We start from the raw sequence: 135,927 nt of genomic DNA on the forward strand, positions 1-135,927 counted from the left end.
CTGAGGCTGGGCTGACCTTTGCTGCCAGGATTGGAGGGGTGGATTTGCTCTGGGATGAAGGAAATGCAGACCTAGAGTCTCCACCAGCCCCTCTTTTCCAAAGAGGCAGATGCTGCTGCTGGACACAGGAAAACATTATCTGGAACAAGAGTTTGGTGTCCCCCAATGTGGGGACAGGGTGGGTGACAGACACACACAGGCCAGCTGTGTCCCCTGCATGCAGCCAGCTTTTAATACAGAGGTTCATCCCAAGGCACCCTGTTCCTGGGGTATGGATGGTGGTGGGATCCCTTGGGGCATCCTCACGGGACTCCTGCGGCACCCTAATGTCCCCAAAGCCAGCTGCTACAGAGAAACCACGTCCTGTGGCTTGGGCACAGTTGTGGGGTAGCGACAGAGGGGATGGGGGGGTCCTCGGTGCTCCCTGGGGTCACCTCCTACCTCATCCTCATCCTCCGTGCAGTCAGAGTGGGAAGTTTGAACTCGTCCCCCTCACCCGCTGGGGTTTCTGCACTTTGAAATGCAAACCTGCCTTTCAATGCAAATGCTGCGAGAGGTTGGACCCAATAAAAGCCCGTGGGCAGGGAGGTGCCTGGCCCCAGGACAGGCTCCCCAAGGCGCCCAGGTGAGTGCTGGCGAAGGAGGGGCGGCCGCCTCCCCGCCGAACCCAACCGGCCGCAGCCGCGGCTCGGCAGCGCAGCATGAGCGCGGGGCCGGCCCGGGAAGATGTATGTAGGATATCTTGTGGATAAGGACACCAACATGTATCCCAGCCCGGTCCGGCACCCCAGCCTCAACCTCAACCCCCAGAACTACGTGCCGGGGCCACCGCAGTACTCGGACTTCGCCAGCTACCACCATGTGCCGGGGATTAACAACGACCTGCACCACGGGCAGCCGGCAGCTGCCTGGGGCTCTCCCTACACCCCTGCCAAGGAGGACTGGCATTCCTATGGCACCGCTGCGACGCCTTCCACCGCCAGCCCGGGGCAGTTTGGATTCAGCCCCCCAGACTTTAATCCCATTCAGCCTCCGGGCTCTGGACTCCTGCCTCCACCCATCAGCAGCTCGGTCCCCCAGCTCTCCCCTAACGCCCAGAGACGCACCCCATATGAGTGGATGAGGCGCAGCATTCCCAGCACCAGCAACAACGGTAAGGAAACCCCCAGCCCTGCACCCCTGCAGCGTGCCCGGGGCAGAGGATCCCTCTGGAGTTCTTCAGGGCTGGATCCTGCTCTGTGCCTCTCCCTGCGGGGGGACTGCCAGAGGGACAGCAAGCTTGGCCTGTCCTTGGCACGACACCCAGTCCTCAAAGAACAGGGGAGCTCTGAGGTGGCAGGGGCTGAGGATGGGCAGGGAGGGTGTTGTCCTTCCACGCTCACAGCTGGGCTGATATGGCTGGAAAGTCATTTTCCCCAACAGGTGCCATGGCCTGCGGCCACTGGGTAGGATGGGCAGAGCCAGAGACCCCCCAGGACCCTGGGGGTGTTGGATGGGGAGGTCTCAAAAGTGCAAGGGTGTAAGCATGGGGCTGTGCCTGTACGTGACAGTGTGAGCTGGCTGTGTGAGGGGCTGTGTATGGTGGGCGTGCAAGGTGCCCAAAGCTGTGTGCGCGTGCAGGGAAGGAGCTGTGTTGTACGTCCATGATCTGTGTGTGCGTGAGGGGGACTCAGCGAGGTGCTGCAGGCTCTGTGTGGGTGTGCAGGGCACCATGAGGAGTGTGTGTGTACAGGCAGTGCCACCAGGTGTGTGTGGGGGAGGTGACGTGCTCAGTGTGTGTGTGCAGGGTGCTGTGAGCACGGTGTGGTGCATGGTGTGTGTGTGCAGGGTGCTGTGAGCACGGTGTGGTGCATGGTGTGTGTGTGCAGGGTGCTGTGTGTGTTCTGGGGACAGTGCCACGTGGAGGGTGGCTGTGGGTGCTGCAGGTGCACGGGCCAGTGGGTGCCCGGCTCTGCAGGAAAGGGGGCCCTGGTTCCTGTGATTTCCTCTGGCCTGGGCACGGAGTGGTCATGCTGTCCTCAGGGTCCTGTCCCTGCTGAACTCCTGACCTGGGGGAAGCGTCTGGGTGACCCCAGCCCCCTACCCGCCCTGCTGCCCACTTCAAAGGCGGTGGGCAGATCCCCCTTGGGGCCAGCCCAAATTGACAAGGACTTCTCTTTGTCATGGAGATGGTGGCCGGCTCCTTTGGCAGTGAGGTGAGGTGCGGGCCCTTTGTCCTGACCTACCCTCACTCTTTCATCTTCCCAGCCTGGACCCTTCCCAGCAGGACCCATGGGGCTTGCCTGAACCTGCCGCCCCTCTCCCTCTCCTGTGCTGGCCATGAGCTCCTCAGAGCACTGCTGGGGCCAGCTCATTACAGGAGTGGCTGCGGGCATCTCTCAGGGGCGAGTTTGCTCTGAGTTACTGCTGCCCCAGATCCCTGGAATCAGGGCCTGGGCTCCCTGCTTGCAAAGTACCTCCAGTTTTTGGCTTGTTTTTGGCTTTGCACTACTCCCAGTGGCCAAGCACCATGTAAGGGTCTTCTGCAGAGGTGCCTGGGGTCTTCCAGCATGGAAAATACCTACTCATATTCCCAGAATCTGTGTGGCAGGGATGGGGACCAGTGTCTGCAGTGGAGCAGGCAGAACATCTCGATAAATGGAAAAAAAACCCAGCCCCAGTCTGGAAAGGGGAGGGAGAGGCAGGCTGGTATTTCCTGTCCCATTTTAAGCACTGAATGTAACTATTTAGGAAAAATGCTTCCCCCCCAGATGCAGTGATGGAGACCCACAGGCATGCCAGGGCTGAGGGCTTCCCTCTGCCCGGGGTGGAGAGGGAAATGTGATGTGCAACCCTCCCCTGCAGCGGGAACCCTGCCACTTCTGCAGGTTTTGTAGGTCTGAACATCTTGGTTTCTTCTGAGAAGGGAGGTGGGAGGGAAAATGAATGGGGAAGGAAAGCCATCAGCACACCTCTCCCTCTGGATCAAGGCCATGGGTTTACACTCAGCAGTGGGGCCAAGATAAAGCAGGAGCTTGAAAGTGCCTCTGATTGAGTTAGACAACAACTGAGTTGATTGAATTCTGGAAAAATATCATTAGTTGCTTAGTTTGTATCTCTGAGATCAAATACATACAAAGGAACAAATAAACCAGCTTTGTTCCTTTCACACACAGAGGAGCTACCCCAGCCCCACCACAGTGATGCAGGGGTGAAAGGCTCTTTCTTGGGGTGGTTTCCTTAGGATTAAGGACCTGTCCTTGCACCTCTGCTGGGTCCAAGCCCAATGCTGCTGCTGCCAAGCAGCTGCAGGATTTGGTTGTGGTAAGATCATGAGCTGGGAGATGGTGGGATGCAGTTGGTGCTTTCCAGTGCTGCCCTTTAAATAAAAGTCTTCATTAAGCTTGAAAGAGAGTAGGGCAGAGATGGGTTTGACACAGATAAGGGTGAAGTTCTTAGATGAATCATTTTATTGAAATCAATGAGCTGGACTTTGATCAGTCTGGATTGATAAACTCCTCATCTCACCGCAGTGGGAATAGGAAATGAATACATGGAGGTTTTTTGCTATAAATATCAACAGTTTCATTGTGAATGCTATAAATCATAATACTTCAGAGGGTTGTAAATTAATGTTCCCCTTCTGTCTTGGCTCGTATGAACAGCTTCTGGCCATAGTTTGAAAGCTTTTGGGGAAGACCTGCATGGTAGCAAAATAAATGGCTGTGCAGGGAATATGAGTGTGTTGGGCACTTCTGCAAATGTGATCCAGAGCTTGAGAAAAATCAATGAGAAATCTCCCAGTGACTCACTGCAGAGTCAGGCTTTACAGGGGGGTGATTTTCTGTACCTGTTGCTACATTCATGCATGCTTCACCTGGCTGAGCTGAGATAACCCAGCAGCAGAAGGGATTAAACCGGGAATTGGGAGTTACAGGGAACCGAGCTGGAAAATGTCCCCAGGCCTCATTTCTCTCTCTCCAATGTCACCTCCTTTTCTGCTCATAAAATCTTCACTAGCAGCATGTCAGAGCCTCATGCTTCCTCCTTATTCACAATTATTTGCAAACTTCCCTGTGAATTGCACCCAGGGTTTATAAAAAGCTCAGGAAGGTGGCTGGAAGTGGAGCTGGCTGAACTTTGAAATTCACCCTCTGCTTGTTAGTCATGCAAATCCTCAGATACCGCCTCGGGTCTGGCTTTTAGGTCACTAATTGAGCAGGGGCTGCAGTGCTAAATATTGCAAGTGAAAGTGCAATTGGAGCATCCCTTGCAGAGGCAAATGTGCTCAGGGCTTCTTGTGGTACCAATGCCCGTGGTGCCCACGCAGGTTTTGGGGTGATGGAGAGCGAGCAGTGATGCTCTGAGCATGTGGTGATTTGCTGGGTGTGCGGTTTTCCATCTCAGTTTTATTATTTCTAGGTCAGTTTTCCAGCTCTGTTTATTTTCCTAGAGGGGCCCATGAACACTGGGGGAAAGAGTTCAAATCCCAGTAATGAGACAGAAATGTTTCCCCTGGACTGCTGGGATTCATGCTGTGCTTGGTATGTTTTGGGATGATGGTGCTGGCTGGAGGACAGTGCATTTCCCTGGTCAGTCCCTGCATGGGGAGCCTCTCTTTAGGCCATTCTCATTCCTTCACTGGGACACTTGAGGTGTGTGTCAGGCCCCATCAGTCTTCTCCCTTTGAATTATTAACCCACAACCTGCTCCTGGCCCCAGCTAGGGTTTGTTGACTGCTTAGCCTTCTGGCCAAGGTACAGGCCTCTCAAACTTTCCTAGAATTGACTTTCCTTGAACAAAAAGGGCTTCCCTGAAGCACTGGCAGTACCTACGTGATGGGCTTGGCTGGCTAATACCCTGGGATTAGCAGAGGGACACTTTAAACCTCTGGCCAATGACAGATGTTTCCTACAGGGGACCTTTCAAGGACACCCACTGCAGTCCTGTTAGCTTTGTGATTGCTTGGATAAGGGGCTGCATCCTTCCCCCACACTGCCCCATAGCAAGGATGGCCCAAATCCTATAGGGCTGCAAAGGGGGAGAGGAACCCTGGGGTCCATATGGGACCCCCCACTGCCTTGCTGTCCTGCTCTTCCCACTGCAGATGAGCCACATCCAGCCAGGAGGCAGGCTGGGATGAGCTGGATCAGGCTGGAGTGAGGTGACATTCTGAATGGGGCTGTGTCCACCCCACGTGTGCCAGCAGCCCGTGTGTCACCCCAGAGCTGCTGTGCTCTTTGACCCAGCACAGGAGCCAGGCTGGCGGCGCTCAGCTCGGCACTCATAAAACATGGGAACAACTGAAGGAATTTGCCAGGTGCCAAAATAAAGGATTGAGTCGCTGCAGGGCTGGAAAAGACTTGCCCAACACCCAGCTTTGTGCTGCTGCCCCTGGGGATGAAGGGAGCATCTGGTTGTGTTGTCCATGTCCAGGAACATGGGGGTGTGATGGGGAATTGCCAGCTCGCTGCAAACACCAGGTATCTGCTCCTCATCCCCTTGGGCTTTGCACCTCCTGGGAGGAGGATGGGGCTTGCCGGAGGGGTGTCCTCACCAATGGGTGTGGATGTGGGTGCAGCTCTGTCCCTGTCCCACTGTGCTGGCTCTGTAAAACCCAGCCAGGGCCAGTCTGTGCACCGGTTTGCACTCTCCAAATCCAGCGCTTTGGCCAGGTGTTTCTGCCCTTTCCTGGCAGCAGGGTTGCCCTGCCTGGCTGGGCTGTGCACCGAGCTTGGGCTCTGCCTCGAGCTCTGCTACAAGCACCAGGCATGCATTCCCCAGCCACACACTTGCACTTAGAGCAAAGCTTTTTAGGGAACACAGAGCTTGATCCTCAGTGAGCAGGAGACCAGAAAGTCATTGGGTCAAGCAGTGCAGTTTGGCACGTGAAATGGTTCCAGTGCTCACCTTACGAAGCTGAACCAGGTTTTATTGCTACCTGGTGCACATGGGAGAATTGCAGTTTGCTCTGAAGCCTTTGGCACCAGGAAGAAATATTCAGGTTGTGTGAGGTGAGCTGCCATGGAGAGAGCTACTCTGGGTGTTGGAGCATTGCTGGGCTCCTTGGAGGGGCCCTCAGACTCCAAGATGAGTCCTGCCTCAACTCTGATGTCTCAAATGCACATTTTTCCAACCCAGAGTAGAGATGGGGGAGCTTTGAGAAGTGAGGATTCATCCAGCATTCCCTCCCTCCACAGCACTGAGACATTAAATATGTACAGAGAAGATGTGTGGTTCCTCTCACCCAGTTTTTGACACCCAGCCGTTGTCTAAATGCAATGCATTCTGGCAGAGGAATGATGTCAGCCAGGGATCTCGGGGAGGATTGCCCTACAGAGGGGGTCGTTTCTCACTGGCTGGGATGAAACAAGCCACATGGCTCCGCTCCTTCGCCCCGTGTTGGTCGTCCCATCCATCACTCCTCTGCTTCCTGTGGCAGAGGAAAAATAGCTGAGGATGTTGAGGTATGCAAGGGAAGGGGAAGGCTTGTGAAAACCGTGAGCTGCTGGTTCCCAGCACTCAGGGAGTGTGAGGAGCTCGGGTTTATCCCCCCCTCCCAGACCACAGAGGAGCGTGGGTGTTTCGGAGTGGCTGCTGGAGCTGGAGGGGGAAGAAGTGAGTATGGGGAGGGGGTGAACAGGGAGGGCATCAGAGGCTCAGCCCTTGCACCACCAGTGCAGACTTTGGGGTTCCCGTTTCCCGTCGGTTTAGGGATGGTGGAATGAGCTGGGCTGTCTGCCCCAGCCTCAGCAGCAGCTCTGTGCGCTGCGGCTCCCATCAGCGCTGCTCGGCAGAGGGAGCATCGACCCCTCTGCACGCAGGCAGCTGGAGCACATCTGGCTGCCAGATGAGGGTGGCTCCAGCCAGCCTGGAGGCTCCTGAGCTTTAGGAGCCGACCTCAGCCCTTTCCTGGACCTGCTGTCTCTGTCATGGGGCATTTCTCCGCTGGTTGTCCTCAGTTTTTGTGGGGTTGTGAGGGGGATTGCCTGCCATGGAGCTGCAGAAGGACTGGGGATTAAACTGCCCAGGGAATCTCATGGCTCTGACCCTGGGACTGTGTGCCTCAGCTTCTCCAGCTGTTGCATTGCACAAGCTCTGTTGGGTCTGAGGGAAGTTTTCCTTGATCCTTTCCCTGGGTAGAAATGCCAGATCCTGACAGAGCCCTGATTCCTCTGTGATGGGAGGATTTTATCCTCTTTGCAAGTAGATGCTGCTCATCAGAATGGAGCAGCTTTATCATAGAGAGCAAGCACCCACACGGAGGGGACAGTCTTGTGTCCTGTCTTGCTGCACTTTACCTCTGGTATGGACCAGCTCTTTCCCAGGTGCTCTGTGGTGACAGGACTTTTACACCTGATGTTTTTCAGCATTATGATATTGCAATGCCATAAGATAGTGTGGGAGTAGGCCCCCAGTACAGACAGATGGGCAGACAAGGCTGTACAGATGGAGCCAGTGTGGGGCCAGAGCACGGCCAGGAAGATGGGATCAGGCAGGATGGCTCTGGGAGCACAAGGAGCCAGCACAGAGCAAGGCATGGGAGCTGCTGCGGCAGCCTGGCAGCGATGCCTCCATCGCCCCTGCCAGCACCTCCTCTGCAAAGCAACATCCAATGTGTCTCCAGGCCCTGGGGACCTCTGCTGTGGGGTGACAGCTGTCACTACCGTGGGTTCTCAAATCAGTGGCTCCAGCCAGTGGGTTGGCACTGCCATACCCCAGCTTCCCTGACCAGAGCCCTGGTGGCTGCACAGCAGCTTCCCACAGAGCCAGAGTTTGTGGCTGTGGTAATTTTGAGCTGCTTTGACCTGTGAAATAGAGACTTTTAGGAAAGCACTGCAGTTTATGCTCCTGGCTGCTGGCAGCTGTGCTGCTCCTGCTGTTGCTGGGAGAAATGTGTCCTACGGATGGGGATCCTCCCTTTGGAGCTGGGCTGATCCCCTCATAACATGCCAACTTTTGATCCACCTCCACACATGGTGCCACTGCCACCCCACAGTCTCTTTCCTCCCTGGTTTGAACCAGCCCCTTCCCAGCTGTTCTTAGAGCTGCTCAGCACCAGTCTCACAATGTCCATATTCTCAGTCTGTTAGGGTTTTTGGGGCACAGTTTTTTCCTCAAAACCATCCTTTGGGCAGGCCAGGACTGGGGATGGTGAAATATCCCTTTCCTGGCAGCCTCCACTGTGGCTGTGAGGGGAGAGAGCTTGGGATGGTGGGCACAGGATCCACTTTGATTTTCCCTTACCCTGGCAGGCTCCTGATCCAGCCCCGGGCAGGAGCTCTGGTACCTCTGGTACCCTCTGCAACCCGGGCAGGGTTGCTGTGGGGAGTGAATCCAGGCTGGGGTCAGGGCTCCATCCCCTGTGTGTGTGCGTGCACTCTCGGGAGCGTGTCCCTTGGGGTTTGCACAGCACATTAAAGCTATTCCCTTATCTAATCATGGCTCAGGTGAGTGCTATTAGGGTTATACATTAACAGTGGTAACGATACCCTCTCCCCACGCTGTCATTGGCCCTGCCTTGATCCCAAAGCCGAAACCATTCCCCACGGATGGCTCCGTTTGCCTGGCCAAGCAGCTCCTTTGCCTGGTTTTTCGGGGACAAGCGGGAGGGGCTGTAAATGCATAGCAGGGTCAGAAGGGGCTAACAGCTGTGCTAAGAGACACCACTGGCACCCCCTCTGCACCCCATCTACGCTCCCTCCTGGGGCAGCAGCCCCAGCTCCAGGTTATCCCAGCCATGGGACAGCTTGTTTCAGTTTTGCCAGGCTTGGCTGGAAATGCAGGAGCAGTTCCATCCCTCTCTTTGGCCATAGGCACGAAGGCTCCCCAGAAGGAGCCAGATTGGCTTGTCCCGAATTTCCTCTTTCTTTTCACAGAGCCATAAAAAGGCTCCAGGAGAGAGTTAAGTGTAACCCAGCATTCATATTCAAGGTAGTTGAATTATTCATTGTCAATAGTATTTCTTGCAAATGCTTTTCTTTTCCTTGTGAATCACCCACAGTACATCTCTGAATTCAGCAAACATCCGAAAACAGCAATTAGTGGAGGTGAATAACTTTCCATCTCTGGCTTGATCGTCAGCCCCCTGTTTTGAGTTTTTTCTACCTGATGTTGAGCAGAAAGTGATTATATTGATACTGATATTGAGCCTGGTGCCCAGCTCACCCCATGATGGCTCTGCCAGCCCTGAGGCAAAGCCCAGCCTCCATCCAGGATGAAGGATGAAGAAGGAATAACAAAGAACAGGCTGTGATGGATCTATTTACAGCTGCAGCAGGAAATAATAATTCCTACTGAAATTCATGGCATATGTGATATTCACAAACTGCCTTATTTCTTTAGTCCTTAATTTATTTTTTTTTACTTTATCTGTCAACTCCTTCACTTTTCAGGTGTTGCTTTTTTCCAAACAGTGGTATTCAAATAAAAACATTGCAAGTAAGACCATTTAAAAGTCATTATCTCTTTAGAGAGGCTTTTGCTTTCAAACGAAGAAAAAAAAAAAAAGATAAATCTGTGAGAAAGAAAAATCTTGCAGGAGCCCCTGAGCCTGGAGAAGCCAGAGGGAGCCCAGTTTCTCACAGAGCTGCTAAACCTCACATAAATCTCCACCAGAGCATCTGGTTTATTCTGTAACTTCTTGGGAATTGCTGTGCTTGCAGATTCAGCACAGGTCCCTCCTGGGCTGGGGTGCAGAAGATCTTTTGATGCTGGTGAACCCTTCCCCTGCAGGGAGCTGGGAGGCAACAGTGACCCCTGGGATGGACAGGGGCCCTGAGGGAGGGCGAGGGCAGCGTGGGATCCTGCGTGGGCTGGGTGCCCCAGCATCACTCCAGCCCAGCAGGGCTCCCGTGGGCAGTTTTGTTTGGAGCTGTCACAGCTGATGTGTGCCAGACAGGAGACAAGTGCCTGGCAAAGCTGCCATACACCCCTTGCACACGGAATCTCTGCGTTTCGGCTCTGTCCCTGCAGACAGTCCACGAACACCTTGCTCAATCAAATTAACCTTTTTTACCCTTTTTTAACTCACAAGGTCACCCTGTGTGGTATGCACAGGTTTGACCTGATGGTGATGAGGACGGATTAGGTGTTTGCTTCTGACCAGCCCTGGGATGAGCTGGGCTCCCCACTCTGAAACATTCACTGAATTCATCACACCCCTCAAACACCAGTTAGTGGCTGAAGTCCTGCCCTGGTGCTGGAAATCTGGTTCTATTCCTGGTCATGTTGCAGCCTTGCTGGGCTCCTTCCCTCTTCCATGGATCACTGGAGAGCTTCAGTGCTTCTTGGGGACTGTGCTGGGACCCCCAGCCATCACTCTGCTCATGCTGTGCTGAGCCCGTGCCAGCACCGCCGGGAGCAATGGCAGGAGGACACAGACAGTGGCACAGTCATGGAAACTGGGTGCTAACTCGAACTGCGTGACTGCTGCTTGTGTGCCTGGGAGTGCCAGCATCAAGTCCCAGCAGCATGAGATGCCTTCCATGCCCATCCCAGGTCCTGCTGGCTCCCACTCATGCTTCCACTCTTGGTTTGCTCAGTGGTCAATGCCATGAGCTGGATTCTGGTGGCTTCTGCTTATTCAGTAGAAAACCATCTGCTTTCTTCCATCTCATGTGATGCTGCAAGGGAGCCCCTCTCCCACCTGCAGTATTCTGGGGCCATGGGTTGTCCTGTCTTGAACTCTTTCATATTTAGGTTTCAGCATAAGAAGTGGCTTAGGAATGTCTCCATCTCCTTACAATGGGAGAGCAGGAGAGAGACACTGTCAAAAATAAAACTGAGCTGGTTGACAAACAGAGTTGCAGCCTGGAGGTTGGAGTTTGCTCTGTGGATATTCTCTGTTGTCTCATTAAGGTGTTTAGAGCCCAGTTTTCCTTTGCACTACCTAAACTCCTGCTTCCACTCGGATGGTGTCAGAATACAATTGTACTGCTGGGACTGCCCAGTGTCCAACTGATTTGGCCTAAATGGGTGGATGTGCAAAAGACTTGTTAGGGAGAACAGATGAACAGGATGGCAGGCACACAAAGATCCCATTTCCTGGCAGAACCAGGCTGCAAGCATGGTTATGTAGGTTGCTGGGTCACTAGAAATCCCTATCTGCACTTGTGCAGCAGTGGTGTGCAGTATCTTGTCCATGTTGATACACCCAGGGCAGCCCCAGGGAAATCCATGGAGCTGCTCTGAGCTTGCTCCCATTCCTTCCCACATCAGCACTGCTCTCAGCATCAGAAATTCAGAAGAAGATGGGCGAACACCTCTGCCAGGCAAACAAATGGCCAGGCATCATCCCTCTTGACTCCCTGGAACAGGATTTTGTAATTTTGGGTGGAGAAGCAAATATTCACAGCTGTGTTTATTCCCTGCCTATGGGCTCTTCTGCAGAGGACAACACCAGGAACTTGTCAGCAAACTGCCAGGCATGAGCGTCCTCTCTCAGAGTGCCACCTGCCCCCAGAGCCCAGGCAGAGTTCCACAGCTCACCCTGTGTGCCTGTGGAATAACAAAGGAACTTAGGAAGAGACAGCTGGGCTACCTTTGACTGTATTTTTCTGCTAGAAAGCAGCAGGTGCTGTTTGCAGACCCATGGGATGTGCATCTGTGTGCACAGACATGTGGATCCTGATGGCCCCAAGCTCTGTCCATATCTAGTGGACCAAGGAGAGATTCAGGCTGGCTTTGGCCAAACACCCCTGGCCCATGGAGCCAGTTCCCAGGAGTGCTTAGGCATCATGTGGGCTTTCTCCAGTGCATCTATAAAGACTGCACCTAAAGCACTGCCCTCTGTCTTAACTCAGTACTGGGAGAAAGAGAGCAACCCTCTGGGTGGCAGAGAAATGTAGTCCTTCCAGGGTTTTCTGTCCTTCCCCTGTTCTGATCCATGCAGATTCAAGTGATGCCACCTTGGTTTGGGGCTTCCTAGAAAAAGAGCTGGACTTTCCTTAGCCCTGCCAGGCAGCCTGTCCTCAGCCCACCACAGGACCTGCAGCTCTACTCCTCTCAGGGACCATGTGCCATGACACAAGGGATTTATGGTCCATAGGTTGGATATTAGGAAAAGGTTTTTCACAGAGTGATAAAGTACTGGAATGGTCTGCCCGGGGAGGTGGTGAAGTCACCATCCCTGGATGTGTTTAAAAAAAGACTGGATGTAGCACTCAGTGCCATGGTTTACTTGAGGTGTCAGGGAATGGGTTGGACTTGATGATCTTGAAGGTCTCTTCCAACCCAGTCATTCTGTGATTCTGTGATCTTCAGAAGAGATCTCTGAATCCCTCCTGCTCTTTCCTCCAAGCAATTCCACCAAAGCCGAGGTACTTCCCAACAAGAAGAAACACTCTGGTGCAAAACAGGAAGGATGTTAAAGCCAGTAGGAGCCTCCTAATTCTCCCACTGATCCCCAGGGCATTGCCATGTTTCTCCTGAGCTCTCCAGAGGTGGTTGTGTGTCTCCTCCATGCCCTTGGGGATGCTCCTTGCATTCCACTGCTCCCCATCTTCCCCTGTTGGCTCACCCTCCACTCTGCTCTCTCTGCCAGGCAAGACCAGGACAAAAGACAAGTACCGGGTGGTGTACACGGACCACCAGCGCCTGGAGCTGGAGAAGGAGTTTCACTACAGCCGCTACATCACCATCCGCCGCAAGGCTGAGCTGGCCGCGGCGCTCGGGCTGACCGAACGGCAGGTCAGTGCTGCAGTGTCCCGGCAAACCCCGGCCCAGCTGGACATGGCGATGGGGAAGGGCCAGGGCTTTAGCCCAAGTGGTTAGAGGAGGCCCCGCCTTGCTCCACAGACGTCCCTTCCTTTCCAAACTTTGGAATGCCCTCCCTGCCCCATGAGGACTGCAGGTTGTCATCCTTGCCTGCGTCCATCCTTATGTCTTCATTGCCCTCTTTTCCTTTCTGCAGGTGAAAATCTGGTTTCAGAATCGGAGGGCGAAGGAGAGGAAGGTGAACAAGAAGAAGCTGCAGCAGCAGAGCCAGCCCACCAGCACCACCACACCGACCCCACCAGCTGTCAGCACCCTAGGACCCATTGGAGGCCTCTGCAGCAGCAATGCCCCCAACCTTGTCTCCTCATCTCCGCTGACAATCAAGGAAGAATTCATGCCTTAACCCTCTTCACCAGCTACAGACCCCAAGAGAAAAGCACTATGCAGCAGAGCCCTGCTGGCCCACGTGCTCTGAAGGGTGACAGCTCCTTCCCAAAGACATGACTGTCCCTGGCTGAACTGATGGGACAGGCAGCAGGGCTGGGCCAGGTGGCACTGGGGCCTTCCCAAAGAACTGGTGGGCTCTTCACTGTGTAAAAAACCTGGGTTAGGTACTGCTCTCCCATAGGAACCACACACTGGTTTGGTCTCTGGTCTTTGTAGCAAGGTCCTGATGTCAGCAGAAGGAAGGGGGTGACAGTGGAGGAGGGCTTTCCTACGGTGCTCCAGGTGCTTCCTTTGGTGTTCCTGGCAATCCAGCTGCCTGGTGCTTTTGGGCAGTTCGAACAAGACTGAAATAGAAAAAAGACCTGGCTGGACTCAAGGCAAAATAATTTCTGCTGAGCTGGTCTCCTGGGAATCGAGGTGAGGAGGGCAGAGCAAGTTGGGCTCTAGGAGCCAGGCAAGACCCTTGGCTGTGGGATGTGACATGGGAGCCCTTCAAACGACGGTGATGGTGGCAAGCTGGAGCACATCCTTGACAAGAGTACCTGAACATCCCCACCATTGTCCCCAGTGACCCTGGCGGTGCCCAACCCTCCATCCCCAGCCCTGCCCCTGCAGCCACACAGAGCCATGTGGAGGCATCTCCAGCAGCCCTGGTTCCCCTGGCTGTGCCATGGCAAGGTGGCACTGCAGCCATCCTCCACGTGGAGCATAGGGAGAGGGTAGAAGGGAGCCTGGCACAGGTACATTTGGGGCAGACCACCCTGATGAGCCCTTCCATGGGCAAGGGAAGGAGAACATAAGGTTTTCCAGCAGGACACGGTCCAAGAACCAGCCCCAGGCTGTCCAGAAGGACCAATACTGGGAGAGTTTTGGGTGCTGGTCCAAGGGAGCACAGTAACTGCAGGCAGAAGGAGCTGCTGCCAGGTGGGAAGGAGACTCCTCAGGCAAGCAAGAAATGACTGGCATGTGCCTTGGTGTTAGGTGATGGAGAGGTGGTTTTCAGAAAGACAGAGGAGCATTTATTTTCCTATTTTCTTTAAAATTCAGATTACAGGACTACAGATTTTGTCCTCCCTGTCTCCCTGCTCCTCCATGTAGTGCACTACTCTTACCCACTGTGTTCCCTAGGCCAGTAAGCTAAACCCCATCCATTCCTACTGGTGTGGTGAACTGCAGCCCAGGAGTCCCTTTATCCTGTTGAGTCTTGACCATTGTATAGGCCCAGGTTAATGTACAGCCCAGTTTCAGCACCCCACAGGCCAGTGGGACACAGCTGGGGCACAGCTGGGACACAGGAGGGTCTGTAGCTCCTTCTCAGGCTGCACCACGTGCTCCTCAGCTGCAGTTCCAAAGACCAAGACAGGGATGAGGGAGCATGAGCTTTGCATGGTAGCTTGTGTGACGTTTCTCAGCATTTTCTCTCCAAGCTCTGGGAGGATGGAGCAGCAGACATGTCCCTGCTGCCTGGAGACCACCCAGTCAAGCCCTCACATCCCACCTGACACTGCTTGTGCCTCACATCCCTTGGCCACACTGTCCACTGCCAGCCCCCCCCGCTCCCAGCCCCCAGAACACAAAGTCCCCAGGTGTGCTGTGGCTTTTACAAGTGGGTCCCAGTTAACCCACTGTGTGCACTGCTCTGCTCCAGCCCTCAAAGGCCTTGGGTCTCCCTCCTGCCAGTGACACTTCCCACGGCCACTGTTACCAGGTGTGCTCGGTGATGAGGACAAATGTTTGCATCAGCTCAGGACTTTAGTTCAGTTTTTGTGTATATAAGGCAGAACTGGTTTTCCTTTTTATTTTTTAGGCATTGGTGAAAATAAAAACAAGCAGGGATCCTGTGTGACACAGGTTTGTTACTGTCATTGCTGCCCGTGGTGCTGGGGCAGGGGAGGAGGCTGGCTTTGGGGTCACACTGGTGCCAATGCTCCTGGGCACAGCCGGGGTTGGGAAGGGTGCCTTGAGGCAGCAGCCTCGTCCCTGTAGCACACGGTGTGCCTGTCCCACAGGGACAGTGCTGGCAGTGGCATGGCTCATATCATGGCATGGCACTGCCATGTCTCATTCCTTTGGCACCAAGAGGGATGGCAGACATGATGGCTGCAAACTCACAGCACTGGAGACAGAGGGGAGAGGGTGAGGCCATTGCTGGGCTGGCAGAGGCCAAAGAACAAGGCCAGCTGCCCACGGATGTGGCCAACTCCCGTTGGCGCCTCCTGGTCTCTAATCTCATTTTATGGCTGTCGATGGGCTGAATATCCTCCTTGTCCAAGATGAATAAACAGAGAATGAGGATGTGAGATAGTGCCCGGGACAGCTGGCATTGGTGCCTGACACTCTCCCCTCTCCATCCCATCAGTGTTGCCCTCATCTAGCAGAACACTGAGCAAGCAGCTTCCCTCTAATCCCTGCCCCAAATGGCTCCTCCAGCCCCAAAACTCTTCCCAGTGCCAAGCGTTGCATGGGGTGTGTTGAGGTGCCAGAGCAGGGCAGCTGGCTGTGGAAGGACACCTGAAGCAGGATAAAGTCCTTGTGGGTGGAGGAGATGGAGGAGTAGGAACAGGATGAGGTGGCATTGCTGAGAGAGGGACAGAGCAAAGTGTTTGTTCCTGCAATTGCAACAGAGGCTGCACCTACTGCTGCACCCTGGTGACCCTGCACTCACCAGCATGGTGTCAGGCTGCCCATGGCACAGGAGAACCACCTCATGCACCCCTGCAAGGAAACGTGAGGAAGCAGGAACTAAAACAGGCAGGGGGATGCAAATGCAATGGAGCCGATGCTGTATAGGATAGGGATGAGACTGAATCAGCCACCTGCCCGAAGAGCTGGGATGGACTGGGGAAACTGGAGCTGCTTCTGTGTGCAGACTCCAGCATGGTCCCCATGGTGGGGGCTGGCTCCCCCACACTTATCCTCCGGGAGGATTTGGGCTTTGGCTGCCTTGAATGTCCAATTTTGCCATTGCCACGTGGAGACCTGGGGAAACCCCACGTAGAGCAGTGGGGTCCTGCCCTGGCAGGGGATGGGGTGATGGCAGCCCAGCACTGGGCATCACTACTGTCTGCAAGGGGAGAGCCTGCAGACAGCAGTGGGGAGGGGAACAGAGTCCTGGTGGGGGTGAAATGTGCATCTCCCAAATTCACCTGCGGTGTTGGGTGGCCTGCAGGGAGATGAGGGGCTGGGACAGAGGGAAGATGCTCCACTGCCTGCCCAGAGAGGCTGCGGGTGCTGTTGACAAGATGAAATTCCAACTGATACCCTAATCTGGCGCCTGCCTGTTTGCACAGCAGGGTAAAAGTCCAGGGAGCCGTGGGCTGTGCCCTTGGGTCCCTGCCACCCGTGTGTGCACAGGGAGCCGGTGCTGGCGGGAAGAGGCAATAAATGCACCCACACACCCAGCCACCCCTTCCCCCTCCACACACACACGCCCCTTGACCAGGTGACGAAACGCATCTGCTCTGTTCCCCCTCCCATGTCCTCCCCTGCGCCCTGCATCTGCTGTTTGGGCAGGGATAGGTGAACCATGCAGGGCCCTCCCTGTGCCAGGAAAGGGGCTGGTGGACACCATGTCCCCACCAGCTTTGGAACCTTTGGTTCAAACCTCCTGGACACGTGTCACCTGGGCGGTTTAACCCCTGGCAGGTGACAAACACCTGGTTCTAGCACCTGCAGCAGCTGCCTCCCGAGTCACATGTCCCACATGGAACCTGGCCCTTATGGGAACAGCCTGCCCTCATAGCCAGGGGACCCTGGGGGCTGTCCTTTACAAGTTCCCACAGTTTCTCCCTGCTCCTCCCTCTGCACTTTCCATCAGCTCCCACTGCCCAGCTTTACCCCTCCTTGGAGAAATCTTGAAGCCATCATCAAAATAAGGCCACGCACAGCAGGTGGCCAAGCACAGCCGTGCTGCCAGCAGCCTCCAGCATGGCACACTTCCCAGCAGTGACTAACCAGAGCACCGCTGCCTTGTTGCCTTCCTCGTGTCTGCAGCAGATCTGGGCACGGTCCCATCCTGCTGCCAGCCACCTTCTCACCCCTTCCCAGGTGGCTGCCACCCGGATGTGTGTGGGCTGCCCAGGCAGGGTGGGCAAGGGTGTTTCCCCAGCCTGTGTTCTGCCCTCTCCTTACCCTCCAGTTTCACAGAGCAGGCAGTGCCAGTGGCTGTCAGTGCTGCCTTGGGTGGAGGATGTGTGCTGTGTTTTGGCCCATGAGAAGGGAAAGGTTTACTTGGTGTCCCAGGGGTGGCTCAGAGGTGGAGTGGGAGAAAACAAAACTTGCTAAAAAATCCTTGCAAGCCCTTTGTGTGCTACCTAATGCCAGCCCTTGGGGATCAGGGCATGAGGACAGTTGTGCACACTCTTGTCTTCTCCTGGGGCTTTTGGGGTCCCTAGATTGCACTCCTCCTTCTGGCTGTTTCTGCCCCTGGTGTGTGCTGTTCCATGAAGTGCATTTCTTGCCAGCTTCAGGGCAATACAAGATGTGGTCCAGCCCTGCAATGCTAAGCTGAAACATCCCAGGTCCCTGGGGTGGGACATCTACTCCCTGGTGATCCCAGGCTATGAAGAGCTGCTGGTGCTACCAGAGCAGCACCAGACAAACCAGAAGAGTGAGTTCCAGGTACAGAGCATCCCAGAAGAATTGGTATCAGCATGGACATTTCAGGGCCCCATCAGCCCAGGGTGTCTCTAATGAAAAATACTGCCCTGGACACAAGAAGATGAGGCCATGAAGTCTGCCCGGGAATGCTGAATGGTTTGTGTAGGGATCAGTCCATGCTGGTGACGTGGGGCTGGGACAGCTGTAATAAGGTGGCACCAGGCTCTGTGATTCAGATTGCACTGGCATGAAAGGCAAACAAAGCATCCCTGCCCTGCATGAAGGCTGAGGTAGGAACAGTGCTTGATGCAGCCATCAGCCTGGCCAGCTCCAGGCTCAGCACTCCCAGCCACCATCTGGGAGAGGGAGAAGAGGTGGGCAAGTCCAAGGCAGGTAAAACCAGCCTGAGTGAATTCCCAAAGATACTTTTGTTTTTGAGGAAGCTGTGAGTGTGTGAAAAGAGATGTTTGATAGGTTATCTAGTTTTGCTCTTTCCTCTTTTCTCTGGGAAATCCAGGCAAATATTAGCTCTAAAAGACCCATCGTGCAAATTCTGAGCCAGTTCATCATGTTGGATTCCTGCAGAAATGTGTCTTTTTGCTGAGAATACCTTTCCTTTCAGGGAAAATTTTCAGAAGTACTTAGAGGGCTGTAGGAGTACAACTGTCATTAGATGTCCTGGATATTTGCTTTTATATCAGGCAGGCTGGGTTCTCTCTGTTCCAGCCCTGTCATTGTCCTCCTCATCCCCACTCACATTAAGCCTCAGTAAAGCATCTGGGCAGAAGTCTGGCTCAGGCTGGAGCCTGTAGGGCACTTGCAAGGAAAAGGGACACATCTGGTGTCAGAGCACTGGGTACAGTTGAGGGATGAAGTGATGGACAAGTGGAAATTATCATGGGAAAGAGTCCCACTGTGAGTCTGGAGCTGTCCTGGTCCCACGCTGGCCCCTGAGCATGTGGGGCTGTCCTTTCTCCCATTTCCACCATGAAAATGGGAGGAGAAGGCACAGACCAGCTCTGCCACCTTATTGGGAACTTGACTGAGTATGAGGGTGAAAAGCCAGCATCTCCCTGGACACTGGGGCTCCAGTATCCCACTGCTGACTCAAACTGGGACATCTGGACCCTGGAGATGTGACCTGTGCTCCAGCACTGGGGCCATGATATGCTGGGCTCAGATGCTCACCCTGGGCACTGCCCAAGGATTGCTCTTGCCCTCAGTGTGGTGGGATGTGTTGGTCCTACCCAAAGGGACTGGTGGATGTGGAGCATCCCCCTCCCCTGGACTGAGGGCTGGGCTCAGGCAGCATGGGGAACAATCCTTTCTCATCTGCTCAAGCTCCAGCTGTGTCCTGCCACAGGTAAGTCATCTCAGAACCAGACAGGAAGGTGCTGTGAGCTGCTGGCATCTGCTGCCATCACTACATGGGGTGCTCAGTGACACAGTGACCCCACAATCAGGTCTTTGGGACACCTAGGGACACCTGATGCATTTGTGGTGTGAGTGAGGCAGCAGCCGTTCTCCCTCGCTGCCCGGGTTGGGGGGCTGAGGTCCCGGAGCCCCCTCTTCCCAGCCAGGAGTGCTTTTGACAGACAGACCTCCCTCCTCCCTCCCTGCTCCGCACGCAGCCATCCTCCGCTCAAGGCGAACCTTTCCTCCAGCCTCGCTCCTCACGTCCCCAGCTCTTCCCGGCAGCAGGTGCGTGCCCACCCCTCCGAGCCGGCCATCGTTCCCCCGCTCCCCCTTCGCCCTCCCCAGCACCGGAGAGAGCGAGACGAAAAGTGTCGGAGCGGGGAGCGCATAGCAACAGGGTCTAGGATGAAGCAGGTTCGGCAGCAGCATCTCCGGAAGGTGAGAGCCGGGAGGGGGATGCCCCAGGGATAGGAGCAGGGGCCAGGGGTACCCCCGGCAGGTGACAGCCAGGAGCGAGGGGACCCCAGGGCTGGGAGAGGAAGCGGGGATAACCCCGGGCTGGGAGCGGGGGAATCATGCCCATCGCCCCGCATCCCGCCCTCGGGAGCCTTCCTGGGCAGCCGACAGGGATCAGTGGGATATTAGGGAATAGCGTTGGTGCGCGGGGCCAAAGCGAGATCGCGGGCAGCGGGCTGGGGCATTTCGTGCCCACCGCTCCGCCCGAGCGGGAGGCACCGCTGCCCCCCACCCCTGCCCTGCCAGCAGGTGCTGCGGCGGTGGGTGACTCATGTTGTGTCTGGCCGGGCGCCGTGGGTGGCACCGGGGGCAGAGCTGGCTCCCCGCAGCCTGGCACCCCGGGAACGCTGCTCCCACAGCCCCGGGACTGCCCGGGCTCGGGGTCCCTCCCGCGGGATGAGCACAGGGGCTGGGCAGTGCCTTTCCCACCTGCAGCTCGGATTGCCTCCTCATCCTCCTCCGTAGGATTTAAAGGGGTGTGGGTGATGTGGGGGTGTGGGGTCAGCTGGATGCTGAACTCTGGGTTCAGGGCAGAGCTGGCAGAACTACAAACCCTTTTTACATCCTGCTGGAAACCCTTTTTTCACCCAGTTGTCAGGCTTTCCCATCCTAGGCTCCCCTCCATTGACACTTTGCTCTTACCAGTCTGAGCTCCCATTTCCCCCCACGCTGGGGACCGAGTCCTTTCTCTGGGGACACAGTGGAGCAGGGTGGCAGAGACACTCTCAGCCACAGCTCCATCTTGGGGATGTGCTGCTGCTGAATGGGTCAGCCTTTCCTGGAGCATCCCAGGCAGTGACCCAGGGCTGGAAGCCTCTTCAACTACACCCTGTGCCAAAACATGCCCATTGGACACAGGGCAGGTTGACTCTGTTGAGATGAATGAAAACCCAGGAGAATTTTATCCCTGCCAGGAAATTCGTAGGATATTGGGAAATGACATAAAAAACCCAGCAGTATCCTGGTGACAGCCAGCAGGCCCTGACAGCCTATTCCTCCACTCTTGTTTGGACGCATCGTTTGGCTCTTCTTTTTCTTCCTCTTTCCTACAAATTGCTTTTCCAGGTGGCTTTGTGACTGCAAGATCCATTAAAAGTGGTCTTTGCCCCTTCCAATTCCTCTGCCTGCCACTTGATGCTGGTGGCCCTCTTCAGCATTTATTCAGGAATTCGTTTAGTCCCATGGTGATCAGTTGGGATGGAAAGCAGATGTCTCTGGAGTTATTTTCCCCATTCCCAGTGTTGCTCAGAGCCCTCTGTCCCTCATTACCCAAAAATACTCTTGCTGAACTCCAGATGGAGGACCTGGTGCTCACAGCCACCTTGGGACCACTGTGTTCAATGCTGGCATTGGGCTTGCCTGGAGCTGGTGGTGGCTGATGAAGAGATGTGCCCATCCTCACTGCAGCACCCACCCAGGACCCTAACAGCCTCCTCTTCCTCTCACTGTGATCCACTTCCCATTGGTGAGCTGGAGTTTTAAGCTCTTTTTACCAGACATATTTTAGACATATGGAAATACCTCTTGATTAGAGAAGACCTTTCTCAGGCTCTAAGGATTTCAGGCTGGTTTTTGCATAATAGTATTTCCAGAAGAGCTGAGTGCTGTTTTCATTTATTTGATTGTTTTCTTCGGGGTTTATTTGGTAGAAATGGACTAAATCCCACTGGAGCCAGTGGTGGAACCATGGTTCCTGCTGTCCCTTCCCACACCTGTCCAGGCTGCTGAGCAGCATCTTCCTTCCTGAGCCACTGCCCTCCTCTGCCTGCCACAAACTGCCTCGAAACTTCCCCAGGATTTTCAGATGGAAAACCACAAGCATTTGTATCTGTGCATACTCCCTACACTTTGGACATTGCTGTAATGAGTTTGCTTTAGCCTCAGCCATCTCCAACCTCTTCGTGCTGGCTCTGCCATCGCTTGCTCCCTCTCATGGCATCAGCTGTGACCCGGGCTGGGGTCACCCAGGGTCAGTTCAGCCCTTTGAGGGGCTCTTCCTCACCATAGCAGTGCTTTATTTACTTCACTTTGTAAATGATATTACATTTGAATTAATTTTTATGCCTTTTTAAGATTTTTTTCTCTCAGAGATTAACAACCAATTCAAACTAATCTGAAGTGACTCACACTTTAGAGACTCACTGTGCTCAGATCCGCAGGGGAGAAATCTGGTGCCGGGTGGCATTTCTCTTGCTCAAAGGCTGTGATCACGCACAAAACACTGACAAAATAACCCCACAATGCCAGCTTGAATGGAGACAAAATAGGATGAAATCACACCTTTGATCTGGCTGGAGTTTTTTCACTCAAATACAGCTGAGTTTTGGTTTAAGTAAATTGGTTTAGAGAAAATAATTAGCACAGAGCCGTTTCCTTACAGACCTGAGCTCTTATCTTGGCAGAGACTAAAGTGCTTTTTCTGCTTGGTGACCTTTGCTTTGCTGATTTCTTTGGGAGCATCTTTTGGTGAATAATGGGAAGTGATGCTGTGTTCAAAGAGGCCGTGGTTGCCAAGGGAGCTGTTAGTCCCCGTCTGTTTATAACTGCGAGACGGGAGCGTGGCTTGAAGGATGGCAGCTGACGGTGGAAAGCACTAGAGCAATGCTGTAGCACTGAAGCACTTCAGCTGCTGCTGAAAAAGAGAATTTCTGTTATGACAGAGGCTGAAAGAGAGCATTAATACTAAAAAAAAAGCTCTAGAGTCAAGCTGGTGTGTGAGATTTCCAGCAGTCAGGAGAAGGGAGGTGTGCTTCCCTCTGCGATTTGGGACAAGGATGGGCTGGAAGCCTTAAATACTGTGCTTTGTAATTCATTTCAAGTCAGGCAAATAGGCCAGTTTTTCTGTGATTTCTATGGAAAGGCTGGGATTTGGTGGAATTTTGAGCATTGCAGTCAGGGAGTCGCTTTGTGTGTGTTTTCCAGCAGCATCCCTGACCTGTATCTCCTCAGCTTGCCCAATGGGGACAAGTGTCATTGTCCTTTGGGTTTATCTGACATTTGAGTGGTCTCTGCTTTCTGTTCTGGGGTACTAAATTTGAGCTGTAGAGCTCCAGATCAAGACATTAACAAGGCGGGGGCAGTCATTATTGAGACACAAGTGACAAACTACATCCTATGGCCCTTGAAATGGTGACTGAGGTGGGGACCAGGCCATTTAGATTTTGGAAAAGGTCTCATTGCTTCCTTTCATTTCCTCTTGTTGCTTCTGTGTCGATTTCTGTGCTATATCTCATGGAAAGGCACCCACATGTAATGAGATCTTGCAGCTCTACCTGTGCTCTCCTGCAGGTGTTTGGGATTCAGACAGAGATGCTGGAATTAGGCAACAGGATTTAATGGTCTCCCAGCATCCCTGCTTGCTGGTTTTCTGTGATTCAAATCTGGAAAACAAGACCTGCCCAGCCAGTGTGATGGACAGGGAAGCATTCTTTTGCAAGGGGAAGACCCAACTGTGATGGCCCCTACCTGGCAGGGATCTTTGTGAGCACAGGTTTTAGCTGCTGAAATCTTTGGGAGGGAGTTCAGAGCAGGCTGTGCATCCCCTGCAAGCACAGAAGCTGTGGGTCACACGCTGTGTGTGCTGGGCTAATTAGCAGGCACGGCCATGGCCTGGAGGTGCTGCTAAGCCACAGAGCTGTGTTGAACAACTGCAGGAAGGCTGCCAGGTACTGATGGTTTTATAGCACAGGATTGCATTTGGGTCATATTTGGACTTTTCAGCCTGTGTTTTTGCAACTTCTTCTTCTGGTCCTTGCCTTGTGATAGTGGCATCCAGGAGGGATGGGCTTTTCACAGAGGATTTTGGTGCAACAGCTTTGCTGGAGCTGTAATTTCAGGTTGGCTCTGGGAAGAGTTTGCCCTTGTCCTGTCCCTCGAGGTGTTTGTGCACCAGGTGGGGATGGGGAGGAGTTTGCCTCTGTGTGTGGTGCTTTTGGGCTGCAAGCAGCATGTCTGCAGTGCCAGCAGCTGGGGGTTTGGGGTGCACCCTGCGCAGGGTGGGAGCTGGCAGCCCTCTCCTTCAGCATCATGGCTCAGGATCTCCATGGGAACCAGCAGCAGGAGCATCCTCCAGTCCAGTCCAGCTGGAGAGGAGGAGGAGGAGAGGAGGTGGCTGCCACCTTCGTGAGGCCATGAAAGGGCAGCACTAAGCTCTGATCACCAGCCAGCTCTGGCCTCCTGGGGACTGGAGTCTGCTGCAGGCTCTGAGCACCAGTGCACTGTGGCACAGGAGACCCACAACTCCTTCTGGCTGATCCTTCCAAACCCAGGTCCCTCTCCCTCAACTACATCCCATGAGTTTGTTTCTGCAATTATGAACAAGGACAGGGAGATGGCTGCTTTTTTTCTTCAGAGAGCCCAAGAAGCAAAGGTTCCCAAACAGGCTACCCCGGCCCCGGTCCTGGTACCTTGTCAGCAGGGACACCAGAATCCTCCTGTGCCTCAACAGAAACATGATAAACTCCCATGGCAGGGTACAGCAATGCATGGTGGCACAGGGACAGGATCCTCATTCCACCCCTGTGTGCTGCCTGGTTTTGCTGTGGGTGTATCTGTGATGGGATCTCATCTGGCAGCTGCTGGCTCAGGCTTTCAGCTCTGGAGTCAGTGGGAATGCTTCCCCTGCTCTTCTGAGATCAGGAAATTGGGGGAATTCAGACCAAGCACCTCACTACAAACCTGATGTACACCCATACAAACACGGAGGTGCCCTCCTGGTGCATCACCCCAACCCAAATGGATTGCAGGACTCTCACTTCCACTTGTAGGGCTGAGGCAGTGGGGAGGAAGGGAATGGGTTAATGCCGTGCCTGTGCTGCATTGATCCAGAGCACATTAGGAATTCTGGAAGGAGGTCTCTCATCTCTCAGCAGGGACTACTGGGAGAATCACTAAATTCCCACAGTGCAGGCTTTTGGCAGTTGGAAAAGCTGAAAAATGCACAGAGCCGAGTGCCTGGCATGGCAGCATACATGGGGCTGGGTGTCACGCTCCCTGGCACACCACAGTGCTTCTCCTGCTGCCCTCATGCCCCTATTCTGCAGGAGATGCAGAACGTTTATTGTGGCCCTCTGAAAGGATGTCTTTGGAACCTGGGGTTGTGAGTTGGGTCCTGGTGAACTTTCCCAGAATGAACTGGGACAATCCCACGTTTCCCAGAGGAGCTCTGGCCATGTGGGATCACATTTATCCTTTTTTTTTGCTCAGTGGAAGAGCAGGGCATTGGCTGAGGTGGGGAACAGAGGCCTGCTGGGACAGGGTGTTCCCAAGGGACAAGTGTCAATGCTGTGACTTAGGGTCACAAATTCACTCGCGAGTTCTTGGCACTTCTTCCCTCTCTCCCATTCTTCATTCTCTGTTTTTATTCCTTGCTCAACCCCTGTCTGCCCTCTCCCATACCCTGGTCCCTCACTCAGCCAGTGACACCAGATCTCCTGGTAAGCCCCAGCAGCCAGGATGGGGACCTGGGCTCTGAGTGCCCAGAGGACAGAGGGAACTGGACGGGGCGGCTGGATTTCCTCCTCTCCTGCATCGGATACTGCGTGGGCCTTGGAAACGTCTGGAGGTTCCCCTACAGGGCTTACACCAACGGAGGAGGTACTTGGGCATCCTTTGCAGTGGTCAGTCTCCCACCCACTGACCTGGGCTGGTAGAGTATCCCTGAGGAAACATCCCTTCCCCTTCCTGGGGCTGGAAAGTAGCACTTGTTTTGGGGTGAAGCCTCTTCCTGCCCTCCCCATGGTTGTTTAGGGTTTTAACCACCTGTATCCATGTGGGGAAGGGATTTGCAAGCCCATCTCTGTATTCCTGGCCTTGGACAAACCCCTGTCTCCATGCTGAACCAAACACCAGCTCTCCTGGTGTCCAGAAGCTTGTTGGTCTGGTGTCCTCCAGGACTCAGCAGCTATCAAAGGAGGGAGTGAATTTTTGCAATGCAAGAGCCCTGGGTGATAGTGCAAAATGTTGGTTCAACTCCTCCCAGAGCAATAATAACTGGAGAATTTAAAGGTGTTTGTGAAAGATTCAAAGAGAAAGGAGAATTGGGAGCAGTGGGGAAGCACAGCATCAGGTGAATCACAGCCCCTTTCTCCTACCCTAACAGTGAGCTCTTGCTCCTCCCTGCCTTCCTGATTTTGATGTAGATCCCTCAAAGCCACACATATTGAATGAGCTTTACTCTGTCACAGTTGGACTTTAGGTGTTTGTTCTGTATTACTTTTAAGATTTTTTTTTTTTTTTTTTTTTTACTTCTTGAAGGAGCTTTCTTGGTTCCTTACTTCATCATGCTGGCCATCTGTGGGATCCCCATCTTCTTCATGGAGCTGTCACTTGGCCAGTTCTCCAGCCTGGGGCCACTTGCTGTCTGGAAGATCAGCCCTCTCTTTAAAGGTGCGTGAGTGAAGTCCAGAGCCTGTGAGGGACCTCTGCAAGAGCTCTTTGATGAGGACATGCACCAGCAGCATCCATGGTCCTCAAAGCTCTTGTTAGAATCAAAAGAACCTGGGGGAAGGTGTGGCAGGCTGGAATTTTGAGTTAGCTGTTTTAGTAGCTGCAGGATGTGCGTGAGATTGGTCAGTCTTTGAGGGCTCTGGATGACATGGCCAGCTCTAGAAATGGTATGAAGATTATTAAGCCAGCTGTGGTACAAAATAGAGCATGAAAACTAAGCAATACCTGTTAAAAACAAAGGTAAGAATAAAGCAGTCAAAAGAAAAGTTCAGATCAAATACTTTTATTCTCAACATTAAGCTGGTGTAAAGTTTTTTGTATGAGGCAATAGATAATCAATGCAGAGAAGGCATGTCCAGATGTTATAATGGCAATAAGTGGCTCCCCCAGCAGGTGAACCTTGGACTGGTTGATCATTTGGCTGCTGAGGTGCAGAGTCTGACCCTGCTTTTGGATGTGCTTTGCTCTGCTCCAGCTCACTCCTTCTTTACCCTCTCCTTCCTTCAGGCGTTGGCATGGGCACGATCCTCATCGTCTCCTTGGTGGCCATTTACTACAATATGATCATTGCTTACGTTCTCTTCTACCTCTTTGCATCCCTCACAAGCGACTTGCCCTGGCAGCACTGTGGCAACTGGTGGAACACTGACCTGTGCCTGGACCACCACGTCATCAAGGCGGGGAACAACACCCTCCCCGTCAACATCAGCAACACCGTCAGCCCCAGCGAGGAGTACTGGAGGTAACGAGGTCAGCCCGAGCCAGGCCTGGGGACGTGGTTGGTATCTAGTCAGGGAGAGGATGGGGATGGCATGAGGGGTGAGGATCTGCACGTCTCACAGCACAGATGCTGCAGGTCTCACTCATGGGTGGTGGTGTGGGTGCAGCAATGGGCTCGTGTGCTCAGCTCTGGCTGGCAACCCAGTTTAGCCACAGGGATGTGGGAGGTGTCCATGTTCTAGTGCTGCTTTGTTGGCCTGGAGATATGCTAGACTAAAATGCATCCCACGTCTGGAATGGCTGGCAATTTGCTCTCAAGATGCCAGGCATCCCTTCTAGGCTCTTTAATACGTGGTGGAGAAATCACTCCAAGTGTTCCTGTTTGCTTGGCAAGGAGCTGCCAGTGCCTATGATTGTTGACAAGGTCATTTTGCAGCAGAGGCATTTCTAGGGTCAGAGGGCCTTTGGAAGAAGGCAGCCCATGCTCACTAGCAGCTCTTCTTCCTCCCTAGCCGGTATGTCCTGCACATCCAAGGAAGCTCGGGCATTGGGGATCCTGGGAGGATCCGCTGGAACTTGTGTCTGTGCCTGCTCCTTTCCTGGACTATTGTTTATCTGTGCATCCTTAAGGGAGTCAAATCCTCTGGCAAGGTAAGGGCTGGCTGCTCTCCTCTGGGGGGGCTACAGCGATGCTCACCAGTGTGTGCAACTCTGCACCTCTGGGAAAGTGAGACCCACAAACAGCGTCCGCTGGGTATAAGATATTTTGGGGATGCCTTGCACACCCAGACACCAGCAGGGCTGGCACACCAGCCCTGCTGCAGCCCAAGGACCCCAGGGTGATGTGTCCCGTCCTAGGGACAGGGCATGGGGGGAGCACCCATGCGGTGCTCTCATTCCCAGCTCTCCCCGCTGGCTCTGCTCTCCCACAGGTTGTGTACTTCACTGCCACCTTCCCATACCTCATCCTGGTGATGCTGCTCATTCGTGGCGTGACCCTGGAGGGGGCCTGGAAGGGGATCCAGTTTTACCTCACACCCCAGTTTGATCACTTGCTGTCTTCCAAGGTGAGTAGGATGCTGTGCAGTTTGTTCAAGACACAAAAATGAAACTTCGTCCACCTCCTGAATGCCACAGAGGCAGTTCCCTTACTCAGGTGTCTTTTCTGGCCATACCCTAACCTAAAGCTCTCTTGGTTGCTCCTAGACCAAAAATCTTTGTCCCACACCTTGTTTGGGCCACTATTCCCATGTATCCTCACCCTATGCATGTGTTTATGGCTCTGCATGGATGGGATGGTACCAAAATTCCCCTGAGTACCAGGACCATGGGCAGGATCATCCCCTCCCCTGTGATGGGTGCCCGTGGTGGATTTGACTGTTTGTTGTTCTCAAAAAGTCCCAGCATGTGGAGTGGGAGTCAGCAGTGGTGGTCATCAAGAGACCACCCAGTTTTACAAGGGCATTTAATGCCACACTGGGCTGGCCCTAAAACATTCTTATTAGCCCTTCCATTAGCCAGCTGATCCACTCTGAGTGGTGAGTGTGAACAAGGAAAGACAAACATCCCATAGACTGTGCATGCTTGGAGTGCTGGGGAAGATGTGCCCAGGGATCTGGGGAAGCAGATTTCTAATGTCATCTTCCTCATGTGGAGGATTCCAAACCCCAGCTCTCCTCAGAACTGCTTCTTTCCCCAGGTGTGGATCGAGGCAGCCCTGCAGATTTTCTACTCCCTTGGGGTGGGCTTTGGGGGCCTCCTCACCTTCGCCTCATACAACACCTTCCATCAGAATATCTACAGGTGGGAGTCAGCTGCTGTCTTGTAAAAATTATGCATTGTGGGGAGCCATGAAAACCTGAGCTGGTGGGTTCAAAGCCAGCAGAAGCACGTGGTGCAGCACAGTCACCTTGCTCAGCTCCTTGCACTGAGGGAATACCTGGCAGTTTGTGCACGCTTGAGAAGAACAGAGGGATTCCCCTAAGCACCAAGGCAGAGCACCCAGCTCAGATATTATGGGCTGTAGGTGCTGAAAGCTGAGGATATTTGAGGCTGGAGTTGTGCATGTGTGCCCTGTCCCCAGCAGCCAGCGTAGCTCACTGAAAGAGACGGCTGTGACATTTGGTCTCACCCCATCCACAGGGGACAGAAAGCTTTGGAGGAACCCCACAGCATCATCCATTAAATATATGCTCCTTTTGACTCTGGAAAGCACTTGCCATGAGAGGCCCTGAAGGACAGTCACTGGGTCACCTTACTGTGGCGTCTGGGGCTGGCAGTGCCACCGTACACTGGTGTGGGGTGGGAAAGAATGGCCAAGTTCAGAGCATCTTCTTCCTTCTCTGTAGGGACACCTTCATAGTGACCCTGGGCAATGCCATCACCAGCATCCTGGCAGGGTTTGCCATCTTCTCCGTTTTGGGATACATGTCCCAGGAGCTTGGGGTCCCTGTTAACCAGGTGGCAAAAGCAGGTGAGGCCAAACAAAGATGTTTTCCCCTTCCTCCTCTGGCTGGGTGTGCTGAGGAGCCTCCCTTCCAGGATGGAAGGCGCCTGAGGGTGTCAGCATGAGGGAGGAAGGTGGATGCTCAGCTGGCCAGGGGGAGGGAAGGGGGCAGATAAGTTCCCATGGTGTAAATATTGAGTAACAAGTGTTGTCTAATGAAGGACCTCCTGAGCAAGGAGCAGGCTTTTTCTCCACCCTCTGCCATAGGACCCTTCCTGCCCATTTTGCCAGAGCCCTGGCAAGTCTCTGCCATGGTGCTGCTCTGCTGAGCTGTCCTCTCCTCCATCCCCCCATGCCCAGCTCTGCCACAACCTTTTCACCCTGCTGTCCTTTGCCTCCCCTAGGTCCTGGTCTGGCTTTTGTGGTGTACCCCCAGGCCATGACAATGCTCCCCCTTTCTCCATTCTGGTCATTCCTGTTCTTCTTCATGCTGTTAACCTTGGGCCTGGACAGCCAGGTAAGGACAGAGCCCACGGAGACAGCTGTGGACTCCAGGCAGCCTGAGGGCTCAGGGGACCCTCTCCTCCTGTGGCTGCAGTTTGCATTTATGGAGACCATCGTTACGGCAGTGACAGATGAATTCCCCTACTACCTGCGGCCAAAAAAAGCTTCCTTCTCAGCTGTCATCTGCATCGCCCTCTTCCTGATGGGGCTCATCCTCACAACAGAGGTATGGGTGTGGGGATGGATCCATTGTGGGGACCAACTAGGGACTCATTTTAGGGAGAACTTAGGTCAGGGGCCAAGTTTTCATATGTACATTCATATCATATAACCAGGTGAAAGAGAGAGACAAGCCTGGGTTTCCAGAAGGTGTGAAGGCCATGGGGAGTGACACAGGGTCATTGCCATCCCTATACCAGCCCATTAAGGGGACTGATGTCTCTTGCGGCTGCTGACTGCTGTCCCCAGGGTCCCCAAAAGTCAGAGGACATAGGTGGAGGTTTATTGGGATGATGGTCCAGGAGATGCTGGCCTCTGTGCTTTGTGTCCGCAGGGTGGGATGTACTGGCTGGTCCTACTGGATGACTACAGTGCTGGCTTTGGTCTCATGGTGGTGGTGATCACTACCTGCCTTGTGGTGACACGTGTCTATGGTAAGGCTGCCTGTCCCCACAGGGGCACAGGGAAGGATGTGCTTGTCTGTATGAAGAGAGGAATTTAGACGGAGAAGTAGGGAAACCAACAGCCTCACGGTGGAGCATGAGACTCCATTACCATCACCTGTTACCTTCTTGGCTATCATTTGATTCACCTCTCCAAAGATACATGGGGTGCTGAGCCTGGTCCTTCAGGCAGCACCAGCTGGGCCCCCTCCTGCATCTCCCAGATAGGTCAGGGGAGACTGCAGTAGAGGATACAAGCCACTGCTTGTGATCAGTGCAGGGCAGCCTGGTACAGGCACAAGGCTCTGGCAGCGGGGTCAAAGCTACTGAGTCCCTCTCCCTCCTGCAGGCATGAAGAGGTTCTGCAGAGACATCCACATGATGCTGGGATTCAAACCGGGCCCCTACTTCAGAGCTTGCTGGATGGTCCTATCCCCAGCAACGATGATGGTAAAGTGCTCAAGTTGAGCTGCTGGATGGTGCTGGAAAACCATGGTGCTGCCAGCATCCCTGGGTGACCTCCCAGTGTGATAAGTTACTCTGCTGGCATCTCCTGCCCCAGAGACCATCCTTCTTCTGGGAGGTGTCCATCATCTCCAGGCCTTTTTTGAGCATGAGACCTCTGGGATGATCTCACTTTCTTTCCATCCCACAGGCTCTGCTGGTGTATAATATTGTCAAGTACCAGCCTTCTGAGTATGGCAACTACCGCTTCCCCACCTGGGCAGAGGTCTTGGGCATCCTCATGGGAGTCCTCTCCTGCCTGATGATTCCCATGGGCATGGTGGTGGCTGTGCTCCAAGAAGAAGGGACGCTGTGGGAGGTAGGAGGTACTGGGGCCTGACACTGCTGGGGAGCACCCCAGAAATATGCAGCAGGGAGCACAAGCCCCTGCCAAGTCAGTATCCTCTGGAAGTTTCTGTATCCTCTCTCCTGGAGGTGTGTGTCCCCATTCCCTCTTGCTGCCCATGGGGTGTGAGAGATGGCACATCCCAAAGCATTTCCAGCAGTGCTGTTTCCCTTGATGCCAGGCAGGTACTGAGTAAAACAGCTGCCCAAGGGGCAGCCCAGTGTGCATTCCCACTCCAAAACAAGCCTGCTGTGCCCTGTGAGGAAGCACATTGTCCCCAGTGTGGGGTGGCCATGGGCACCTGGGACTTTGCACCCACTTGGCAAGAGCAATGACACAGCAAAGCAGGCAGCTGCCAGACTGTGCAGGCAGCCCAGATGGGATCCCTGCCCTGAAAGGCTTCTCCCAGGAGCAGGTTACAGAGCTGCTGGCTGCTCACAGCTTTCCCAGACCTTCACTGCTCTCGCCAGGCTGTTAAGAGCAGAGGAGCAGAGCTTGATGCCCTCCATAGGTAGCAATCCCCTGCTGGAGCACTTGCTGGCTGTAACCTGGCTTGACACAGCCATGGGCACTGTGACATGGACAGGAGCCACCTTGGCCAAGGCTAACCCCTTGTCTGAGTGGCTCTAACCCCACAGCACAAGGCTGTAGCCCTACAATAGCCCCTCGCTCCTGCAAGCCCTCCCCACCAGCATCCACAGCTCACGACTGTGGGTCCCTCTGCCTGTCCCCCCACAGCGAGTCCAGCAAGCCAGCCGGCCGGCCATGGACTGGGGCCCGTCCCTGGAGGAGAACCGCACCGGCATGTACGTGGCGAGCCTGGCTGGCAGCCAGTCCCCCAAACCCCTGATGGTCCACATGCGGAAATACGGGGGCATCACCAGCTACGAGAACACGGCCATCGAGGTGGACCGGGAGATGGAGGAGGAGGATGAGGAGGAGTCCATGATATGAGGGGACACAGTGTCCCATAGGCTGGGTGGGAGCTCGCCTCCCATTTTGCACAGGTTGCACTGCAGCACTTCAGGACAGCTTGGCGGGTCTTTCAAGGAGTAGTCAGGAGCTGCTGACCCTGCCAGGTTCCCCATCACCACCCTGGCCCTGCCAGGACAGAGCTGCTGCCTGTCCTGGTGCCCCCGACGTGTTTCTGTTCAGTGTGACAAACCGTGTGATGAGTCTGTGTGTTTGTGTGACAGTGTCTGGTTGAAATGTCACAGCTGTCCCATTCCCACCTGCAGCCCCAGCCCTGCTGTCCCCTCTCAGGATTGTCCAGAGTGGAGGGATGTCCAGGCTGCAGGAGGTGGGGAGGAGGAGAAGGAGCTCCTGTGTGTTGATCTGTTCTCTCTTTGTCTGTATTTGACTCCAATAACCCATAAACACATATGAGAGAATCTGTAACAGCCTCTATGCCCAGAGGACATCTTGTGCCAGAGTGCTCTGATCCCACAGAGGTATTCCAGCAAAACCAGCACAAATCAGTGTCCTCCTAAAGCAATTTGACCTAATAAATGAGCTGTAATAAATGAGTAGAAGAATAAAAGAAAAGGCTTTATAAACAAACCAGGCTGTAGATCCCCCAAAGACATTAGTGGGTCAGGGTGGCTTTTCCCTGTGGTGTCTGGCATGGTTGGGGTGATTTGAAGGGAGAGAAAAGATGGTGTAACCTGTCCCTCATGTGTGCAGGAAGTCAGGGACAGGTTTCAGCTGGACCCAGTGTCCAAAGAGGACCTGTGTCTATTGCCAAGGGAGATCCAAAGTGTGGCCCCAGCCCTGAGTGCTGCTTTTCCCAGAGGAAGGAGAAGGGCTGGGTTTTGGTGTCTGTGTGTGATTTGGCGCAGATTAGTCCATGTCCCACCTCCTGCCGACAGTGCTGGCCTGAGGGTATTGGTGACCTTGTGGATGAGGTTGTTTGGACCTGATGCTGCCAGTCCCCATCATCCCAGTGTCATGTGTGCCTTCTGCCATGTGCCATCAGCTCACCTGTAGCTGTGTGACACAGCCCCAGCCTGGGTTACCTGGGGGGGTCTGCAGCATGGAAGAAAGGCACATCTAGAGGAGCTTCCAGGGCTTCCCATGCACATCTAGTGGGGCACAGCTCCTCCTGGTCTTTTTTCTGCAAATCTTTGTTCTGGTAAAAGACGAAACCATTGGACAAAGAGAATAATTAGGGTCTGCGTCTGGATTATGGATGTGCTCCTGGTGCACTGGGTCCAGCATTGTGGCCTGAGCCTCCAGGGCGAATTCTATCAGGAGGCTGCAATCTTCTTCTTTCCCTCCAGTATAAGAAATTTAATTATTGCCTTTGCCCCTCCAAGAGTGTAGGATCAGCTCCTACACCTCGTCCTCCTGCCTGCTCACCTCCTCTTGTCCAGGGATGCTGAGCTCATTTCCAGATGGCTGTGCCTTTCCTTTCTCCTGCAGGACCACTGATGACTTTTGCCATCCTCCTCCCCATACCCCACCATGGCTGCAGCCCCTGGGGGCGATGGGGGGTCCCCCAGCTCCAGCTACTCCAGGTGTGTGGCTCTGGCAGCACAACCGTGAAGCGCCTTCGACTGCTGGCCCCAGGTTAATCATTAGAGTCCGGCCATAAAAGCGTGGCTGATGGAAAGCTCAGGCCATGGCGGCTGGGGAGCGGGGAGGGCCTGCCATAAACATTTATGGCCCCAATGAATCCCTTGCTCTAACCTTGACACTATTTACTGAGCAGGAGGCCTCTGGAGGTCACGGTGCTGCCTAGCCATCGCTGTGGGTGCTGGCCAGGGAGCCCGGGCTGGGCTGGCCCCTGGAGGGGCACACACAGGGGTCTGTGTGGGGTGATGGACTCCAGGGTTTCATGATGGCGCTGCTAGCCACAAAGTACCAGAAGAAACAGGAGGACCTGATGCCTTCCCACAGCATGAAGCTGCTCTTGGCTGACCAAGATGGTCCAGACTCTGCACGTTTCTCAGCTTTTCCTACCTGCACGGGGTCCTACCATATTCCCCAAATCCCCACTGTGATCATGGGATCCTCAGGGCTCTCCTTTGGTAGCTGCCATCAACCAGCACTGTGCTGCAGAGTGATGGGAGGGATGGAGCCAAGGCTGTGCCAGGGATATGGTTGGGAGGCAAAGCTGGCACTGAGGGAGAACACCAAGGGCAAAAGGCAGTGGGGCAGTGGCACATCGTGAGGACACATGTCCTGTGCCATGCATGGCTGCCCAGGGCTGGGGGGGGACGCAGCAGCGGGAACATTCCAGTGCTGACACCTGCCAGGGCCGGGGCAGATGGCAGAGACAGGGGGGCAAGGGGGCACCCCAGGGCCTGGCGTGGAGCCGGAGCAGGGAATGTGGCAGCCTGACTCCAGTCACCCTGAGGTACCAGCCCACCTGCATGAGCAAAGCCCAGCAGGTGCTCCTGGGAGCCCCCCAAACCCTCCCTGGACTTAGCTGGAGGTCCTGTGCCCCTCACCCTGTAGCATCAGCTTCCTCTAAATTTCCCCAAATTGCCCAGTGGGCACCCCCACCCCCCATCTAGCTTAAACATCTGCTGGGGGCTCCCAGGCAGCTGCAGCACCCAAAGCCCTGTCCCTGGGAAAAGGGCTGGATGGCAGTGAGCTGGGTCTGGGCGTGACACTGAGCTCTCTGAAACCCCAGAGATGCTGAAGACCAGGGGTGGGCAGTGTCCAGAGTACCAGCATCCTGCAGGCAGCAGGATACCTGCAGCCCCTGCCCAAGGCCTGGTCTCAGCCTTGATGCTTTCGAGGACAGGAGTGCGGTGATGGAGGGACAAGGGGGTGGCAGACGGTCTGAGTCACTGCAGTGACGGAGAATCATCCGTTTCCATGCTCAGAAGTTGGTAGCTATTTATTGCACTTGAACACCAAGAATAAAACTGACACTTGCCCTCCCTCCCACACCCACCCCGCTCCCAGTCCCCCCCCCCACAAACGCCCTCCCCAAACAGAGCATCCGATTTGAGCAGTGATCATTCTGTTCACAGCCGCAGGTTCCAAAAAGACAAAGGAAAAGGAAACAAAATCAATCCTTCCCCCCCCACCCCCCAAGTTCCCACTGAATCCAACACGGTCACACTGCTCAACAGTTCGAGTGCACTTACAAAAAGAGAAGAGAAAGGCTTCAGCTGCAACCGTACGGACGAACAGACACGAGGGGACAGGCAGCGACCCCTCCCTGGGGCTTGATTTTTTGTTACGTGACAAAGCTTGGTATACTCTTAATTATAATATATTTTTTGCAATCATCTTAAATAAATATTTCCATAGAGATTTCCTGTAAGTATATATATTTTTATATATATATAATATATAAGAGAGAGAGATAGATCTCATTTTCTTTCCTCAAACCACTGTTAACATATTTTCCCTGCTTGTCCAAAAAATGTTACAAAAGCCCTAAAATTGTGCAACAATTAGAAAAAAGGGACAACAATCCAAAGAAGGAAGGAGCCACTCGATACAGTCCCCTCCACTGCTCCCTCTCTCCCACTCCCTCTTGATTACCTGCAGGAGGGAAGGAGATTCAGACGACTCTGGTGGCAGAGTGGCCACCAGCCCCTGCTCTGGTGTCCCCACAGCCTGCTCACATCTGGGTTTCCCTGTCTGATACGGACAGAACCTGCACCTTGGGACATGGGCAAGGGCGAGGTCTCTGCTGGCTGGAGGATCTGTGCAGCATCAAGAGCGTGGGGTACACCATAACCCGTCCTGTGGGGGACAAGAAGGGTCAGTCTGTCTCCTGGGGTGATGAGAGGATGTGATCTCCTGCTGGCAGACACCTCTTGGTCCATGGGCCTGTGTAGCTGCCCCCTCACACATGGCACTGCAATCCCACCACGGGCTGCGGAGCCCACCAGGAGCTCCAAGTGGGAGTAGATGACTACTGCCTGCTTCAGCTTCTGGAGATCCATGGGGGCATCCATGGGAGGAGAGGCAGGTTTGGGGTCAGACAAGGATTTGGTGCCTGGCAGAAGGGGCATTTCATGTGGGTTTGGAGGGGGAAAGACAACTCTCCCAGCGGTGTCTGGCTGGGGTAACGAGGAGGGTGCCTGCTCCTCCAGCAAAGAGCAGAGGCCTCTTTGTCTTCCAGAGGGGATGCATCAGCAAGATGTGAGAAATTATGATGTTGCCAGTGGACCTTGGCAGCCAGGAAGGGAAAATAGGCAGCTCCCAAACCTACCTGTGGAGCTGGGAGCTTGACACCACTACAGCAAGTGCCTTCAGCTAGACATCCCCTGTGGTCTGGGAGAGGTGGAAGAGAGGATGAGTTTGGAGGACTTCTGAGTTTGGTTTGACTCAGGCACCAGGAGACCAGAGGAGAGGGGTTCTGTCTGTGCCAGGAAATTAAATGTACCATAGCCTGATCTCCAGCCTTGAGGCTGATGGGACAGGAGGTCCATGGTGCTAAACTCTATCCCAGCAAGGTGGCCCTGTCCATGTTGCTTATTAGGAACATCCCTGGACATTGTCAATCCCAGAACCATGGTGGGATTGCTGGGGCAATGCCCATTTGCATGTGTCAGGGATAGTGTCAACAGCTTAAAAGTAGAGATGTAACAGCAGCATCCCTGGCTCTTCCAGCCAAAGAAGGATGGTGGAAACTTATTTATATAGCTTTCCTGCAAGTTTAGGAGAAATCAGCAAATGCAAAGGAAGACAGGAATAGATGTTTTCCATGGATAATGAAAGAAAAGGTGGAGGTCCATCAGTGCTAGCTGAGATGCTCTGGAGATACAGGAACCTACTCTGGAGAAGCAGGGCAAGGTGGGGCAGAGACACCAGGCAGGACAGACCCCTAAAGTGCAGGTGCTTAATGCTGCCGCGTGGGCATGTTGGGAAGTTGGGTCTTCCTTGGTCAGGCTGCAGCTTGACTGGAAGACTAGAATGAGTTTAAACTTCAGACTCTGCTTCCCTTGCAAAGGAGTGTTGCAAGGACATCCAGCTGCCTCCTGGGGAGATGACCTTAGGGAAACCTCGAGGAGGAGAAACTCCCTCCAAAAAGACACCTCAAAGCCTTCCTGGGAGCCAAGATGCTTCTCCCTAGAAGTGACTGTGGGTTCTCAGCGAAAGGAGATTGTATCTACCCCAACATCTCATCTGTTATTCCCAGGGAATCTCGCCAGACCCCAGTCCCAGTCCTTTCTCCAGTAGCAGCTGCTGGAGCAGCTTTACCCTCACAGCCCATCCAAGGTCCACAGCTATCAGCAGCTTCAAAACCAGGCTGTGATGGCATCTCCCCTTCAGCCCCCATGCAGAGCCCTGATACGATGTCCTCCATCATAATCCACCTTATACCAATTTCCAAAAATCCTCTTGACACCTGGAGAGCTTGGACATTAGAAGGTGGATGACACTGACCACAGCCAGCTTCAGAGCCAGCTCTGGAGAGGGAGAGAGAGAACTATGAAAGAGCTGAGTCCTTCCTTTAAAAATTAAAATACTTCAGCACTACATGACTACAGGAAGAAAAACAGATTTGTAAAAACACCCAAACTCTACCTTAAAAGCTAATCCTTTCCCTGCATGGATTTCCCTGCTTTGGGGAACTCTTGCAAGCCTGTGGTGTACAGGTCCACCAAAGGCATGGGGAACCCCATGGGCACCCATGGATCAGCTCTGTAATTTGCCCCCAAAAAGGCATCTCCTACATACATCACCAGCAGCCATCACACTGCTGGCACAGAGGAACACACCAAAACACTTCTCAGGGCCTGTCCGTGCCCCAGCAGTTTAGATTTCTCCCCCTCCATCCGGTGGGAAAATATTTTTGCAGTCTGCAAGGATGCAGCTGCGTTTGGCATGGTGGCCGTCCCTGCCTCGACAGAGAGCAAAGCATTCAAAACCACTGAAAAGGCAAAATACACACTCAGAATTTACATGGAGGAAACATTTCCTCTTTTTTTTTCCTTTTTTTTTTTTCCTTTTTCCTTTTTTTTAGGTCCAAAACAAGCAGTTTTTGTTAGTTTCTTTGTTTTTCAACACACGCACCGTCTATAAAGTTAAACACCATGCAGACAAAGAGAGTGGAGCTAGAAAGTACCCCGGGGCAGCAGTGCTGCAGAAGCCTCACATCAGTGAGCGAAGAGGCTCCAGTCGGAAAAAAGAGAATTTGAAATGGAAGAATTGCCAGAAGAACACCCACCCTTGAACCTCTACCTAATGGCAAAGAGGTGAGACTAACTTTCCCCTTCCCGGCCATGTCTTCTGTCCTGAAAGCTACATGCTGGTGGCACTCCCAGAGCCACCGCTGTCGTTTGCCCTGCAGGAAGACCCATGGGTGCAGGAAGGTGCCACGGCAATGTGGGTGGCCCTGGAGATGGGTGCCCCTGGAGGTGGGTGCCTTTGCCACCCAATGCTGCGGGACAGAATGGGACAAGCCACCACGGTGTGAGAGGAGGGGGCTGGCAGCCGTGGGACCCCTGCTAGGAGCATCGTGGCAGAACAACCCCACTTCAAATGTAAACGCAATGAAAAACAGCAACCCCTGAAAATCCCCCCTCCCGCCCCACTTAAACAGTTGAATGCTTCTAGTTATTACATAAAGATCCATTTCAGCAAATACTCAAAATCAAGTTACGAAATACACGGTAGGTTGGTTTCTTTTCCCTATAAAAAGGCATGCGCTCAAAGGAGAAGACAGCGAAAGGCTTGTTTGTTTTTGTTGAAGCACAATCAGATTCTGCAGTTTGTCACTAAAGCTTGCATTCCTTGCTGTCGCTGGAAGGAGTCACGTGGGCCATGGAGGTTTGTGCCCCGAGCCAGCAGCCAGCTTGGCTGCCCCCATCCCATCCTGGGAATCGGGAGCAAGGGAACGCCAGTGCTGTATGTGGGGGCAGGGGTGGATGCTGGGATAAAGGACCCAGGCTGGGTGGTGGGTGAGGAGGAGGGTGCAGGGGTGATGCTACCACCCGGACATGGATGGGAGAGCCCTAGCTCCCGTCTGTGCTGATGGGAAGCAGTTGTCATTCTCCTCCTCTCTTCTCCCAGCATCGCCAGTCTCTGCTCCAAAGGGAGAAGGGAGGAAGAAGGGAGAGCATCCTTCTTGGCACAGCAGTTGGCTCCACAGCCTGGAGCCAGGGTGCAAACCTACTTGCTCTCCTGGGAAGGAGCCAGCCTGTGCTGGGAAGAGAAAATGAACAGATAGTCTTTACTCACCCATCCAAACATGGCCCTCCTCGCACAGGTACGCATGAAAAATGGGCTTGGCAAATGGATTGAATTGCAGTTCCCTGGACGAGGCTGCTGGGAAGCAGGAACTCAGGTTGGGAGCAGGCAGGAGTCATGGCAGCAGACAGGGACCTTGATAGCAGCAAAGCAAAATCCACCAGCACGCAGGGAGGATGCAGCAGAGAGCGGCTCAAAACTGCCCCCCTCTTCCTTGGAGGGCTTCCAGCAGAGGTGGGGATGGAGGTGGATGATGAGCCCAGTTCAGGAGATGTGCTGGGTAGTGAGGAGGCCCACCGACGCTATGCAGCCGATGAGGGGGACCTGTACACCAGCCAGATGCTTGGGTTTAAGTCCATGGTTTCTCTTTTTCTGGTTCATGCAGAGGAAGGGGGCCCAGCGCCATGACCCCGGCAGGGTGGGGGGTTTGATGGGATGCTTGTGCTGCACTGGCGGGGCTGTCGTGTGTGTGCGGTGAGAAGCGAGGGGTTATTCCAGCGGGAACCAAGCAGCAGAGCCAACAGCCAAAGTCCCGTAGGTGAACACGTCGGAGGGGGTCTCCCCTTGGTAGTCAGTCAGTGACAAACCCAACACGGGCAGGGCCACACTTCAGCTGCAAAACACAACCCGGGAAGAGCCGGAGTTCGCTTTGACCATCTCTTTGTCAGAGCATCCCTCTCCCTGCTGCTATCTCACAGCAATCACCCACCACAGATCCTCAGGAGAGGATCCCACGTCCTGTGAGCCCCAACGCTGCAGCATGCCCACACCAGCCCTCCCTAGCCCTCCCTATCCCTTGTGCCCCCACCCTGGATGCTCACAGGGCTTACTGCGGTAGGACCGAGGGCGCGCCAGATCTGTGGAAGTGAACAATCTGCCATTTGCCATCCCGGCGGTGCCAGATGCGGGTCTCCTCGGACTGGGCAGTGCGCGGGATCCCTCCAGAGTCCACGTACTGCGTGATGCGAATGTAGGCAATGCAGGCAGACTCGTCTCCCATCAGGTGGATGTGGGGGTTCAGGATCGTCGTGTGCACGGGCTTGCTGTTCCGGGACCACACTGGTGAGGGGACAAGCACAAGTGGATTTTGGAGTTTGGGTGGCTCTTGCTCAGGGTAGCAGCCATGTTGGAAGGGGAGACACTTGTGTTAAGCTCTCTTCTTGATGGGGCTGAGTAAATGCTGTACAGGTGGATTCAGGATGGATCCATCTAGAAAACAGCTAACCCAACAACCTCTACAGATACCTGGCCCCAATTGACCTAACACCCCCTGCTGGGATCTTCCAGATCAGCCAGAGATGCTCCCACAACAATCCTAGACCTATTCCCTCCAAAAAACTGATGGAGGTCAAAACAGGCACATGGAAGGTGGGAGGGGTCCCTCAGAAAGCAAGTGAGCTGCTTACAGTTTTCAAAGTAGAATCGGTGGAAATCCAGGCCTTCCACAAGGTTTCCCAGAGCCTCGGGCTCAAAAGCAGTCATTCCAGGGTCACACATCTTCCTGGGGAGCCAGGAAAGGGAGAGAAAAGGGAGAGGTTATCTCATCACTTCTGACATGAGAGCCTGAAGAACCCAAATGCCTCCTGCTCGGGATTGCTCCCTCAGCCTGAGGCTAAGGAGTGTCTGCACCAGTAATTCTTGCAAAAATCTGACCTCAACCCTGCATTCTGCCAACACACCTCCCCTCCTGACCACTAACTGTAGCCAAGGCCCCACCAAAGCAGGGTGCCTTCTCCATCAGTCACCCTCTGCAATTAAACCTCCTCAAACATTGTCATCTTCTTTACAAGAAAGGAAGACATCAGGGAAAAAGCTCATATTATCTGCTCTGTGTCAAAATATCCCTGCTGCGATCCTCTGAAGCAGGGATGACAACCTGTACTCACTCAGACATTACTAATTACATCAGCCTTGGACACAGAAGAGGTGTACTCTGAACAGCATCAGCTCAGCAAGCAGAAATCATCTACACTTCAGAGCAGCCTGTGGCAATCTGGATATAATGGATTCCACGGATACAAACACTTCTTTCATCATAAGTCATGTTTACAATTATTCCTCTTTCTGCAAACCAAAAATTGGGCTCATCTGTGACAGTGAGACCAGAGAACTGTGGTCAGCTGAGCACAAGAGCAGCATCAGGCTTGGAAACTGATGTCTCCTTCTTCTCTTGGATGGTCTCCACTCTTCCCCACCACATCAACCTTGTCACCCTGCCCTGGGCAGCAGTAAAATCTCCTGGGCAGCACTGTAAGAGTGAGAGACTCCAGCGTGGGAGGCTGAGCCCTCACCCAGCCCAAACCCGCACACTCACGTGTAGGACTCGAAGTCGCCATTGCTTATTGCTTCAATCAGCTGCTCTGTGACTTTAATGATTTCTTGCTTCCGTACTGTTGGTTTAAAGAGAAAAGGGAAATAAAAGGATAAAACAAACCAGAAGTAGGCACTGGTGTTACCATATTGGTGGGAGATCTTTATCTCATCAGAAACAGACCACAGGATGTGGGGGGACTTTGGAAACAGTACAGGGAAAAAGCAGGAGAGCAACCGGAGAGAGAGACATGGAGAAGGGCTCTTCATCTCCAGATTTTCAAAGCCAGGGCAAAACTGAAAATGCCTGTAATTTCCTAAAGAGCCAAAATGTTAATCACCAAGTGGGAAGCTACCCTCAGCCCAAAAGTTGGGACAGGTTGGTCTTGGCTGAAAAATCTTGCTAAGCTGGGACCCTCTACCCCATGGACTCACACCAGAAGCCAGCTAGGACAAGCTGGACCAAGGATGCTCTCACCTTCTTTTTGAAATGGGAGGAGACGGTCTCAGAAGGGAGGAGAACAGGTGAGTGACATGTGCAGCCACCCCAGGAGATACAAGAAGGGACCCTGCAAAGGGCACAGAACTGTGCAGCTGCTGCCAGAGATTCCAGGCACTGCCGGTTCACCTGGGAAGGGATGGGCTGCAGGAGTGTCTTTGGGGCTCCCAGGGATGCAGAAGGAATTGTCAGAGGTAACCCCGGGCTTATTAACAAAGCTTCACTTCAAATGCAAATTGGCATCAGGCTTGACTTTTTTTTCTTTGCATTGTGACTAATGAAAGGAGAGGGAGTGTGTTCCCAGGAGTTGCTCAGAAAGGTGAGGGAATCTCATCACTTCCTGAGCACCACCTGCCTCCACATGCAGGCCCAAGGAGCCCTTCTCTAGGAGGACAACTTGTCCCATTAGCTGTCATGTCAGGCCAAAGTCCATTTTGCTTGTGTAGAGATCACTTCATTGAGAGACTTTACAAATTAACACGGATAAATTATTCCCTGGGTTATTCTTAGAAAGCTGCCTCTGGCAGGCAGGCAGGCAGGCGGCAGACAGGGATTTCCCCTGGAGGCTTTTCCCAAAGGGAAACTTATTTTAAAAGATCAGCCAGGCTGCTATCCCTGCAGATTCCTGGCATTTCCACACCTGCTTTCTGGGAACATCCCTGTTCATTGGAGTACCTCACTCCTCACCAGCAGTGCCCCAGCTGCTCGTGTCAGCAACCCAGCAGTGAAACCATCTGAGGAGTTAAAGCAACTTCTGACAGGCCCTGAGGCAGCTTGATGGTGGTGGGTTGCCACACTGTGGCAAAGATCTCATGAGGGGTGGCCAGACCCATGGGCACCCCTCCTAAACAACCTGCCCACCTTCCCACTTGCCCCCATTGGTACCTTTGGTGTCTTCGTCCTCAATGGTGGTGTTGGTGCTCTCCGACGATTCCTGAGCAAAGAACAGAAAGGAGACATGGGGTGGTGAGAAGAGTCTTCTCCCCGTGACAGATGGTGCTCGTGTGTTCGACAGCCCCCCGAGTCTGACCCCACAGCGCTCAACTGTGCCAACAGACAGAAACCAAGGAAAACGCCAGCAGGTCCAACCTGTCCTCAACCACAGCTCTAGGGCAGCACTGGCAGAGCCCTCCCTGACCTCCACTCCTTGTCGCCAAGGGCACAAGAGGTGGGCTGTGGAGGGTCTCGTAGGAACGGCGCTGCCTTTCCTACTGGCACCTGTGGGGACAGAGATGGGGCCAGGTCCAGGGGCCATGTGGTGGGTTCCTAGGAGCGTTGCCGGAGGGGCAGGGAGAGGGGCTGTGCAGGGGTGGAAGACACCATGTTGACTGTACAATAAAGAGAGAGATGTACAAATTAACAGCGAGAAGGAGCTGGGATGAGAAAGAGGGGACTGTGCAGGAGTGAGAGAGACCACACTGACCGCAGAGTAGGGAGAGAAATGTACAATAAAACAGTGCTTCCAAGACCCACATGGACCACTGAAGGCTGAGACACAGCTCTCTCAAGAAACAGCTGAGCACTACACAGATTTGGGGGGAGAGGGGTACTGACCCCCCATCTCTCTCCAGGAGCCTCATCAAGGCAACTCTGCTAGTGGAGCTAGAGCAATGGCTCTGCTAGCTCTTCCCAGCAGAGCCTTGCTTGTGTATTACCCAGAAGACCCCGATGTAGGTTGGCAAGGTGTCCCATGACCATACAGTCCCCGCAGAGGCATGGAAGGTGTTTCTCCAAGGCTCCTTGGACCGATGCAGCCTGCAGACCTGAGTCAGGAGAACTGGGAGAAACGGCATGAGAACCCATCAGCAAGAACCAGGGCTGGCTGCCCACCAGCTGGTGGCCAGCAAGTGCCTGCACCAACCCTGTTAATGGGGTTTGTGGGTGATACGGCTTTGAGGATGTTCCCTCCAACCCCGCTGTCCCTTCTTCCCTACCCCGAGGTAACTTCCAAAAACGGGGGAAGCTGGAACATGTGGAGAGGCCCAGCAATATCGGCATTTAGGAAGACGAAGGACACTCACCATTAACTGAACGCTGGAACTGGACTTTCTTTTCTGGAAAAACAAGGAGAAGAGATGGAACAGGAAGAGACACAGAGTGAGAAAGGCTGAGAGCAGCACATGAAAGGCAGCAGCTCCTGAGCCACCCTTCTTGGTCCTCATGGGCAAACGAAAGGCGCAGAGGGACTTGTTGCTCCTGTAGGGACGTGCTGCTGGCTACAGTGTTGGTGGTGACTTGCCAGCTCCCTCCCCGCATTCCTGCCAGCACTTTTCTCTCCTGACCTGCCACAATCTCTGGGGTTGCTCATCCCAAGGACCTGGCTAGTCGAAAAGGGAATCCCTAGGAGTCAACGACCACTCTGGTGGCCTGTGACCAGGCCGGCAAGCTCACAGGAACAGAAGCAGGGTACTGAAAAGCTAAGGCAGCTTCACCACAGCCCTGTGCCCAGTGTGAATGCTCTACTGACTTCTCTGGATCTGCTCTGGGTGCATCTGCTGATGGCACTGACTGCTGTGGAGACACTCCTTCAGCTTTCAAACTAGACCAGTCCTAAGCTGACTGGTTTAAGGCCAGAAAGGCATTAAGGCCTCAAGGCAGGCCCGCAGTGTGGGAAGTAGTCCTGAGCACAGCTCTAGTACTTTAAATCAGGACTCCAAAGAGAAGACCTGCACATTTATCTCCATCCCTGACCACTACTGCCAGGCTTTAAGGTTTTTTAGTTGGATCACCCCATGTCCACTCTTCTGCTTGCAATCCCAAACTACTTCTGGACTCTCCTTCCTTACTGTGCTCTGCTCCCCATCTCCATCTTTAATTTACTAGGAGACAGGGGGACATGCCTGCTGACCTCATACCCCTTCTGCACCTCTGGCTCCCAGGGAATGAATCCCAGTGTGCGTCAGGGAATACCAACGTGCAGAAATCAGAATCTGCAGTGCCAAATAACAAAGTGCTGTACCAACATGTTTAACAAGGCACCAGCTGTGCCTGCCCTGCAGAGGGAAAAGCACACACTGTGAAAATCTCTTGGAAAAGTCCATAGAGAGACCCATTAGGGTGCGTGGGTGGGCTACAGCATAAAAACTGATGATATCCATTCTCCCTCATTGCTCCTTTCACATCCTAACTGCCTCCCACCAGCATCCTCAGTGAGTTTCCCCCTCTACTACTGCTGCTCTCCCCTTCCTTGATAGGTCATAGAATCATGGAATCACAGAATGGTTTGTGTTGGAAGGGACCTTAAAGAGCATCCAGTTCCTAGACCAGGTTGCTCAGAACACCATCTAACCTGGCCCTGAACACCTCCAGCGATGGGGCACCCACAGCTTCTCTGAGTAATCTGAGTCCCAGTGCCTCAACACTCTCACAATAAATAATTTCTTCCTTATATCCAATCTAAACCTGCCCTTTATCTGTGTGAAGCCATTTCCCCTTGTTCTATCACTCCATGCCCATGTCCAAAGTCCCTCTCCATCACTCTTGTAACCCCCACTGGGCCATCTGTCAACTCTCGCCCTTACTTCACCAAAAAAAAAGATCTCCTAAAGGGCAGAGTGAGCTGTGGTATTTTGTCAGGAACCTCATGGAGAAAGGGAGCCACTGGAGCTGGGCTGTTGCAGGAAGAACTGACAGCTTCTGCTACCCAAGGACATGAGAGGGGGCAGCAAACTGCAGAAATTTCAGACGCAACAGAATGCAACACAAAGCAGTGACCGCGTCGAGTCTGGACATACAGTAACAGGATGCAACACGGGGCAGTGAGCTCATCAGTTGAGGACGGGACAGGATGTGACACGGGGCAGTGATTCCATTTGTTTACAATGGGACGAGATGTGACACTACACAGGGCAGTGAAAGTATCATAGCTGCTGGGACGAGAGGACCTCCCATGGATCCCAGAGCAGGGCTCGAGGGGGATTTCTGGTCCCAGGAATGCTTTTAGTAGGTGAGGAACTTCCTCAGGAGGGTTTCGAGCCATCTGAGCCTGGGCTGGCACCATGCTGGTGTTGGAGGGCTGTGCACACAGGCCAGAGGGCAGCTCGAGCTGCCTGCTGCCCACCAGCACAGCTTTGGGCAGGAAAGGCAGGGGTGGCTGCCTGGGATCTGCCTGTTCTCATGAGGATGGCCAGTTCAGCATGTTACTCCAAGTGGGGACACCACTCTCCTGTCACCCACACCACATGGCCCCACTCTGAGCAGGCAGGACCATTCCCTTCCCACTGTGCCAACCACTCAAGGCAGGATTCCAGGTTCCTACCTTGCTTTTCCAGCCAGTTAAAGAAGTTAACACTGCTCAGCAGTGTTCTGACATCTGCTGATTGCCCAGTGGGCCATTAGAGCTTCACCCAACACCCAGCCTCCCCATGCCCCCCTGAATGAGTTACACTGCAGGTTCCCCCAGGCTGAGCATGGAAATGAGAGGTGGGAATGGTTATGCTGAAGGTGGACAATGCAAGGAAGCTGTTTGAAGTGAGCTTGTCTCTACCTTGTCTTCTCCTGCACCTTCCTGGCCATCTAGCCATCTCCCCTTTACTTGTTGAAAAGGGGGCAATAAAAAAGCAAATTCATTGTCAGAGCTTGTCCACACTCTTCAGATGAGTGCTGGTGGTTAGGTTGCACTTGGAATGAGGCCTCATGATCTGCTCCCTTCTCACCAGCAAGGGCTGAGGGCTGGGGATGCAAACCGGCCTCTCTGATCCTGCTCTGAAATCAGACTCTCCTCACTGAGTTTCAGTGAAGAGCCAGAAGGATGTTCACCCAAACAAGCTATTTTGCTACAATAGGAAATGTCTCTTTTCCCAGTATTATGTCTGCCCTCAAAGCTCCTTTGAAGTCCAACAGGGAGCATCATTAGCAAGTTGGGCTGGCAAATGGTTGTCTACCACAACACAGAAATTCAAAGCTGTCCCTTTTTGCTGGAAAATTAGATTAGTGCCTGATGAAGCCTCTTCATCCAGCAATCTCTCCTTTAATAGCTTAAAAATGCATCTTCTGTTTGGTCTCACCTGTTCTCCAGCAACTTGTACCAAGTTAGCTCTACCTGTGGTGTCACATCTTAAGTGACTCTCAGAAGCAACCGGGACCTCAGAGCAGCAGAGGACAGGTCAGCAGTGGCTAGCACATGGGGTGTTGTGACTACCATGGGATCTGCCAGCACCAGCCCTATTAATTCTGTTTTGGGAGTCTCATGATATTCTGACAGCCCAAAGTAAGGTCCTCTCAGAGCCATCCAGGCCATCAGCCTCATGCTGCAGAATAACACTGCATGGCCAGAATGGCCTCTTGTGGAGCTGAGCCCAGGTTTGGAGGATAGTGCATGGTCTCAGTCCTTGCAGGCTTCTCCTGTCCCAGCTGCTGGGTCTGGGAGAGTGAGAGAAACACATGCCATCACTAGACTGTCAGCTTCACCAACCATTTGTACTGAGGAAGGAAGAAGCTGGCTGAGGGCTCTGCTCTTCCAAAACCCTGCACCTGTCAGCCCAACAGCTGGGTCCCGGTAAAAGGGCAGGAGAAGGTTCTGTAGGTTCTCCCAACAAAGGGCCCCTGTGGAGGAGGAAGAGCGGCCACACTGCAGTCGGGCTCCCAAAGCTCTGCCTGACGATGGAGGATGTCACCACGATGGAGGATGTCACCATGCCAGCTCTCCCTTGCTGAATGATCCATTGTATTTATGAAGGGAACAGGTAAGGAGAGAAAGACCCTCACATTGATCATTCCTTCCTGCAGGAGGAGTTTAACAGAGCTCAATAACCATTGCTATCCACCACATCTCCATGTTACCAGAAACAGCAGAATTTTGCTGCCTCTTGGAGCCACCTTGTCCTGGACCAGAGCTGTGGCTCCACTTCAGAGGGGCTGATGAACCCACAGGCTCTGCAGCCCAAGAAACAAGATCCACCAAGCACCAGCTTGTTTTTAGACCATCACCAAGCCATTTACTCTGTCAAAGCACCACCATGTTTCTTCGCTGTCTGCACTGGGCACAGGGGACAAGCAGCACTGTGAAGGCGGTTAAAAGCACCCACGTGTCACCCAGCAGCACATCAGCCCTTGGTACAGGATGGGACAGGAATTGGGACCAGTCTCACCAGCTGCAGCAGGAGCATGCAGAGCGAGCAGGAGATGAGGCCACCCATCCCGCTAGATAGCTGCTGTTGGAGCCATGGTCCTGGGCTGCAAAGCTGCCTCCTCCTGTCCCCTGTCCTGGTCCAGCCTCTGCCTCTCCCCCTCCCTGGGGGCAGCGAGGGACAAGCGCATATTGCCGGCAATGAAACAGCAGCGAGCTCCCGCGGCGCACTCTCCAGCACCAGCCCACTCCCCTCGCCCGCTGCGCTGCAAAGCCCCCTGTGCACTGCCCGTCCTGGCAGGAGCGCAGCCGGGGGCACGGGGACACACCGGGACAGCCGAGCCAACAGCTGCCCTTTAAAGTGCAGGGTGTAGCAGGGACTGCCGGCGTGGCGCGGAGACCACGGGCACAGCACGGAGAGCCCACGGCCAGCAGGGCACGGAAACGCTCACCGCCGGCACGGCACAGAGACCCCCAGCACCGCCCGGCAGAGAGGGGCAGGCAGCACAGGGCACCGGGGCTGAGCTTACCTTCACGCCGTCATTCTTCTTGTTGCCACCACTTTTGCCTCCTGGAGAGAGGAGGAAGGAGATTAGCAGAGCCAGGCAGGGCACCAAGACCAGGAGGGCGAGGATCAGAAGCATGGTGGCGGGTGCCAGAGCGGCAGGACCCCCCGGCCCGGCTGGTGGGGTTCGTCTTCTCTCCAGCAGTCACCGGTGCAGCTCGTGGGAGCTCAGGGACGACCTTGCCAGCACTGTCCTGTCCTACCGCAGTGGCTCTTGGCCGGGGGCATGACCCGAGTCCTAACGTCACGCCAAGTGCCTGGGGCGGCTGGAGGGGGCTGGCAGGGCTGCCCGGCAGAGGCGGGCTCTGGCCGGGCGGTGCTGTTGACCCGGCGTGGTGCAGTGTGGAGGAATGGGCTGCCCGCCTGCCGCCCTCTAATTTTAGCCCCATGCTGCCGGGATCATGTGCTGCCGGCCCGCCGGCCCGACAGCTGCAAGCCCGCATTTTGACAAGGATGAAAAGCAGGCGCCTTCCCCTGTGCCCACCCACCGCTGCCGACAGTGCCCCAACCCCCCGGGCTGCACACCCCACTCCCCTGAGCCCCCGGCGCAGGCCGGCACCGGTGGAGCCCAGTGCCTGTCGCCCACCAGCCCTGCCATGCTCCCGGGCAGGGGACACTGGTGAGCTCTTGGGCCGTGCGTGGGACGGGCAGCACTAGGAGAGATGCTTTGAACTTCCTGCCTTTCGATGCTTCCTGTCCGCCTGTCCCGGCGTGGGGCTGACATCGGATCCCCCCAGCTGCTGGACTCCTCCAGCGCTCGCCACAAGTGCTAAATGTGTCAGCACGATCCCCCCACGACAAATGCAGATACCAGCCCTGGCACCCCTGCCCACCTCCTACACCTGACACTCGGGGAGCCTCAGCAAAGCACCCTGAAACACCCAACTAACCCCAAACAGCTGCCACCAGCCAGCTCAGCAGCGTGCAGGGCTTGGCTGGTGTGTCCCAGCCCTGTAGCACCACTGCAGGGCCATCTCCAGCACTGGGGAGGGCAGGAGGTGACAGCGGGTGGATGAGCTCTGCAGTCACACGGCTCCGTTTGGTTCCATGCCTGGGGAATCGCCTGTGAAATCCCATACTCGGGGAGGTGTCCCCAGAGGGAACAGCTCTCAGGGAGGGCACTGGAGCAGAGAGCTTCTGCCTGCACTGAGACCTCTCCAGTGTGCAGGTTGGGCTGCCATGCTCGGTCCTGTCGCCATGGCAGCCCTCGGGGTGCAGGGAGGCAGGAAGAGAGTGGAGAATCCTGCAGGATTAGGATCCACCTGCCTGGGGAGAGACCCGCGAGATCCTGCTGCCATCTGCCTGCAGTGGCGCCAGGGGCCTTTGCCTACTCCCACTGCAGAGGATGCTCTCCCTGAGCCACAAACATCTCCAGGAGGACACAAAACCAGCTGCTTGAGCTCTGGCTGCCCCCAGCACCCACATCCCCATCCCTGCACAAGCCAGATGGTTGGGTGCATACAAACCCCAAAACCCCAAAGCACTGTGGATCACTGAGCCTCAACCACACACTTTTTCTCTTGCATCCCAAGGCAGCAGCCAGCCTGGAGGTGCCAGGTGGCCTGGAGGAGCACCCAAAGGCACAAGGCTGCAACCTCAGCCTCTCTGTGACACATCAGGCAAAGCCAGCTCTCCAGGGACCCTACAGATTTGCCCTGGGTATCCTGTAAGACAAGGAGATGAGTCCCAGAGACAGCACCTACCGGAGAAGTTCCTGGTGGCCAGCATGGTGGTGAGGATGGCTCCCTGAAAGACAAGGAAGGCAGAAGGAAAGGGTGTGCTGGACCCTGGGCCACTGCACCCTGCTGCTCCCCCCATCCCTGGGGGAGGAAAGCCCTGCTCAGCACCTGCCCCCCAGCCACTGGAAGGAAGGAAACTGGCCCACGGACTGATATTGTCCTCCTACCATCAAAAGCAGCTCTCAATACCTGACTCCATATCCCCAGCACCATGGCATTGGGTTGCATTCTCTAAAACTGCCTTCCCTCTCAGATTAAAGGGATATTAAATATCTGCGGGGCACTTTTCATTCTCATACTACCCTGTCCTAGATGAAGCACAACCCCACTGTCTGGGGCCAGCAGCTGGCAACAAGGGGACCCACTGGGAGTGGAACCGGATTTAATTGTGATTAAAGCTGTGCCAGCTCGGAGCAGCAGGGCAGGGATTGCTCATGGGAGCCACACAAAGATCACCACCACAAAACAACATTTGTAAAAATCCTTCTCCTTTTCCAGCTGAGTCCACTAACTAGTTGCTAAGTGTATAATGAGATTACTTTGGACTAATTGCGTACAGTAATGGATTACTATTTTGAAGCGTATGCCTGAACTAATTTGATTACTTGTCTAGCTGAAAAGTAATAATAGTTTATAGCCAGTTTCTTTGCTTGATAATCTTGTAAGTAGTCTGCAGCTGTACTGCTCTGTGTCATGCTGCGTTCAGGCCTGGAGCGCTGATGGCTCAGGCTGTGCTCAGACCAGCCTCACCCCGCTCTGCAGGCAGCATTGTGATTTCCAGAGCCCATTCCCAGCGCCCTGCTGCCAGCTGAGGCTGAGCAGCACCTGGGAGATGGCTGCCTCAGGGAGGTGCTCAAGCTGGAGATGGTGATTTCAGAGGGATCCAGGCTGTGGCGCATGGCAGCATCCGAGAAGGGAAAGGCTGTGGGGATGCTGGGGTGGGTGAGCTTTTTGTCTGTATGTGGATCACTTTATTCTTGGCTGCAAAGTGTCTTGGCCATCAGGCAAAGAGCCTCTCAAGCCACCCCAAAAAGAAGCTATCTTGACACTCGTTCCAGTGGAAAAGTTCTCACCCCCGTGTCTGGTATGACTCAGTGCTTTCCTTCACCATGGCTTTCTTTGAGCAGTTAGGAACCCCAGCCAGATGAAGCTGTCACTACACTCAGTCTATTTCCCCTTCTTCACAATGGGGGTCCCCAAATGCCCATCACCCCCACATCACTGCCCACAGACACCACCCTGTTGTTTCCCACGCAGGGAACAAACCCACCAATGATCTGATCGTGCATTTAGCAGCCAGCTTGGACAGAGTTACCTTCAGCTTCCTCCGGGCATTGAACTTCTTCAGACAGTCCACCGTCTCCTGCCTGTGCATGCATGACGCCACGGTGGCACGGTGCTGAGGGGAGAGAGACCTGGCTCAGAGCAGTTCTGGGGGGAAGGGGCCTCCCATCCTGGCTCTCACATGCTCACACACGTGTATGATCTCCCATGGCCAAGGCACAGGCCAGAGCTGCCTGCAGCAGCATCAGCAGATAAAATTTTAATGGGCAGTGAGAGATCGAAGCTTTGGAGTCAGCAGGATCTGCTCTGGTGGTGGGGGTGTGTGCAGAACTGGCTGCCCCCTGAGTTAACCCCTTGACTGACCAGCCATGTTTAGCAATGTGCTCAGGGTTTCCACCTGTGTGGTTAAGCCCACAGACTCCTCCTGCCTTTGAGATCTGATTCAGAGTGAGAACCAGCATCTGAAACAGTGGGATGCTGCGAAGAGTGGGGGCAGTACTGCTGGAGTGGATGGATGGATGGATGGATGGATGGATGGATGGATGAACATGAGCCTACTCCCATTGCCTCTGAAGAAAGACCCCCCAACACAGTGTGACACTGAGAAATTAGTCTGTTCCCACCAGGGCAGGGAGCCTGTGTGTCCCTCCCATCACCAGGCCCCCCAGGAACATGCTGTTTGCATTCATAAGCTTTTTTCTGCTGTAAAACCTCAGGGAAAATGCTGCTGTGAAAGCATTGCGAGGAACCCTGCCAGGAAACCATCTTCCCAGGATAGAGAAGAGAGCTGGCAGCATGTTTGATAACAAGTGATCCCCAAAGAGATGCTCCCCACTTGTGAATTCCCACATCTTTCTACCTTCGGCCCCAGCTCACCGATATCCAGGGATGCTTCAGAGCCTCTGCTGCCGTGATGCGCTTGGATGGGTTTATGGTCAACATCTTGTTGATGAGATCTTTTGCTTCAGGAGTCACCGTGTCCCATTCAGGGGAGGGGAACTGCCAAAGCAAAGGGACGAGGGTGAGAGATGGCAGAGAGCCCCTCTGCACTTGGGTTGCTTCTCCTGCAGCTTGGGACAGGTTGGAGAAATGGTAGCCACTGGAAAGAGCTGCCAGGTGAAAAACCAAAGAGCAGGAGTGGAAGAAGGAAGTTGGAAGGCTCAGGACAAGACCTGTCTCTCCCACACAGTGGCCCTGAAATGTGCCAATGTGTGCACCTGGGCATGGCAAAGAGGCCAACGCTCTGCGACCAGGGCAGAGGAAAGTACTTGTTCCCATCGATCAGAATTTGTCTTGGTTGCTCTTCTAGAGCAGCAGGCTGGGAGGCAGGGACAGCAGGAGAGAGAGGAGACTGTGAAAGGGGCAGCAAGACAAACCCACTCACATCGTAAGCCCCAGCCTTGATCTGCTGGTAGAGTCGGTGTTGGTCTTCATCCCAAAAGGGTGGATACCCAACCAGCAGGATGTAGAGGATGACACCTGCCCAGGAGAGGAGACGGGATCAGGGGGAAAGAATTCATTGCTAGTGGCAGGAGCACACACAGTCTGGGAACTGATGAAGCTCGAGCAGAGAAACAAAAATTAGGGAAACATGAAGATTTGCTCACTGCTTAAAGATCAAAAGGCTTGTTGGTGAGTCCAGTTCACCACCTGGGGAGGTTCAAGGCTCTGGCAGCCACAATGCAGAGCCCAAAGTGGGTGCCCTGGCAGGGGTGGGTGATGCCTCCTCCCCATCGTGGATGGAGAAAGGCTCCCCTATGGCTGCAAGTGCACGGAGGCATTGCCTGACTCCACCAGCACCACAGGGAAAAGAGGCAGGACCTTGCCTGGCTGGGAGCTTTGGGTACATAACAAAGAGGGTGATCCTTCAGAGAAGGGTGCCACTGGATTGGGAGAGTGTTGCCCAGGGTGATATGCCGCCTCCTGGGTAAATCATCCACCCTGACTTCCCTGAGGTGTGACTGGAAACTGCAACTTGGGACATGCTGGATGAACAGCCGGCTTCATCCCGCCCAGCCCAGCCCAGCCCAGCCCAGCCCGCTCCCGGCATTCCAGCCCCGGTCTGACTTACCGCAAGCCCACAGATCCACGGCTTTGCCATAAGGGTCCTTCCGGAGCACCTCGGGGGAGAGGTATCCCGGGGTGCCGGCGAAACCTGGGACAGACAGCCCGTCACGCCCGCCGTCAGACAGCCCCCGTCCCGCAGAGCTCACAGCAGGGACTGCTCCCCGGGCAGGCACAGCGAGAGCCCAAGGTGCTGGCACATCCCGACCCCCGGGGACAGACACCCTCCCTCCAGAAACCTCTGAGACTCCCGAGGACAGAGTAAACTGTATTTTTCTGCCACTGCCAAACCCCCGATGGTGCCCAAGGCTGGAGTGCTCTGCTGTGCACTTCCAGCGCTTGGAAGAGGCTTTCCTCCCACTGCTCTGCCCCTGTTGCCGGCTTGTCCGTCTCACGGGACACCTCGGTGACTCACAGAGTCCCTGTGGAGCTCTTTGCTCCACATCAGCCTGCTCATCCACAGCGTTTCCTGGGCTGGTGCTGCTGGGTCTCTCCCATAACCCTGGGCTCGGGGTCCTGGAGCCCCCCTGAACTACCATGCCAAGGAGGGCTGGAGGAGACCCCACCTCAGACCTGCCCTACTCACCAAACCATGCTTGCTGGTCGCCCTCCACCTCGATGGCGAGGCCAAAGTCAGCCAGCTTGACGGCAGCACCCTTCAGCTTGGATGCCAACAGCAGGTTCTCAGGCTGCAGAGGGACATGGGGGTTGGAGAGGAATGAAACCCCCTCAGGGGCTCTGCTGTTGGCAGGGGGAGCTTCCCAGCACAGCACAGAGGATGATCTGGATCTGGATGTGCTCCCTAACTGCTTTGTCCTGGTGTCCCCGGATCCTTAGCGGATCACAGACTGCAAAGACATCCCTACCCCATCTCCCTTGTGTCATTTCACTCCGGAGCTGTCTTTGCTCTGTGGGTTTCCCGCAGCCCTGCACGTGTTCCTCCCTGCTGTTTCAGCAGCCCTGGAGGACTCTGGGCATTGTTCCACAGTGCTTTGCATCACAGATGGAGTCCCCTGTCCTCCCACAGGCACTCTCCCTGCAGCTCCTACCTTCAGATCCCGGTGAACCACCCCCATCTGGTGGCAGTGCAGGACGGCCTCCAGGATCTGCTGGATGCAGTGGCTGTGGGAGAGAGGAGAAAGCTCACACAAGTGCCCGGTGAGGCAGAGTTTTGTCAGACACTTCTATTCTGCTGCATTTCACCCCTCTGCCCCTCTCCCCATCAGCAGCCCTGCAGCTCAGCTCAGCATCCCCCTCCACTGACACCCACACACCTGGGGGGAGCAGTTCTAACCCAGTAGGAACCTAACAGAGCTATTGGACACCAAATAATGGTGAGCAGGAGCTTAGGGGACACAACTGGGCCCGTGAGGACCCCACAGGAGCAGCACTGGAGGCGGGGAGCTGGAGACCAACAGTGGAACCACAACACCAGCAAAGATTTGGTCTCCAAACCCAGGCAGAGCAGATGTGCTCTGTGCAGCCTTTGCTCCGGCCCCATTTCCCTGCTTTCCTCTAATGCAGGTGGCTCTGCTGTGTCTGCTTGCTTTATATCTAGTTCATTACATTCCAGCTCTGCTGTGTGCGTGAGACAGGAAGGGAAAAAGACAGAGGCACTGATCACTTCTGCTCCAAAACAGCTTATGTGCAAGGCAGAAGGTCTTTATTTACATGTATTTTATTTTATTTGTATGACACTAATAAGTGGATGGGCTGTAAGTGGATTCAGTGCAGCCAGCCTATTAAATGAGATTGTTTTCTGCCTAGAAATAAAGGATATTTCCATGCAGAGAGGTAGTGTAGAGTTTACCACCCCCTTAGACATACATACAGGCTAAGCTTAGCCTGGAGGCTATGCCAAAGCTTGGGGGCACATTATATCTGGAGACTGGAGAGGGCCAGATCATGTCCCCTCAAAAGAGTGAGATTAATACTGTCCCCTGGATGAGCTGCAGGGACCAAAGGGTGACTGAAATGGCTCTGCAGAAGGTACCTGGAAAGTGCCAGTGGGAGTGTGGGAGGGAGCAGAGCTCCAGCACAGCCTGTCTTGACTGCTCCTCCTCAGTGCTCTCAAGTGGCAAATGCCAGAGAAACACTTGCAGAGGGCTGGAATGCAGCTCCACGGGGAAGGGGTGACATCCGCAGGGTGTCTGTGCTATCATGGCCCTGGCTGGCCACCAGCCTGGTGTTGGGTTTCCTCCCTGCCAGCCTGGGGAGCCCTGGTGCCCCCAGACCAGGCAGTCCTGATGCCCCCAGACCAGGGAGCCCCCAACACCGTGTTCATTTACAGAGAGGTCAGATGTTGGCTATCCCAGCATCCTGGGGAACGAGGACGCTGTGGGCAATGGCTGGGAGCCATCGGAGTCAAAGTGGAGCCCAGTCCTGTGGCAGCACATGCACTTCTTGGCACATGAGTTGAGTGAGTTAAAAAGAGCATTTCGGGTGGTTTTGGGTTTCTTTTTTTTTTTTTTTTTTTTTTTTTTGCACCACAGTTCCAGTCTATGAGTATGTGTTGCAGAGTGGAGTGGCTGTAGAACACCTCCCAGTACAGAAGGAGCTGGTGCTGCAGAAAGCCAGTCCTGTAGGACCCTGGGAGGGAACAGCTTGTGGGAGAAGGGGACACCTCCTGTCCCCTCCACAGCCTGGCTCACCTGGCATCCGCTTCGCTGTAGTACTCCCTGGCCACAATGTCCTCAAACAGCTCCCCGCCGGTGACCCTGCGAGAGAACAGGGGGGCTGGACTGACTGACAGCACACTCAGCCCTGGCAAGCCCCCCGAAAATGGCACTGCCCCATGCATGGGGGGAGAACCGGGGGTGCAGCACAGGAACCTCCCCTCTGCCCGGCTTGGGGGACCCGAGTTTGGTTCAAACCCAGGGAAGGGCTCGGGTGAGGTGGAGGTCACGTCCCCCCGGGGGCAGCACGGAGCTGCCCGTGGGTTAGGGGATGCATTACTCACAGATCAAATATCAGGTAGTGGTGGCCCTCTTCAGAGATGCTGTCGTGGAGCCTCACTGCAGCAGAGACAGACGGGTTATGGGGTATACCAGGCTCCCACCCCACTCCCTGGGAATGCCTTTTCTCCCCTTCGGGCACAGGCAGGAGCTGGGGAAGGGCACAGCAGGGCTGGGTGGGGGTCCCTGCTCACCAGGGGACCCCAGCCATGGCCCCAGCCTGGGGCAGTCGTCAAAGGCTCAAAGATCACATCCAAACTGGGGACTGCCCCGGGGCTGCACCTGGCCAGGGTTCCAGGCAGATGCTGGGCTATCTTGGGCACTGGGAAGGCTGCAGGCATGGGTGTCCCCAGTCCCATCAGGAGAGGTGCCCGAGCAGAGGGAGAGCTCAGCAGGCAGCTGAGCTGACAATTCTGGCACCCACAGGGCTTTTTTATTTTCTGCTCATGACCTTTCTTTTCTCCTTGGAAATCTCCACGGGATGAATTTCCCCATCTCGTGGCACCTTCTTCCCTTGGGCACACGCCTTGCCAGGTACAAACCTGTCACCCTGCTGCATGCTGGTTATTCAGGCTCAGATCCCTGCTCACACTTAGCAGGCAGCTGTGCAGCAAGGGGACTGGCACAGAAACAGGTAGGGTGGATAAACAGACACTAGTCCTGCATCCTCTGCCCCCACCTCGTTTTTTGTTTGATTCCCTTAACGCTATGAATATTTAATGCTTCCTCTCTCTCACCTGGCTTCAGCCTGATACAACTTTCAACATATTTGAGAATGTTGGGAATCAGGGAAGAAAAAGAAACATTCAGGTGAGAGATTTTGTGGGAGTTTTTACTCCTAGCCCCTCTTACTGCATCTAAATCAGCTGAGCCCTATATGGAAACATCCTCCAGACTCAGTGTGAGCCAGAGGAGATAACAACCCCAGCACTGAGCACAGACGCTGCACTGTGTCACTCTTGTCTGCCAGGCCAGCAAACACCACTTTGCTGGTCCTTTTCCTGTCTCCAAGCTCCATGGGCAAATCCAGCAGCTGCCAAGAGCATGTTGCCAGCAGCGTCACCTCACCTGGCCAGGGCACAGAGCAAACGAGGTCTGCTGGGCTGGTCAGCATCTTTTCTGTCTTTCTTGTGGTCTTGACTACTGACACAACTTGCTCATCTCATTCCCCAGTTATCCTTCCCAACTGCTGGCCTCTGCAGACATCCCCTGTGCTCTGACATCAGTGCCTGCTCCGTTTTTCTCCAACATACAACCCCAGATTTTCTGCCTTCCTCTGCTGGAAGAAACATATTTCCTCCCATTTCATCTCGCCTGGGAGGGATTTGTGGGTATCACGCCTGGAATCCCACAGAAGCCAAAGTATTCTCAGAGGGATTAGGTGAGTTTGGTGTGGATAAGGCCAGCATAACCATAAACATATGGTCCAGATACGTTCCCTGCTTGGGGAAGTCCCAAAGCCTGTGACTGCCAGGAGTCAAGAAGGTATAAGAGGGAGCAGCTGCTCTAAATATAGCCTGATCCTACAAGTATCTGTTACTGACCACAGTCAGAGAGAGCCACACTGGCCAAACCACTCCAGCTCAGAGCTGAGAGCCAAGGCAGGAGCAGGACACAGCTTCAGGAATGAGAGTCAGAGAACAAGTACCTGGAGTTCAAACTCCAGGACTGGGTGCCAAAGTTTTCCCAATAAAGCAAGACCTCCCTGAATGGAAACAGCTCTCCCTAGTATATCACTCAGTGCTGTGGGGTCCTGGGACCTGGGCCTGCCTTTGGCTGCCCGTGCACAGCTTTCCATGTGAGGCTCTCCAGCAGGCACAGCGCAGAGCACAGGTTGGTTGCTCCAGGAACTGCAGCATGGCATCCCATGGGAGATGGAAGGACCCCACCTCGCTGCAGGGAGCAAGTAAGAGGACAGCAAAGCCCCCTGGCAGCTGGGGTGCTTCTCCCCGGGAAGGGCTGGACAGGGCTGTTTTGCCTCATCCAGCAGCAGTGCCTCCTCTTGCTCAGGCCAGGCTGCTCTGCAGTGGCACCGCTCGCTCCAGCTCCTGTGTGGGTACCGAGCCGCCTTTGCTGCACGGAAGGGAAGCTGCAAGCCCAAGTTTCCAGGCAGCAGGAGCAGTAGAGGGGGGTGAAAGGAAAGAGGGTGTGGGGTGGGGGGTGGAGAAGAGCCTCCTGGGTATAAATAGCAGCAGATTGGTCTTGTTAGCATCTCATGCTGTTAACCCCTTCCAGCCTTTGCAGCTCTGAAGCTGCCAGGTCACAGCCAAACAGTGAGGGGTAGTGTAGGGATGGGGGACAAGAACAGGGACAGCTGAGGTGTTTCGGGTCCTCAGAGACCATGCCAGCCCCACGGGGAAATGATGGAAAGGGAAGGGTGGAAGACAGTGGTGGGACAGAGCTGTGGCCAAGCTGGGAACCTGGGGAGCCTGGGAACCTGGGGAACCTGCAGGTGCCATCCTGCAGGTCTCACACGGTGAGTTCCTCCGGGTTTAGTATTTCTTCCTACTCACACACTTTGCAGTGTGTTTCCTTCAGGTCTCGGCAATCCCCGCATGTATTTTGGTGCAAAGAGGAGGCTGGAGGCCCTGGAGGGACCCCCGCAGGACAGCTCCTGGTCCTGCTGGAGCAGAGGCTGGGGAATGCTGCAGGGTCCGGCACCCTGGCAATGAAGGGAAGACCTGCCACGCAGCTGTGTGCCCAAGACAGATGGAAGCTGACAGTCTTTTTTGGAACTGAAATATTTATGGGACAGGAGCCACATGGCTTGTCCCAGTGGCCCTGGATCTAGCTCCCTGAATCTGCTGCAGCAGCTCCTGGGGAAGGATGGATCCAGGTCACCGGAGCAGTGAGGGGGCCAGGGAGCAGCTCAGCCACAGAGGAACCCTCCCAGCTCCCAACTATGGGTTGAGAGGGCTGCAGAAACCACCAAATGCTTTCCCAAAAGCCGCAGGATCTCATTGGGGTTGGTATATCCTGGGGTGCAGCAGAGGGAAAAAGGGGTTCATCCAGATCATCCACAGGCATTAAGAGCCTGCATCAGCATCCCTTCCAGGATGGAGTTTGGGATTTTTTTCTTTTTTTTTACTGCATTTTTTTCCCCTCCCCTCTCTCTCTCTCGCCTTCTGGCCTATTTTTGTCTTTTGCAGGGGCTCAGGAGTTTTCCTGAAACAGCTTTTCCGAAGGAGGCTACTTTCAGATGGACGGTCGGTGGGAAAGTCTTCGCTTCCCCCCGCCATCGCTCCTCCTACACGCCCCGCGCTGCCGCTGCTGCTGCTCCAAGCTGCAGCCGCTTTTTGGAGCATGCAGAGGAATACGGCACCCGAGCGGGGGGAGAGCAGTAAAAATAGCCTCTTGCAGCCTCCTGGGGCTCCGCTTCTCCCTGAGGGAGCTACGGCCAACTGGGTTAGTCCGGACCTACTTCAGTCCCCCTGTGCCCAGTGGGGGCCTTTTTCCCCATGACCCCATTTGAAGATGGTGTTTTCCATGAGGAAGAGGAGGGATGGCTCTGCAGATCAACCGGGCAGGACGGCACCGAGCCCTTCTCAGCCTCTTGGACAAACAGTCCGTGCTGCTGCAGACAGGGCTGGATTATGGCTGGAGACTCCCTAGCCCTGGCTGGGACACGGGAGGGCAAGTGGGCAGCAGAGCCAGGTATGGAGCACCAGCATTGGGGGTGCAGGGTGCACTTACCAATGTTGGGGTGCTTCAGGAGACGGCAGATCCGGGCTTCTCGTTCCAGCTTCTGGTGATCTGAAAGAGGCAACGGCCCTAAATTAAGATCTGAGGAAGGGAATCAATGGCTCTCAGAGGAGGTGCTGGCACAGGAAACCTGGGGGGACAGAGCAGCTTTTTTTTCTTTTTGCTAAAGGGTAATGGATTTGCGGATAAGTTCTGCATCGGGGCACAATTGGGCACAATCCCAGCACAGATGCAGTTCCTGGCTAAGCCACTCAGTCACTGATGCCACGGGCAATCTTGGGTTTGCAATGATCCCTCACTCTCCCCTCTCCCTTCTCTTTGCCGCACAATCTCCAGTCACCTCACCCTGGATTTGCCTGGGTTATCCTTGCTGGCAGCACTGTTCCTTTTTCTCCTATTCAGCCAGGACATTGTCAGCCTCGTATGGTACAATTTGAGCAATTGAAGGCAGAGTGAACCAGTGAGAGGTGTGAGGATGAAATGAGGCTATGGGCTTCACTCCCCCTCACCATCATCAGCCATTCCACACCAGGGCTTTGCTCTCCTACACGGCAGAACCCTATCTCAGAACCAGTGCCTTTCTCCAAACAGGAAGCACAGGTCCCACTCCCCAGCTTTCAGCAGGCTTGGGGATGTGAGACAACAGAGCTCTGGGCAAAGCAAGCTGAGCTGAGCCAAAAAATCCTCCACCATGGGACAGCTCAGAATGAATCTGCAAATCATTTTGTTTCTTCCTCTGCCCTTCTCTCCTTGCTCACACCTGACCCAGCCACCCTGCATGGAGGTGCCTGATTTGAGGCATTTTGTGCAGGCACTCAGCAGCCAGGACAAGCGAGGATATAATTAGGGCTGCTGTCTCTCAGTGCTATCACTGCTACCTTGCAGGTTCACACCCCAGAGTCTTGCTCTGCATCAAACCAAACCTGGGTGTCTCCGACCGCCGAGCCGTGAAAGCGGCGCAGCCCCTTCTCTGCAGGGCTGCAGCCTTCCCCGGGGCTCAGTATCCTGTCCCAGAGGCACCCTGGGCCTTGGTGTGAGTTTTGCAGCCTGTGCTGGAGCTGTGAGCTGAAGGCTGAGATAACCTTGGTGGCTTCATTCAGCTCCCCACATTGTTTCCCCCGATGGGTGACAACCTTCCCACAGTGGGACAGGGTGACAAGGAGAGGTTTGAGCTCAAGATATTCTCACAACTAAAGTCCATTGTGGGGTGGATGATGGGGATGGGATGGAGGGACAGTGTGACCAGTGAGGCAAACACTTCACTGGGGAGGTGGGTTACAGCCTCCCCTACGCCACAAACCCAGCTCCTGCACACACCCAAGCCCAATTTTTCCTCTAAAATCTCCATCTTCTCTCCTCCTGGCCCCTCTGTGTTGGCAGCCAGGAGGATGTCTAAAGAAGCAGACCATGGCTGGGGATGTTTTGCAACTTCTCTCACCTTCTCCCCACTTCTCTCCTGCCTGCCCTTTGTATCTGGGGAAGCGCCATCCCCCCTGCCAGCACTGCAGAAACAGGGGGTTCCAGACCATTAGCCAAAGTCGCTGGTGATTCAGCTGGCAGAGCAGGGAAAATAACTCCAGTGAAGCCTCTCCAGGGGACTGCTGGGCACTGCAGGAGAGAATGGAAAGAGGCACAAACCCCAGGAGAGAATGGAAAGGGGCAAACTGCCGGAGGAGGCGAGCGGAGGCAGGAGGGCGGCTCAATCTGCTGCTCCAGGCAGTCCTGAAAACTGGGAGGCGTTTGCCAGCTGGGGTACACGGGCAGGAGCCAAGGGCTGAGACCAGCACTGCACACCCTGCCCAGAGCCCAGCCTCTGGCTTCGAAGGAAGAAAATTAGCGGCATCCCTGAAGAGGGGCAGGGGTCGGTGCTGGAGGACCTCAGGGATTCAGTGTCTGTGTTGTTCTGCTTTGGCAGCACTGTGGGAGGGATCTTGCAACATGCTGGTTTAATTCCAGGTCAGAAAGGAACTTGTCACTCTTTTCTGCATTTCAGTTTTGCCTTCGGAGGTCAGCAGTGGAACTGGGAGAGACGCCGAGGGAGTTAATTAAACCCTCCCGGCAGGGTGCTTCCTCCCAGCACACATCCTGCACTCCCGACAGCCAGGGAGGAGCTGGAGCGGGGACACGGCATCTGCTGCCTCCTCCTTTCCATCCACCTCATCACAGCTCCTCTGCCAGGTGGGGCAGACAGGGGGCAGAGGGGTCCCTGGCTTGGGGCAAGGGCTGGTTAATGATTTCTGCGCTGGCTCATCTCAGCCTCACTAGAGATAGACCCACCGGGACAGACCCTCCAGCACCTCTTCCAGCAGCAAACAGCCAACCTGCTCCACCAGAGCAGATGGCAGTGAGGGTTGAGGGCCCATTTCCAGGTAGAAATGAAGTGAAACCCCCACCTGAAGGAATGTTCCCCTTTCACTGATGTAGGTATATGAGTAAGAAAACTTACAGACCCCATAGCAGGGACGGGGTGTCAGCAGGGGCCCTCTCAGGAAGTTATGCTTCCAAAATAACTGTGCTACCCTGTGCCCAAAGCTGTCAGCGCTCTGACTTGTTGCAAGGCTGTAACCAACATTTTGCTGCAATGTGTGTGCAGGGTGGTGGTGGGGGTCTCAGGGACAGAAATGGGGTCCTTGGCTCATGACGCAGATTGGGGTCTGGGAGTTCCCCTGAGCCTTGGCACTGCCAGGCTGCAGAGGCATCCCTGTGATCGGATGGGATGTGGCGAGCAGCCACCAAGACACCTCCTCGAGATGTTCACCCCATCCATCACTGAGCGCAGCGGGGACAGGGTGGAATGAGGCGTCAATCTCAATCAAAGACCCCTCACCTCATTGCACATCAAAGGCATCATCCCAGCACCATGCAGAGGGGACAAATTCCCCACTATATGAGCCACGCTCACCTCTTGCCTTCCCTAAAACACCCTCAGTACTTACCTCGAGCAGAGAGCTTCTTGGTATTGATGATCTTGGCTGCGTACTCTTGTCCTGCCAACACCTTCACGCATCTCCGGACAATGGAGAACGCGCCCCTGGGAACAGAAGAAGCCAGAGGTGTAGGGCTTGGCGTGGGAGCGGCACAGCTCAGCCCTCATGTGGCTGTGGGGTGAGAGGCAGCCCCAGGCATGGGGACAAGGATGGGGATGGGAATAGGTGCTGACTGGGGCAGGGACTTGTGCAAAACATGGAGGGATCAGCTTCCCTGCACCACCATCCTTGAGGAATGATGGGAGGAGGCACATGCAGACCTAGAGAGGAATGTGGGCTTCTCCCCTCTGTGCTCCTCTAGGACACTCCAGGCACCATGCACTTTTCCTCCTCTTCCTCCTGGCTTTGCCCTACCTGTTGCCAGGAGGGAAGGGACAGTGATTTACCGGGGGTGCTGGTTCCCAAGGGAAACTGTGATGGCTGCAGCTGCCACGTAGCTCTCGGTCACTTCAGTCTGTGTGTTCTAGACTTTTCAGTCACAGCAGGACTTGGCAGCTGTGACTAGTGCCAGATTCTCCCTCCCACTGCAAAACTGTCACCCAGGCAGGGACAGCCCAGGGGACCCTGTGAGGATGGAGCCCAGCTGGACAGGGATGGATGCTGTTGCACCTTGCACACACCCGAGCTAATGTGCAAAGCTCTTCTGGGGTCTGGCAGGCGAGTGAGCACGAGTCCTTGGGACACTCCAAAGACTCCTGTCTGCCCTGGTACCCCATGCCCCAAGTCCTGCCAGCTCGTGGCACTGCCAGTGCCGGCGCAATGCTGGGAGCTGCAGCACTGCAATCACACACACATGCACGCTCCAGCCCTGCTGAGCACAACCTTTGTGCCAGGTTCCCTTTCCTGCCAAACCTCTCCAATCGCTAAAATAACAACTATCAAAAGCAATCCTACCTCCTGCCCCACCTTCCCCCACTCCCTTTCACCCCACTCCAACTCCCTGCTGAGGAATAAAAGGCCGCAGGCTGGCGAGTGCGGCTGATAATTGATTTTAGCGGCGGGGGTGGGTGGAGACGGGCAATTTGGGTTTGAATGTGATTTTTGGGAGAGCAGGCAAGCAGCGGGTGTGGAGGGATGGGGATGGAGCCCCAGCAGAGCTGGCAGCCCACGCGCCCAGTGCTGCCGCGCAGAGCATCGCTCACAGCACGTGCCAGGCAGGAGTTGGGGGAAAACATCCTGGTGCTTCCCAGCTTCCCCGTCCTGCCATTTAATCCTGGCTCCTGAAAGAGCTGAGCTGTTAATATCCCTGAATCCTGGGGAAGAATTAACTGGAAAGGGTGGGCAAAATGCTTCATATCCAGCTTGCAGTAGGTAGGCAGACCAGAACTATTGGCAGTCCTGTGGTCTCTCTCTCTTCATCCTGCTGGGAACCCCACACTGTGTAGGGTTTGTGGGCTCCTATGGATCCACACTCATCTTCTCTATTTTTTTTTCCTAAAGACATGTGTGATGTTTCTGCAGTGGCAGGACAGTCTGCAGCAGAGAGTGCAGCAAGCAGGGATGTCCCTCTGCCCCAGCTCAGGGCTTCACTGAAGAACCCAGCATGAGGCTGGAGGGCTGTGGGTGTCCCAGATCCACTGGAGGCTGGGGACTGATGGTCACTCCTGGTCCCAGTGTCCACAGCCACTTGCTCATCTATTTATTTGAACTGAACAGCAAAAAAGGGGGAGCCATGGGAAGCGGCTGTTTCACTCCCTCAGCTGCATTCCTGGCTTTTGGCTCCTCCAGACCTTCCTAACAGATACCAAATGTCTGTTTGTGGTTTGTAAAGCATAAGTAAAACCCTGTGTGCCTGAAGGGTGGGTGGAACATGGAACACTGGATGCAGGTGTAGGATACCCAGTGGCACAGCATACTTGCCATGCCCCCATCCTTGTTCCAGTTGGGTCCTTCAGTGGGTATGCATTGGCCAGGAACCCTCCACACTGGGTGTCTGACCCCCAGCCAGGCTCTACTCCCTGTGCCAGGCTGCTCCCTTGCTACTCAGTTCCATGTAGGATTTTTGCAGCCTAGGGGGGAAAAAAACCCCCTTTGCTCCATTTAAATACAGCATCTTCATGGCAAAGGCGGCATCCCCTTCTACACCAAGGGCGCATGGAGCACTGCAGGTAATACTGGGGGTGCCATGCAGGGAGCTCAGCCCCCTGAGCTGCAAGAAACCCCTCTGGAAGGAAGGAAACCTGTCCTGTTCCCTGGCCATGGGCAGCAGCATGTCCCTTTGCTCCCAGGGCGCTGGGTCTTCGGGTGGGGATCATCCCAACCCTGCTGGCAGCTGAGGACCCCCATCTCTGCCTGGCTTGGATGAGACAGCATGTCCCAGTCTGAGCAGGGGACGGGTACATCACCTGCAGGGCCATGGGTACACACCGTGTCCTTGTCACCTGGCTGGCTGCCAGCACAGGGTGATGTTGGACCCACAGCCCAGAACAAGCCCTGTCTCTGCAGCCCCGAGCCCTGGCACTGCTGAGCCCCCGCCCTGCAGCCTCTGTCCCTTGATCCCTAGGCCAGGCATGACCCCATGCCTCGTCCCCACGGCCTTCCCCACCAGCTCAAGCAGTGCCTTTGCCACCAGGCTGCTCCGCTTCTCCCTTTTTCACACCTTCCCTGCCAGTGCCCGGCTGTGCTGCTGCCACCCTCCCTCTCTTCAACACCTCCTCCTCCTCCGAGGTATTTTTTTTTTCCTTTCTAGAGAGAAGAGTGTGGGCTGGGGATTTTTTGTTCCTCCATTTTTTTTTTTTCCCTTTTAATAAGCCCCCTCTCCTGCAGCTCCGGGAGCGGAGGGGCTGATCCTACGGCTCGGCACGGTAATTGTCTCCAGCCTCTCCCTGAACCTGCTGCGGGGGCGGATTTGGAGGCGCCGATGGAGCTGCACTTCATGTTTGTCCTACTCCGGGGGGCCGTGGGCAGGATCCTCTCCCTGTCCCCCCCGTTGCCCCCCGCCCTCCGCCTGATTCCCTCCTGCAAGCGTGGGGGATCGGAGCAGCCCTTCACTTGCTCAGCCTTGCGGGGGCTGCCGCAGGAGTGGGTTTTCCCCAGCTCCGTGTCCCCCGCTCGGGACAGATGTCCTCTCATGCTTGGGAGGTGCAGGGATGTGCCAAGGGCTTGTGCCTTGCTGGGCAGACTCTGCAGATCTCCCTCCCCATCTCTGCCTGCCCACAAAGCCCCACCGTGGTGCTACCATTAGGTGTGTGGCACCTCAAACCCCCGGCTGCCCGGCTGCCAGGGTGGGTGACAGCCGAGGAGACGGCAGAGAAACAGGGTGGGTGCAGCAGCCTGGCAGCCAGACCTGCCGTCCTGCCAGCCGGGCTGGGGACACACCGTGTGCCCCACAACAGCCCGCCCCAGTCCCTTGGGGACAGCAAACTCAAGATGGACCCTCTCTGCTCGGAGTCCTTGCAGGACGCTGCTCCCTGCCAGGGTTGGTGCGGGGAGAGCCGTTCTGCCCGGGCCTGCCAGGACTGACCCACCCCGACTGGCATCGGGAGCATCTCTCCGGAGGAACGGCGCTTCCCAGCGCGAGCAGCTGCCGCAGCAGAGCAGAGGTGCGGCACTTCGTCCTGATTTCCCTCTCTAAGCCCATGAAGCAGAAATTTCCCCGTGGGAAACCGCTGATTTTTGAATGTGCCAGGATGTGCTGGAAACCATCCCAGTGGAAAATCCCCAGCCAGCCCCATAGCACCTTGGCTAACCTGGTGAAGCCCCTAACTCGGGAACACCTCAGTGCTGCTATTGTACCTGTCCTCTTGACTGGATGGGAGAGCTGTGGGATGCACCGAGCTGGGGCTGCTGCCCCTGCATCACCCCAGAACTGGGGTGGTCGGGGGGCGATGCTCTCAGGAGCTGGTGAGCTGCTGTGCCAGCTTTGCTCCTTTATTCCTTTTAAAAGGCATCTGTCCAGGTGGCTTTGGACCACAGTGCCGGGCAATGCAGGTAGCCCCCGAGCCTGGGTGCTCAACCCTCCAGTCAGCACCCACCCAGCAAAGCGTCACAGCCCAGATACCTTCAAGAGCCCTCCTGGTCTTCCCCCATCACTCCTGGCCTGTGAACTCCCCTCCACATCCTCACAGCCATCTCTGCCCAGCCAGAGCCCCACGGCCTCACCACAGGCACGGAGCAGCCACTGCCTCACCTGCCCACCCCCTGCCACCACCAGAAAACCCTAGAGCCCTGAAAAGCTGAGAAAAGTCTGGAAAAAGCAGGTCTCACATCCCACCTTGCCACCAGCTCCCCAGAGGGTGCCCATCCCCCTGCCTGCAGTGCCAGCTGGGGCTGTCCCCACCACAGGGACCCACTCCCGAACCCAATCCCCTGCTGTCCACCAGCCCCTCTCTGTCACCCTGATGCCACAGGGATGGGTGTGAATGTCCCAGGACGGGAGGGGGTCCATTTGCCTCCACAGAGCTGCACTTTGTAGCAGCACCCCGATGCCACAGTTTGGCTGGGGAATGTGAGCAGCACTCAGCCCAGCCATCACAAAGTCCTCCTGTCTCAGCTTCTCCATGTCCCCATCTCTGCCCTCTCCCTTCTCCCTCGCCCCCATTTCACATGCCCACGGGCATGTGGGCACACACTTAGGCACAGGCTGCTCTGTGCCCGGGCGACGCAGGGCTGTGGGGTCGGAGCATCCCTGTGCCTGCCGATGGACAAAGCTTCCCCTCCGGAGCACAGGCACCCTGAGCCCACCACCACACTGTCAGCCACTCCGAAGGGACGGTGGCCAAACGGCCCAGATTTACAGAGCAGCTCCAAAAGAAGGCACAGAAACCAAAACAGAGGCACATGCCTGCTCACTCCTGTGCCCGTTTTATAGGCACACGCTGGGCGGGACGTGGAGCATCCCTCCACACGGGGAACCTGGCATCCCCTGCTCCACCCGGGGGTGCTCAGTGCTCCCCAGGATCCCCTTGCTGGGCACAGGCAGCTCTGTTTGCACACACACACACACACACACACACACACTGATCCAGGCACACACGATGACACCTGGATCAGAGGAGCCGAGCCCTCCCTCTCAGGAAAGCAGGGTCAGACAGGGCTATGGCTCACCCGCACCGGGACAGGGGTGGGGAATACCCTGGATCTTTCCAAAAGCCACCAGGATCCTCTGGGGACTGCCAGGCAGACTGGGTCTCCTGCAGGTCTAGTCAAGCCCCAGTGAATCCACACAGATAAATTCCCTAAAGAAATGTGAGGGGTGTCCACTGCTTTGGCTTTCCTCCTCAGCTGTCCTGTCCCTCCTCCCAGCTGGAGAACTTCCCAAGGGAGCTAGCAGCCTTCTTTTTTGGGAGCAGCTTTTCCATAAGAGGGGTAGCCGAGCCTTTCCCAGGCAACTCCAGACCTTTGAGGTGTCCCAAGTCCCCAGCCAAGCACCCATCAGCAGCCCCTGAACTCAGGCAGGGACAGAGAAGCAGGTCTGGGGCTGGAAGCCCCCATCGTCACTCGCTTGCCCTCTCTGATTCCCGTGGCATTCTCTCCGTACCTATCTCCTTTCCCTCATCTCCAGCAGTTCCCAGCACCGCTGAGTCTCTCTCCCAGCCAGGGCACAGCCCCACTCTGAGCATCCCAGCCCCATCTCCAACTTACTTGCCCAGTTCCTCAAAGAGCTGGTACTCCTCAGTGAAGCGATTGCAGGTGATGGTGGCCATCCTGAGGGGCTGGAAATGCTCCCTCCCGGTGCAGAGTTTGGGGCAAGCAGCTCTCCTCTCACTCCTTCCCTCTCCGTGTGCTCCCGGGGCTCTCTCCTCGCTGAGGTAAATAAGGGAATATATTTGATTGACAAGCCCAGAGATAATGATGAGGGCAATTTGTCTTCTCAGCTTCACAAGCCTTCGTCAGCATCGCCGTCCCCATGGTGACCACCGCTGCCAGAAACGCCCTGTTTCTGTTGCCGGAGCAACTGCTTCCCAAACCCGCCGCCCTCCGTGGGGACCAGGGCCCTGCTGGGGACCCGGCCCGGGGGCTGCCCGGGGGTCACCCACCTGCTGCAGAGGGGGGATATCTAAAATACAACTATTAATGGCAAATTAAAGGCTGTGGCAGTGGTAAAATAATTGGGGCAAAAAAGGTTTCCATGGAAACCGTGGTTTCCATGTTGCAGGAGGATGCTGTCACCCCAGCAACTGCTTATATCCCCCCCCCAAAAAAAAAAAAAATACAGGCCCTGCTGGTACCTGCAACAGCATTCCTGGGAGCCCTGGGAGCTGTGGGATGGGGACACGCTGCAGCAGGAGGGAGCAGATGGAGCAGAAGTGTGTCAGGAGAAGCTGGAGAAATCATGGCAGGTCCCTACACTGTCCCGCCTTCAGCCAGGGTCCCCAGAGGGGCTGGCCCTGATCACACTGCAGGGGAGGGCTGGCTGCTCCCCACTCCCCCCTTTGCCCACTGCGTCCCCCCAAGGGCCCTGGGGTTCCCATGGAGCAGCTCCTGAGGGTCCCCCCAGAGAGCGACGAGCAGCCTGGCCTGAAGCACAGCTAGAGGGGAGCAAAAGGGCTGTGTCCTGGGCTGCCGTGTCCCTGTGCTGCCCAAGCCAGGGTAGAAAGGGGGGAGTTTTAAAGTGGGAACAGGAGGAAGGTCTGGCCCCCCAGTCCTTGGACTTTTTGTTGCTGAGTCGCCTCTCTGCTGTGCTGAACATAAGAAAGCACAAAAAAGTGCAATAAAAGTGGAGTTGTGAGGTCCAAAACCTCAGGGAAGGGGTTTCTCTCTGAGTCCCCACCAGCCCTCACTGGGGATCCAGCAGCACCCCCTCTGTCTACACCACCCCTTACATTTCCCACCTGCTGACTTCCCCCAGAAGAGCTTTCTACTATGCTTGTGTCCCATTTCTGGATGATTTTGCAGCAGCAGGGCCCTCCTCACAACAGGAGAAGGGACTCCCCGTGCCAGCTGGGAGGGCATTGCCTCTGGCAGCTGAGATGGATTGAGTTCCCTTTCAGGCTGCCATGGAAGGGTTAAAAGGAAAATAAAAGGTTCTAACCAGACAAAAATAGGGAGAAATCTTTGAGAGGGGAGAGAGGAGGAGCAGAGAGGGAGAGAAGAAAGGAGGTGGAAGTGGAGGAGGACAGCAAGTGGCGGAGTGAGGAAGAGGAGGGGGAGGAGGAGAAAGGTCTAATGGCTTTTCCATTAATTGCACCATTACCCACCTTCATCCCCACCTTGCATCCCTTCATCCAGCCTCCCGCTCCTGTCTGGTCCCATCCAGGGGACCCTGGTGGCAGAGCAGGGACTGATTCCCAGCCATGGGAGGACACAGGGATGGGGCCATAGTCCCCAAGGGTTGATGACCTCCAGACCCACCCTGGCCATGACCTGGCATGGGCAGATCACACCAGGCACCCTCACTTGGGCTGCAGGCAATGCACATGTGCCATCTGTGCCCTGGGGACACGACGGTCCCCAAAATGCCTCCAGGCATCTGCACAACTCCTCCCCATGCTGCTCCCACAAAAAAGGGGGGTTCATTCCCCACCCCAGGGCTGTGCCAGGAGGCAGGGGGCTGCCATGGGGGCCAGTACATCCGGATGTTTGTGGGAGTGCTTTCCTCCTCCAGCATTTTGCTGCCAGCCCCCAGCAGCCCCTTGGAACCCTAGAGGCAAGAGCAAGAGCCCCCCATTCCCAAGACCCCCTGGGTGCCCGTGGGCAGCTCTGTGCCCCTGCCTCACTCCCACCTCCCTCCCACCTGCGCTGCTGTTCGTGTCCCCGTGAGCTCCGCAATGTGACCTGCCCCCCTCCCCGTGCCCACCCCCACACTGCCACACGTGCTCAACCCCACACGCGTGACTGCGTGCTCCCAGAGCCAGGAGGAGGGATCTGTCCCCTCCTTCCCCCCGGGGCCCCTGCTGCAGCCCAAACCCCTCACCTGGGCAGGGAGTGATGGCAAAGTCCCCCCCGAGGACCCTGCCTCCCACCCCAGGGCTCTCCTGCCTGGCAGAGACACGGCTCTCCAGGAAAAGTTTCTCCCTCTCTGTTCTTCTCTCTATTCAGTTTTTTTTTTCCCTTTTCCTCGACATTTTTGCTTCTGAGGGTAAGGGGGTGTCAGACTTCTGCATGCTGAACATGCTCTGCTTTGCTGGTAATGTTTTCCCAAGCAGGAACTGCTGCGTGGTGCCAGTCCTGGGTGCCTGGGGACAGTCTGAGGGGAGCAGGAGCTCTGGGTGGAACCTTCCACCTCTGGGCTGGGGGCTCCCCTGTAGGGGGGAGTAGTCCCAGTCCTCTCCCAGAGGCCTCAGGATATTCTCAGGATGTGTCTGTTCCCAGCTCCTGCGGGGCTTTGGGAGCCATGCTGCTCTCCTGCTGCCATGCTCGGGTCTGGCCACCTGATGGAGACCTTCATCCCCAGTGCTCCTCTCCATCACTGGGCTGGCCTCTCCAAAAATGCATCCTGCTCTCTACACCCTGCTCCAGCTCTGCCTGCAGAGCTTTGGTTTCTGCATCCCAGCACGGGGCTGCCCCAGGGTGGGCACCCGAGGTGGGATGCTGAATCCCAACCACTCGGGATGGGCGGCTCAGGAAGGACCCGCATGTCCTGGGGGGGCTGCAGCAGGTTGCCCCTGCTCCCACGGGATGGGCTTGCAGCAGTGCCTCACACATCAAGCCAGCCAGGCTGCCAATTACATACTGCAGAGATCCCAAAATTACTGGGACAGTTTCACAAGCAAGCTGGGGTCTGGGGGATGCTCAGTTGCTGTCCTCTGGGAAGCTGAATTTGGGCTTATTTTTAGATAAGATTATAAATACCGTGGGGAGGAGAGCTGATTTACATTTAGGGCTGTGTTTGCAAACGTGCCCTGTCCCTACAGGCCCAGCACTTGCTCCTGCAACCATAGGAAGGTGCTTTTGGCTGAGACAGGGTGTCCTCAGTGCCACTCTCTCCCCTACAGCAGGGTTCATAGGCAAAGACCCTCCTGTGGACATGGCATGAGAAAGAACACAAGTGCCCCTGATGCAGAACACCTGAGGTGCTCAGGGTGCTCTGGCACTCTGCCACTGGGGCAGTTTGCTGGGATGCCCATCCCCTGTCCTGATACTGGGCTTCTTCCCTCTCTCGGGTGGGAGTTGCCTGTGGGGCTGGAGAGGCTCTGACGTACCCCCAGTCCTGCCTAATGCATCCCATCCCTATTCCATCCCCGTCCTATCCCACTCCCCTCCTCTTCCCAGCCCAGCCCAGCCCAGCCCCACCCTCCTCTTATCCTCCTCCCCATCTCTATCCCATCCCAACTCCATTCATTCTCAGCCCGTCCCCTTCCCACTCGCTCCAGCCAGCAGGCTGGAAACAGCCAGGGTGGAGACAGCCAGTCCACACCGACAGAGAGGCAGCCACCACCCCTCCATCCCCGAGGGCCCCGCATGCATCCCCTGCCCCTTTCCTCCCAGGCCCCCATCCTACACCCAGCCCCTGCTGGGCTCGGGAGCTGCCTGGGGCTTGCCAGGCGCTTTGAAGGGAGGTTGGGAAGGAGGGGAGCCTCAGCCTGTCTGTGAAAACACATCTCCCGGGTGCAGGGAACTCCACTGCCTGAGCATCTCTCCAGCTGCATTAACCCCTTGGCAGCCAGAGTGCACACACAGTCCTAGGGGACTTCAGCTCTCTGAAAACATGGGATTTTGGCACATAGCTGCATTTTTCACAGCACAGACCATTAATGAGCATTGCTGTGATGAGGAGAACACGTGGCAGCGTTTGCATCTCCTTTCCCAGCCCAATGTTCAGACACAGCACAGCTGGAATTGGGTGAAGGACAACTGCTGTCCTCGGGCTGGAGGCTTTGCTCTCTCCAAGCACCCAGAGATGCTCCTGCCTACTTCTCCTCTTTGTTTTCAGGGACTAAGCTTTTCCTTCAGCTGTTTCTTTTTGCAAAGATTCAGAATCCAACTCTTTTTAATTAAAATACGCATGACAGCAGATCCACCACTGTGGCCAGGCTGACTGCAAACCCAGCATCAGCCCAGCAGATCCAAACGTGGAAAGAGGAAGTGAGACCAGACAAACATTTTCATGGTGATGTTAATAAAAGGGAAGGGAGAAAGATCGAGCATGTTTTCATGGAAATTTCCATTTTTGAAAAAAAAGAAAATAAAAGGACTAAACTTGGATGCATTTATGTAAACATGGAAATGAAAGCTGTTTCCCGAGCTTTGTCACCACCTCATGTCCAGCCCTGCTCTCCCATTCCCTTCAGCACCAACTCTCTCATAGCTAATATTTGTTCCCAGGCCCCTTCAGCATCACCTCCTGCTCTCCCCTGGCTTTGGCTCTGCCTGCAGCAGCCTCCTCTTCAGCAAAGTGTTGCTTTATTTTCAGCAACTGCTTGGCTTTGCCAAATGGCAGCCGGTGCCGCAGTCCCGCTGATGGTGCACATCTCCAGGGACCAGGCTGGCTGATTTGAGGTAGTTTGAGGATGTGGAGCATCCTCCTGGGGCTCACCTCCACCCAGGTGATGCCGTGGGGACCAGTCCTCTTGGAGCAACATGCTACGGGAGCAGGGATGGAGATGGGGCTGATGGAGGAGCTGAGTCCCCTCTGAACCCTGTGCTTGGGATGTGCCTGCAGGGATGCAGGGAGCCAGCAGGGTGGGATGGCACAGCAATGGGCGTGCGCGGAGCAGCGGCACACACACTGCCACATTCCAGCTTTTCAAACTCCTTCCCAGCTCTACAAGAAGAAGCCTCCTCTCCTCTGCCTTGCTGTCAGCTGGTTTTTTTCCTTTGTTTCTAGAGAAAATCCCAATACCCCCAAATAATCCAGCTAAGAGTAAGAAAAAAAAATACAAACATGTCATTTTCTTCCCATCCTCATCCCTCTCTCACACACAGGGCTTGAAAGAGCACTGAAAGGTATTCAGTGTGCACGCTGCCAATTGTCACATCTTTCAATGACAGATTTTAAATGAATGTTATTTTGCAAGGGAGAAAGAGAGGGGGGAAAAGAAAAAAAAATAGAAAGCCCACACTGCTCATCCAAGAGCTGACAAGTCCTAACGGGCCTCATTTTCCAGAGACAAAAATAACTATTTTCAAAATTCACAGCAGGGCCTTCGCCTACACACGCTGCACCAAGAGAAACCTGTGGGGAGAAATGTAAAACACATTGTGTAAATGGAAATGCACCATGCATCCAAAGCGATTTCAAAGCTATTTACCCCCTTCCATCCTCGCCAGCTCTCCTGCGAGCGCACGTATGCGCGCTCTCACCCCGCCGAAGGGCGGGGGCCCGGAGCTTTGCTGGCTTCCCTGGCCCCTGGCGATCGGTTGGGCTGGCTCCCCACAGCAGCGGATGATGGGGAGGTGTTTTCCTCCCCACGCGTGCGCTGCTGGAAGAGCAGTGCCCATCTGCAGTGAGGGGATGTGGCGCGGTGCTGGCAGGCGACAGACGTCCCCATCATCCCCATCCTCCACCGTGGCTTCCAAAGTCCTGCAGCTACAAAACAGCAGATCAGCTTCTGCAGAGACCTTCTTGAGATCTTCTCTCTGCCCCAGGTTCAGCAATGGGATGTGGGGAAAGGGACAGGGACAGCTGGGAAGGGGCAGACAGGGGTGGTTGGCTGGTTGGATGTGTAGGATTCACAGGGAGGAACAGGGGTGCCTAGAGGCTTGCACATGAGGGGGGTGTCCAGGCAAATTTTGGGTGAAAGGCTCTGCTGGGTAGCTGACCCATGTACAGTCCACCACCAGAGCCTGGGGCAAACCTGCCTCCCAAATGTGGGGCCAAAGAGAACCACCTGTCCTCTGGGTGCATCCAACCATGCCTCCATGGGCCACAGCTCCTCATCAGGGCTGCTCCTGGCCCCACAAGCCAGTGCAGAGGGGAAGCCATAGCCCCACATGAGGTCACTGTAGCAGCATGACTTAGTCCAGCCACGTTGATCTCAGGTCTGACATCCATGGTCAGGAATCCAGCCTTCCACAAAGAAGCAATGTGGTCTTGGGTTTGGGGGAGGCCCTCAAGTTCCCAGAGCAAGAGCAAAGGTTGCAGCTTCTTGGCAGCAGGCTGCAAGCCGGGGCAAATAGAGGGAAATGGTGAGGATTAACGTGAAGGCAGAGCCCCCATGCTTCCTCCTGCCCTTATGATGGCCAGCACTTAAAGCTTATGATTGGCTGCAGAATCCTTGAGGAAAGGGTCTCTCTCTTTGGAAGCAGCTGTGCAGGGCCAGCCCAGCTCAGCACAGTCATTCACCACCACCAAGCACTGCAGCAGAGACCACATTGCCCTTCCTCACCCACTGGGAGCAACTCCCTGTGGCCTCCACTCCAGCCAGGGAGGAGAAGTGTTTTGGAGTAAACCCTGGAGCAAGGGAAAGCAAGAAAGCTCTGGCCACCTCCCTGCCTGTCCTTCTCCCTTGCTCCCATCCCATGGCACTGCAGTGCAGAGCTCCACCCTGGCCAGGATGGGTGGATGCTGGGGGAGTGTCCTGTCAGATGCGGTTGGACATGAGCCTGGTGTTCAGCTTGCGGAAGAAGGAGCGCAGCTTGCAGATCTTGCACTTCTTCTTCTTCTTGTTCCTGCTTTTCAGGGACTCCCGGGCACCTTCCCACTCCTCCCCATCATCTTCACTGGCCCAAGGTCCCCAGGCCCCGCCGTTGAAGTCTGGGTGAGCCCGGGGGTTCTCTGCAGGGTACCGCACCGGGATGGCCGTCCGGTTGTAGTGCACCAACCTCATCAGGAGGGTCCTGACCACGTCTGGGCGCTGCTCTGAGAGGTCGTAGCGCTCGTAGGGGTCGGCGGTGATGTTGAAGAGCCACACAGACTTCCTCAGGCCATCAGTGAGACGCTCCAAGTTCCACCAGCTCCCTGGAAAGTTGGTCAGGGTCTGTGGGGGTATCCAGTCACTGTACCCTGGGTCGCCAGTGAGGAGCTTCCACTCCCCAACCCGGATGGAAGCTTGCACAGCTGTGTTCCAGATGCCAAAGCCATCCTCCAAGGAGCCATACTTGGCATGATTGTACAAGGGATCGATATTGTGCAGGATTTCAGTGCGTGGCGACTCCTTGCCCTCACTGATAGCAGGCCAGACATCATAGCCATCCAAGCCTTGGACATTGCTCAGGTTGCCCCTGGCCAGGCTGACCAGAGTAGGGTACCAGTCTGTAATGTGAACTAGCGCCCAGCTTGTCCGACGCTTGCGCTTGATCAGGGGACTGTGAACAAAACCAATGCCACGCACTCCCCCTTCCCAGTACGTTCCTTTGCGACCCCGTAGTGGCCAGTTGCTTCCCCCGGAGAAGGTCTGCCCACCGTTGTCCGTGGAGAACACGATCACACTGTTGTCATAATAACCATACTTCTTGAGGGCCCAGGTGATGTTCTTCACTGCCTCGTCCATGCAGGTCACCATGGCCGCGTACTTGCGGCGGGCGACGTTGCCCATGGAGCGGTAGCGGTAGATGTACTCCTTGGGGGACTGCAGGGGCGTGTGCACCGCTTGGAAGGCCACGTAGATGAAGATGGGCTCCTTGGGGCTGTGGGATGCCAGGATCTTGCTGACGCGCTGGGCGTAGAGGAGGGTGGAATACTTCCCGCTCTGGTCCCAAGCCACGTCCTCCCCCTCGTGCAGGTCGTAGCCGCAGACGTCCGGCCCGTCGCAGTTGTCGTAGGTGTAGTAATCCACGTTGCCTGTCAGGGAGCCCAGGAAGGTGTCGAAGCCCCGGCGGGTGGGCAGGCACTCCTTCTTGTAGAAGCCAAGGTGCCACTTGCCCACCATGTGTGTGGAGTAGCCAGCTTCCTGCAGCTTCTGTGGCAGGGTGATCTGGTCGAGGGGCAGGCAGTTGGGCTGCCGAGGGCGGATGATGGAGTGCTGCAATCCTGTGTGGATCTGGTACCTGCCAGGAGGAAGAGCCAGAGGAAAGCAATGGTGATGAGGAGCAGCACTGGGTGAGGATGTGATGGCACTTTATGTGTTAGAGACCCAAAACAAATGCAGATTTCCATGTAACCCAACCCAACCCAGTGAAGCAAGCTCCAGCCAGGGACAGGGAGCTCCTCATCTTTCCATAAGTACCAAAAGTAGAAGCAAAGAACATAGAGAGAGGCTCAGCAGACATCTCACAAAAATGCCACCAGCATTTGTCCCCACTGCTACAAGCCTGGGGAGGTGGCTGGGCTGTGTCAGGGCTGGGCAGCACAAGCAAGTGGGTTCATAATGCCCCACCTGAATGTCCCCACTATCTCTGTCCTCCCCTGCTTTGCACACCACAAAGATGTCTGGGACCCCTCAAGAACCTTCAGGAGAGAAGGGAGGCCTTTGCTTGGACCGTGGTGGGCTCCACCACTCCAGGCAGTAGGTGACCACATCCCTGGGTACCTCCCTGGGGCCCACTCCTCAGCAGGAGGTGGTCTGGTGGGATCTGCCTCCTACAGGGAGTGCTGACCACACAGCACTGCTCCAGGGAAAGCCCCACCTATCCTAGAAGGCAAAATGGTCCAGCATAAGGGGACATGTGACTGTGCTGCCATGGGAGAGGGCAATGGAGCAACATCCAGCCTGTGCTGGCCAGTGCAGCACTGAACACTCATGCAGGGAAAGCACAGACCAAGGGCAAATCTCCAAGGGCCAGTGTGTCAGGGACTACTTGGGGACACAGCTCCTTGCCCAGCACCAAACACCTCCTGACTAGAGACCACCCTCTCCCAAAGTGACATCCATTACCCAGCAGCATCCACATTTTTGCTCTTGCCATGTGCCACTATTTATCCTATGTGGAAATCAACTATTCACCCAGGAAGCTTTCTAGAGAAATCCAGATCTGCTGGAGGGATCTCCATCTTCTGCCTATACACCAGGGCATCGCTCTAGCAGCAAGTTGGGGTTAAGCCCCTCAGAGAAGGGACCAAAGGGGAACATGAGTAGGTTGTGAGCAGGCACTGGCTTACCTGCCAGTTATCAGCTGGCTCCGGGACGGGGTGCAGATGGGCTGGATGTAGTAGTTCTCCAGCTTCACACCCTCTGCTGCCAGCCTGTCCAGTGTTGGCGTCTGGATATCTGAGCCGTGATAGCCGATGTCGTGGTAGCCCTGGTCATCAGTCAGAATGAAGATGATGTGGGGTGGCCTGGTGAAGGTGGGAGGCATTGATTTCTCCATGGGGTCTGTGGCCACATCAGCCACCAAACTGGGCTTCATCCAGTCCCAAGACAAATAGCCAAAGCTGAGCAGGCTGACGAGCGAGAAACCCGTGAGGGCATAGACGGCCATCCTGAAGCACTGTGCTGCCTGCCAAGGGTGTTACTGCCCCAGCATCTCCTCAGAGCCACGAAAACAGGAGCTCTCCCCCTCCTCCAGGAGGGCTCCCTGACCTGGAGGATGCTCCCCACAACCCCCGCAGCTGGTTTCGCGGGAGCAGCTTCCCTCAAGGCACACTCGCGTGCACACAAAGAGCTTAATCCGCCGGGGCTGGGTTGCCTTCAGTCAAAGGAAAATAAGCCCCGCGCTGCTCCAATCACACACATCTGCACGGCGGGACGGGCTCCTCGCACGGACTGCCGGCGGCCCGGAGCCGCTTACCAGCGTCCCGAGCGTTGGAAACACTTCCTGGCTTCCTGGGATTTTCTGCCTGATGTTATTTCTTTATGAAAAGCTCCACAAAATCCTCGTCAGAGAAAGTTGCTCTGGCTTCTCGTTTGCTCCAGCCCTGCGCCTGCCCGGCTCTCCAGACGGCTCGCTCGGGATACGACGATCCTCGTCTTTAACTCCTGCGGAAGAGGGTGCTAAAGTTCAAGCCCAGGGGTGCCGAGCTCTCCTCCTCACTCTCTGGACAAGAGCCGCCCTCTCCTTTTCCCAACCTCCGCTCCAAGGCAGAGTCCCAACATCTGTCAGGAGTTGGTCTAAGCCGCCAGGTTTATGGGGAGCTGCCGGCTCGGCCCCTCCCAGCTCAGCAGCTCCAGCAAAAAGCTGGGAAGCCCCAGGGCATGCAGGGTCCTAAGCGTGGCATTCCCTGAGCCACCGATGCTTCCCTCCCTGCTTGCACCGAGGCGTGTGACACGTGGATCAGGACCCTTGGTGGGATGCTCAGCTGAAGCCCCCGCAGCATCCAGCCCGGGAGGGCAGCGGGAAGGGCTGGATCTCTGGGAGGGATTGCTGGGGCCAGCTGCCCACACTGACAGGATCATCATCCGAATAAATCCTGAGCAAGGAGAAGCTGCAAAAACTTGCTTGAACACCCCCAGTGTTAATAAAACCACCCGGGGACTTGCAGAGCACTAAGGAGTGGTGGATGCTGCTGCACCCATTTTACAAGTGGGGAAACTGAGGCAGCGAAGGGCCATTGTCACAGCCAGAGAGGGGCAAGGTTTGATGGGAATCAGAGACTTCTGCCAATGCAGGGCGTACTGATCTGACCTTGGGGTGCTGGGACAAGGGGCCAGTGCCCTGATGCTTCAGGGAAGGGGTTGGCAGAGATGTGCAATGGCCCTGTGCAATTCCCTCTGCAGGGCCAGCACTCATCAGGAAGCCCTCGTGCCTGGTATCCATCTTGTCCCCCCCCCACTTTCCCAGCCAAGGACATGGCTCAGGAAGGGGGATTTTTAGCACAAACCCACTCACATTCACCCACCCCTGTCAGAGCTGCGAGCAGAGTCCTGTGGCTGTTTGCAGTCCCAAAATGATGGGGACCTGAGGGGTCCCAGTACACTGGGCCCCCCAACAGCCCCCAGCCCAGCCACGCCACCTGCCTTTACACCTGCAGGGCTGTGGCGGGGGCTGCCTGGGGTCTGGGCGGGCTCTGCCTTCAGAACTGGCTCAGAAGAGCAGATGAGACAGATGGCTCCATGGCTCCCTACATGTCCCCTTCCTAGATCCCCTCCTCTGGGTCCCCTCCCTGGGCTCCTCCTGCATCCCCTGTCCTTCCACTGACCCTCCAGTCCCCAAGAGTCTCCCCTGCCCCACACCAGCCTGCTCCCTAGGACCCTAGACACCATGGAGGAGTGGGAAGGAAGGATCACGAGGCTCCACACTCCCAGGGACTCCCAGGAACAGCAAAGGGAGGATGGGCTTCTCCCTGCTAGCTTTAGACACAGGCAGAGAGGATGGGGTGAAGGACAGGGACCAGGACAGAGCCAGGGCTCAGGGGCTTGCAGCAGCACAGCGTGGGGTGCAGGGGACAGGAGCATGAGGCAGGGATTGATAACTGTGTTCTGTGCTTTTCCCTGCTGGCAGGAAACCCTGCTCACTCGACAGCTCAGAAGGACTGGGCTAAGCCCTTCAGTGAGGTTTGATTAATCCCCAGGGGTTCATCTCTCATTTATTCCACCTGATTCTCTTCTCCCTTTCCCTCCTCCTTTCCACCACTTGCCTCCCTTTTCTTCCCCAACACCTTTAGTTTTGAACAATATCCTCCTCCTGGAAAAACCTGGACCTGACTGAAGGGAAATAGAGGCGGGGGATTCCTGTCTCCTGGGTCCTGTGTTCTCCTGTACACTTGGCTCTGTACACACCCCAAAACAGAGTTATTGCCAGGGCTTGTAATCAGAGCTCTTCCCAAATAATAAATAATGGTCCATTTGGGTGAGTGTTACAGATGAGAGAGGAAATTGAAGATGTCAGGCCTGAGACATGGCAGAGAAACTGTGTTCAAGGCAACACAGATCACTGATAAACTATGTCTTGCTTGGGGCCAGAGGATGAGCAGGAGGGAGGTGCAGGAGGGGGCTGCAGAAGGGATGTGTGGCCACAGGAGTGGGTCTGGAGCCCACCTACGAGGAGCAGGGCTGGATCCCACCTCTGAGGAGCAAGAGCAGAGCCACGCACCTCCTGGGTGTGAGGATTTGCTGCTCCACAGCTGTGTGGTGGGTCACATCCAGCTCACACCCTTAGGATGAGGAGGCACAGGCTGGGAGAGTCATCCTGAGTTTAAGCTGCTGTCAGTGGCCAAAGCTCAGGGGGTTGAAGGAGGGAAGGAGGTGGCAGCAGGGATGTGGGCACATGCTGACACAGGGAGGGGACATTCTGTGCCAGCCAGGGCAGCCAGCTCAGTTAAATCACTGATGGGTCCAAGCTGGCCCCAGGTCTGGGGAGGAAACAGCAGGGTTAACTCAGCCAAGGGAGCTTTTCCAAGAGCCAAAGGGTGAATAAATAGTGAATTTGTTGGCAGTGACCCTGCTCAGAAGGTTCAGGGACAGCTGGCTGGGTCTCAGCAGCACATGGACACCTTCTGAGTGCTCCTCCAAGAAATTATAAAAGGGTGAAAAGCAGCAAGAGGTACAGTGAAAACACTCTAGATCCCAGGAAATGGGGTGCAATGGGACCCTCCAACCAATCCCAGTGATATCATGACAGGAGGCAGGAGAAGGCAGCGGCTAGCAGGGAGGAGGAGGAAGAAATGACAAGTCTGGAGTTTTGGGGTCAGGACAATTTAAGCTGTCTGCACAGCTGCTCTGAGAGTGATTAATGCATCACAAGGTCTAGGGATGGAAAAAGTACTCAGGGCCTGCAGGCACCCCCTCAACCGCTCTTAATTCAAGGCAGTCACTTGTCCAGCCTCACTCAAAGATGTCTCAAGAGCCAGAAGCTTCCTTGGAGAGCTCCAGCATGTTGCACAATGCGGAGATTTCCCCTGGCAGCCGGCCTGGCTGTGAGTGCTGAGCCAGCCAGCAGACCCTGCCTGCTTTGGTCCTGCATCTGCCCTGGCAAGCACAGCCCTGCTCCTCCCATCACATCAGCTGCTGTGACAAAAGACACTGAATCTCCCTCCCAGCCTGGTCTGCAGCGGCATTACCAGTTCAGGATGATGGGGAGGCCCATCAGGTGAGCTGGGTGCTGGATGTGGGGCTGGCAGCAGCTCTGTGGGCAGAGCATCACCCACCTGCACCCCTGCCCAGCCCTTCCAGGTGCCTGCAGACGCTTCCCAGCTGGAACCAAGTCCCCCATGCTGAGGAACCACTCAGCAGCCAGGGTAAAGTCACCAGCCAAAGCCCCAAATGCTCCTTTTTGGTGCCTTTACACCCAGGAACATGACCTGTGAGGCTTCAAACCCTGACCAGTGCCTGGACCATGTCCCTCCATGTCCCTGCAGCTGTCACAGCTCCTCACATTTGCACAGCTGGTTCTCTGACCAAATATTTAATTGTTACTTTTTTAAAATTATTAATTTTATGTGGCCTGGGGCAAGAATGAAAATAAACATGGCCCTTCCTGCTTTTTTCTCCCCACCGCCCCCCGGCTCCGGCCGCACTTGCATTTTGGCTCCGAAAGTGCTCGCTGCAAATGGGGTTATGCAAACAGGCTCCACATATTTCTCTGTGCCTGCGATCTGCCACGAGGGCCACACAGCAAAGTTTAAAACTAAGCTTCAAATCTTTCTTTTTTTTTTTTACTTTTTTCCCCCCTTTTCTTTATTTTTTAACCCTTCCTGAAGCCATAGCTGTTTCAGCCCTCAATACTGCCTTTCTCTTGCCATCAATGAGGCATTATGGCAGGGGATTTATTGGAAGCAGAACTCCCAGGCTTTACAATGGGAGCTCTGTGCAAGGCAAATATTGCACAATCTGTTTGCACGCCGTCAGCTCACTGCCCTTCCCCTCCGACAGCCCCACTCACGCCTCGGCCTCCGGCCTGCTGAAACAGGACCTTAAAAATCAGAAAAATGAAAGGTTTTTAATAAGTCCCCTCTCTCCTGCTTCAGAGCAAGACATTTGACCTAACAGGGCATCAGGGAGCCTCGGAAAAACACCTCTTGTGCTCTCGCCTCTTAGATGTTTAAGGGTTTCCACTCTCCCTGGCCAGCGTGTGATGCATTTACTCTTTTATTGGCATGATGAAAGAGGCTAGGCAAGTCTGGAGAAGAAGGGAGCAGTCCCAGGAATGGGGAAAAGTTGTTTTGTCTAGAAAGGGGGGGAAAGGCTGACAGAAGGGGTTGGACAGGTAATTTGTGGTGAAGGAAAGAGGCTGGAGGCATCACCAGTCCCAAGCCCAGGAGACGATGGGGCTGGAGGTGAGCGCTTTTCCACTGACTTTGGAAGCCTCCACATGGTCCTGGACATCGTGTCCTCAGCCTGGTGAATGGTTCTGTCCTGGACTTCTCCCTGTCAGGAGCAGTCTTTGCTCCCCAGTGTCTTATCCTCCAGGGATATCCCCAAGGACCGTCTTCCCTCCCTGGCGCTTTTCAGGCAAGCAGCATTTCTGCCAGGCAGTGCCGGGACCTGCCTCCTCCCCCACCAGCCCTCCATATTCTTTTGCCCACTCTAGGACCTCATTTTTCCCACACGGAGCATAGCACCTCTCTGCCTCTGGCCACATGGACCCTGTGGATAGAAACCAATTTTCTAGTGACAACCACTGCGGCAAGACCTCCACCAGATTACAGGGAGAGGGTTTGGGTTGGGGAAACTCAGAGGTTTTTGAACACACCATAATTCACTCTCTGGGAGCTGGAGCAAGAGGAGGAGAAAAGAGCAAATCTGCATCAGTTCCTGGTTATGCAACCCTGATCACTGCTGAAAGGACGAGGAGCCGTGCAGCAGCAGCCGTGGCACAGGATGCCAAAGCCACCAAGGCAGCACGTTATGGAGCAGAGAGGAGAGCATCAGCTGTCCCTCTGACAGGGGCTCTGGATTTTTTTCCTGAAGCCAAATGGTCTTTTTTCAATTCCCTGCCTGTATTTCACACCATTTGAGCAGTTGAAAATAATCATCACCGTCAAAATGCACTTGGAAGCCGTAGCACAGTATTAGAGTCTTTTCTAATGTAAACCATAGCCTCTGACAACACATGCTGGGCTTGGCCAGGGTTTGTTCCCTATAAAAACACTGCTGCTCCCCTTCCTCCTCTCCAGGTCCTGCAGTACCAGCAAAATAGGAAATAAAAGCCCCAAATAAGAAAAGTTCCTCTTAGGTTTAGGAATTTTTCTTCTGTTTTTGGTCATTGTGATGATGCATCTCAACGATTCTGCAAATCCTCCTGTGCAATTACTTCTACGCCTTCCTGCTCATGTTTGTTTTCTTCCTTCCCTTTCATTCAGGAGACTTCAGTCCATCAGCTTCCCTTCCTTCACATAATATTCTTTCCCTTGCCTTTCTCCACCCTCTGGGAAACTGCAGCTTGCCGCCTTCTCCTCTCCTCTCCTCTCTCTAACGACTTGCTTTGAAGAGCTGGAGAGGAGCCCATGGGTTTGGCACTGCTCCCTCCTTCCCATGCCTTATGGCAAGCTTTCCACATCGCCTGGGTGCTCTCCCTCCTCATCCTGCTCCCTCTTCTCCAGCCCAAAATCCAGCACTCCCTGAAGCGAGGTGCTCCCCGCTGGAGCTTCGCGGCAGAGCCCCAGGGCTCACGTCGTGGCTTGGCAGTCTGGATGGAGAATTCCCTTTGCTGTGAACCAGGGATGTGTTGAGATGTGGATCCCTACAGGTTTTGGAGAGGGTGACAGGAAGCAATTCAAGTCTGGCTTTGCAGGCAGGACAGGCTGGAGATGAGGAACCTGCCCAGGTGTGGCAGTGTTTGATAGAAGACTGAGAGCACGTGGGCACAGCCTGGTCCCATCAGGCTCCCATGGCTCAGGTTCCTGGCGTGGACTTTACTTTGCCCCCAACACACTCACCTTCCAGAAGGACTGAGCCTTGCTAAAAAATTGTATCAAAAAAGAGTCAGCAGTTCCCTGGCCTCCGAGGGCTTTCTTTGAAGCAGTGAAGGTCCCAAGGCAGCGGAAGGAAGGATTTAAGCATTTAGCATAGCTGGTTTCTGGCAGCACTGCCATGTGACCCTGACACTGGCTTCCCCAGCTTATTGATTTTGGACTCCCCCACCTTCATTCCTGACATGATTTATCATGGGAGACACAGAAACTCCTCAATCCTCAAAGTATGCAAGATGCTGGCATCACTTTCAGCCTCACCCAGGCTGGGAAAGAAAGAGCAATTCTTCCCAGCACCCACCTGGCAAATGTCTCCCCATCCCAAAGCCATTCCAGGCTGCACCCCAGCACCTTTGGTGGAGCCCCTTAACAGGCTTCCCTCCTGGAGCAGCCATGGCCATGGGGTTTGCAGGGACCCAGCAAACTCCTGGGTCCATGGGAGCAGCCCCAGCCCCTCCATGTCCTCCTAAAACCCCACCAGGGTCCTGGCTCTCCTCCCAAGCCACAGCAGAGCAAGGGACTGGCCATCCTCTCCCCAGGGCTGGGCAGCCTCCTGGCTCCTGCCTGCCCTTAAATTCCATCTCCCCTTTCAGGTGCAACCTCTTCAAAGGCAGCCGGTGGGTTTGGGCTGGCGGGAGATGCGACGGTCGGTGGGCAGGGTGCCCACCCAGAGCTCCGCTCGCTGCCCCGAGCCAAGGCATGGAGGATGAGGAGGATGAAGCCCAGCACTCCCCGGCTTGGCTCAGGGGCCTGTCCCAGACAAGGAGCCCTTTCTCACCGCTGAGCTTGCAGCAGGGGAGGGCAGGATGGCCTCAGCACCCTGCTTGTTTATAACCCCACTTCAGCACAAGGAAAACACAGCTGCCCGTGCCAGCAGGGCTCACACCTGTGCCCCCTTCGGGCAAACGGACGCCTGTTTATCCAGGATGTGCTTCCTCAGCACCCTGGGGGACCACAGCAGAGATGCTGCTGCTCCCCAGCACCAAGGGTTGTTTTCCATCCTGGCAGGAGACAAAATCAGAAAGCTCAGGAGTGGCATTTCACAGAGTCTGACATCAAGGCTGTCCACAACCACGCTGCTGGAACAGGAATAGGGCAGGGAGCATGTCCAGCAAGACCCCACAGCTGCTCTCTGCCCACCCATCCCTGCAGGCAGCAGCAAGCCCTGGGCACAGGTGTTGGAAGCTCCTGCTCCCACCCTTTCCAAAGGTCTCTGTGCTGTTGAGCACTGTCTGGGGAGTGGTTCAGAACAGGCAAAGAGCCCAATTAGACACTGCATTGCTTAATACAAAAGGTATCAATAATCCAGCAGGAGATGAGAGCTCTTTCTCGCCCAGGATGCCAAGAGCACAAATTGCCTTCTTGTAAAAGAAAGGCTTAATTTCCATAGAACATGACAGATTAAAGTACAAGTGGGTGGGTCCACTCTATTATTCATCAGTCTTTAGTGCTAACAGAAGAGGGTGTGCTGCCTCCTTTGAAGTTCCTTCGAAGGCCCAGGGTGCCCACAGACATTTTAGCAGGGTGGAAAGCAAGATATGAGGGAATGGAGCTTTGAACACTGAGCACCCACGTTTCCCTTCGCCCTGGGTTTGTAACACAGCAGCCTTGCTGTTGCTAGTGCTTCCCAAGAGGAGTCAAACCAGAAGGTCCTCGTTTAAACCCAGACACGCTATGGGCCTTAAACTAGCAGAGAAGAGGTCCAGAACAGCCATGATGCTGTATCAGCTCTGTCCAAAGCCAAGGAGAGCTTCCTTTCCTGGCTGTGCAGTAAGCTCTGTCAGCAGAGAAATCTAGGATTAAACTTTGGAGCTTGTATTACTCCCTCCTGAATGGGAAACAGAGCAAAATAATGAGAATAAAACCCAGTTTCTCTCAGCTGAATTTACTGAGAACACTGGAGTATTTCACTCGAACAGAAAACTCCAGGAGTGATTCCTCAGAGGCAGCACATGGCATTTGCAGACAAACTCTGCAGGGTGAGATTGTGCCAGGGGAGCTTTAGACTGGATGTTGAGAAAAATTTCTTCACTGAAAGGATAGTCAAGCACTGAAACAGGCTGCCCAGGGAAGTGGTGGAATCACCATCCCTGGAAGTGTTGAAACAACATATAGATTTGGTGCTTAGAGACATGGCTTAGGAGTGAAACTGCCAGTTCTGGGTTAATGGTTGGACGTGATGATCTTAGAGGGCTTTTCCAAGCTTAATGATTCTAAGATTTTGTGATGGGTGCAAATAACTTCATTCCAAAGCAGAGGGGACTGGAGCAGCCTCCTCCTGGAGCCAGGGGTCTGGGTGAGCTGTGTTCACTCCAGTGCAGGCAGCTGCCCACCAGGCACCAGTAAAACCACCAGATCAAGCAAAGAGATGCAGTTTCCTAAACAGAAAGCACCAAACCCAGCACTGGGAGACCATGTAAGGCAACAAGGGCACCCAGCAGGACAAATGTAGAGAAGGAGCTGGAAGGGGCTGGAAGCAAAGTCCCAGGCTGGAACTGGGAGCTGGAGCTGAACCACAGCATGTGCACCAGGACTCCTGCCACACACAGGAGAAATGTGCTCTGTTGGAGAAATGTGCTCTGCATACACTGGATCTGGAGCACCATCCCCATATTCCAATCCCACCCGTTACCACTGAGGGTTTTCTGCTTGTAATCACAGGCATAACTTACAGGGTGGTTGTTGGGAGGCTTAGAGTACCTATATCAATACTGCAGAGGGTGATTCATGATTATCTGCAGTAATCCAGAAGCTATACAAAAAATTGCTAATAATAGGTCTTCAAAACCAACATTTTAGTCAAGATAAAAAATGAGTGGAACAAAATCCAATCATGCTTTGCTAAAACTATAAATGGAAAGGTATAACCCATATTCAGCTCCCCTAAACACCAAGCTAAATGAAAACAGGGGATGCAGCTCCAAGTCAAGGCAGGGTTGGGATCCCACCCTGGGAGAAGTTGATTCTCAAATATGCTGAAAGCAGCTCCCAGTGTACCAGGTGCCACAGGACTGGCTTAAATCCAGGATGATGGAGGGGATTGAGGAAGGGGAAAGCATGAGCACGGATTATGTAGCTGCCCTGGCAGCACATGACAGACTGTGTGCTGGCAACTGCAGAGCTGCCAGAGCCGAGGCTGCAGCAGTGGGGATGCGGATGTGGGGCCCGGCAGGGTTCACAGTCCTGCTGAACACCATTTATTTAAGGCTGCTGTGAGATCTGATGCACAGTTGCTAGGTGACCAGAGCCCAGGGATGCGAGGATAACATGGGAACGGCTGCGCAGGTCAGCCCTGGTCCAGCTCCTCAGCATCACATCTCCAGGATGGTGTCTGGGATACATCAGGATGTGCCTACAGCACGAGGGTGGGATAAATACAGAGCTTGTGCAAGGAGATGCCACACACATGGTCCTGCCCCTCAGCCCGAGCTCTCATCCAGGAAAAGGGAACAAGAGCCTTCCTCAGCCCCAGGTCCCAAACCTTCCTCTCCCTTGCAGTTCCCACACTCCTCCTGCCTCCAAATGCCTGCTTACCCTGTTGGGAAATCTCTTCTCACCCCGCCTGACTTGCAGTGTTTCATCTGCCTACGGATCGGATAAGCTGATAAAATGTGCTGAACGCACCAAACGGAGCCCGTTCCCTCCATCCGCTCCTGCCGCCGCCGCGGCCAAGGCCCCGAAAATCTCTCTTGCCATTAACACTGTAACAGAGCACAGCGTTTGCAGGGCCAAAGTAAACACGAAATCTGCAGGGATTTTTGTGGTATTGAGGACAACTTAACGACTGGAGCCTGAGGCAGATTTATTGTCACAATTTTCACTGAGGTCGGTAAAAGCCAGCGTGTTGCAAGCCAGTCGTTAACATTGGCTTTAGGCTTTCACAGTTCTGCCTTGGGGAGTGGCAGAAAATGTTCCTGTATGTTGCTGTGGGACTGAAGGTAAGCGTGGGATCAGCTGTTCCTCACCGAAAAACCCGGGTCCTGTTAGCTTTGGCATAACCAGCCCTTCTTCCACCTTCCCCACCCTCCTCAAGGGAGAAAATGTTTTCTCCCACCTCCCTCTTGGAGGGCTTCACAGTCCCAGATGGGTGAGGAAAAATGGGCTTTAACCCCATGGCAGCTCCTGGGAGCCTAAAGGAGGAGTTTTTTTCCCTACCAAACCATCAGGCATTTCATACCAACCACTTAAATGAAACCAGACTCCTTAGTCCAAGCAATTACTCATAAGCAGCTTCTAATTACTTCTAGTATTTAAAGAGAACAGAGAAGAATCTCCTTGGAGTGTAAACTCAGTGAAGAAGTTGCAGCTGCAAGGAAAAGCCTGTGTTACCCGGGCACACACCCTCCTTCACATCACCCCATGTCCCTGCCACACGGGCACCTCCAGCACTTAGGGGGCAATCACCCCTTTGTCCCCTTGTCTTTTTACCAATAACAGCACAAACAACAGTTAGGAGCGAGGGGATTTGCAAATATACATCCCAATATACCATATCCATACGTGCAGTCCTGCAACAGCGTGAGGGGTAAAACAAATGCACACTCCGTGGGAAAATGCCCAGCTCTCGGGCCAGGCAGCCCGACCTTCCCGGGAGGCAGGGCCAGCACTCCCCAGCCGATCTCAGCAGCAGATAAGATCAGAGGTTGGCAGAGCCACTCTCCTGTCTGCTGCACTGCGGGCTCTTCCCATCCCAGCCCAGACGAAGTTGCAAGGAAGCTGGCTGGCACTCCAGGCTGGAGATGCCGTCGAGCCCACACCCACTGCCCCAGCCTCCCGGGACAGAGGGAGGATGAGACTCCAGCTTGGAAACCTCCCAGAGCACTTCAGTCTTCTGTCTTGGACAGTGCTCAGCAGCACGGGTTGTCCTTCTAGAAGCAGAATTGCAAAGATCATCCTGCAGGAAGCTCCCCAGTCCCTGACCACACTACGCCACGGGCAATGCTACCATCTCAGAGGGAGAGAGAAGAGGCAGAAGGGACCACTGGTTCTCCCCAGGGAAGGCCACAAGGATTGGCATCTGCAACAGAGTCCCCACAGGGCCAAAAGACGGCCAGCAGTACATGACCGTGGACAGAAGGCCGCAGCCTGTGAGGTGTGACATGTCCAGGGTGACCACACACTGGCACCTTGGGGATATCTCAAGCAGAAAGAGGAACAGGAGCATCCTCCCTTTTCAGTATCACTTCAGGTGGCACAGATGCTCCTGGAGCATCCTGTCCAGTGGCACCAAGCTGCCTCCACCCCAAACTTGTCTGAGTTCAGGTGGCTCCTCCACCAATCCATGTCTCCAAGCCCCCAGCATGTTTGGAGCACTGGAAGGTGCAGGTTTGTTTGGCCATGAGCTTTCCATGAGCACAAAAGACAGACATGGAGCAGCTCTCTCTTTTTCCACAATTACTATAAAACATGGGTTTCACATTAGACCACCAATGGGGAGCAAGGGCAAGGATTCTCTCCCTGTCTGCTACATCAATTTTGGGGAGTTTCCCCCCACTTTTGGCAACAAAAATGGTTTGCTGATGCCAGAACTGATGCTAACTAAAGCTAGGTGGAATAAAATGTCCCCAGCTCTTAGGTATCAGCATCCCATTTCCAGCCAGCACTCTCTCCCATCCAGGACTTCATCAAGAACTTTCCAAGAGTCTCTGGTTGCCCTCCAAGGGGGATCACTGTCCTCTGCCAGCCCGGGACACCTTTGGGTTTGTCCCGGGCCACCACAGCACAGGATGGCACTTTGTCACCCTCTTGTGGCTTACAAGGACTGGCAGGCTTGCCGTGGCTTTGAGGTGGCCACATCCAGAACCCCTGGTCCAGGGAAGGCAGGGGACTGCTTTCAGCATCCTCCTTATTCCAGCATCCCTGCTTTGGCTTTTGCTCCCAGGGGTTAGGGGAGGCTCTCCACTCCCGGAGGACTGGCTCTCCCAGCTCTCCTGCCCCAGGAGTCTCCTGAGTCAGCTGTCTCCCAGCTCTCCTGAGTCAGGAGTCTCCAAAGCAATTTCACGTTCAGGGAAGAGCTTCCCTCGACCAAGGCATCCTTGCTCACCCCATGTTCCCGGCAAGCCATGGAAAGTGTCTGCGAGTCATTCAGATTGGGCTGCTTTAAGGCACTCCCTTCTTCCCGGTTTAGGTGGCTGAAAATCTCCTACCCAATTCCCAACCCACCCAAATCTCAGCTAGGAAATTAAGCCGCAACAGCCTCTGAGACAGAGAGAGATTCATTCAGCTTTATCTGAAAGCCATTTCAAGTATGTCCAGATTCCTAATGAAACTTGGATAAAGCTCCAGAGATTAATAACAGTGCAGGGCTTTTTCATATAATGGTTTTCTTCTGTTCCCAAGAGAAACATATATATATGTGCTTTGGTGGAATCTCTGCATACATTTTTAGGCAGAAAAGCCAAAATAAATCCTTGTACTGCAACAACCCTCGAGCAAGATAAGGCAAAAATCTGTTTGCAATTCCTGCGTATTGTTGTCATACACAGATAAATGGGCATCTTTGGCTATGCTGCCCCTCAGCAAGGCAGGGAGAACAGGGACTAATGTTGCTACAGAAGCCCATCTTGGCTGTCCCCATCAGTGCAGGTCCAAATCTGGACCCCCACATGTTACTTCTTCACAAGAACACATGTACATGCTGCTCCTGCCTTAAACTTGAGTTTTTCTGGTACATCAAGGTTACATCAATTTGGAGAATGTACTTGGAGCCAGTGTGGGGTTGTGTCCCACTTGAGCAGAAGCAAAGTTCCTCACAGTTCACCTGGGAAGCCCAGGAGCAGACAGGTTTGGGTACCAGGAGTACGAGCTTTCCATCCTACCCACCTTCTTGTCTGGCAGAGGACAGGCAGAGCTTGTGCTGACAGAGAGCAGAGGCTGTGCTGGGTCACCCAGCCGCCCTTCTGTGGCTGCCTCTCCTGGGCAGGGGCAGAGGGTTTGGGCTGCAGCCAGTCAGGCTGGCTCAGTACGCACACTTTTAGAGGGTGAGGATGCTGTGAGCAGGACCATTGCCCTGCCCACCCCTGGCTGCTCATGCCACAAGCACCAGGAAGGGCCGGCAGCACTGTGACACGAGGCAAGGCTCATGCTGGATGTGCTCACACAAGTCTGCCCTGCCTTCAGACTGAGCCCTGCCAGAGCAGGGTAGACCCTTGCAGGGTGTCATGTCCCTTGTGGGGTCTCTCCTCAACCCACAGCCACTTGGTCAATGAGTGCAGGTCCTGGGGAAGCCATGTTCTTCTCAACTCTCCTCCTCCTGAGGCAAAACTCCTAAGGAAGGAGCCCTCCATGACTGCCCAGAGCACTAATGCATCTGGCATCTGTCCATTCCACTCCTTTAACCACTGTGGCTTTTTCCATCTTCATAAGCAGGGAAAGCAATCAGCGTAATGAACGTCTCAGAGGCTCTCACCACGGCTCTCAGGATGTGCTAAACGAAATAAACACACATCAAGAGCCCATTAATGGGGCTCTCTCGTGCCCAGCAGCCACATTCAGGCACAAGGGGACCAGGAAGGGATGCTAATGTACAAAGCAGAAATCCTCAGAAAGAGAAGCCTAAATACTTACTTTTTTTCTCTCTTTTTAACCCTGTGTTCAGATTGCTGCATCCCCACTGCTGGCACATGGCTGTGCCCCACTAGGATGGTGCCACAGGGAGGGCAGTGGGACATGCTGCTGCACAGTGGTGCTCCTCACAGTAATCCTCCTCTGGGTGATCCATCCTGCTGAGCCTTCCCAGCAAGCCTTCCTCTCTTTCCCAGCCTCCCAGACTCTACACAGGGGGGAATTCAGAGCAGACCAGCTGGCCACAGGTGGTGGTTATGGTCAGGGACTTTGGGACAAAGACTGCCAGGCTAGGGGAACAAATGCTGCTGGTCTAGTGGGAGAACAATCAAGAGCCAACTGTCCTGAGGCAAAGTAATAGGATACAGCCACGGCAGTGGGGCAGCTCACTGCTGAAAAACAAGGGGTTGTTCCTCCTTTCTCAGTCTCATATTGTGGCACTTAACCAGGAGCAAGAGTTTTGCTCTGCTCAGAATGGAGCTGAGGAAGTTCATGATGCTGGAAGGACACAAACCACAGCTCAGGTCCACAGCAGGACCCCAGCACAAGCAGCCCCTGCCTCCCCCTGCTGCCTCCTTCCCCTTTTCCTGCCCCACAACTTTTGACTTCAGTTGGAGCAGCAAAGGATGCCCAGTGGGAGAAAAATAATAGCCCAAATCCCTGGCTTCATGAAGGCAAACAGAGCCCCTTCCCTCTCCTCCCAGGTAGAGCTGCTGAGCCCTGGATCAACACAGCAGAGCTGTTGTGGCTGTTGGTGTTGGCCGTGCTGCACGCGAAGCTGCCAGGCCTTTTAACAGGGATAGGCTTACAAAGGAGAGCAAGAGCCTGCGGGAAAGCAGGGCTGGGCTGGGGGCTGATTCATAATAACAGCCCTTCTGCTCACTGCATCGATGTGTACTGGATCTACCCCCCAAAAAAATGAGAAATTAAATGGCCTAATGCTACTTGGTGTTCAGTGCCAGCGCTGAATAAGTGCCACGCCAGCAGACACACAGGCAGTGAGACACAGCCAGAGAGACACTTCCAATCGAGGTTGTTAAGCATATTGCAACGAAACGTTAATGTCACGTCTTCTGCTCGTTGGAGTTCTCAAATCTGTTCTTTCAGCTACCAAATTTAAAAGACTGTTTTATATTCCACAGGCTTAGAGGTGACATTTTTGCCCCCAATTAATTAGTTTGAAACTAAAAGGGCTGGGTTGCTCCAAGTTCCAGTGATGGAGCTGTTGGGATATGTGTATATATATTTTTTTAATATTTTTCTTTTCACTTCTGAGCTGCTCCTTCTCATCTGGCAGCAAGCTGCCAGAGAGTGAGTCAATATTATTCGATGCCTGCCTTATAGCTTAGGGGAAATGATCTGATCACCCCAAGCAAAGCCTCAACAGCAAGCGGCCACATCACAGCCCTCAGGTTTGGCTCTGTGAGTCCATCCTCGCTGTGGGGCCAAGCAGGAGGCAGGTGTGGAGACACAGCTTTCCAGAGGGGCCAAGGGCTAAGCTGGAGGTGCTGGGGGGGGGCTGTGATTCACCAGGTAAGGCTCCCTTGATCTTGTTCTTCCACCTTGTGCAAAAATCTTTTGAACATAACATGAGAACTGAGTATCATTTATAAGCCCTGAAGTCCCCAAAGGCAATGTGGAGCAGATGTTTCAAAACTAAACGCTGGTTTCACCACTGGCAAAGTGTCATGGGCTTAGTTTGGCCTCCAGAAATGCGGCTGGTGAAATTAATGAATGTGACTTGGACACCCAGGTTGGGGAGGGCACCTGCTGGTGGGGAGGCCTGAACGATCCTCAGTGTACTTGCAAAGCTGGAGGGAGAAAGCTGCCCAAGCGAGGCCGAGCAGCAGCAGGGCCTGTGCACAAAACAATGCCATGATTCATCCGAGATTGCCATAACCCATCGCATTTCATCAGGATGCTGTGGCATTTAAAATGGCATTTCCTCCCATCTGCTGTGCATTAGCAGACAAAGAAAAAGGAGGAGGGGGGAAGAGAACAGCAAAACAAAGGGAGGAATAAAACGGAATTCCTGAGTCAGACTGTTCCCAAAGCAGCTCCTTGTCCTTGCAAAGCCCGAGCCCTCCGAGCGGCTGGGGCAGAGGACAGTGGCACTGGCCACAGACAATACTGCCCTCAGCGCTTCCCGGCTGCAGCCCAGCTCGTTGCCCAGACGTGGTGAGATCTGCTGTGACTCAAATCCCTGCCGAGCAGCACCTGGCAACCCCTCCACACCCAGAGCTGCCCAACCACGGGCCCCACTGAGCAAATCCCCACAGGCTAATTTCGTCATTTCCTCTGACTCTGCTTCTCATCCCTCCTCAGATTTTCCTTTGCTTCGTACCTCCCTGCCCTGACTCATTTTCCCTTGCAAATAAGAACCCCTTTCTCTGTCCCTTCACTGCTCCCCCTTTGCCTCTCTCTGCCCATGCTCCCACCTTCTTTCCTCACTGTCCCTCAACACCTTTCATCTCCATCTATCTCTTGCACCTGGTCCTGCCCCTTCTCCACCTCCTCCATATTCCTTTCTCTGCTCTGCCCAGGTAGTGCCCCCAGGGCTCTTTCCAGGGAGCAGAAGGCTTGAAGCTCTTTTGACAGAGCACTCTTAGCAGGGAAATTCAACTCAGCTTCTGAACTGGGCCATGAAGATTATCCTTCTAAACATGACTTGCATTTTCAGCCAATGCTCTGACCCATGAGACACGTCAGAGTTACTTGTTGGGGGTCACAAGGGTCCTGTCCCTGGCCACCCATCCCACCCTGCTCTGGAGCCAAGGCAGAAGGAGACCGCGCTTGCAACTCACATTCTGGATGGGATCAACAGCCATGAAACATGTCAGGTGAGGAACTGCTGCAGCTGAGGAGCAACCAGAGCACCTTTCGTCTTGTCCCTGCTCCACCACTGTGGTGTAAACACCAACCAGAAGCAGAAACTTCCCTGGGCAAAGAGCCTGGGACCTTCCCACATCTAGACCCCACACGTGCTGTGTAGCACCCTGCCCCGTGATCCCTACGGATCACCGTCCCTTCATTCTGCAAGCCCTCAACAGGCATCACCAACCCCACGTGCACCAAACAAAAGGCACGACCGTGACAGGAGACATGGCATGCCAGGGTGGACAAAGACCTGAAGCTTGGAGAGCAGCAACGTGTCCCTGCAAGCCCAAGGGGTCCTGCAGACGTGCCTGGGGGCTGTCAGCTGCCGCTGGGAAAAACGCAGGGAGGACAGAGCTCCCCAGCCTCAGGCACACTCCCTGACCCCAGGCTTGGCTGGGACACAAGCAGTCATTCAGAACGGAATAGGTGTGGACAAGTTTGACCCCAAGCAATAACCAGGGAGCCTGTGAAAGTGGCAGCAAGCAAAGACCTCAGCTTGTAGGCTGAGGGCAGGGAAGGGCTGTGTGGTTATTAGCAGACAGAGCTGAGCTGGCTCCTCAATTACAGCTGTTTTATCCCCTGTCTGGACTTCCAACAGCTTCCTCTGATCCCTTCGTGACTCAGTGTCTTGGCATGGAGAACACATACCTGAGAGGTTGGCTTTTGAAATCCACCAGGGACATTTCACCTTCCTAAAATAAAGAGTGGGCAAAATATTTTCAACCTCCTTCCAAAAAATGTGCACACACAAAAAAATACCACTCCCTAATAAGCGCATGTTGTTGGGTCTCAGCTGGTTTTGGGCTGGGGTAGATTTTCCTGGTTATAATCACGCAGCTGTTTGCTGACTGAATAGCTGTATTTATTTTTTGACATGTTTACTAACCACCTCAAATACCTTCTCTACCTGTAATTGTGGTGCAGCATACATATTATTTTTTTTCAGATTTCTTCATTCAAGTGGGTTGTGTTATTCCCAAGCCCTGCGCTGTGGTTTGTGGAGCACATTCGTGGTTTGAGGGTATGAAGCTTTGGACTCAGGTGACCCTGAACTATGGCAGACCAATGAGGAGATACTTGGTGGGGGCAGAGAGAAAATGGAGTCAATTTTTCAAGCCATTTGTGCATGGGTGCTCAGAGCTTTAACATCCTCTATTTGCCTTTCTCAAGCAGTCTCTCTCATGAAAGTGTTTCCTCCTGTGCCCATCTATTTCCCCCCCTTCCATGTTTTATTGAAGTTGGTCAAAGCCAAACCCTTTATGCTTTCTAGTGCATGTGTGCCCTGAGCCACGGGAGAAGAGGGGAGGTCTGAAAATGCACAGAGCAGGGGCTTGCTGCATTCCTGGCACCGAAAGGCTGGGTTGCCTTCGCCGGGCACCCTGTAAAGAATCATCCCTTGGCACGGAGATCAGAGGGCTTTGGAAAAGCTGGGCTGGCAGAACACCTCCAGCCCCGCCCTGCAGGGCTGTGCTCCTGTCTCCTGCCCTACCTGACCTGAGGGTCTCCTTGCATTGTCCCACCCCTGCAGGTTAGCAGGATGTGCTCCCCTCCTGTGTCTCTCTGCTGGAATCTTGATGACTTGCTAATCTGGTCACCTGCCACCCTCCCCCCAGACCTCTCCAAACAGTGCTTTTGCAATTCCCTGCACCACACAAGCCTCCTTTAATAGTTTGACATTTGTTTCAAGACGTTTGGAGAGCTTTGCTGCCTGGGAGAGACCCTGAGCCCGGTGCAGCAGCTCCTCTAATCACCAGCCTGCTGGGTTAGTGTGCAGATTTGGGATTTTTTTCTTTAAATAAACAAAGCAAACTGAGCAATTCCTAAAGGTATAAAGCCATTCCAAGACCATGTCAAAGCAGCTCCAAAGCTGTTCATCCATATCCTTGCAGCAGAGCTCTTTTTGGGCTCCAGGGGCTCAATCTGCATCCAACCTCACTTTCAGAGGCCATGAACAGCATCCTCAGGCTGCCCCTGTCTGCTCAGCCCCATCCACAGCCTCCCCAGGAGACACCCTTCTCTCCTCTCGGCCCTGGGACGCTTCATCTGCCTTTTCCTCTCCAGACAGGAGAACAAGGGCTGCAAACCAGGCCACCAGCGGAGACTCTGTGCCTCAGGTCACCTCCGAGCAGCCAGAGCAGTGCTGGGACAGCTCGTGGTCCAGCCGGCCCATCACGGGGTGTGCCGAGGCCACGTTTAGGCCAGGCTGCAGTGACCACTCGAGCAGGAGGAGGTCAGTCCCAGAAAGGGCTGTCCAGGTCTGCGATTCATTTACAGGAGCTGTAAAACTGCCACCTGGACCGTGGCTTTACAGCCTTGGACCACGCTGGTGTCAAAGACGTTTGGTGCAAGAGCCAGCTGGAGCCAGGCCAGTTTTATATTTAATCCTGCCTAGGAATACAAATACAGGGTCTGTATTTTGAATGAGCGACAGGCGCACCACGGACATTATTAAACCTCCCAAAAATAAACCCCTGCCAAAGTGATGGGAGCCAGATTTTTTCCTGGAAAGTATCAGCACGGGGTGAGGGGTGCTAGTGGGGCAGTCCCTCCCTCACAGGCCCCTCTCCAACAGCTGCTCTGCATCAGGAGCAGCTTCTTCCCTCTGGCCCTTCGCTTATTTAAGCCCCAAAAACGCCAGTGTGGCTCTTCCGAGCAGCTCAAAGTCCTCTCAGTACTAAATCAGCTCTGAGGATTCGGCTTCAGAGCACTTTGGATGAATCTTACGGAAAACCGCTCTGAAATGTACAGAATTACATACGGTGCTGCTGAAGCAGCCCCGGCTGTGCCACCCCCCGCTGGTGGGCGGCTCGTCCTTCCCCCCGCCGCTCTCTGCTCGCCCCCATCTCCTGCCCAGGGCTGCGAGGGGCCCGGCTCCGGCCCCCGCTTTCCCCGCTCCTCCATCCCCCTGCAGGGTGGAGAGAGCCGCCGTGGGCTGGCCGCCCTTTCCCTGCTCAGCCATCCCCTGCCGGAGCGATCTGCGGGACCACCGTGAAGGGACCCCCGCTCTTCTTGTCTCCCGTCCCCACCCGAGGGGTGTGAGAGAACCCATGGTGTGAACCTGAAACCCCCGCCCTTCCGTTCTCCCCATCTCCCACCGGGGCGGCATGAGAGACCCCATGGGGAGATCTCCTCCTTCTTTCTCCCCGCTTCCCGCCGGGTTGGCGTGAGAGACCCCCATGAGGTGACAAACCCCTCCTTGCCGGGGCCCCCCAGGGGCGCCCCCCGGACACTCCCGGCACTACGTTTCCCATGGGGCCGCGCGGCGGAAACGGAAGTGGCGTCTCTCCGGCGCGGCACGCGGGCCGCGCCATGGCCGCCGACGGCGGCGGCGGGCGGGAGCTGCTCGCCCTCATCCACCAGCACCTGCTCCGCGGCGGCTTCGCGCGGGCCGCCCGGGAGCTGCAGGCGCAGAGCGGGCAGGTAACGGGCGGCCGAGCCCGGGCCGCGGGGGAGACAGCGGGGGGAAGGGGGGCGGTCCCGGAGCGCGGGCCTCGGCGGAGCCGCAGGGCCCGGTCCCGTTTCGCGCCCTCACCGACCACCGGGAGCGCCACGTCGGTGCTGGGCGCGCCGCGGTCCCGTGGCTCCACGCCGGCCCGCGGGTCCACGCTGGACCCACGTGGCGTTCCGGCACCCGGGATGCTCCCGGTGCCCGCGGGCCGTCCCAGCCCCGAGCCGGCCGGGGAGAAAGCTGGCAGCCCACCCGGTAGAGCCTCCCGTACCGGGGGGCTGGTGCTCCCCGAACACGTGCTGCTCCGGGAGAAGTCTCCACGGAAACACGCGGCCCTGGGTGCAGCGGGGCGGGGAGTGGGAGGGATTCACCGGGAGGTGTGTGCAGGGAGACGCGGTCCCGTTTTCCCGGGGAGGTTTGGATGGGCCCCCGCGGTCGCTGCTTCTGTCCGGTGGGCACATCTCGAAATTGGGTCACACGTGGGCCGGTGCTTGACTGGTGTTCGCTCTGCTTCCACAGAAATTGCTCCCTTCCCTCTCGACCTCTCTCGAGGACATCTTTACCCACTGGGAAAAGTAAGTCACAGGAGAGAATGAGTATCAGATAGATTCCAGACTATGCTGACGTCTAGGCTGCGTGGCACGTGTGATTTTTATTTGTTGGAATTCCATGTTGTCGGAGGATTTCTGATGATAACTCTGCTCAGAAGAAATTTTCTCCTAACCCCTGGTTTCACAGCGATTCCTTTCAAATGTTCAGGATTATGCTGGTTTAAAACTTCCTGAGCTTGGAGATAAGTTGTTACTTTAGTTTTGAGTAGCTGATGCTGTTTGTGCTGGCTGATGCTGGAGTGCTGTGGAGCTCAGAGTCGTGCTTTACTGTAAGAAATCTCTTCCCCAGTTCTGTTTCACTTTCTTTTCAGAGCCACGTGCTTTGCAGGATTATTGACCCGAGAACAGAGAAGTTGAGCAGGTGCTGAAATGCCAGAGCTCTTACACGGACTTAAACCTTGGCATAGATCACAGATGATCTGACTCAGAGGAAATCTCCTGGTTTCAGCCTGTCCTTTCAAGTCCTTACGTGTTCCAAACGCTTTCCGGCGCCGTTATCCCCCGTTTGAAGGTCTGCAGGAGGGAGCCTTCCCGTCTGTGATATTTGCACCCAGCCTGTGCTTTGGTTGGCTCTTGGAGTGCAGCACTGCCGAGGCCTGTGGCAGCCTCAGTGCTGGGTTATCTGGGAGTCCGTGGCTTTGGGAGCTCTGGAATGAGGCTCTCCTTAGCGTGGCTGTGCCGGCAGCCTTGGGAAGTGTTTTTTCAAAGGTGTTTCTGCTCAGTGCCTCGTGCCTTGCTCTTGTCCTCCATACCTGAGCAGGAGAAAGGCTGGATCTAGAAGCATAGAAATAGGTTTGCAGTTCCTCTCGCAGTTTGTTGCTCTCGTGGGTGCTGATGGTGACCTTCCCACGTGCTGGTTATCCTGCCTGCTGCAGCAAACCCTCCCAGACACTGTTACTTTTTAACTTGAGGGGCAACAGGGCATTTGCATCAGGTTTAATTCTTCTTTCTTCAGCATCACCCTTCTGTTCTGGTCCTGCCCCACATCTGTTATTCCTGGTCAGAGTTCTACCTGCTTGGGAGTCAGAATGAGGGATGTGTTTGCCAGTATCTTTATCCTGTGAGTGAGCTGTCTTTATCACACCCTGTTGCTCATAGGCTTTTGGCCCAAAAATGTCCTTCCTTAATCTACCCTGTGGCTCTTGCCCTTCTCACCAAGACCACCCCTGCAGCTGTTCTCCAGAAACTCTTCCACACTGAGCCTAAAGCTGAGACTTGCAGTTCCAGAAGTGGCCTCCCTCCAGAGCTGCATTTACTCTTGGAGGTTGCAGAGAGGGGGTGGAAGGGTGCCTGGGAGCTGGGGAAAGCTGGACTAGCTCAGTCCTAGGAGCAGCCTGAGCCCTGCAGGCCTCAGATATTCCAGAATGCCACAGGGATAGTGCTAGCAGACACCATTTCTTCCCCTCGGGGTATCCCTGAGCTCCTGGTCACTCACAACAAATTCTCACATCAGTCTGTGCTGTGCTGTCAGCTGCCACTGGACCAGGATGGTGTTGCAGGATCAGAGCTGCCTGTGTGGGCTGCCCTGTTGCTTTATTAAAAGGATTATTGGAGTTGCAGGACTTTCTAAGAGCAAACATGCCTTTGGCTTAGCCTGCTTCGACAAAACTTGCTGTTACAGCTGTGCTGCCAGAACACTGACACCAAGCACAATCGTTACTCATCAAATTGTTAAACTATCTTGTTTTTAAAACAGATTAACAAATAAAATGAGCTAAACTGGCCCAGAAGTGAGGATATTTGCTTCTGATAACTCTGTGTCCCAGGGCTTAGAAGCATTGCATGTGTAAGTCACACGGCATGTTCCCAGTGTTACCCTTGTAATGAAGCAAATGTGTTGTCTTTAATTCTCAAATGAAAACATGGGTAACTTTGTCATCTGTTCTGGTACAGGTAGGATTTAGAGCCTGGAGAAATCTTTCTCCAGCTTAATGTTTTAACCCAATTGAGCAGCTTAAGTGTTTAATACTTATGTGGCCTCTTCCTCATCTTTTTCTAACACATCTTCTTTAGGTCCAGCCACTTCCTTTCTTAAACCTCTCTGCAACATGACTTTCCTTTTGACTTGGGAGCCCAAGTTCAAATGGCTTTTGTACCCTTCAGATTGGCTTCTCCTGGCCCTGTGGAATACCAGGACCTGTTATTTTGGGAATATCTGCCCTAACCCTGAGGCTACGCTTACTCTGAGACTGTAGCTGCCCCTGGAGAAGGAATTTTTTCTGTAGGATGCCTTACATTAAGCACCAGCCTGACTGTGTATGTTTTTATTTCTCTGCTAAAGTTAGAAAGAGTCTGCCTAGGGCACAGAAAAATCATGTAGGTTCAGTATTTCTCCTGAGTGCTGCAGGAATATATTGCTCTTGGAAGTTTACTGAGGACTGGAAATGTCCCTTGGAGGTTAGAGAAGTATTTCCCACCCCCTCAGGAATTCCTCTGTAGAGAAATTACCCTGCCTATTCTTAGGCTGGAGCCTGATCTGAGAGTAAATGAATAATTATATTCTAATTTGTTCAAGATATTTTTTCCCCATCTTGACACCCATTGTCTTCCCTCAGAACTCCACCAAATTCCAAGAGAAGAAATGTGAGTGATGAGGAGGCAGCGATCCCAGAAAAGATCAGAGTTCCTGATCCCGTGAGCAGCTCCGAGAGCTCAGAGAAAGAAGAGGATGAGAAAGAGAAGGCAAAAGCTGCAAATGGTAGGAGACTTTTATCTCCCTGGAGTTGACAGAGTAGGACTGGAGACTTGTGTAGGAGCAGCCCAGCTTGCTTGGCTGGAGAAATGCTTGCAAAGTGATGGCTATTTGTTTGTGCTCACAGAAAAATAGGACAACTAATTTAGCATCCCCTTCTCATGTAGAGTTTCTGAGGAGCACAGATGTCTGCTGAAGCTAGAAAAAACCTGTTATGATTCATTGGGGAGGGATGGGTGTTGTTGCTCAGATGAAGCTTTGGGAACCTCTTTCTGCCCACTGTGGAGCACCTTCTAGTTGGTCCCAGGTGTGTGTTGGGCCAGTAAAAGAAGGCCTGTTTCCTGGGTCAGGGAAGGTCTTGTTAGGTGGTCTGGAAGGCCAGTGCCCTCTGTCTGAGGTGGGGACAGATCTTGTGTGCAGCTGATGTGAGAGGTGTTAGCTTGCAGAGTCTAACAAAAATTTGTGTCTGATATATTTTGGCAGATCAGTCTGATCTGCTGTAGACCAGCCTTTAGAAAAGTGCAGATCTTGACAGATTCCCTGTCTTGGTGGGTGGGAGAGGGATGGGGTGGAGAAGTGAAGTACTTGCCTGTCACAGGGACAGCAGTGTTGATGGCCTTGGGTCAGGTGTGCAGATGGGACCCTGCCCTGCTGCTGGGGCCCTCCTGCAAACCAGAGACCATGCTGGTGTGAGAACCATACTCACACAGCTGTCCTGTGGCTCTCTCCTGTGCAGCAGCCAGCCTTTCTCTGGCCACGAACTCTGTAGTGAATATAGAAAGCAGTGAGGAAGATGAGTCCTCGTCGGAAGAGGAGGCTCCAGCTGGGAAAGGTGCCGTGACGGTAAGGCAATGCTCCTGGTTTTGAAGGCTGGTGGTGCTCTGAGGCCAGGACTGTCCCAGACTCCTCAGCATGTGTAGAATTGTGTTCTGGGGTGGAAATCATGTTTAAATGATCCTCCTATGCTGCCATAAGCCTTTTCTTAGATATCTGTCCCCAAACACTGCCTTGAAGAGCTCTATGGCTTGCCTTGTTGCCACATTACTGTTGCAGGTACATTGTCTCCAGTTCAGCTCCTCATCTGTGTGTAGCCTTCTAAATTCCTTTATTTCCCATAGGTGACAGCAGCTGTGGTGGGTGGCAAAGCTGCCAACTCCCTGCATTCTCCTCCCAAGCCTGCTGCCCCAGCAGGCAGAGCAGAGGGGCTCTCTGCTGCTGACAGAACTGTGCTCTCTAACAAGCAGCAGCCCAATGCCCCAGCTGCAGCTCCAACCCCAGCCAAGGCCCAGAAACTGCCTGGTCCTGGGAAGCCTGGACATGCCACAGCAGCTGTGGCCAAAGTAGGACAAACCAAAGCACCAGTAACGACCACAGCACTGGAAAGTTCCAGCAGCAGCAGCTCCTCATCTGAGAGTGAGGAGGAAGAGGAGACACCAACTGTGAAGGCCCCAGCCCCCAAAGCAGGTAAGGAGGTTGCAGGGTGGTGTAGATGTGTGTGAGCTCCAGCTCTGCTGCAGATTGGATCAGAGACGTGCCTTCAGCATGTTCCTTTCAGCTCCCTTGCTGGAAAGCTCAGAGTGATGCTTGTTCCTTGGGGAGGCTGCTAGAACATTGCAAAGCAGCCAGCTCTGGAGCTCCGTGGGATGAATCCAGCATGCTTGCTCCCATTTCAAGCAGCAGATCCTGTGCTAAGATGTCTGGCAGCACCCAGCACGTACCCAGGGGTTGGGGCTAACAGTGTAGCATGTCCGGAGGAGGTGCAGTACTAATGCTGCTGATACTTTCAGCTTTATGGAAAGACCCTCCAGTGTTTTCTTTTTATTCCCGATGGCAAAGTGATTCATTTTGGGGTTTGAAGTCTTCAGGGAAATCTTTAAATGCTTTGAAGTGTGTCTCTGTGTGTTGGAGGAGGAGGGTGAGAAATAGATCATTGAAGTTCTGGAAATGATCCTTCCCTTGGCTCTTATCCAGAGGAGGCCCAGCCAGGCTGGGTGCCCCTGCAGGGAGCTGTGTGTGGCTGGGCAGCACCCCATAGGGTCAGAGGGTGGCCAGGAAGCATTTCCCATCTCTTCTTCCACTCGAGGAGAGGTGTTTGTGGGCCAGAATTTGTCTGGAGAAGCTATTCCCAGCAGGCCATCGATGTTTTCAGCAAGGCTAGGTCCTCTTCCTCCAAATCCCCTTAGCCCTCTCTGTGGCTTGTTTTGCTTCCCTGACTTCAAAAGCCACATTAGCATCACGCTCTGGGGGCTCAGAGCAGGCAGCAGCTGTGACATCTCCTCGCTTGTGTTTCAGAGCCGGCAGCTGGGGCTGAGAGCAGCAGTGAGGAATCAAGTGAGGACACATCCTCTGAGGAGGAGCTGGCAATTCCAGCCATCCAGGTAACCTCTCCAGCATGGATTCTTTGGCCCTAGGAAATCACTTCCCTTCTTCAAAAGAAGAGAGGAAATGCTGCAGTGCTGTATTCTTACAGCATCCCTTACCTTGGGTGTGTGAGATCCCCAAACCCAAGAGCAGAGCACATGCTAGTGGCTGAGAGCCCCACTAAACCCTGCTGACATCAACCATTCTATTCCAGTTTCTTCTAGTGCCTGAAGCTGAGGGAGATCCTTGGATCTGTAGGAGGTGATTAGTATGCAGTTTGATGGATATAGTCAGGCAGTCCATGGAGAAAATTACTTGCTTCATGTATTCCACAGCTCATGGGTCTGAAAAAGTCTGTACTGGTCAAAATTAGCAAGGTAGCTGGCTTTAAAACAGATTCCATGCAGTTAGAGCTTTCAACCATTTTCTTCTGAGGTGTTACCTGATTCTACTGTTCCCTTCTGTTCCCTCTGTTCCCAGTCCAAGCCAGCTGTGAAAAAAGTGCGGTCTAATGCAGCACCTGTGAAAAGTGCACCTGTTGCTCCAGTGTCCCTGAAGAAGAATGCAGTGAAGCAAACAGCACCGGCAGTAAGCCAGGCCAAACCAGCACTGACAACGGTTCCTGGGGCTGCACAGCCCAATGACACTTCAGAGAGCAGCAGCTCCTCGGACAGTGAAGATGAAGAACCTCCATTAGTAACCCAAGTGCGTGTCTCTGAGATCCTCTCTCTCCTTGCATGCATCTCAGGGCTAGGAACTGCAGTGAAAAGAAAATTTTGTAGATGCATGTAGTGTGTAGCGAAGTCATGTTGGGGGTGGGAGGAAGGAGGCGTGAGGTGTTAAAAGGCACCTCCGTGTCTTTGCTCTGAGCTTTAATCAACCAATTGTGCCTTTCTTAGAAAAATCCATCAGTACTTTTAAAAGAAAAAAAAAAAAACAAAACGCAGTGATTCTTTTCCCACCTGAAGAGGCAAATTATCATGGTGGAATTTGCTTCTCAGGTATAAATTACAATAAATAATGTCTAATTTGTCAAACTGTAGTGCAACTCAGCTTCCCTGCTGTGGAGAGTGCGAAGTGCTGCCTTGTACCTCACTGGGGGGGACTGGTAGTAGCAGCAGATTGATGAAGAAAGCTAGATTAAAGAATTCCTTGTGTCCTGCCAGTCACTAATCTTTCTTCAGTGTTTGCCTTTCCCAGGGGGTTCTGAAATTTATTCCCTTGATTATAGTCTGAGCAAATGAATTATGCTGCTGTGGGACTTGCCCTATTTCACTCTTGTTCATATCTTGTCCAGACAAAGCCACCTCCAAAATCCTCCCAGGCCATCCCATCCCCAGTGAAACCTACACCAGCAGCATCACTCTCTGTCAAAGCAGCTCCAGCAAAAACACTTCCACTGTCCCAAGGGAAGACAGCACCAAAACCAACAGTGCCAAAGCAGGCTGAAACCTCACTGGGAAGGACTGCTGCTCCCACGAAGCCTGCTGAAAGTATAAAGCCAGTGGAGAGCTCTGCCTCGTCAGCCAGTGAAGAGGAGGATCTCCCTGTGCCCATCAGCCAGAAGGTAGGTGCTGCATTCAGCCCAGTGCCAAGGGATGGGGTATGCAAGACAAGAATTTGTCCCTTAAATGCTGCCACTGGTCTCCTTGAAACACCAGGAGTACTTTGTTTCTCAGTCCCTCGGAGAGGAAGATCTATTTGGAGGCAAGTACAGCCTCACTCTTCTCACACAGTTGTACCTGAGGAGGTGGGAGGCAAATGGTTTGATACCAGCTATGCACTCATGCCCTGCCCCTCTGGAGTGGCCTTGTGTGCAGGGTCACAGCTATCTTGGTCTTGGCTCTCCCGTGGGGGTTTGGTCAGAGTTCTCAAACCAAAGGAGAAGGACTGGAAGCTCACAATGGACTCAGGTGGCTAAACTCAAAGGGGTGCAAATCCCTTCCTGAGAGCATCCCTAGGCACATTGTACTGAGACCTTCTGCCTCAAGTCTGAGCTGGAGGGCCCTTCAGAAAGTGCCCTGAAAGCAGGCTTTTGGAGATGCAGCCTAACTGTCTGCAAAGGAGGAAGGGAAGCTGGGAGTAGAGCCTCACATGTCCTTGCAAGTAGGCTCTTTGTCAACACGTCCTTTGACTATTGACAGGCAGGAATCAGCAAGGCTCTACATTTTTGTCTTCATAGCCTTGGTCTGCTAAGGTGGGTGGAGGGGGACGTTTCTCTCACATTTGGCTCTGTGCTGCTCTCTTCCTGCATGATTGATTATATGTGAAGATTCAGCTTTAGGTGACAGGAGCAGCTATTTGATAGCTGTGCCATGAAGTCCCACTGTAAAACCATTGAGATTTGTCCATTTTAGCAGGGTTTATGTGCTGGGGTAGGTTTGTGTCCTGCAGTGTTGATTCTGTGAAGCTTTCAACAGCAAGTTTTACCTGCTGATTTAACCACTTCAGCATCTTCCCTCTTGCAAACTGACATTTACCCCTCAACAGCCAGAGTCAGCAAAGAAGAGTTTGTCCTCGAGGGAGCTCTATTTTTGCTATACAGGCTGTTCCTTCTCGTGTTAGTAGCCTACAGGCAGGGACCACGAGTGAAGCCTGAAGATAAACCATTGGGCATAGCTGTGTCCACAGTCCTGTCCTCCCAGTCAAACTCTTCTTAGCTCATTTCTCACCATCTGCTACTTGGGCATATGCTAACCACTGACTTACTGTATCCTGCAACTTCCTCTGGCTTCTGTGCAAGATCCAAACAGATACAGAGCGTTGGAAGCTGCTTCATCTTTCCCTGTGGGGGTGGATTAGCACAATTAAAATGAACATCATGCCTAAATTGAACTGCTTAATTGGTATGTTTACCCCTGAAGACTCAGGAATATTTAGTCAAAGAAGTTGACAAGGTGTTTGCATATTGTGGGGGGAAATAAATGGTGGTGGGGGACAGTCTGACCTTAAAGGTGCTGTGAGCTGCTTTTCTTTTGGAACTGCTAATTTTGTTCTGCTGCTTCTTTCCTGGTGTTTTGAGCCAAAGGTGGAACTTGAGCCTCTATAGACAGGCTTTGGCTTCTGTTTACAAGGAGTGGGTGTGAGATACACGTGCATCCATGTGTTGGGAACCCGTGTCTTCCTTGAGCATCCCAGGAAAACCCGCGTGGGTTGTGCTGGCAGAAGTTGTGCCAGCAACTTTTAATCTTGGACTGTAGGCTGTGTGGGAAGAGGCCAGATCTCTCAAGAGACAGAGGCTCTCTTTTCCTCCTTGAACCCTGTTCCCCCTCCTGTGGAGGTGGCAGTTGCCCCTTGGCTGGGCCATGACACAGCTGAGACGCTGGTCCCAGTGCTGGTACAGGCAGTGCTCACACAGGCAGTGCTGGAGTGGGATTTTACAACGTGCTGGGCGCACGTGGCTCAATGTTGTTCCTCCTCTTGTCATGCAGTGCTGCAGGATGCAAATGGACCCAGCGAGTGGCAGATGGGTTGTGCGGGAGCTGAGTCATCACACTCACTGAGCCACAGGCAGCTCCTGCTTTGGGGGCTGGAGAGGGAGCAGGAAAAATGATTTCCTCTTGAGTTATTTTCCTCCTCTCTGAGTTACTTTAGTACCTGTGACTCTCAAGCTGTCAGGAGCTCTCTGCCTGTGTTACCTGCTCCCTGGATGTAACTTGGCTGTGCTGTTGGCCAGATCCTACCTGAGACTGTCATCCATCTGATGTGGATGGATGGACCTTGGCTGCCTCCCAGGAAGATCTGAGGCTGTATAAACCTTATGCTGGTTTCTGTTAAGTTCTTTCTGTGTTATGATGCCCCTGCGTGGCAGCTCTTTCCCACTCCACTGCTAAGTTAGGAAATGGAGCAGCCCTGTGCTGTGCATCCACACAGAGGGAGAAGCAAGACCATTGCTATGAAGTGCTTAAAACTCAGTGGGCTCTGATCTTGATAAGCTCTTCCCTTGCACAGCAGTGTTCAGAACAGCAGAGAGGAGTTAGCACGTTCAGAGCAGTGTGTGTGAATTCTTCTGACTGCTTCAAGTACTTGTGTCTCTTCAGCATTGCATTGCAAAGCTGGCCTCTCTCCTGGAGATTGTGACTCACTGGTATCAAAACAAAACAGAGAAGTGAGGTTTGCGGTCCCCCCTCCCCAAGCACTTGTGGAGGTTTCTGTTTCTCTAAGCAGAGTCAAAATGTGCTTGGCTCGTTCAGAGAGCTGTTCTGTAATGGGATAAACATGTAGATGCTGTTGTCTGTTTAGTGTTTGGCTTTGAGATGATAAACAGTGCCCCCATGGCAGGGCTGTGCCAGGAAGCACAGTAGGATAGGTCTTCCCAAAGGGCTGCTACGCTGGTGCTCTCGGGGTATCACTGCATTAGCAGCATAGCAGGAATGGTGCAGCTGAGCAGGAATCTCTCATGGAGCACCAAAGCAGGCTGGCATCACATGCAGAGTGCACACGGCCTGCCTGCCCTAGCAAACAAGATGTACTCCTTGGCAGGGCAGCCCGGAGATGAGCCATGAGTGGAGTAAATGAGCGGGTGCAGAGCACTGCCAGCCTGGGGAATATCTGCAGGGGAGGAAGTTCCCAGATCATTCCACAAGTGCTTTCTCTCCTCTGCCACTACTGACCTTCAGTGTGCAGGAGGGGGATCTGCAGCCCTTGGAGAGGGGACAGGAAGAGAGAGAGTCTCGCCTGGCAGTTGTGTATTTGAGGCACAGGTGACTGTGGCTTTCCTGTGACAGCAGGAAAAACAGCTTGTGGTCTGTCCTGGAACATGTGAGTGTTGACAGGTGCTACAGAAAGACACAGCCCAAGTGAGTGTCAGAGGTGTTTTGTTGTCTGGAGATTTCTAAATTCTTAGATCTGTTGACAAATCAGCTTCCAAGTTGAGTTGCACTCTGTCTCTGCCTGCCCTGTGTTCCTAGCCCTTGTGTCAGCTCTCTGTCTACACTGAGCTCTCTAGCAGCTCTGGGCTGTAGCTGCTCTAATGCTGTCTCTGAATCTTGCAAATGTGATGGCCCAAGGCTTCCCAACTCCTACTGATTCCCTGAACTGTGGCTAGGTTGTGCTTAAATGGTTTCCTTGGAGTGGGAGTCTTGGAGTTGCAGTGCTTCTCCTGTCCTCAGCCAGTGTCTCTGTCTCAAGAAAGAATTGCTATTAGAAAGTTACAGGCACTATAAGCCTGTGTGCTCATGTAAAATGTGCTTGGGCTTTCTGTCAGAAGGATATTGCTAAATTCAGAGGGGTCTATCTACAGCAGCTCAGCCCAGGCAGTGGCTGAAGCCCTGTGCACTCATAACACACCAAGGATGGTGAGAATGTTAGTAACAGCTCTGTTGGGGTAAAACAAAACCCAACCTGAGCTGAAACTGCTCTTAAACTCCTAAACAACACCTGTACTAATACTGCATTTCTGGGCCTGTGTTTCTTTTTTGTTAAGAGGTTGTCAGACCAGCCCAAGCCTATTCCCAACCTGACCCAGGCAGCTAAAGCTGGGCAGCCTGAAAAAGCAGTGGTAAGCACCTTGAAAAGCCAGGTTTCAGAAAGCGGGAGCAGTGACTCGTCTGACAGTGAAGAGGAGTCTCCTGCAGCACAGAGGCAGCCTCCACAAGCTGGTAAGTTGCCTGGTAGTAGCCAGGATCCCTCACCTGCATCCTTGAGAGTTTCTTACTCTTCCCTGCACATGAAGCAGCTCCTGCTCTGGACAGCCACAGAGAGCAATTCTTTCTCACAGTGACAATCTCTTATGCTATTCCTGCAGTGAAAACCAATTCTGTGCCCCAACCAACAAACGTGAAAAAGGCACCAACTTCAGCACCAGCCACAGCCCCTCCAGCTGTGGACAGCAGTGATGATTCCAGTGAGGAGTCAGATTCAGAGGATGAAATAGTCCCCCCTTCCCAGGTGAGGAGCTGCTGACCCAGTGGCTGTGTAGGCTTTTAGTGCTGCACACTCAGGAGGTCTCAGGAGTTGGGAGGTGGTAGTTGTGCAGGTGGTGAGCAGTGCAGAGGAGCCTCCCGTTGGCTGGATTAGGTTTTCTTGGCCGTGTCCATGGGTCTGGCTGACCCCAGCTCTGGGTGCACTTCTCAGCCACAGCAATCTTGCTGTGTGAGAGCAGTGGAGACTGTGAGTGCTTTGACAGGAAAGTGAGTACACACACAAGCCCAGACCTTCCCTGGGACTCTGTCCCCTCTGCTCTGCTCCAAGAATTTACATTGGAAAAGCAGCCAAATCCTCACAGGAAGAGTCTTTCCATGACCTGGGTAGCTCCAAGGCAACCCATTGCCTGGATCCTCACAGACCTCTGAAGTTCTTTGGTTTTCTTTTCTACAAGCCTTAGGAGGATGGCAGATCTGCCCTGAGGGTAGCATAGCAGTCCTGCTGCTTTTCAGCTGAAGGAGCCAGGCCCTTGCCTTGGAGAAGGGAAGGTGACCCCATATCTGTGCTGAGAGCAACCCTGAGTGTCGTGGAGCTGATCCCAACCCTCCCACTGGAGTCTTTGTGTCTCCGTGCCAGTCCTGCAAAGCTGTGTCTGAGCTCCTTGGGGCCAGAGCTGCTTTGGTGTGGAGCTGTCCTGGGGATGTCTGCACTTGTGCTGCAGTTGGAGCCCAAGAAACCACATATAAAACCCCACTGACAGAGGAACATGGCTACTGTTCCACACGGTGGTGGCCTGGCTGGTGGTCTGAGCCCAGGGCTTGGTGGCCAAGCACACTTCATACCCCACACATGCCTTTGCTGGGAGGGAGACATTATGAGCACTCAGGAATCCCTTCCCCGTGTTGGCCTGAGGCTGCAGCCAGTGGAAAGGCTGTCTCCCTCCAGCTGATGGGCAGGCAGCCATCCTGAGCAGTCCTTGAGTACAGCATGTTTATATTACTGAGATTGTATAAAATAATGCAGTTGCTGTAACTTGAGCTTTGTGTGAGAGGGCCGAGAGCTCACGATGGGCTGGCGGCTCTGCACGGCAGAGCGGGGCCTTTTCCTTCCCAAGGCCAGATGATGTGTGAGGGAAATGTCAGCCCACAAAGGCCCAGCTTGGCAGAGATCTGGAGGGGGTGAGCTGCTCATGTAGCCTTGTTGGTAACACAAACCAGGAGGATGAGTGCTCCTTCGTGGCTCCTTCTCCCTCTTCTGCTGGCATTTATGTCAGGGTCCTGTGCTCAGTGCCTGGTTTCCATGCCCCTGGCCTTTCTATTTTTAACCCCTCTTATGGTAAATTTGATGGGAGGTTTCAAATGTGAGGCAACAGAATTGCTCTTGTTTATTTGACCCCTAATCTGGTTTTTGGCTTGTGGACCTGGAGGCAGATTTTCCCTCTGGTCGGTGTCTTTGTTTATCTCCGTTGCCAATTAACTCTTGGTGTGTGATTTTTAGAGTGTAAAGATAAATCAGGGAGTCAAGTGCCTGCTCTGCAAAGGTTTACAAACTGCAGTCTTGCTGGTGCTGCAGTGGGTAGGGATTCACAGCCTACAAGCACAGCACATTTCCCCTGCCTGCCCTCAGGGTAGGTGCCTTTGGGGCACTGAGCTAATGCTTTTGGCACTCTCGGGGTGCTGGCCCTCATTTCTGCTCCTGGCTCTGCCAGAAGCCTTGCTCAGAGGCTCATGAGAGGCAGAACTGGTATGCAAAGGAGAGAATTAAAAAGCAAAAAGTCTTGGTGCTGCACTGAAAATGATGGAAAGGCTTAGGACTTAGTGCTGGATTGGTGTATGCCTCTGTATCTTCTCCCTCCAAGTTTGCTCTGTCCTAATTTTCTTTCTCCTCTCTTTTAGAGTCTGTTCCAGCAGAATGTCAAAGTAACTGCAGTTTCGAGCATGGTGGCTGCAAAGGCAAATGCCAGCCTGCCTTCAGGGAAGAGGACAAAAACCCCTGCTGTCCCTGCAGTGAGCAGAGTGTCTGAGAGCTCGAGCACTGATGCCTCAGAGCACAACATGCTGGCAGGAAAGGTAATGATGGGGAGAGAGAGAAGATGGGTCTGTTGGGGTCTGGGGCTGGTGCCACATCCCCAGCTGAGGGAATGAAGCTGGGAGAGAGGAGCTGCTCTGTCCTAACCACAATAATCATGCCTTGAGATGAGGCAGAGGAGCAGAGGGTAGGCCTGGTACCTTTGCTGTTCCTGGCTCCCAGCTGGCTGGCTGCTTCTTTCCTTTTGTGATAGCTGTTGTCTGCTTGCCTTGGGCTGACTGTGACACGAACTGGAGCACTACAGCTGAAGAAGGGCAAAGGTGGTCCAAGCCCATCTACTCTGGGCTGCTGCTTATAGTTCATGGATGTGAGCAGTTAGTCATTCCTCCTTCCAGATCTATTTCATCTCACTCTCCCTAGGTCCCTGCTGCTTCTAGCCAAAAGCAAACGGTTTCTGTTGGAAAAGCTCCTCCTGCCAACACTGCCACCCCAGGAAGTTCCGTTGGCAAGGCAAGGAAGCCAGTCCCACAGCCAGGACAGGACACCCACCCAAGCCAGGCCGTGCCACCCACTCATGCAGAGGACACCTCAGACAGCAGCAGCTCCTCCGACAGTGACGAGGAGGAGGCACCCAAGCAGCCTTCCAAACCTGGTCAGTTCTCTCCAGAAGGTGCTCTCGATGCTACTGGGATGGGGACAGCCTTTTGTTACCCCATGGCAGGCTTGCTGTGGTTGGAGAGGCATTCCTCCTCTCCAGCCTGGCAGAGCTCTCCCTTTTTTTTGGAGGCAGAAGGGCTTTTGGTGGTAGTGCCTGTGCTGAGAAGGTGAGCTCAGCCCCAGGCAGCAGTGGTTTAACAGGAGGAACTCTGCTTTTCCAGCAGGCTCCCTACAGAAACCAGGAGAGACCCAGCCAGCCCACAGCTCCTCCTCAGAGTCCAGTGAGGAGGAGGATGCAGGATCACAGGTATGGTATCAAGCAGGCTGGATCCTCTCGGGTCTTGCAGCTGACTCTAAATAGGACTGAGAGACTCAAGTCTCAGCCATAGCAGATGTGGTGCTGGGGGGTGGGGTTTGCCAGTAGAGAAGTGGGGGTTCCCTATTGCAATGGTGTGAGCAAGACCTTTTGGCAGAGAGAAGCTTTTGAACCTGGAATGCTTCCCCAGGCAGCCAGGCCTTGGGTTCAGGGTGCCTTCCCTGGGAGAAGAGACAGGAGGATATGGTACCTCTCAAGGGTTAAACCAGAACTGGTGTACAGTGCCAACAGCAGCAGGGATTTTTTTCCCCCACTTTAGTTTGTAACTTAAACCGTGTCCAAGACATGAAATTCCCTTTGTAAGTAACGTGCAGGGCGTGCAGCACATCTGTAGTGCATTAAGTGTGCGTGGGTGCACGCTGATGGCCAGGAGCCTCCCCCAGGCCTGCCTTGCTGGGCGAGAACAAAGGAGAATCTCTGGCCGCCAGCTCTCGGCTGTCAGCTCAGCTGGTGTCTGTCAGTGCTGGCCCCTCTCCTGCTAGCCCTGGGCTCTCAGAGCTTGCTCCACAGGTGGCCAAAGGTGGGCCCTTCACTTGAAGTATGAGGACAATAGCAGAGACAGAGCTGTATGTCGGGTGTGTGGGAGGCTGCCCTGCTGTGGCTCCTCAGTGTGTCTGTGCTGTTTCAGTCCCTCCTCACAGGCTACCAGGTCCTCTCCAAGACCCCAGTAACACCCCAGGCACCAAAGACGGTTCCCCCCCAGCCTGGAGGTGAGGTGGGGCCAGGGAAGGCAGCTCCGAGTGCTGCAAACTCCCTCGCCAAGGGCTCCCTGACAGCAGCCCAGGCCAACAGCTCAAGCAGTGACAGCAGTGACTCCGACACAGATGACAACCAGGTGGCTGCAAACCACAAAGCAGGTGGGTCTCCTCTGGCAAGGTTGGGAATTTGCTTGGCCCGGGAGCAAAGCCATGCTGGCACAGGAGGGTGGCACAGGGGAGAGCGGCACTGGGACGGGCCCTGTTCCCAGTGTGTCTCTACCATGGAACCACAGCCTGGAGCACTGCTGCCGTCTGCTGGCTTCCCTGGCCACAGCACAGCCTTCTCCTTCAACACCCTGCGTGTGCTGGCTGCCTCCAAGCTCAGTGCCTTTGCCTCTTCCAAGATGTGCTTTAACCACAGTAATTAACAGGAGCAGGTAGGGCTCTCCCTGGAGCCAGTGCACACTGCATTGCTGGCTTCTGTGGAGGACTCAAGCACTGCCTGAAGAACATCTGCTGCACAGTGCTGGTATTCAAGCCTCCCCTTGGGCTGTGTGGGCTCTGCTGCATGTCTGGAGAGCAGAGGAGGGGAAGCAGGCAAGAAGGCCTGTGGAGAAACAAAATGTCCCACCATTTTCCTGCAAACTGTAAAACTTGGCAAATTGTAAAACTTGGAGCTGAAAGCTGCTTCTGCTCTGGTGTGACCCTGGCACCTTCAGATGAACTCTGGCCCACTCTAGAAGTTCAGATGGGTCTGTTGGTCCCTTGGGCACATCATGAAATTGTGCAAAGGGCTGTTGAGGAAGTCAGAACTATCTGTATAGGGGCTCAAGAGGGCCCAGGGGCTCTGGCTTGGCCGTTGGTGGTGATTGCAGGAGGCAGTGTGGAGACCCCACCACCTTGGGAAGTCCCCAACTTACTGGGGATGGTGTTGTGGGGAAGGACTGCTCCATCTATGCTCACCCATCTTGTCAAACAGCCAAAGCTGTTGTGGCTGTTGTCACTCACTTCAGGCTGAGGCATCTTTCTCTGACTCTGCTACAGATGCCAACAAGTTTAGCTTTTTTTGGGAGAAGAACTGGATGCTCCTCTTCAAATGCATATTTCCATCCTCCTGTGACTAGTCTGTGTAATGAATGCTCCCTGAGTTGTCATCTCTGTTTTTATCTGTTTTTGCAGAAAACAACCCCACTTCAGGCCAGGAAGCTACAGAAGCCTCCAACAAAGAGAAGGTGGCAGGAAAAACAGAGCCAGGTCATGCCAGCCTCAAAGCTTCCTCACTGAAGAAAACCCTGGCAATGAAAGAGAACAATGTTGGGGCAACAGGGGTGCAAGTGACCCCAGCATCATCACATGCCCCTCTCTCCGTCCCACAGTCACAGCAGCCAAGCTCAGGGAGTGAAACTGAGGTCACCACTGCTGCCGAAGTCCCTGCAGTGCAGACAGTAGAGGGGTTGGAAGTGAAGAAGAAGAAGAAAAAGGAGAAAAAAGAAAAGGAGAAAAAGGAGAAAAAAGAAAAGGAGAAAAAAGAAAAGGAGAAAAAGAAACCATCCTCCATAGCAGACAAGGCTGTGAAAACATCCAAGAGCAAAGACAAAGAGAACAAGAAGCAGAAAACGTCTCAGAAGCGGAAGCTGACAGGAGAGGATGGGGCTGTGGGGCAGCCCAAGGAGAAGAAACGGAAAGGGCAAGCTAGTGAAGAAGTACCCAAAAAGAAAAAGAAGAAAGCAGATGGTGACCTGGAGAAGGTGGCAGGCAGCAAGGAAAAGAAAAAAGCAGCTAAAAGTAAGCATCTGCACCCGGGGCCTAGTTTGCAATAGGTTCTTGATGCACTTTAAGCCTCTGGTGCAGGACCTTGCAAATAGCACCCACTTTCCTACTGGCTTCCTGCTTGGCTGCTTCCCTCATGGAATCAGTCATGTGGCTTGAAAAAGGTCTCTTAAGATCATCAAGTCCAACCATTAACCCAGGCCCATCCCCAAACCATGTTCCCACATACCATATCTACACATGTTTTAAATGCCTCCGAGGCTGGTGACCACACTGCTGCCCTGGACAGCCTGTTCCAGTGTTTTAACAGCCCTTTTAGTGAAGATTTTTTTCCTAATATTCAACTTAAACTTGCCCTGGCTCAACTTGAGGCTGTTTCCTCTTGCCCTGTCACTTTTGACCCTTCTACAGCTTGTTGTTCTGTAGTGGCCTGCTCTCTGCCCTAATCCAAAGGCCATTTTTTTTTCTTTACAGTGCAGCCTGTACTTGCAAATCAGAGCTGGTTTTGTGCTGGATCTGGTAGGCTTTAAAGAAAAATGGAGAGAGGGGATGTGGATTGGTTGGGCCGAGTCTGATGGTGTTTCTGTTCTGCTGAAACACAGCCCTTATTTTTGGAGGAGACAGGCTTGTCTATTGGCCCCTATTGGTGTGAGGTGTTTAACAGGGATGAGTGGAGCCACTTAAGTAGTTGTGCTGAGCTGAACCTCGTGCCCACCCTGTGTCAGCAGCTCCCCTGGCTCTCATTTCTGGCATGTGCCCATCTACTCCAGCCCTGAAGCAGTTCCTTGGAGCAAGTGGGCAGCAGGAGGTGGAAAGAAGGGAATTCTATGTAATTCCACCCGTGTGTGTGCACAGATGGTGGGATCAAGCTGCTCTGGCTCAGGGGTATTAGGGAAACATCCCTTGGTACAGCTACCTGTAGGTAGAGCTGTGCCTTCAACCAATTCCTGCTCTGGAAATCTTGCTCAGGTTTGGATGTGATCAAAAACTTACTGGAGATGCTTCTACCAGTCTGTGCTCCCTCTCAGAGGCTGACTATTTAGAGTCCCTCTCTTAGCTGACTTTTCTTTCCCACTCCTAGAAAAGAAGACTGGAAAAGAAAAGAAGAGCAAAAAAGCATCTTTGGAAGTGGCGCCTGTAGCAGATGGCTCTGCTGAGGTTCACAAGAAGAAGAAGGTATGTGTCACACCCTGGGCTGTGGTACTCATCCCAGCAGGAGAAGTGAACAGAGCCATGTCCTGACCTTGCTGGCAGTACAGGAAAGCCTACAGTTCACTGTGGTCAGTTTTAAAACACCCTGAGCTTTGGTGGGGATTAGAGTCACTCAAAGGGCTTGTTCCTGCATTGCTGCCCGAGGAGATTCCTTTCCCTGGAATGGTCAAACCCAGGGTCCCTTTTGGTGGCAAAGGACTTAGTCCTGTCTAAGGAGTAAGTGCTGCTCTCCAGCTGTCTGCTCATCTCATTCTCAGCAGAAGCTGGAGTTCCTGAGGGCTTGGTAGGCTTCTGCATCCCATCCCAAGGGCTTGAAGGGGGGACAGAGGGAGACTGTCACCACAGGATGTTCCTTGTGGTGGCTGCCACCTCTACAGGGACTTGTCAGTGAAGCCTCTCTGGCTTTGCTGGGTCCTTCATGTCTGTGGTGCAAATGATACTGATGTATTTTTCCCTTTTCCATTTTAGAAGAAGAAAGGAGCTGAGCCTGAAGGATTGTGAGAAGGTACATGGCCTGTGGGGACGGGCCATTGGTACCCTGAGCGGCGTAACCTTGGCCACATTCAGCACTCCTGGGCCAGTTTTGGGAAGACAGTGTGCCCTCTAAGAGCTCAGTGGGCCAGCCTGGCCTTGGATCAGAGGGCCAGGGAGTGGAGCAGTGTGAGGAATGTCATGCAGCCATATGCTGGCTTCTCTGGATGTGTCTGACCTCAACTCTTTAGCTGCTGAGATGTCCAGCGTGGGTGTTGCTGACCTCTGTCACCAGCAGAGATGAGTGGCTTCTGGCAGTGTCTGTCTGTCCCTGCTGACCACAGGGAGCTTGGAAAAGTGATAGGGATTAGATGGTGATGTTGTAGCCACCTGGAAGTGGACCAGATGCCTTTGCTCGTGCTCTGCTCAGCTGTAAGGCTGCTCTCCTCCTCCCCATCCCTAACTTTTAACTCCTCTCCCCAAAGGTACCGCATTCCTGTGATTAAAGATTTATGGGTGAAGATCAAACAGAAGAGAGGAAAAGGAAGCTCACCTGGAGAATTCCAACTTTTTTTAAAATAATAATTTATAATTTCTTTTAACTGTGACTTTTAGAACAGAGTTGTGTAACCTTCTGCCTCCTCCTGCCCTGCTGAGGCCCAGAGATGTGTTTATAATCCCTCCAGATGGAATGGAACTGGAGGAGGCAGTTTGAGCAAAGCATAAACTGCTTTTCCCCTCGTTGACACCCAGCCATCCCTTTCTCTTACAACAGAGCTATATTTTTGAGAAAAACTTTTACCTTTTCCCTCCTCCTGTGACTTGTGGTGTCAGTCCTTTTGCTACTACAAAGAAAGCTCTCGAGTTTCCTTTTTATTCTGACAGTGGTGATTATCATGTCCCCGGAGTTGCACTGAACAGTTGTGACCAGCAGCTGTTCTCAGCTAAGGCAGAGTCAGTTTTTGTGTTGTTGTTTTTTTTTTCTTTTTTAATGAAATATAAAATAAAAAACAACAAACAGATTTTACTTCAACTGCTTTCAGGGGAGGCCAAGGCTGGCTGGCTCTGAAGGATGTTACAGGTGGGAGAGCAGAGCCCAGTGTCTGCCTGTCTGGGACAGGGGGACCCCAGAGTACCAATGAAATCAAACAAGGGATGGGCCAGGAATGGGACACAGAACACAGCCAATCCTGGGTGGAGATACAGCTGTCCAAGTGCCTGCAGAGGTTTTTCTTTATCTCTTTTCTCTTAAGGTTAATTCATTTATAACCTTAACAGCTGCAAACAGCACACAAAGCCCTGTTGGAGTTGCTTACAAGGCTTTCTTATTTAAAAGTTTATTTGAGATTATTAGCTTATGAGATCATTTATAAAGGAACAATCAGATATCAGGAAAATTAGAAGCCCCTCTGCCCTGGTTACCCACTGCTAAGGCTGTAGGCGAATCTCTATGTACAAATCTGAGCACTCTGCAATAAAAACCCATTACTCCAGTAATCTAACAGGGCTCCAGCCTACAGGGATCAGTTAAGAAGCTAGTGGGGGTTATTTTGCTGCTTTTAATGTTTGTTCAGTCTAAGGAAGCTTAAGTTCTTCAGCAGGGGTGAGCTGCACTGCTGCCTGGGTGCTGTTGGAGGTTGAGCCAAAGAGAACAGGATTTATGGATCTGAGGTGCTTGAAATAATTTTCCAGCCTGCTCTACCCACCCTCTGAGAGGACACTGTCTGATGGTGGTGGCAGCTCTGCAGCCAGGGAAGGGTGCCCAGGGATGCCCATTGTAAACTGCCTTGGAAGAGCAATGTAAGAGCAGAAAAGAAATAGAGAAAATAATGCAGGAGCTGAAGGGGCAGGGATGCTGAAGGCAACTGCTGGCATCCTCTTCTACTCTCCTGTAGGAGAACAAGAGGAGGTAGTCAGTCAAACAGTGCAAGGACTTCCCAAAACCCCTCTCATTGCAACCTCCCCCTCTCCAGCAGTCCCCAGGACTCTGGGGACACTTGGACACTCACCTTTGCCTGCGTTCAGCTTAAGTATGTCCACCCCAGAGAAGATCATCTCCTCTGGATCTGGGGTGCCAGCAGCAGCACTGGGAGCAGCAGTGCCTGAAAAGGGAGGGCAGGATGTGGGTGCTGGACCCTGGGCCTGCCCCATCACCCACCCCCATCCCTCTGAGGGCAGCAGATAAGAGCCTGCACCCACTGCTGAGCGGGGGGCTCATGGAAAACCCTGACTGCACACCTCAGCTCCAGCTACCTGCGGGGGGCTGTGGGTTTTGGGGTCCCTTAAAGCCTTGACATACTGGCACTGGATGGGTGAGGGGTGCTCCCTGAAGCCTAGATGCCCTCTCCTAGCTCTCCTCCCTACTCCCAGTCAGTCCATGCACACTGCTCCTTCCTCTCCATCCCCTCCCTGGCAACCTACCGGGGCAGTCCAGCTTTTCCCGAGTGGCAGTGCCCTCAATCTTGGTGCCGTTTTTGTAGCAGCACCAGCAGAAGCCAGTGGAGAAATTGCACTGCTTGGGCAGGTAGTCGCCGTTCTCATCACACTGGGGGTGGAAGTGGCCCAGCTGATCATCCCTAAAAGTGGCCTCTGCTTGGCACTTAGTTTGCACTAGGGCAACAGAAACAGAGGGGACACTCTGTCAGCCCCCAGGCCCTTCCCCTCAGCAGGAGATCCTATCCAGAAAGAGTTAAATGTGAACAAGTCCCTGCTCGCTGACCTTTCTGAAGCTCTTGGTCTAACCAGGGATGCAGGATTTGGGGTGGGGCTCCAGCCTTTTCACCCAAATGCCCTACAGGCAGTGGGCAGAGATGCCCTGTGATGTCCTAACAGCCACAAAACAGGAGCTCCCCATAGAACAAAGAGGTCCATAACTGGAGGGAGGGCTTGGTTCCCTGTGAGATGTCCCATGCCAACACCTCCCTGATGCTCCCCAGTTCAGCAGTCCCATCCCCAATACCTTTCTCTGCTGGGATTGCCTTGCGGTCCTCCGACTGGGGGTTCTTGGCCATCTCAAACAGCAGCCACTTGTGCATCCAGGACTCAAAGGACTGCAATGACAGGATCCAGCACATTAATGGGCATGGGGGATTCACCCCAGGGAAGCCATGTCATGAGCTCTGGCTTGGACAGGGAAGGTGGTGAACACCATCCCCTTCCTTTGGGTGGGAGCAGCCCAAGCCTGGCTAAAGCCAGACTTTGTTTATCCTGATAAACAGACGTCCCTTCCCAGAGCACACCTCGACAGAAGGCAGGTGGGACAGGATGACAGTGACAAGCACTGACCTTCCAGTCCACGTGAGTCATGGTGCTCCTCAGGTGCTTCAAGTTGTCCATCAGGTTGTCCTTCAGCTCCGGGAACATCTTCCTGGGGTCTGCTTGCTGCAGAGCAACCACCACAGTGAGGGCAAAGAAGAATGAGGTGGAGGGATGGGGGTTGGAGCTCTTCTGGTATCAGCCAGAAAGATGCTGCAGGAGCTTGGAGTTTCCACCAGCTCTGAGCACCCCAAGAGACCCCAGAAGAGTTTAGGAGGCAGCTGTGGGGTGGGGAACCTTACCAGCAGAAGGTGCTTCACTAGGTCCTCAGTTTTGTTGCTAGCAGGGGCCTTGACCTCAAGAGAAAAGGCAAAGGGGCAGTGTGAGCATGGCAGCAAGGCCTGAGGGCAGCAGGCAGTGCCAAGCAGCGGAGGACTTCTCTTACCGAAAAGTCTTCAAACGGTGCGGGATGCAGGACACTCATGACCAGAGGTGTGTTTGCCTTGGCCATCTTCACCTTATTCGGTGGCTTGGCATCTGCCAAAGAAGGAGAACTGTGAGGGGACCCAACCGGGTCTGGTGGTCCAGGAGGGTCCTGGAGGGATTCATCCCTTCTCCCCCTCCACCTCCCAGCACTCTGGTGCTCATGGGGCTACTGACTGGCAGGCAGCTTCCTCTGCAGAGCCTCCAGCTGCAGGTTCTGGGAGGTCTTGGTCAGCTTGCTGATCTGCCCGCTCTGCTGGTACACGTAGTAGACGGTGACAGCCTGGCCAACGATGAGCAGGGCCACCAGGATGGAGAGTGTGGAGAAGGCAGCTTTGCGCCCCAGCGCAGACCTGCGGGACACGGACAGAGAGCTCAGCCGCCCACCGTGAGCAGGAGGTGACATCCTGCTGTCACCCCCTCCCGGCCCCAGACACTCCTGTCACGGGGGTTTGCAGCCAGACAAATGCAAATCCCCCCACTGCAGAGAGCAGAAGTGAAACCTCAGCACCCCTCCACACCGAGAACTGAAACCCACTGTGAGGGCAGGGGAAGTGGGGACGGGGGGGCGACGAAGGGCACGTGGGTGGGGACAAGGCGCTGCCAGGGGATTTTGGGGAACAGCATCACTCTGGGCATCGCCTTTTGCGGGATGATGAAGCCATTTGGAATCTCCCTGGTCCATGGGGCAGAGGCCACGACTCATGGGATGTTGGACTGCACTTGATTTTTAAAATGTTGTGCCAGATCCGGCCCCGCTGCATGGATGTGGCGCTGTGGGGGTGCAGCGGTGCCCCTGAGGTCAGCCCGAGCCTGCGCTGCCCGGGAGGAGCGGACTCTGCCCGGCCGAGGGACAAGTCCCGAACGGGACGCGCTGCACGGGCGTCTGCCTGGTGACTGGTGACGTCACCGCTCCAGGGCTTCTGATTGGCTGCAAGTTTTGGGCGGGGTGTCCCCCCTGCGGGGGTTGGGACATAGGGGCGAGTTGGGACATGGGGGGCAGCCCCACAAAGCCACCTGGGCCCAGGGTCCGCTCCCGCCCCATGGCCGCGTCATCAGCCTGCCTGTCCCACAGCCCCTTTCCCACAAATCTGCTTCTCCCAAAGCTTCAAGCCATGGCTCCGTGCCCCACCCTGTGAGCCTGGCCACCCCGCCGCCATGCCTTGTCCCCGGCGGCCCAGAGGTGCAGTGACCCCTTTCATCCCGCTGCCACTCCGTGCCCTCCCAATCCCATAGCCACCCCATTCCCCCATCCCACAGCCGCCCCATGTTCCCCTCCCACTGCCGCCCCATGCCTCCCATCCTACAGCCACCCAATTCCCCCCATCCCACAGCCACCCCACGCCCCTGCCTTCCTTCCACGGCCCTCCTAGCTCCACAGTGCCCCATTCCCACAGCCTGCGCCCCATCTTCTGCCCCATAGTCACTCTGTGCCCCCTTGACTCGACTGTATCCCCTTCCATCCCACAACCACGCAATACCCCCCTGCTCCACGTCCCCACTGTGCCCACTTCACCCTCCCCGTGCGCCCCAACCCCGTGTCCCCAGCAGTGGCACCTCTGGGTGTCCCCAACACTGAGCACACCGCTGCCGCGGTCAGAGATGAGGTCCCGCTGCTCCTCAGCCATGGCTCCGCTGGGCTCCCCGAAGGCAATGAGCACCCCGAGAGAGGCTTCTGGAAATACCCTCGGGTCCCCACCCCGCCCTGACACCCGGGGAGGGGAAGCCAAACAAAAAGTCCTATTGGCTGCTGGCACCTGCATCACTCGTTGTCAGGCAGACCTCTGCTCCAGAGGTCTCCAGTTCAGAAATGATGCTGGACACAGTCGTGAGCTCCACGGCCGCTCAGTGGGGCTTCACTGCCCACCCCACAACACCCGCAAGTCACCGTGCCCAGCTGGTGACACCGGTGCCATGGGCCTAGAGGCTCTGGTACCCCATGGGGGGCAGGAGGTGACTAAAGGTAGGCAGCAGTGGGGAGGGTGAGAGGAAAGGTGTGAGGAAGGAAGTAGGGTGCAGAGCTGGGACAGGGGGGTGGGACACCATGGGGAGGACCCCCCACACCAGAAGCTGAGCAGGACCTGGCACAGTGCCAGGGCACACCCCTCCTCTTCCCCTGCTGCTGGGGAAAAGCTGCACTTGGGCTCCAGCCCCTCCTTGAAGGTCACTCTGGACCCTCCCTGTGTGGGGGTACTTGGCCAGCACTTCTCAGGCTTGAGAGGGCAGTGACTAAAGGATCAAGGGCTTTCAAGCCCTCCTTCCTTCTAGCACTGCTCTCTTTGCTTTGCCTGCAGCAGCTTCCAGAGGCTGAACCCCAAAGTCAAGACAGGAGGAACAGCCCCTAGATGTGAGTAATCCCAAAGCACCAGTGGGAGTAGGGCAATGAGGGTCTCCAGCTCCCCCACAGCCCCACAGGTGCTACATGGGCAGGAGCAGCCACCCACCCCATAATGCTGGTTTTTGGTGGTGTCACACAATGTCCCAGAGCAGCCCTGGGGTAACAGACCCCGATGCCCACACTGGGCCGATGGTTACACCGAACCCAGCATCAAGCTGGCTCCAGTGTCAGGACTCAGCACGACCATGGCCAGAGCTCAGGCAAAAGTGAAACTGCGAATGTGGAGTTAAAAGTCCTACCTAACCCGACCTAACCAGGCACCACAGGTTACCTGGCAAACCCACTGGGACGAGCAGGGACGTGTTGTTTCAGCAACTCCATTTCTTTTCCTGATTCAGTCCTGAGCCTCCCAGCTGGCAGGACAGCCCTGGGAGAGCAGACAATGATTTCAAAGCACTTACAGTGGGTAGGGCAGGGACTCTAGGCAGATGCTGTTCCTGGAGGAAATGTGGTGGCACAATGCTCCTGCTTTCCAGGTGGGAAATTGCAGCCCTACACAGGGGAAGGGTTTTGGTGCCTGGAGCCTGGTCCTGACCCTGCAACCCAGCTGAGAAAGGCCTGGGCGCCCAGCAGTTCACACAGCACTGCTCCAGGGTGTCCATCAACCTCACCCCAGGCGGTAACAAAGCTGTGCTTAGAAACCATCAGAGGGGTTTGAAAAGAAAAGAAAAAGGGAGAGGGGATTGAGAGAAAAGGGAAGAAAGAGAAGTAAGATAAGGGGAAGAAAAAAGGGGGGGAAAGAAAAGAACACAAAAGTCTTCCATACATTTTTTTATCTCTCCCCTCATGGGCACTGAGACTTTTGGGGGACACACAGGTTTTCCTCACAGCCCCAGCTTCCACTTAGCTCCCCATTTTGGGGCCACAATCCCTGCCTCGAGGCCATGCTCCTGGTGCATTCTGTGACCAGCCTCAGCCATAAGGGGAACCAGAGAAAGTCTGAATAGGAACTTCACAAACAAAACCCCAGCGATTCCAGGGAGCTGGGTCGGCTGTGCAAACCACAAACGTGGGTGATAACCTGGGGGTGGGGAACAGCCCCCTTCCCAGGCAGGCTGAGCCCCTTGAGCCCAAGCCTGAAGGAGGACTGTCTGCCCTAATTCAGCCCCTGCTCCACACACAGACATCTCCAGTCAGCTCTTCAGTGCTTCATACACCACTTTCTGCCCAGGGCTGTGAAACCCGGTGTGTTCTCTGTCTGCGAATTGATTTTCCAGGGAAGACAAAGACACTTTCAGAGAGCAGCTTCCATCCTGTCTGACCCTCCTCACTCTCCCATTGCCTGAGGCTGGCAATGAATTGTCACCACCCTGTTACACCAAGGCTTTGTATTTGGTGCTGCCCATCAAAAACTTCACAAGTCTATTTTGGGGAAAAAAATGCCATCTGGAGCAAGGAGTGATTTCAGGACTCTGATGAGGACCAGGCCAGCAGAGCAATTATTTCAGGCAGTGAGGTGGAATAACCCAGCAGGCATTCACAGGAAGCCATTCATCACCAGCTGGGCCTCATCTCACAGCTCTCGGCTCCCAGAAACTTCACAAAGGTTTGGAGAACAGACCCACATTTCCCACCGACCCTGAGGTGACCCCCTCAACAGCACAGGATCAGCCCTGGGCAAACCTGAGGGGAAAGGCTGAGCCACAGAGCTCACGAGTGACCACTGACTGTGTCTGGGGATTGAGCACAGCCCCCAAACAGCCCCATGCCCTTCACACGATGAGCATCCCTGCCAGGGTGAAACAGGGTGGGCAGGCAGAGCGTCCCCCACCCACACAGCCCAGAAGCCATCACCCAGCTACAGCTACAGGGGGGTGCAGGTGATTCAGTTCCTCACTGAATCACTCAAGACAAGCCAGTTGGGTCAGGCCAGGGACTGCCAAGAGCCAGGAGACCCATCCATGCCCATCTGACAGGAGGGCCTTTCCCTCCAGAAAGCCCCAGGACATGGGCCAGGAAGCTGCTCTTTGCTGGGACTTCGGTTTCTCTTCCTCATTCATCATTTCCTCTTTGGGGTTATTCATCAACACAGGAAGCTGCTTCAAAGATATCAGGTCGGCTGAGAAATCAAAGCTACTTTTACCCTTAATTGTGCAGTGAGCCCAGGCACCAGCTTGCCCATGGCACAGCACTGCCCGGGCAGCACGTGGCACAGGCTGGGTGTACAGTGACTCAGCTCAGCCAGTCCTGTGTGCACCTGCACGGCTCCAGCTTCCAAGGATTAAGGGTTAATAGAGTAACTCCACCTTCCCATGGAGCCTGACACCTTCCCCTTTCTACATCTGGTGTACAAACCAGCAAGGCTGAACCGGCCTGGACCAGGGTGGGCAGCAGAGGGAGTAAGTGGAAACATCTCCCCCTGCACCGAGAGATGAGCAGAGTCTGCTGAGTTTTTGCCACAGCAAAGGTCCTGTGCTGGATTTTTGCTGTAGTGCACTCCCCACCTGTGCCCCATGAAGCAGCCATGCTGATGTCCCCTGGGACAGAGTAACTCACATGTAACACACAGAAGCACTGGGCTGGAAGAGACCTTTAAGATCATTGAGTCCAACCCATGCCTTAACACCTCAACTAAACCATGGCACCCAAGTGCCACATCCAATCTTGTACTAACTGTGGCTTTTAATCATGCAAAAACCATTACTAACATAAAAATCCCAAAACCAACCAATCAACAGAATTGCAACAAACAACAAACCAAAAAGCCCACTAGCAGGAGGAAACTGCAACCCTGCCTGCTTGCCCTGCCTGTGTGAACTGACGTGCCATGCCCTCAGACATGGCAGGCTCCTGTTTGCTGCAGTCTCCAGAGCCCTTTTAATTACCGCCACTCCTTGGAGGAAAACCCCGCCCTGCGCGGCTAAGACAACAGCGAGAACAGCAAGAGCTTTCACTGTATCCAAAGCATATCAATAACCAGAGGGGAGCTGTTGGTAACAGTATCCCATGCCCTGCTCTCTCCTCTGTCCTGCCCCCTCCTCCTTCAGCTCCATGTTGGCTGAACTGCTTCTGGTTTCATGCTTTTGACACCTTCTCCACAAGGAGTTCAACTACCACTTTTAGTACAGGAAAAGAGTGATCTGAACAGCAAATGGTGCACGTTTAAGACAGTAAGGGAAGTTTATTCTAACATTTTCCATGGCCACATATAAAATAACAAATAAAACACTATGGCTGTGCCAAGGGAAATGCTGGCTTAGGAACAGATGTCCAGGCAGAGAGGATTTTTTCCACAGAAAGGGGAAGTGATGCATTAAGCAACATTCTGCAGAAAGCCCAGCAGCAGTTGCTTGCTCCCAGCCCAGCTTTCTTTTCCAGGAGATGCAAAAGGTCATTACTCATTTTAAAAGTAGCTTTTACTATATGAAGCCCAAGACCACTGAGGCTTTGGATTAGCCAGCCTGGTTCCCCCCCAAGCAAGAGGCCCTGCTCCAGAATACAAGCCATCTGTGGACGGAATTAACTGAAGCCCTTTGGCTTCTGAGCACACCCCAGTAAGAAAACAGAGTTGAACAGAGGTTTAAGAGAGCTTTAATAACAGAAGGTGCTGCGCTGGTTACAGACGACGTCCACGGCGACCACCCTTCCTGCGAGTGCTGTCGGAGGGGATGGGGGTGACATCCTCTGCAGGGAAAAAATCCAGAACTGTTACCCCCCCAGAAATACCCCCAGAAATCACCTGGGCACAGCCATCAGCCAACACTTCACCACCTGGACACCACAGGAGCTGCACATGTGCAGAAGGAACTCTCTGTGAAGGTATTTGGGAACTTGTCACAGGCTGGGTACCCAGGGCGTTAATGCTTTGCAAGCAGAAATTCCCATCTACCATCCCACTTAAATCAAGCAGCCAAAGCACTTCACAAGAAACACGGAATGCTTGGAGAATTTTCAGCACAACCGCCACCACTGCATCTTGTGACTTCCCCAAAAGTTCAGGACTCTCCCTACAACAGCTAGAGAACTCCATTATTACTGAATCACAGAGACCAACAAGGTATTTTTAGGTGACAGAACAGCTGTGTGACATCAGAGGAGCAGCAGCATCCTGCTCCAAGCTGGGGTTTGCCCTGCACACAGAAACCTGGGTTCTGAGTACTGCTCTCACCACATAATGGTCAATTTTGGCAATTTAAGGATCTGTTTACATAAAATCCTTTCATTGGTGCCATCTAAGCAGCCATGAAGAAAGTCCCGAAGTTAAGATCAAGCAGCACTGATGCCTGCAAAGCTCATTTCACGACATAATCTTTTTTCCTCACTCACCAATGCGGCCGATCTTCATTCCAGAGCGGGCCAGAGCTCTCAGGGCTGACTGGGCACCAGGTCCAGGAGTCTTGGTCCTGGAGGAGAGTCAGAACCAACAACTCCTTTAATGACCCAGAAGCTGAACACAGTTTACAGCCAGCAATATGAAAGCCACTTTCCCCACGCCAAACCACTCTCCCTGTGTTCCACACCCATCCACCGCCAGCCCCCACAGCCATGTCCCCATCAGTTCCCAACCCTCCCTGCTGTACCTGTTGCCCCCAGTTGCACGCAGCTTGATGTGCAGGGCAGTGATGCCCAGCTCCTTGCACCTCTGGGCAACATCCTGGGCTGCCAGCATGGCTGCGTAGGGAGAGGACTCGTCTCTGTCTGCCTTCACCTTCATCCCACCAGTCACACGGCAGATGGTTTCCCTACAGAAGGAAAAGGTGATGTTCAAAAGAAAGCCATTCCTTGTTCTTCCCCCAGACCAGAATATGGGCACAGTCAGAACCTATTATTTCCAGTGTTACCAGATCAATAAGCCACACAGTACCCTGACCACCATCTTGATCAGAAGAGCTCACCAAGCCACCCAGTTCATGTATATGCATCATGCATGAAGCTCAGCAGAAACTCAGGGATTTTGGTGGAACCTCTTGCCAAACCCACTTTCACACCCGAAGGAGGCTGGCTACTGCAGTGAGGTGAAGCATGTCCCATACTTACTTGCCAGAGAGATCAGTCACATGGACAAAAGTGTCATTGAAGGAGGCAAAGATGTGGCAGACGCCAAACACATTCTCTCCTTCAGCAACCTGGGGTCCCAAGCTGATGACCTGCTCTTCCTTCTTCTCCTTGCCCTTACGAGGTGCCATTTCTGAACAACAAAAGAAATGTGTGAGCATTGGTAGTTTCTCAGCATTTGTAAAGGATTTTATTAAATTCCTGCTATTTCAACCTTTTACCAAGCAAGAAAAAATGAGTTACCACTGGCAAAACACAGGTACATTTCTTAAAAACCCCATGATTCCCAGTTATGCTGTATCCCAGCACACAGGGCATGATCTACAGCTGTTTAGTGGAGTCTGTCCTGCTGCACTTCATGGTAGCTCACATCCCCAAGTCTCACCATAGCAGTGTACAAGGGAGCGCATTTCCTCCATAACCAGCAATGCTAAGCATTTCCCCTTGTTTATGTGAGTTTATGGAGACAAAACACCAAACCAAACAATTACACGGACCCAGTATAGTCAGTTTAGCCGCGAATCTGCAGACCTTTTAAGTACCAGGTTGGGTTCTTCCATATTACTGACCTCCCAACCACATCCTTGGGACCAGCCCAGCTAAGTCTCCTGCCCCTGAAACCCACACCCAGTGATGGGAGACAGCAGGGGCAGCACTCGGCTGTGCTCGGTTTCATGCCCGGGGATCCTGTGCATCCGCTCCCAAGCACAGAAGAACGGTTCCCTATTGCCCTCTCCTGCCAAACTCCTGCTACAGCCGGTGCCCTGCACACGGGAGATGTCCGGCCACTGCACCGAGGTACCCAACCCCAACACAACCCACCATCACCCTCGGTCGTGCCCTCTCCACCAACTGCCCTGAGCACTATAACAGCAATTTACATCAGTGTCTGCGCGGCCACTTCGATAGCACCACATCCCCTTCTCGACACATCCATGGCGCACGGCCTACACGGACAGTGCTCTCTCCAGCCCAGCGAGGCCGACACGGAGCACGCAGCACACGCTGTACCGCCGGCATCGAGCTCCGAGCGACGAACGCGCCGCGTTTCACCGCGGCCCCGACCGCTCAGTGTCCGAGGGAGGGCCGGCCCGGGGCCCAGCAGCCCCAGCCGGGCGCTGCGCTACTCCAGCCCGCGGCTCTCCCGCGGCCCGTGGCCCCGCTCCGCCGAGCGCGCCTCCCCCGCGCCGAGCGCGCTGCCCCGCGCAGCCCCGGTCCCGCGAGGGCGGGCGGCGGGCGCGGAGGCCGCGGCGAGGCGCGGGCGGGCGGATGGCGGCGGATGCGGCGCGGCCCGGACTCACCTGCGCTTCTGCTCCGGCGGCTGCCGCGGAAAGGAAGCGCCGGGGTCAGGGGGCGTGGGTCACCGCCTCACCCGGAAGGAATGGCGGGAGGCGGCGTGTCCGCTGCCGCAGGCGCAGGGCTGTGTCCCGATCCCAGTCCCGATCCTTCCGGGCCGGGCCAAACCGTGACCGTCTCTCCCGAGGCCGAGCCGATCTCTCCAGGATGGCGCGGCCGCCTCTCCCCTCGCACAATTCTCCCGCCGGCCCGACCTCCCCAAGATGGCGGCGGCCTGCCCCCGGGCCCCTCCCCAAGATGGCGGCGGCCTGGCCCCGGGCCCCTCCCCAAGATGGCGGCGGGCCGGGGGTGTTTGCGCTCCAGACGGAGGCGGCCCGAGAGAGCTTTGGGAACGAACCGGTTTAAAAAAACAGCTGGAGGGAGATGGGTGTGATTCCAGAAGCATCCTGCTTCCCCCCGGCTACGCCGCTGCAGCCGGCTCTGCCCCGGCTCGACTAGAGCCAGGTTGGGGCGCAGGCCTTTCCCTCTCGCCCTGCTGTCAGGGCTGAGCATGGTGAAGGGTCCTGGGGGTCTCCAGGCAGCTGCTTGTCCCTGCTCCGAGCTCAGGCCGGAGCCCTGACTGCGACGAGGTGTTTGGGAATTCACCCACAAGAGAAAGCACGTGGTGGTTTAATATGTGTGAGTGGCGCGTTTTCGTCAAGGAGCTGATGGCAGAGGTTTCAGTCGCGGTGATTCTCTCAGGAGCTGTGGCTGCTGATGGGAGAAGCAGAGACTGCAGCAGTGAACCGTGAGCGATGGCGCAGGAACACCTCCCTGAGCTCTGGTGGGGGAGGTTTGTTCTACCTCAACAAAGAGAATGCAAATTTGTAAATTTTTACATAAAGGTGGTCCAACAAGGCAGTATTTTCTGTTTCCAAGTGATTTAAAAAGTGCTCAGGAGAGTAAGGACGGGGAACACCAAAAACCTTCGGAACAGAGGCACAATGAAATTGAGTTTATAGTGCTGATGAGATGCTTCCTGGGCATGATCCTACCCTGCTTCCAGCTGCTTCACCTGGTGCTGAGCTGCCTCTGGGAAACAGCTCTGAGCCACATGGGCTGGGGCATGAGTGACAGAGCAGGAACACCTGTGGGTCCCTACATGGGAACGCCTGACAGACCTTCAGAACTGCGCTCAGAGCCGGGCTGATGGAGAAGAAGCAGCTGGAAAAGGGAGGCTCCTTATAACAGCACTGCTAGTGAGGCTGTGCAGTCCAAAGGCCTGGAAACATCTGCAGGGAGGGTCCAGCACCTCTGCGTGACTGAGGGTATTTGGTGCTGGCCTGTCAGAAACTTCTGCTTCCCTTCTCATGTCCATCTCCTCTGCAGCTGTGGGGTGATAGGTTTTTTAGGGTAGCATCCACTTGCCCATATTGCCCATCCAGAATTCCTATACCTTTTTCTTTCTCTGTCCAAACATTCCAGGATGCAAACCTCTGTGCTGCCCCCAGGGAAAAGAGGTTTGGTCCTTCAGGCTCCTTGTCCCCCTGCACCTCTCCCACCCGTGCTGGGATTTTTCCCTGGGAAAGTGCTCTGTGCTCAGGGATGCCACTGTAACCCCCATCCTGGCCCCGTGGAACACCTTCACTTGCTCCTGTGTTCGATTTGCCACTGCATCAGGGATCTTCCTGTTTGAATATTGAAGGAGAGGCTTTTAAAATACACATTGGCAGAGCTGCTGTAATTCCAGCCGGGAGCTCCAGTGACAGCGGCTGTGACCTGATTTGGAGGAAAGGGGAAGGAAAGAGTCAGCAGCAGGGAGTGCTGCAGAGGTCAGCCTGTGTCAGGGCGTGTGTGCTATGGGTCCCCTGTCTGAGGAGGAGCCTGGGGATGGTGAGGGGTGCACAGGCAGCCAGGCAGGGTGGGTTTGTCCCCATGGAGCCACGTGTGCTGCTCTGCCTGTGACAATCCTCCAAGAGGATTGTACGAGCCTGTGGATATTCCCCTGGAATAGAAGCAAGCCAGAGGCAAGGAAATGGACAGGCCTCCACGTATGGGCAACAGGCTGAAATAACCATATGAGCTGCTAAAAGAATTTAGCCACTGCTTCAAAATCCTGTGCTGCCCTAAGCCCCAAAGTTGCTGGGAGACAGACTGCTCCTGGTTCCTCCAGCCTCTGAGCAGAATGGAATTTTCTCCACTCCCTGGGACACATTCTTCCCTTTCACATTGCCTTGCACTAGTTCTGGTGTGTCTGCAAGGGAGCTGCCTGCCCTGCAAAATGTTCCTGTGGCTCAAATGCCAGCTCCAGCCAGGCTGTCCTACTGCTGAGGACAGCACTGAGAGCATTCCCTGGCTGGGATGAGAAGGGAGGGGCTTCCAGCAGGGGCTGCAAGGATTGCATCCTCCAGCCTAGCTGGGAAGGATGCTCAGGCCACTGTGGGGTTAGTGCCAGAAATGATGTGTATTTGCTTGGAGAAATCCCCCAGATTTAGTTCCTTAATGGGTAATTAACATTCCAGCTGCTCCTTGGTAATAGCCTCTCCAGCCCATGGGAAACTCACAGACACGGTGACGCTGCAGGCGGATTTCATAACTCAGCTGGTGACTAAACAAAAAGGGCAGGCAAATGGGAATGCTGCTCCTAACGTCTTCTCCTGCCGGGCTTTGGCCTTGGAGTAAACTGGTTCAGGCTGAGAGGGGTCAGTGGGAAGTGACTGGCCTGACCTGTGAAGGCCCCAGCTCCAGGCTTCCCACAAGAAGGAATTTTTGGTGCTCACATATCACTGTCTTCATGGCTGTGACTTGTTCCCACAAGCCATGGACCAGTGGCCTTACTGGTGGCCTTGAAACAGAGACTGGAACTGGAAGAGGCCAAAATTCCCCCTGTAGCAGGCTGAACCCCAGCTGCCTGATATGGAGCAGAGTCTGCAGCTGGGGCTCTCTAGCAGACCCCTCAAGATGGCATCTCTCCTCTAACAGCTATTCGAAGAGACTTTCAGGGTCCCAATTGCACCATTCACAGGTTAAAAAAAAAAACCAAAACAAAACCCCAACCTTTTCCATTTGCTTTTAAGGCCATTTTTAGTTCCAAGAAGGGCAGTTGGTGCATGCTCACATGTGAAATGATGTGTCAGAAACAGGCGTAGGAAGATTAAAACAGAAATCTCCAATGCTGAAGTTAAAGCACTTAAGGAATTGGCAGAGACTTCAAGAGCGAGTTTCTGGTCCTAATGAAGTTGGTGGAAGTGCTGCCATGGACTTCAAGGGGACCATAATGTGGCTGTAACTCAGTAGGGAGCTGGAAGTGTTGATTAATAAATTGGAAACAATGCGGAGGAAAGCCGCTGAACTGCTTTCTGACAGATGTGCTGAAGAAGAGCCTGTAGCTTAAAGCACGCAGGAAAGGAATTAGTTTCCTTTGTGTTTGCAAACAGAAGACAGGCAAGAAAAAAAGCTACCTGATACTCATGTAAAATGGCAAAGCTGGTCTTAATAAATCCCAGTGCCTTCCTGAGCAGATTTCTGTTTCCAGTGAGTTGTTTTTTCTTAAAAAAAAAAGTATTCACAAATGCCAGACCAAGAATTCAACAAATTCCTTTTTCTCAGAAGAAATTATTCAGTGGAAAACTTTACCGCTTGAGATTGTGGATTCTGCAGATTGTTCTTACAGTTTGGTGCGTGCCTTTGATTACTCATTGCTGGCTTTTTGCTCAATGATTTGTGCATGAATCTCCTCTGGCGGAGGTTAGTATGGCCTCGGAATGCTGTTCCCAGGGGAGATACTGTTTTCAGGCTGAGTTTGCAAATCATTTAAGGCTGAAAAAAAATAATCCCTTTAATACCCTTTACAGCAGTTTGCAGTTGAAAAACTTGCTGTTTGTCCCTTTTTGTTTTCTGAGCTTTCAAGTAACTTTGGCATTTGCAAAATATTCAAGGATCTTCAGAGAAAATGCTTGTGAAGGAAGTGAAATGTTTAAGGATAAGAAGTCTTACTTCAATGAACACTTAGAAAATTTGCAGCCATAATACTCTGCCATTCTTTGTGTCTCTTTCCCTACAATTTCCTTTCATGTTTTCCCTTTGTTTGTTTATCTGCTTGCTCCATTTGATTGAAATTGCTTCCTCGGCTCTTGTTCCATCGGAAGCTCTCCCAGAGTGTGCTGCCTAAACCAAACCCAGCAGACCTTCTGCCACATCTCATCCCCACGGGCTGGACTTGAAACTTGTCCCCATGGGCTGGACACGAAACCTGACAGGGCTGTCTTAATGTACCACATAGCTTCTAACGTGGGCAGTGAGACAGACCTGGGCTGCTTGTGTGAGGGATTAACTCTGGACCGGAGCATGTCTCCACATGCCGGCGCAGTCCCCAGCAGCCTCCCAGGGCAGGGCAGGAGCAGAGCAGCTCCTTTCCCCCCCTCTGAGGAATGAAGGGAATTTTGTGTGTGTGCATGCAGGTTGGGGGGCAGCCAGCCAGTGACTTGGATGTGGCCCTTGAGCTTATCTTGAAGTCGGGGAGGAAAAGCTGAAACGATGTGATACCAGCATCCTAAAATGACACCTGGGTTCTGCAGATGGGCAGGAGGCTGGGGACGACCTCAGCCTTGACCAGCTTTAGCAATCTGACACAAACGGTGTGTGCACACTGGGGGAAGGATGAAAAGGCCCTGTGTAGGAACCTGACTCCCCAGTTATACCAAACACACAGCCATACCTTTTGGACACCCCATCGTGCTCATCCCGGGAAACAGTGGGAATGTGGGGGCCTGGTGAGAGCATCGCCGAGCACGGGGATCATCACAGGCACCCCGGGCGCGGGGATCTGAGCCCTCCCGCCGGGGGATTACCGCCCGGCTCACGGTCACGCCGGGGGCCGGAGGGGGCGAGGAGCGGGGGCTGCGCTGGGAGGGCACGAGGAGCGGGGGCAGCCCCGAGCCCCGCGCTGTCCCCGGCGCTGCGGTCAGCGCCGTCCCGGCCCAGCCCCGGCTCCGGCCGAGCCGCGGAGCCCCGCGCGGCCCCCGGGGCGGTGCTGGCGGGGGGCGGCGGGGGCGGTGCCTGCCCGGGCGGCGGGCGGGACGCGCCGAGCGGGGCCGGGCCGGCGGAGCGGGCGGCGGCGGCGGCGGCCTGGCGGAGCGGAGCGGAGAAGAGCGGAGCGGGCCCGGCGGCGGCAGGTACGGCCCGAGCGGGGCGGCGGCGCAGACAAAGGGCGGGCGGGGGAGCGGGCGGGCGGCAGCGCGGGCCGGGGCCGCCGGGCCTCGCACCGCCCCGGCCGGGCTGCGCCGGGGACCGGGCCCGGCGGGTCCTCCCGTCCCCCGCGAACGGCGGCGCCCCCCGCCCGTCCCCGCGGCGGAACGGCCCGGTGCCCTCGCGAGGAGCCGGCCCGGGTGGAGCGGAGGGGTCCGGCGGGGAGCCTCCCTCCCCGAGCCGCCCCGCGGCCCCGCCAGGCCGAGGGGGTCTCGCCGCACGGGGCTCGGAGGAGGCGGCGAGGCCGCGCGGTGCCCGCGGGTGCCCTGGCTCCGCCGCTCCCGGGCACCGCCGAGGAGCAGTCGAGGCCAAGCTGCAGCACGGTGCCAGGCGCGGGGTGCTTGGCCTGGGGCGTCCCCGCTCCCGAGGAGTGCGAGTGGTGGTATCTGAAATCGTGCAGGACCAGAGAGCCGTGGCAGCGCGGCCAGGACACCTGGAGGTGCACACCTTGCGCATGGCAC

At 54.4% G+C, this 135,927-nt stretch overlaps 7 protein-coding genes across 16 annotated transcripts; 3 read left to right on the top strand and 4 right to left on the bottom strand.

Annotated features, from left to right (window-relative positions):
• The first annotated feature begins 464 nt into the window (after positions 1 to 464).
• CDX1 (caudal type homeobox 1) lies at positions 465 to 13,767 on the top strand. Its single transcript, XM_068205915.1, has 3 exons — positions 465 to 1,153; positions 12,524 to 12,669; positions 12,893 to 13,767. The coding sequence occupies exons 1-3, from the start codon at positions 727 to 729 to the stop codon at positions 13,097 to 13,099; spliced, it is 780 nt and encodes a 259-aa protein (XP_068062016.1). The 5' UTR covers positions 465 to 726; the 3' UTR covers positions 13,100 to 13,767.
• A 5,478-nt stretch (positions 13,768 to 19,245) lies between these two features.
• On the top strand, positions 19,246 to 32,829 carry SLC6A7 (solute carrier family 6 member 7). Of its 3 annotated transcripts, none has more exons than XM_068205918.1 (14): positions 19,247 to 19,596; positions 25,089 to 25,269; positions 25,930 to 26,061; positions 26,629 to 26,863; positions 27,354 to 27,492; positions 27,774 to 27,908; positions 28,541 to 28,644; positions 29,190 to 29,314; positions 29,692 to 29,804; positions 29,886 to 30,017; positions 30,345 to 30,444; positions 30,803 to 30,903; positions 31,109 to 31,283; positions 32,042 to 32,829. In XM_068205918.1, exons 1-14 carry the CDS (start codon positions 19,564 to 19,566, stop codon positions 32,236 to 32,238), a joined length of 1,902 nt encoding a protein of 633 aa, XP_068062019.1. In that variant the 5' UTR covers positions 19,247 to 19,563; the 3' UTR covers positions 32,239 to 32,829. The 3 variants fall into 3 exon arrangements, with proteins under 3 accessions (XP_068062017.1, XP_068062019.1, XP_068062018.1); XM_068205917.1 differs by having other exon boundaries at positions 19,270 to 19,596; positions 31,109 to 31,276; XM_068205916.1 differs by having other exon boundaries at positions 19,246 to 19,596; positions 29,692 to 30,017; positions 31,109 to 31,276.
• Positions 32,830 to 35,515: 2,686 nt separating this feature from the next.
• On the bottom strand, positions 35,516 to 69,465 carry CAMK2A (calcium/calmodulin dependent protein kinase II alpha). 2 transcript variants are annotated; one of them, XM_068205948.1, is made up of 19 exons: positions 69,221 to 69,465; positions 63,587 to 63,681; positions 60,642 to 60,701; positions 56,954 to 57,008; positions 56,646 to 56,711; positions 55,044 to 55,116; positions 54,581 to 54,683; positions 54,002 to 54,085; positions 53,315 to 53,409; positions 52,807 to 52,929; positions 51,962 to 52,045; positions 50,611 to 50,653; positions 48,873 to 48,913; positions 44,297 to 44,329; positions 43,161 to 43,209; positions 41,781 to 41,856; positions 40,873 to 40,967; positions 40,288 to 40,525; positions 35,516 to 40,079 (listed from the first exon to the last, which is right to left on the bottom strand). In XM_068205948.1, exons 1-18 carry the CDS (start codon positions 69,280 to 69,282, stop codon positions 40,293 to 40,295), a joined length of 1,470 nt encoding a protein of 489 aa, XP_068062049.1. In that variant the 5' UTR covers positions 69,283 to 69,465; the 3' UTR covers positions 35,516 to 40,079; positions 40,288 to 40,292. The 2 variants fall into 2 exon arrangements, with proteins under 2 accessions (XP_068062049.1, XP_068062050.1); XM_068205949.1 differs by lacking the exon at positions 44,297 to 44,329.
• A 4,025-nt stretch (positions 69,466 to 73,490) lies between these two features.
• Positions 73,491 to 79,070, bottom strand: ARSI (arylsulfatase family member I). Its single transcript, XM_068205919.1, has 2 exons — positions 78,498 to 79,070; positions 73,491 to 77,446 (listed from the first exon to the last, which is right to left on the bottom strand). Exons 1-2 carry the CDS (start codon positions 78,815 to 78,817, stop codon positions 76,042 to 76,044), a joined length of 1,725 nt encoding a protein of 574 aa, XP_068062020.1. The 5' UTR covers positions 78,818 to 79,070; the 3' UTR covers positions 73,491 to 76,041.
• Positions 79,071 to 98,891: 19,821 nt separating this feature from the next.
• On the top strand, positions 98,892 to 118,840 carry TCOF1 (treacle ribosome biogenesis factor 1). Of its 5 annotated transcripts, none has more exons than XM_068205933.1 (18): positions 98,892 to 99,044; positions 99,592 to 99,647; positions 102,239 to 102,381; positions 103,112 to 103,218; positions 103,494 to 103,839; positions 104,668 to 104,753; positions 105,217 to 105,441; positions 106,034 to 106,303; positions 110,162 to 110,336; positions 110,483 to 110,625; positions 112,497 to 112,670; positions 113,050 to 113,281; positions 113,508 to 113,593; positions 114,291 to 114,519; positions 115,540 to 116,145; positions 117,212 to 117,312; positions 117,814 to 117,847; positions 118,299 to 118,840. In XM_068205933.1, the coding sequence occupies exons 1-17, from the start codon at positions 98,934 to 98,936 to the stop codon at positions 117,841 to 117,843; spliced, it is 3,120 nt and encodes a 1,039-aa protein (XP_068062034.1). In that variant the 5' UTR covers positions 98,892 to 98,933; the 3' UTR covers positions 117,844 to 117,847; positions 118,299 to 118,840. The 5 variants fall into 5 exon arrangements, with proteins under 5 accessions (XP_068062034.1, XP_068062037.1, XP_068062033.1 ...); XM_068205936.1 differs by having other exon boundaries at positions 117,212 to 117,306; positions 117,811 to 117,847; XM_068205932.1 differs by having other exon boundaries at positions 117,814 to 118,840.
• Positions 118,841 to 119,358: 518 nt separating this feature from the next.
• CD74 (CD74 molecule) lies at positions 119,359 to 123,261 on the bottom strand. 2 transcript variants are annotated; one of them, XM_068205962.1, is made up of 9 exons: positions 123,109 to 123,261; positions 121,729 to 121,904; positions 121,514 to 121,605; positions 121,371 to 121,424; positions 121,099 to 121,194; positions 120,773 to 120,863; positions 120,235 to 120,423; positions 119,823 to 119,915; positions 119,359 to 119,702 (listed from the first exon to the last, which is right to left on the bottom strand). In XM_068205962.1, the coding sequence occupies exons 1-9, from the start codon at positions 123,177 to 123,179 to the stop codon at positions 119,695 to 119,697; spliced, it is 870 nt and encodes a 289-aa protein (XP_068062063.1). In that variant the 5' UTR covers positions 123,180 to 123,261; the 3' UTR covers positions 119,359 to 119,694. The 2 variants fall into 2 exon arrangements, with proteins under 2 accessions (XP_068062063.1, XP_068062064.1); XM_068205963.1 differs by lacking the exon at positions 120,235 to 120,423.
• A 4,202-nt stretch (positions 123,262 to 127,463) lies between these two features.
• Positions 127,464 to 130,517, bottom strand: RPS14 (ribosomal protein S14). 2 transcript variants are annotated; one of them, XM_068205966.1, is made up of 5 exons: positions 130,246 to 130,517; positions 128,927 to 129,077; positions 128,470 to 128,631; positions 128,216 to 128,292; positions 127,464 to 127,573 (listed from the first exon to the last, which is right to left on the bottom strand). In XM_068205966.1, exons 2-5 carry the CDS (start codon positions 129,073 to 129,075, stop codon positions 127,506 to 127,508), a joined length of 456 nt encoding a protein of 151 aa, XP_068062067.1. In that variant the 5' UTR covers positions 129,076 to 129,077; positions 130,246 to 130,517; the 3' UTR covers positions 127,464 to 127,505. The 2 variants fall into 2 exon arrangements, with proteins under 2 accessions (XP_068062067.1, XP_068062069.1); XM_068205968.1 differs by having other exon boundaries at positions 129,826 to 130,249.
• Between the last annotated feature and the right edge of the window lie 5,410 nt (positions 130,518 to 135,927).

The sequence above is a fragment of the Anomalospiza imberbis genome, chromosome 15, assembly GCF_031753505.1.
Source record: "Anomalospiza imberbis isolate Cuckoo-Finch-1a 21T00152 chromosome 15, ASM3175350v1, whole genome shotgun sequence".
NCBI lineage: Eukaryota > Metazoa > Chordata > Aves > Passeriformes > Viduidae > Anomalospiza > Anomalospiza imberbis.

What these genes read in the sequence shown, in the direction of transcription:
- CDX1 (XM_068205915.1), top strand. Translation starts at nt 727, where the DNA reads ATGTATGTAGGATATCTTGTGGATAAGGACACCAACATGTATCCCAGC. An exon ending in TCCCAGCACCAGCAACAACG is followed by an intron (nt 1,154 to 12,523) that starts GTAAGGAAACCC and finishes TCTCTCTGCCAG; the next exon opens with GCAAGACCAGGACAAAAGAC. An exon ending in TCGGGCTGACCGAACGGCAG is followed by an intron (nt 12,670 to 12,892) that starts GTCAGTGCTGCA and finishes TCCTTTCTGCAG; the next exon opens with GTGAAAATCTGGTTTCAGAA.
- SLC6A7 (XM_068205916.1), top strand. Translation starts at nt 19,564, where the DNA reads ATGAAGCAGGTTCGGCAGCAGCATCTCCGGAAG. An exon ending in TGTGGTGACACGTGTCTATG is followed by an intron (nt 30,445 to 30,802) that starts GTAAGGCTGCCT and finishes TCCCTCCTGCAG; the next exon opens with GCATGAAGAGGTTCTGCAGA. An exon ending in TATCCCCAGCAACGATGATG is followed by an intron (nt 30,904 to 31,108) that starts GTAAAGTGCTCA and finishes TCCATCCCACAG; the next exon opens with GCTCTGCTGGTGTATAATAT.
- CAMK2A (XM_068205948.1), bottom strand. Translation starts at nt 69,282, where the DNA reads ATGGCCACCATCACCTGCAATCGCTTCACTGAGGAGTACCAGCTCTTT. An exon ending in CTCTTTGAGGAACTGGGCAA is followed by an intron (nt 63,682 to 69,220) that starts GTAAGTTGGAGA and finishes TTCTGTTCCCAG; the next exon opens with GGGCGCGTTCTCCATTGTCC. An exon ending in TACAGCGAAGCGGATGCCAG is followed by an intron (nt 55,117 to 56,645) that starts GTGAGCCAGGCT and finishes TCTCTCCCACAG; the next exon opens with CCACTGCATCCAGCAGATCC.
- ARSI (XM_068205919.1), bottom strand. Translation starts at nt 78,817, where the DNA reads ATGGCCGTCTATGCCCTCACGGGTTTCTCGCTCGTCAGCCTGCTCAGC. An exon ending in AGCCAGCTGATAACTGGCAG is followed by an intron (nt 77,447 to 78,497) that starts GTAAGCCAGTGC and finishes TCCTCCTGGCAG; the next exon opens with GTACCAGATCCACACAGGAT.
- TCOF1 (XM_068205932.1), top strand. Translation starts at nt 98,934, where the DNA reads ATGGCCGCCGACGGCGGCGGCGGGCGGGAGCTGCTCGCCCTCATCCAC. An exon ending in ACAACATGCTGGCAGGAAAG is followed by an intron (nt 112,671 to 113,049) that starts GTAATGATGGGG and finishes CACTCTCCCTAG; the next exon opens with GTCCCTGCTGCTTCTAGCCA. An exon ending in AGGAGGATGCAGGATCACAG is followed by an intron (nt 113,594 to 114,290) that starts GTATGGTATCAA and finishes GTGCTGTTTCAG; the next exon opens with TCCCTCCTCACAGGCTACCA.
- CD74 (XM_068205962.1), bottom strand. Translation starts at nt 123,179, where the DNA reads ATGGCTGAGGAGCAGCGGGACCTCATCTCTGACCGCGGCAGCGGTGTG. An exon ending in AGTGTTGGGGACACCCAGAG is followed by an intron (nt 121,905 to 123,108) that starts GTGCCACTGCTG and finishes CGTGTCCCGCAG; the next exon opens with GTCTGCGCTGGGGCGCAAAG. An exon ending in GCAGAGGAAGCTGCCTGCCA is followed by an intron (nt 121,606 to 121,728) that starts GTCAGTAGCCCC and finishes CTTCTTTGGCAG; the next exon opens with ATGCCAAGCCACCGAATAAG.
- RPS14 (XM_068205966.1), bottom strand. Translation starts at nt 129,075, where the DNA reads ATGGCACCTCGTAAGGGCAAGGAGAAGAAGGAAGAGCAGGTCATCAGC. An exon ending in CGTGCAACTGGGGGCAACAG is followed by an intron (nt 128,293 to 128,469) that starts GTACAGCAGGGA and finishes ACTCTCCTCCAG; the next exon opens with GACCAAGACTCCTGGACCTG. An exon ending in AATGAAGATCGGCCGCATTG is followed by an intron (nt 127,574 to 128,215) that starts GTGAGTGAGGAA and finishes TTTTCCCTGCAG; the next exon opens with AGGATGTCACCCCCATCCCC.